The 144,179-nt window shown below is 47.6% G+C and overlaps 1 protein-coding gene across 1 annotated transcript; it reads left to right on the forward strand.

The window, feature by feature from the left end:
- The first annotated feature begins 26,811 nt into the window (after window positions 1–26,811).
- Window positions 26,812–104,447, forward strand: DPH3 (diphthamide biosynthesis 3). Its single transcript, XM_069636910.1, has 3 exons — window positions 26,812–27,313; window positions 63,333–63,407; window positions 98,806–104,447. The coding sequence occupies exons 1-3, from the start codon at window positions 27,206–27,208 to the stop codon at window positions 98,872–98,874; spliced, it is 252 nt and encodes an 83-aa protein (XP_069493011.1). The 5' UTR covers window positions 26,812–27,205; the 3' UTR covers window positions 98,875–104,447.
- The last annotated feature ends 39,732 nt before the right edge of the window (window positions 104,448–144,179 follow it).

A 144,179-nucleotide genomic window follows, 5' to 3' on the forward strand; every position in this document is an offset into this window, starting at 1 on the left:
AGGTTTCAACAAAGAGGTGTGGAAGACGGGGTGAATGCGCCAGGAGGCAGGGACTGAGAGGCGATAGGCTACAGGGTTGATCACAGCAGAAATCCTATATGGGCCCACAAAACGGGGAAGCAGCTTGCGACAACCAGGAAGCCTAAGGTGACGAGAAGAGAGCCAAACCCTGTCCCCCACGACATAGGAAGGTGCCACTGCCCTCCTTCGGTCCGCTGCGGCCTTCATTGATTCCCGGGCCTCCTGAAGATGAGTAAGTGTTTGGGCCTGAACGGCCGCCAAGTCGCGGGCACAGGCGACAGCAGCCGGGTTGTCAGAGGGTGCCAGGTCCGGGATAGGTAAGGTGCGGGGGTGTTGACCATACAAAACATAAAAGGGAGAAGAGCCAGTGGAGGAATGTGTGGAGTTGTTGTATGAAAACTCAGCGAGATGTAGCAAGCCCAGCCAGGATTGCTGGTGTTGCAAAATCAGACAACGTAAATACTGTTCCATGGCCTGGTTCACCCTCTCAGTCTGGCCGTCCGTCTCCGGGTGGTAAGCGGAGGAAAAGCGGGAATCGATACCCAGGAGAGCCGTGAGAGCACGCCAGAACCGAGAAGTGAATTGGGGCCCTCTATCCGAGACTATAATCGTGGGTAACCCAAAGAGACAAAAGACCGATTTAAAGAAGAGATCGGCCAAAGCTGGGGCAGAAGGGATACCAGAACAAGGTATGAAGCGAGCCATTTTGGAAAACGAGTCGACCACCACCCATATGGTGTCAAATCCCTTGGTCCGGGGTAGGTCTGTTACAAAATCCATGGAAACCGTGTGCCAGGGTCTGGGGGGTACAGGTAACGGAAGCAGGAGCCCCACCGGACGCCCTCTGCGGTGCTTACACTGGGCGCATATAGCACAGGTGTTAACATACCCTTCTACGTCGTGTTTCATGGAGGGCCACCAACACCAACGTCTGAGAATGTCCAACGTGCGTTTTTGTCCGGGATGGCCATTGATAGCGCTATCGTGGGACCATTCCAGGGCGAGATTGCGAGCGTCGGTCGTAGGTAACCACAATCTGTTTTGGATATACGGCAACCCTTCATGAAACACCGGATCCCACTCGGTGACCTGATCAGGATATAGCGAAACCCATGTGCGGATCGAGTCTAACAGAGACAAAGGAGGGGTGCAGAGACAAATGACATGTTGGTTTAGTAGGTTGTCCGGGAAAACAGGTAAGGACATCCCACCCAGGGAGCGAGACAAGGCGTCAGCCTTCCCATGGGACAGCCCGGAACGATGTTTGATTTGGAAGTCAAAGGCCGCGAAGAATAAATGCCGCCGCACCTGCCGACTGTTAATACACCTTAGCGAGGCCAGATCCTGGAGGTTGCGGTGGTCGGTGAACACCGTGACTGCGTGCCTTGCCCCCAATAAGTGATGCCGCCAGACTAAGAAAGCATCTTTGATGGCCAACAGTTCCTTCTCCGTGACGGTATAATGCAGTTCCGTAGCAGAGAATTTCCGGGAATGAAACGCCACCGGATGCAACTGACCCGAATGAGGGCATCGTTGGGACAAGACCGCCCCAAGAGCGAAAGAGGACGCATCAGCCTCCACAATGAACGGGAGTTCTGGGTCGGGATGTTTCAGGACAGGAGCAGTAGTAAATGCGGACTTCAGGGCGTTAAAAGCCGCTTGGTGTTCTTCCAACCAGACAAAAGGTGATTTGAGGCTGGTTAGGGCAGTAAGGGGAGCTACCAGAGACGAGAAGTCCTGGATGAAGCGTCTGTAGAAATTCGAGAACCCAAGGAAAGACTGCAAGGACTTGACGTTGCTGGGTTTTGGCCAGTCCAAAACCGCACGGACCTTGGACTGGTTCATGGCTAAACCCCCAGGGGTAATATGGAATCCCAGGGATTCAACGCTTTCAGTGTGGAACTGGCACTTCTCGGGTTTGGCGTAGAGCGAGTGTTGGCGGAGGCGGGACAGTACCTCGCGGACGTGCCCTATATGTTCTTTTATGTCCTGCGAGTATATCAGGATGTCCTCAAGGTATACTGCCACGCATACGTCCAACAAATCGTGAAACACTTCGTTCATGAAACGTTGAAAGGTAGCAGGGGCGTTACAAAGCCCGAAGGGCATGACTACGTATTCAAATAATCCATAGCGAGTACAGAAGGCTGTTTTCCACTCGTCTCCGGAGCGGATTCTGACCAGGTTATAGGCCCCGCGGAGATCGAGTTTTGTGAAGATGGTAGCGTGACTTAACCTGTCTAGTAATGGGGTAATCAACGGTATTGGGTATCGATTTTTTATGGTGATTGAATTCAGTCGGCGGTAGTCCACACAAGGACGCAGATCGCCCTCCTTTTTAGGGACAAAGAATATAGGGCTGGCAGCCGGAGAGGTGGAGGGACGTATATGACCGACCTTCAAGGCTACATGGATGTACTCCTTTAATGCCTGTTCCTCCGAAGGAGATAAGGAGTAGATGCGTCCTGAGGGAATCGCGGAATCAGGAACTAGGTCAATGGGGCAGTCATAGGATCGGTGTGGTGGGAGCACCTCCGAGGAACCCTTATCAAAGACCTCATGGAAATCACCGTATTCTCTAGGGAATCCAACGGCAACAGCCCCCACTACATGAGGCTCTAGAGCCATAGGGACATCCTCGTGCAGTGTGAGCTGCGCTATGGCCCCTAGGGCTCGTGGAGGTGATACTGTGTCGTCAGGTGCGGTGAGACAAAAATTCTGACACGTCTCAGATTCAAAATGGACCTGCCCCGACTTCCAGTCAATCAAGGGATTGTGTTGATGCAACCAAGGAAGACCCAGGATGATTCCGAACTGTGGCATCGTAATCAGATCGAATGTGATGATTTCCTGATGCGTGTTTTGTATAGTGAGGGTGATCGGGGCGGTTTGTTGCTTGATAGGGCCTGATATCAATGCTGTACCATCCACCGCTTGTACTGGCTCCGGATGTTGTTTGGTGATCAGAGGTAGGTTTAATGATCCGGCCAAGGTTATGTCGATGTAGTTGCCCGTGGCGCCTGAATCGATGTAAATCGAGACAACGTGGGCGGTATCGGGTGTAGGGTTAAGTGTGGCCTGTACCAACACTGGCCTGATCCTGCCAAAGGCGGGGTTCCTGTCCGGGGAAACGGAAGTACTGCTCGAGCCGGTCCCCGGGTTTAGGGTCGAGCACTCGGAAAAACCGGATTCTTGAGCTTAGGGCGTCTGGGACATGACTTTACAAAATGGCCATGTAGGCCGCAGTAGAAACAAGCATGGTCGGTTCTCCTGCGATCCCTTTCTAGTTGTGTGATGGGACTGCGAATGCCACCTATTTGCATGGGTTCGATGCCTGTACCAGAGGAAGAGGAAGGTGAAGTGGCAATGGGGATTCCTGTTTCAAACCGACGCTCGGAACGTCTTGCGTCGATTTGCAATGCGAGGTCCACTAACTCAGTGTGGGTCGTGGGTAAGGATGGGACAACGGCCATAGCATCTTTCATGGTGTTATTGAGCCCCCTATAGAAGACGACTGCCCTTTTTGGTTCAGGCCAGGATGTTTCAGCGGCTAGCTGGTTGAAACGGGCAATGTATTCTAGGAGAGAACCCTTCCCTTGAGTCAGGTCTAACAGCTCGAGGTCCCGAGATTGGGCTTTGTGACGTGTGTCGAACACACGGGACATTTCTGTGACTAGTAGCTCAAAGTCGTACAGGACAGGGTTGTCGTTTTCCAACAAGGGGTTGGCCCATTCCGCCGCGGTGCCGGCCAGATGGGACAAGGTGAACGCCGCTTTAGTGGTGGCGTCCGGAAAAGCCTGAGGTCTACAGAGGAAATGTAATTTACACTGGTTTATAAAGGTGCGAAACTTTCGGGGGTCACCGTGGAACCTCTCTGGGGCGGCCAAGGGAAAAGGTGTAGGCATGAGTACTGGTAACTGAGGTGCTGTAGGGGCAATAGGAGGCTGGGGAACAATCGGCTGAGCAGTTGGGGGTTGTGCTGCAGCAGCGGCCTCCCCGAACTCGGCATCAGCGGGCAAAGGATATCGTGTGCTTTGGATTAAGTCTAGTCTCTGGTGTATCGTAGCAGTAGCGGCAACCATATCCGCTCTTAGCAGTGTGAGTGCCTGTACCAAGGCAGCCACGGGGTCCTCAGCCGTAGGCTCCATACTCTCCACGACGCAACGGCTTCACAGTCTGTCGTGACTTGCCGCGTAGTGAAGAGTAATGGGCCTCTGTCCACAAATCACCCACAGGGAAGAGTAAATGAACTCCCTGTGCGAGCTTTGAGGCCACAGGTGGTTTGATGTTTCGCCGGATCTGATGACGCCAAGGACCCCAGAGGCTGTTGAAAGGAAGTTAAGATTAGCACAGGCAAACACAGTACTTTGGTATGAAGAAGTGTGCAATAATCTCTTACCTAAACCCAGCAGGGATGATACTGGGGTAACTTGGGTCTGGTGCGAGGGAGGGCCGTAGATCCGGACAGCCCTGTCCCAGATGGTAGGTACCTGTGGCCCTTCCGTGACTTGAAAGGCACTTGAAACTAAACACGTAGAGCCAATGGCCGAAGATCGTAGAGTCAAAAAGGGGCAATCCGTAAACAATCCGTTAAGCAAAGCAAAGTGTCCAGAGTACCGAGTTCCGTGCAGTTCCGAGCGACAATATCGAGGAGTAAGCAGGCCAGTCCTTGATTCATAAGCCAAAGTCCAGATCCGAAGTAACAAAGTAACGTGATTTCTGCAAGCGCCGAACAGAGTCGTGAAACAGCTGTGAAGCGGTGAGAAACTCGAACTTCCCGGCTTTTATGTGCGTCGACTCCCGATCACGTGAGCGGAACTCTGGACACGTGATCGGGAAGTCGTCGCGGAACCAGGAAGTAACCGCGATCAGGTGTTCCAGCCCGAACGCAGTCTCCATGGGAGTTGCCAATGGAAACGAGGCAACAAACCGGGCCGGCCTCTACGCACGACCCGCACTCGCTGGTGATGGCGACTCCCTCGCACCCTAGGTGAGGAAATGTCTCGGGAGGTGGACGGCAACCCGGGGAAAGTAACAGTGTGTGCTGGGGTGTCAATCAAAGAGGTGCATTGTGGCGAGACTGGTTTGTTGTGCATGACATTAACCCCCAAACATCCTCAGGCAATAGGTTTATCCTGGTTCTGGTCGACCATGCCAGCAGGTATCCTGAGGCCATCCCATTAAAAACTGTGACTGCCAAGTCAGTTACAAAAGCTTTGCTTGGCATATTTACTAGGGTTGGCTTCCCTAAAGAAGTTGTGTCTGACAGAGGCAGCACTTTATGTCAAAATAAATGCAGGCCATGTGGAAGGAATGTGGTGTCACCTATAAGTTTTCATCCGCATACCACCCACAGACCAGTGATCTGGTTGAAACATTTAACAGGACCTTCAAAAGCATGATTGGGGCTCTGGAATAACCTCAAAGAAGAAAATGGGGGGCGTGGCCAACGGGCTCGAAATGGAGTCGTAATCCTTTTTAGCTCCCGGGCCGCCGGCAGAATCCTTCAAAATCCTGCGGATAGCTGAAACAGAAACGCCATCCAGACGCATTAAATGAGAGCTGACAACTACAGCTACGACCTCCTGAAGTTTCAGAACAGTCCATAAATCAGATCCAGAGGAAATCTACGAGCAAAAATACGGGCGCCGGCGCCGACAAGAACCCAAGATGGCCACCGCGTAATAAGCAAAACGAATGCTCAACACGGACTGAGTACCCCGGAGGTGGATAAAGCGGGGCATCGGGACCCAACGAGATGTGCTGAGCCCCTGCCTGCCGCTTGCCTCGTCAACATCCAAGTAGACAGCAGCAGAGGTGGTCGAGGCCACACGAGAATAGCAGGTCCCTGCCCGCAGATCCAGCAGCCCCGCCACGGGTACGAACGGATGAGCCCTCGTCTCCCTGCTCGACGACTGCACCAAGACACGGGGAGCGGAGCGGAACCGGGAGATCGCAGCCCCAATCGTAGACGAGCGGCGTCACAACACCACCGCCTCCCGAACTGAAACGATCAATTGCGGGCGCTCCATTTATCGTTGAGCGCCTGCTGACATCCTACAGCTCATGTAGGTAAGGAGAAGGGAAGGAGGGGGACGCGACTTAACACTGAAGGCACTGTAAACACCCCCAAAACAGTGAAGTGGGTGAAAGGGCAGACCCTGACTCCAGGGTGAGATGAAAGAGGTTGAATAGACTCTGAAACTGACCAAATGGGGAAGAGATAGGCCCCACACCCAGAGTGATCGACTGAGACACCCCCCAGGCAACACGTGTGACTCCAACACAGGGGGTGAAGGAAGCTGAGATCCCATAACCAGCCCAGCAAGCAAAGACACCCACTGCAGTGTGATACATACTGAACAGGGAGTCGCACAGTACAACACGCGCCTGAGATAGCAACCTCCCAGCAAATACAATTAATACCGAACGGACCACCATATAAGACGAAATGGAACATCAAAGTCCGATTCCCACACAATAACAGCTCTCAAAATGGGCAAAGACAAGACAACAACAAAGAAAGTGGGCAACCAGAGCACTATGGAGCAATTCACAACTGCCACCCTGCCTCCGCCAACGGAACCAGATAGACCGGAAGACATAAAAAACCCTGAAGAAACTCTCTCCCTGAAAGATGTGATGACCGCCATTGCCAACTCACGGACCTCAATGGAAGTCAAAATGGACAGCATATCGACAGAAGTTTCCCTACTGAGGCATGACCTCCAGAAGCTCTCATCCCGCACCGGAGAGGCCGAGACCCGCATATCGGTCGCGGAAGACGAATTGAGAGGTATGGGCCAGCAAATGAACAGAGCGCTAGAACATATTAAAGTACTGGAAAGCAGGGTGGAGGAAGGAGAAGGCAGGTCAAGAAGAAATAACATCCGCATTCTTGGGCTGCCGGAAACAGCTGAAGGAGACAGCATGGAACTCTTCCTGGAACAATGGATTGTCGACTTGTTTGCCCCTAAGACCCTGTCATCACTATTCTCAATAGAACGAGCACACCGAGTTCCAACAGGCATCCCAATACCTGGAAAACAACCAAGAACTGTAGTAGCAAAGATTCTTAACTACAGAGATCGGGATGCAGTGCTGCAGATGGCCAGATCAAAAGGAGAGATAACATACAACGGCTCCAGGATTGGGTTCTTTCCAGACTTCACCAGGGAAGTGCAGAAGATGAGGCAGTCCTTTGACCCCCTCAAAAAGCGTCTACAGACACTAAACGTAAAATATGGCCTTCTATTCCCTGCGCAATTGAAGATATACCACAACGGCACCACAATACACTTTACTGATCCCAGAGAGGCATGGACCTGGGCTGAAAGAAATCTGAAGGGGGAATGGAATCCACACAGACGGCATGAAACAAGAAGGAACAGTTCGCGCCGAAATGAACCACCAGATGGACCAGACCACCAAGAACAGGGAGGGATACCCCAGAGAGAAGATGAATAACTAAAACAATAGATGAAACGTAACTTGCTCAGCAAAAACAGTATCCGGAAATTAAATGCTGGCGGCCCACGGACCAGCATGACACAATCCCCCACAGCAGCAAGTGCATACGGAAGTAAACTCAGACCAAAGAGACCTAAACACTCAAAATTAGTTAGACTAGACAAATGTTTTGTTTAATGGCCGACAGATGCTTCCGTTGGGGTAGGAGTATGGGGAGGGGGAACCGGGAGTTACACAGGTATCCAAATGACACCTTGTCCATCAGGACCACTTCGAACATGACATACTTAAAGATGGCAAGACTCAATCACCTGCATATGATAAGGAACGCAGTGAACAATGGCTACAGCTGGACATAGCGAAAAAAAGCTTGCCTTCATGACATGGAACGTAAATGGCCTGGGAAATAGCATAAAGAGAAGACTAGTAACACAATACATCAATCGACATGATCTGGATATAGTGATGCTTACTGAAACACACCTAGCGGGCACGAACTGCCAATTCTTCAAGAGAACCAAATACAGAACAGCAATCCATGCAGGCTTCTCCATGTGCTCGAGAGGTGTGTTGATACTAATAAACAAAAGAACCCCGATAGACATAACAAAGGTAATTCAAGACCCGGGGGGCAGATTTGTGTTTATGCATGGCACATTATGGAACCAAACCATAGCTACAATGGCGATCTATTCACCCCCAGCACTAATGGCCCCCCTAATTGAAGAAATCACGCCGATAATAGTGAACAACCCAGCGGATACACTGGTGATGGGCGGGGACTTCAATGAGGTGATGAGCAACACTGAGGATCGCACACATCAAAGAGGAAGGAATCTGTCGAGACCGACCAAGCTGGCCAGCTTTGCATCAGCACTGGGCCTGAAAGACGCATGGAGGGACCTCCATCCAGACGAGAAACAATTCTCTTTCCATTCGGGTGCACATGGGTCGATGTCCAGGATAGACTACTTCTTCCTCCCTGGTGTAAATGTGCACAAAGTAGCTGAGGCAACTCTGCAGCCCCGAGGGATATCAGACCACTCCCCACGCACGATGCTGCTCGAGACAGAAAGACCACAACCTCCACCAAGGTGGCGATTGAATGCATACTACCTAGGATTTCCAGAACTGACGGAGAAAATCCAAGAAGCGACCGCATCCTACTTTGAACTAAACCAGGACTCAGTGGACGATGCTGGAATAGTATGGGAAGCATATAAGGCAACTCTAAGGGGTGAAATCCTGAGCTGGACTTCAGCACACAAAAAATCACACCGACGAGAAGTGGAAGAAGCAGAAGCAGACGTGAGACGTGCTGAGGAGAACCTCTTAAGCTCAGAAGCGGCAGATGACAATACATCTCTACAAGTGGCACAAAAAAACTATACAACGTGGCGCTGACATGCGCAAAACAGGCGCACAGAACTACACGTGCAAGGATATATTAACAGGAGACAAAGCCAGCAAAATGCTGGCATGGCTGGAAAGGAGAGAGGAAAGCCACCTCCAGGTGCGTCGGATATGCATCACAAACCCTGAATGGATCTTAACGGACTCCGGCATAGCGGAGGCCTTTGCGTCCTACTATGAAAATCCACCGACGATTCCGCTGGACCCTACCATACTGGACACTGTGACCATCCCAGCACTGAACGAAACCCAGAGGCTGAATCTTGAAGCCGCAATAACGGAGGAGGAATTGACGACAGCCATCTCCCAGCTTCAGAATGGGAAAACCCCAGGGCCCAATGGCCTTCCAGTAGAAATATGGAAGAAAATTGGCACCGGAGAAGTGGCGCCACATATGCTTAAAATGTTCTTACAGGCAAAGGAAAAGGGCATCTTACCACATCTAAGGAAAGCCAACATAGTAGTGATACACAAAGAAGGCAAACCTCCAGACGCATGCAGCTCGTACCGCCCAATCTCTCTTATTAACACCGAAGCCAAAATACTGGCAAAAATACTGGCCAACAGACTGCAAACAGACTGCAAACAGTGATACCCTCCCTGGTCCATCCGGACCAATGCGGCTTCATGCCACAAAGATCCACGCGAATGAATATCCACAGACTACACTCTGCCATTGAAAGATCACCCACTCTACAGGACCCACTAGCCCTGCTAACTATCGACTTCGAGAAGGCCTTCGATTCAGTCCATTGGGAGGCCCTGTGGCTCATCATGGGCAGAATGGGATTTGGGGAGCAATTCACAAACTGGGTCAAACTCCTATACAATGCCCCGATTGCTGAAATTAGAGTCAACGGCTGGTCCTCACGAATCATAGAACTTGGGAAGGGCACCAGACAGGGATGTCCCCTCTCCGCAATGCTATTTGCACTCGCAATTGAACCACTAGCGATAATGCTAAGAGAGTCCCTGGTCTGGAAAGGGTTCTAATGGGCACAGAACTGGGAGGACAAGGTGTCCTTATATGCAGATGATCTCCTAATCTACCTCAGTGACCCAGCAGTCTCCTGTCCCATTGTAACGAATATACAAACACATATGGAAACTTTAGCGGGTTAAGGGTAAACTATGATAAATCCCCGATTTTTCCAATAAAGGGTCTTGATGCAGCAACTCTAGATAACAGCCCATTTAAGACCGAGAAAGAACAGTTCCGATATCTAGGGATACAAATCTCAACAGACCTAACACAGTATATAGGGGAAAACCTGCACCCAGTAAGGGATAGATTTGTAAATGACGTGAAGCATTGGATGACCCTTCCGCTTACCTGTAACGCTCACCTGATTCCCGTAGAGGCGCCGGTCTTGGCTGGGCGTATACCGTATCTTCAAAGGTGATGTGTAACACACGGCTGGCTCTTTGGGCTGGACCTCTGGGCACTGTATGTCTGACTCGAAGGGTAAGATGTCTTAGGTAAGTGAACGCCGTGCTCTCCATCTGCCTCGGGGCAGGGTGCTGTAACCAGTTTGTTCACTGGATAAGGGGAGCAGGCCTCTTGACTTCAGAGGACTGCTGTCCGTCGTTTACTGCACGAACGGTAAGTTTCGAGTAATTCTCATGTCTTTAAAGTCTTTAGTAATGATGTCTCTTGTTTTGCAGGGTTCCGGCGATGGTGGATGACGGGCTGAAGTGAGTTGAAGATGGAGCCCGTGTGATGAATAGAAGCGCCTGGAAGCACGTAAGTAAGCGCTTGTTGCCTGCTTCACGATGCGCTCTAACTGTCTTTTTATTTTGCAGGTACAAGTTCGGAGCGGCTGCAGGGTGCCGGAATACCCACTGGGTTAGATGTGGAAAGGAGTAATGGCACGTGAGTATTAAAGTTCCCCAATGTCTTTAAACGCACCTTGTTTTGTCTTTCAGATGCGGGATGCAGCGCCGAAGGCCTCCGGAGCGTGCGAAGAGTTGGTAAGCTTTTGTCTTTCAGATGCCGGAATGCAGTGTGAAGAGCTCCGGAGCGCGCGAAGAGTAGGTAAGCCTTTGTCTTTCAGATGTCGGAATGCAGCGCGAGGCGTTGGTGACAGCCGATGGACCAGGTAAGTGAAGAGCTGTCACTGAAGACCGTAATGCTAACCTGTTCTTTCTTGTCTTTATAGGTGTTGCTGAAGACTGGATTCAGGATGGTAAGCCTTTTTCCTTAGGCCCAGGATCAGATGCAGAAGACACGATGAGCGTTCTGCTGCAGAGGATGCAGAATAACACAAAGCAAGATTCATCCATCGGGTGTGGTTTAAATAGCCTCCTGTAGTGCTTAGGTGTCTCCTTCCACAGCCACGCCTAGGAAAGAAAAGAGTTCCTGCTTTCCAGAAGAGTTCCAGTGTTCTGAACCTAGGGATTGGCTCCTGCCCCACCCAACAGGAAAAGTAGTTCCAAACAGAAGAGGATCAGAGGCTCAACTGGCAGGCAAGTAAGCAGCATGGTCTGCTGCAGGTAAGTCCACCCAAGCATTATGAGCCCGGCGCTTCCAGCGCTGGGACTGGGCATATTTATGAGCCTGGTGCCACTGGCGCCAGGACTGGGTCCAAAAGGTCCCAATTGGGACTGGTTGGCACTCGGAACCTGGGTTATGGATCTGCTTCCAAGGGAGTTGGGAAAACCCTGACCTTTTGGAAGCAGAGATCATGACAGTACCCCCCCTCAAGGCCCCTCCCAAACCGGGCTTCTCCGGGGGTTTTGGCTTGTCAGGAAATGTTTGGTGAAATCTTTTGATTAGGCGAGGAGTGTGGACATATTCAGCAGGTTCCCAGGATCTCTCTTGGGGGCCGTAGCCTTTGCAGTCAATTAGGTAAAATAGTTTAGATTTGGAGATCTTGGAGTCCAGAATGCTTTTGACTTCAAACTCGAGTTCTCCATCAACTAGGATAGGTTTTGGAGATTTAGTTAGTCGGGTTTGAGGTTGCACGTGTTTTAATAGAGAGACGTGGAAGACCGGATGTATCTTCATGTGCGGGGGCAAGTCCAACTTGACCGCTACTGGGTTTACTATGGTAGTGATGGAATAGGGACCAAGGTATCTTGGGTTGAATGTGCGTGGCCCTTTTAGAGGTAGATATTTGGTGGATAACCAGACTTGATCCCCTACTTGATATTGAGGGGCTTCCTTCCGATGTTGATCTGCTCCTTTCTTGTATTGTTCTTTAGCCCTTTGAAGGTGAGAAACAGCTTCCTTAAAGGCTTTGTTTGATTGTAGAATGCAGGTAGTCTACTGCTGGTGTTTCAAGATCTTGGAGGGGATCCAACTCCGAGGTTCGAGGGTGACTGCCGTACAAAAGAAAAAACGGGGTTTTCCCAGTTCCTGAATGGACAGAGTTATTGTAGGCATATTCGGCTATGATTGGTCCTCTCGGTTTGTCCGTCGGTCTGAGAGTGGTGACTGGTCGATAGTCTCACATCAATTTGAGCCGACCGACAGCAACTTCGCCAAAAATTAGAAATAAATTGACTACCTCGATCCGAAATTAGAACCGAAGGAAAACCGTGCAGTCGGACGATGTTTTCGAGAAATTCTCGGGCCAGAGTTGCTGCTGTTGGCAAACCTTTGAGCGGAATGAAATGCGCCATCTTGGAGAATAAGTCCACGATTACTAGAATCGTATTGTATCCGGAGCATGGAGGTAGATCGGTGATGAAGTCCATAGAAAGCGTATGCCAAGGGCGAGGTGGGATGTCAATAGGGCGTAAGAGGCCTGCTGGTCTTTCCTTTTGACTCTTGTTTTGGGCGCATACTCCACAGGACATTATAAAGTCTCTGATATCTTTTTTCCAAGACGGCCACCAGAAGTAGCGCTTGATCTTTTCTGAGGTCTTGGCTATACCGGGATGTCCTTCTATTAATGAATCGTGATAACAAGAGATTACTTTTTTCTGTAAATCTGTGCTGGGTAGGTATAATCGTTCTTGGAAAAATACAATAAGTTGTCTTTTACTGCAAAGTCCTTTCCCTGCAGATGCCAATTCTGTATGTCTGCTGGAGTTACAAGTTGCCTGGCTTTATCCTTAACTTCCTCTATGGATTGTGTGGCGATTACACCCAGAATTCTTTGTTCGGGAATGATTGGTACAGGTTTCGGGTTGATCAAGTGTTCTTCCACTCCCATCCGAGAAAGGGCATCAGCTTTACCGTTTTTTGTACCAGGTCGATAGGTAATTATGAAGTCAAACTCGGCAAAGAATAATGCCCAACGGAGTTGTCTAGAGGATTGGGCTTTTGCGGTTTTCAAATATTGCAGGTTTCGGTGATCCGTAATCACAGTAACGGTGTGTCGGGCCCCCAGAAGATAATGCCGCCAAGCCTTAAAGGCAGACTTGATAGCCAGAAGTTCCTTGTCAGTAATCGTGTAATTGATTTCAGGAGGTGAGAATTTGCGGGACCAAAATGCCACGGGATGCAACTGATTGGTTACCGGGTCCTTTTGTGATAGAACTGCCCCCATGGCAAGGCTTGAAGCATCAGTTTCCACGATGTAGGGGAGTTCGGGGCGAGGGTGTTTTTCTTTAACAAGGCAGTGATGGGCTGGACTATTCGAGAGAATTCGGGGATAAACCTGCGGTAAAAGTTAGCGAAGCCTAACATGCTTTGCACACCTTTTACGGAGGATGGTGATGGCCATTTGAGAACTGCATCGACCTTCTTTGAATCCATACGCACTCCGCCAGGTGATAATATGAATCCCAAGAATTCAACTTCAGTCACGTTGAAAACACATTTTTCCAACTTAGCGAAAAGTTTGTGTTGACGCAATCTTTCGAGGACCATTTTCACGTGTTTCCGATGTTCAGATTCCGATGAAGAATAAACGAGGATGTCGTCAATGTAAACAACAACACACACATCTATGAGCTCTCTGAGGACATCGTTCATAAAATATTGAAAGGCGGCCGGGGCATTGCAAAGTCCGAAGGGCATGACCTGATATTCAAATGGCCCATACTTGGTGCGGAAGGCCGTCTTCCATTCATCGCCCTCTTTTACTCGTACCAAGTGGTAAGCTCCTCTAAGATCCAGCTTTGTATATATGCATGCTTTTCTGACTTGGTCCAGGAGTTCAGGGATCAAAGGTAACGGATATCTATTCTTAACGGTGATCTGGTTCAGGGAGCGATAATCTATACAAGTTCTAAGGTCTCCTTCCTTTTTTGGATCGAAGAACAAAGCTGAAGAAGCAGGGGACTTGGAAGGACGAATAAACCCATTTGCCAGGTATTGATCCAGGTATTGTCGAAGGTGAAGGTTCTCAGGCTCGGTGAGGGCATAAATTCTACTACAAGGAGGAGTAGATCCAGGTATCAGGTCTATCTGGCAGTCATAAGACCTATGAGGAGGTAGAGAGTTAGCCTGATCCTTCCGGAAAACATCTTGGTATTCTAGGGATTCGGGAGGTAACTGGGGAGTCTCTGAAGAAATTGCTGCCAGTGCAACACCAGGTGGAGGGTGACAAGTAGAGACACATTCTGGAAACTGGACCGTTCTTGCTCGCCAATCGATCAGAGGATTGTGTTTCTCTAACCAAGGTATTCCTAGAATAATCTCAAACTGAGGGGCCTTGATCACATCGAACACGATCTTCTCATGGTGTCCATCTTGACTTACTAGCGTCACTTCTTGAGTGGTATGCTTTACTGGCCCGGAGGCTATCTCCGTACCATCCATCGTAGTAATGACGTCCTTTACAGCCTTGGGACAAAGAGTTAGATTCATCCTCAAAACCATTTCATGATCCACATAATTGCCGATGGCACCGCTATCGACGTAAGCTTCAATTGCATGTAATCGATCCGGATTATCAGGGCTAATGAGGACCATAGGTATCACGAAATGCGAGGTCACGGAACTGGTTTTCACGCTCGGCAAGAGGACCTCTATTCTTGTCGGGCGAGGTCGTTTCCCTGCTCAGAGTTTGTAACTTTGGTAACTGCAGCTCCTACTGCCTTCTTGGCAGGTTTCACCGGACAGTCTCGAAGAAAGTGCCCCGAGTTTCCGCAATAGAGGCATAATTGCAACTGTTTTCTCCTTTCCCGCTCCTTTTGTGTTAGAGGACCTTTCAGACCCCCTATTTGCATGGGTTCCCCGGAGTCTACTCCTTTGGAAGGAGTTGGCGGTTTGGAAAATACTCGAGCATCAAACTTGGAACGATCGGCCTTCCTGTTCTGCAGTCTGTGATCTATTTGAATGACTAAGTCTATATAGTCCGAACAATCTTGTGGGGGATTCACTACTTGGGCTAACACATCTTTGAGCTCTCCACGTAGACCTCTATAAAACAGCGTAATCCTTTTGTCCTCAGGCCTTTGAGTTTCCACTATCAGTCTGTTGAAAGACGCAATATAAGCCAAAAGGTCTTGATTACCTTGTCGCAACGAAAGAAGCTCATTGTCCAAGGCCTGCCCCTGTGAATGTCTTGCGAACAGTTTTTCCATACTGAGCTGAAAAGCTTGAAAATCATGGAGGACCGGATCATCTTGATTTACTAGAGGGATCGACCAGTCTGCCGCATTGCCACTAAGGTACGAAAGCACGAAAGCTACTTTAGCTTGATCAGTTGGAAAGGCTGCTGGCCGGCATAAGAAATGCAACCGGCACTGATTGATAAATACTGCAAACCTCTTTGGGTCACCAGAAAATCGTTCGGGCGGAGCCAGAGGTACATTCCCAGGTAGGTTGATCTGCACTGGATTCATAGAGGATGTAGAAGGAAGATTTCCCCCAGATGCGGGTAACGGGGTCTGTCCGGCTTGTGACTGTAGCAATTGTCTAGCGAGATCATCTGTTCGCTCCTTGGAAATAATCAGTTCCCTTCTTAGAGCGTTTGTTTCCTGACGGGCTGCATGCACTTCTGCCCTTAGTTCCCCAAGTAACTGGGCTAGTTGGTCGGTATCCGAGGTTTCCATAGCGCCTGGACGGGAGTTTTGTGGTAGGCTTTGTGTTCTGTAACGCTCACCTGATTCCCGTAGAGGCGCCGGTCTTGGCTGGGCGTATACCGTATCTTCAAAGGTGATGTGTAACACACGGCTGGCTCTTTGGGCTGGACCTCTGGGCACTGTATGTCTGACTCGAAGGGTAAGATGTCTTAGGTAAGTGAACGCCGTGCTCTCCATCTGCCTCGGGGCAGGGTGCTGTAACCAGTTTGTTCACTGGATAAGGGGAGCAGGCCTCTTGACTTCAGAGGACTGCTGTCCGTCGTTTAATGCACGAACGGTAAGTTTCGAGTAATTCTAATGTCTTTAAAGTCTTTAGTAATGATGTCTCTTGTTTTGCAGGGTTCCGGCGATGGTGGATGACGGGCTGAAGTGAGTTGAAGATGGAGCCCGTGTGATGAATAGAAGCGCCTGGAAGCACGTAAGTAAGCGCTTGTTGCCTGCTTCACGATGCGCTCTAACTGTCTTTTTATTTTGCAGGTACAAGTTCGGAGCGGCTGCAGGGTGCCGGAATACCCACTGGGTTAGATGTGGAAAGGAGTAATGGCACATGAGTATTAAAGTTCCCCAATGTCTTTAAACGCACCTTGTTTTGTCTTTCAGATGCGGGATGCAGCGCCGAAGGCCTCCGGAGCGTGCGAAGAGTTGGTAAGCTTTTGTCTTTCAGATGCCGGAATGCAGTGTGAAGACCTCTGGAGCGCACGAAGAGTAGGTAAGCCTTTGTCTTTCAGATGTCGGAATGCAGCGCGAGGCGTTGGTGACAGCCGATGGACCAGGTAAGTGAAGAGCTGTCACTGAAGACCGTAATGCTAACCTGTTCTTTCTTGTCTTTATAGGTGTTGCTGAAGACTGGATTCAGGATGGTAAGCCTTTTTCCTTAGGCCCAGGATCAGATGCAGAAGACACGATGAGCGTTCTGCTGCAGAGGATGCAGAATAACACAAAGCAAGATTCATCCATCGGGTGTGGTTTAAATAGCCTCCTGTAGTGCTTAGGTGTCTCCTTCCACAGCCACGCCTAGGTAAGAAAAGAGTTCCTGCTTTCCAGAAGAGTTCCAGTGTTCTGAACCTAGGGAGTGGCTCCTGCCCCACCCAACAGGAAAAGTAGTTCCAAACAGAAGAGGATCAGAGGCTCAACTGGCAGGCAAGTAAGCAGCATGGTCTGCTGCAGGTAAGTCCACCCAAGCATTATGAGCCCGGCGCTTCCAGCGCTAGGACTGAGCATATTTATGAGCCTGGTGCCACTGGCGCCAGGACTGGGTCCAAAAGGTCCCAATTGGGACTGGTTGGCACTCGGAACCTGGGTTATGGATCTGCTTCCAAGGGAGTTGGGAAAACCCTGACCTTTTGGAAGCAGAGATCATGACATTACACTACTGGGAAGAGCCGCCCTGTTCAAGATGTTGGCCCTCCCCCGATTTCTATATGTTCTCCAGAACGCACTGCTATACATACCCAAGATAGAATTCCAAAAAATAGATGAGTCACTCAGGAAACTGATATGGGGAGGGGGGCACCCACGAATCGCTCTTAAAACCCTACAGCGCTCAATTTGGGAGGGAGGAATCGGACTTCCACACCTACAGACGTATTACTGGGAAGCCCAAATGTCAGTGGTGAATGATGTCCTGCATGCCGATCCAATGATACCACACAACAGAGCAGACACCCAGACGGACTATGGAATCACCCTGCTAGAAACCCTCTATCAAAAGAAAACCCGACAAGCCACACCCACAATGGTGGCTCAGAGAACGCAGATTTGGATAGATGCGCATAAATACCTGGGATGGGAGGGGAAGATCACATTGAAACAACCCCTGTGGTGTAATAAACACCTCCCGGAACTTAAAGAAATTCCCAAATGGGTAGCCTGGGAGGAGGCGGGGATACAGACACTAGAGGATTTGGTACAGGATGGAGAAATCAAGACATTCCAAGTCCTGAAAGACGAATTCAATCTTCCCATCACGGAGCACTTCCACTACATACAGATAAGACATGCACTCACTGCAAGCGAAATAGACCTACCGAATGTACCAGAATGCACCCCGATTGAGAGGAACATAGTGATGGAACGAATTGGGCACAAAGTAACATCCACAATGTACAATGCCATCAATTCATTTGCCACGAAGGAGCTCATAGAACTTAAAGAGAGATGGGAAAGAGACGTGGGTCAAATACAAGCAGAGGATTGGACAGTGGCACTTATGTACCCCCGAGAATCAGCAATCTCAGCCAGAATCAGGCTGGTCCAGCTTAAAATCCTACACAGGATTTACTATCCCAGAGAGGCCTTGTACCAATGGGGAAGGGCGACGGACCCCAACTGCCTAAGATGTCACCACCTGAGAGGAACCTTCTTCCACATTTTATGGGAATGCCCGCGGATACAGGACTTTTGGCAACAATGCTGCGATAGACTGTCAACAGTACTTGGCCGCGAAATACTGATGGACCCAAAACTCCTGATACTGGGAATAGATGCGGATATAGAGCTATCCAGATTTGAAAAACTCATGTTTGCAACGACCACTAGCCTTGCAAAAAGAAATATAGCTCAATTATGGGGCTCAGCCACACCGCCACAATATGCCAAATGGGTAACGGACGTGGACATGTGTGTCCCAATGGAAGTGAGAGTGTACACTACAAGGGGATGCCCAGAGAAAGCTGCCAAGATATGGCAAAGATGGGAGGACAACTGAAGGCAAACAAGAAGAGCCATGGGGACACTGAGCGCCGAGCAGTGAACTGATACAAGCCATCAAAACGAACTCAAGAAATATCAGATGTTACAACCTCACAATATTTGCAAACATAAATCAGATGCCGGGAAGAAGTGTATACCTGTGTGTTTAGATGTTTGAATGTTTGAATATTTAAGTGTAGTGACCAAATGTCAACTACCTTACGTTGTTGTGTTTGTTTGTACCTACAAAAAATAAAAAAATATTTTATAAAAAAAAGAAGAAAATGGGATCTTCTGTTGCTATGCTTACTGTTTGCCTACAGAGAAGTACCACAAGAGGGTGTTAGCTTCAGCCCCTTCGAACTTCTGTTTGGACACCCTTAAGGGGACCCTTAGCCATAATCAAGGAGGGATGGGAGATGCCCACTCCCCCCATTACTACCAATGTAGTGGACTATTTGCTTGGGCTCAGAAAAAGGATGGTACTCCTGATGGGTCTGGCTAGTGAAAAGTTGAAGGAAGGGCAAGCTCTGATAAAACAGTTGTATGACCAGAAGGCTTCCCTTATTTCACACCTGGTCAGCAAGTCCTGATAATGAATCCTATAAGGCCTAGAGATTTACAGGACAAATGGTCAGGCCCTTACACAGTTGTGGAGTCACTGGGTGAGGTCAACTATTTAGTGGACCTTGGAAGGGCTGGTCAGGCTACAAAAGTGTTCCATGTAAATAGACTGAAGGCTTTCATCCCGAGAGTTGAAATCGCTGCACTGCTGTTGGCTTCAGATGTTGAGGAAGAGGAGTCAGAACCTCTCCCTGACCTGTACCAAAGCAGTCCTTCAGACAGCTCCATTGAGGGTGTCCAAGTGGCCGCACACCTGACTTCTGATCAACAGGCTGAGGTGAAACGTTTTCTTAAGCAATTTTCCCCCTTGTTTTCACAGTCCCCTGGTTTGACACCTTGGTGCAAACATAACATTGACACAGGAGACAGTGGGCCTCATTACGCGGTAGGCGGTAGCCATGGTGCTGTTAGCGGCATGGCTACCCCCTTACCGCATTCCGGGTCCGGGTTCCCGCAATAGGGACTTACCGGGTCATTCCAACCTTGGAGGACCCAGTAAATCCCCATTCCGGGAACCATTCCCCATTCCCATTCGAGCCTCAATAGGGCTCAATGGGAATGTGGATGGAGCTAATAACGGTACTGCAATTTGCAGTACCGTTATTAGCTCTGAAGTCCCTTAACGTGTCCCTTCCATAACCCCTGGTAAAACCAGGCGTTAAGGAAGGGCCCGCTAAGGGACCTCAGAATAGGGTGGTAAGGGATTACCGGCACCGATGCCCTTACCGATGCCAGTAATCCCTTACCGCCTACCGCGTAATGAGGCCCAGTGTACCTAGCAAAAGTAGGGGATACAGAATGTTGGACAAAGTAAGGTCCTACATTAAGACAGAGGTCAACAAAATGTTGGATCTTGGGGGGTTTGAACCCTCCAGTAGTCCTTGGTCCAGCCCAGTGGTTTTGGTTCCAAAGGCAGGTACTTCTGAATTGAGGTTCTTTGTGGATTACAGGGCTCTGAATGCTGTCACCAAGACAGATGCACACCCCTTGCATAAAACAGATGAGCTGGTGGATACTTTGGGTGCCTCCAAGTACCTCAGCACGTTTGACCTCACTGCAGGCTATTGGCAAATAGCCCTTGCAGAACATGCCAAGGAGAAGACAGCTTTTCAACACCAGAGGGTCTTTACCAGTTCAGGGTAATGCCTTTTGGGTTGACGAATGCCTCTGCCACTTTCCAGAGGCTTGTGAATCATGTGTTGAATGGGTTGGATGAATTGTGTCTTGCGTATCTGGATGATACCGCAGTTTTCAGTGCCACCTGGGAAGACCATGTGAAACACCTTGGGATTGTGTTACAGGCTCTTCAGAAGGCCCACTCGACCATAAAGACCAGTAAGTGCCAGATTGGACAAGGATCAGTGGTCTACCTTGGACATGAAGTAGTGGGAGGGAGGATACAGCCTCTACCCAGTAAAGTACAAGCAGTACAAGACTGGCCTACCCCCACTACACAGACCCAAGTGAGAGCCTTTTTGGGACTCACTGGGTACTACAGAAATTTCATGGCAGAGTATGGCACCATAGCTGCCCCACTGACTGCTCTCACCATTCCAAAGAAACCCAAGAAGGTAACTTGGTCTGAAGAGTGTGCGAAGGCCTTCAATGGCTTAAAAGATTCCTTGTGCCAGGCCCCTGTTCTCAGGGCCCCTGATTACCAAAGACCTTTTATTGTGCAGACAGATGCCTCTGACACTGGGATAGGAGCTGTACTATCACAAGTAGATGAGAAGGGTAATGAACACCCTATTGGCTTCATTAGTCGCCAGCATAAGGACAGAGGGCTCAGATGGCCCACAGTAGAGAAAGTATGTTTCTCTGTTGTGTGGGCCCTAAGGAAGCTGAGGTCCTACCTCTATGGGACCCACTTCACTGTACAAACTGACCATAAGCCCTTAAAGTAGCTAATGAACATGAAGGGAGAGAATCCAAAGTTGCTTAGGTGGTCCATAAGTCTGCAAGGCTTTGATTTCACTATTGAGCATAGGCCAGGTGCCCAACATAGCAAAGCTGATGGGTTGTCCAGAATGTTTAACTGACCTGAACAAGAAACTCATCCAGAGGTGGATTAGTTCCCCCTGTCCTTAGTCTGGGAGGGGCGAGTGTTAGGAAAGAATTCATAATTGTATGTAATTTTCCCTCCATGTGTGAACCCCCAAACGTTTTGCTGCTGTTTAGACACCAATGACTGACTTTGCCAGAGAAGCACAACCTTCAGCTGCACTCCTCTGGGCTTTCGCTCACTTTTTATGGGGAAATTGACATGCCCTTAAGACAATCAGTACTGGGAGACTTTGTTTCCCTTATACCTTTCCTGATGTTGCAACTTTTGTGCAACATGGAACAAGTGTGCAATGTATCTTACCATACAGCACACTTGGGTCTATAGTCATTTCCAAAGGCCATAGATACTTTCGATAATAATCAAACCCTGCAAGTAAGCTTTCTCGGAAGTGTCCCTGGGCCAACCAGTGGACTGACCAGCTTACCCAGTTGCCTTGCTCTGTCACCGCCGCCGTTTTGAGGAGGCCCTCGAAACTTGGTATACTGCTAGCTCTGTGTACCCAGCACCCTGATCACAAATTTTGTACATTTGGTGTTCCCAGGTCTGAAGTGAGACGAGTGCGCCAGGACCGGAGTAAATGCAGTTACCGTGTTGCCCTGCCGCGGCAACGTCCTTTGCAAGTCTGCTGCATTTATGACCCTCTTGACCCTGAAGCCTGCTGCAGTGAAACTGGATTGATTCATCATTCCGGAGCGGAGAAATCACCACTGTCCCCATTTGGGAATCATTGCTGTATCTCAGGAACTAAAAGGTGTCGAGACGTCCTTTTTGCTGCATTCAAACCTGCAAGCGAAGTGGACTGACCTGCCGAAGTTTGGGTCCGCTTGTGTCGGGGACCGGTGAGTACTCAATACCCCAACCAGTGGCCCCGAGTGCAAGGGTCCATTTTTATGCATGAGTGGCCCCTGGGGGCCCCTCTCCTTTCCACTGCTATTGCGAAATATCGACTCCATCCCGAACTCTCAAACTGACTCTGCCTTCAAGTGGTGGTCCTTCTTGAATAGTGGGAACTTCTTCTACATCGCCTAATCCACCTTCCCGAGCTGCTAGAGACCCCTGAAGAGACCCTGTTCTGCCCATTGGAACAACCTTGTGCATTTGCATTGCATGTACTATTGAGCACAAGGCTCCTCTCTTCTTAGGGCTTGGACTGCCTCTTAGTTAGGTGTATTTTCGATGTCGAACTGGGCCTAAAGACTATCTGCACTGCCTGTTTCCTTCCCATCTAGGTTGTCGACATATTTCGTGCATTTAACCCTTTAGACCCCAATGGTCTTGTATATAGATTGTATTGATAGTGTTGTGTTGGTTTACTTAGTGTTACTGTGATTCTTTTGCTATGGTCTATGTTACAAAGGCCTTGTAATAAATGTGTCTATATTTTTGATATAACGCCTGTCTGGAGTGATTTGTAAGTATCCTTGCTCTGTGTGCCCATTTAGGTCCTTCTGTCACCCTCACCCCTCCTGAGACTTAGTCTTGACCGCCTGCCATAGCTAACCTGATTGGTCTGGTCTGTCCAGAGGTTACCCTGTTCCAAGAAACTAGGCTGCCCTTCTGAACCTCGGCCACTCCAGGTCAGAGTTCAGAAATCCATCTTAACATCCGGCCCACTCTTTCTACCCCCACGGACCCCACACTCATTACATGTGCTAGTATGGTTATGTTTGGGTTACGGTCGGCTACATTTAACAAGTTCTCCCATGGCTGTTTTGTTGTTAATGTTTTCTGCCCCCAACCAACTACCACCACTCACCCACCACCCTGCCCCCACACACCCATCCTACCCCCACCCACTCTACCTTCCCCACCCTACCCCCACTCTCTCTGTTCCCACCCGCACTCTCTAAACCCCCACCCACCTGACCCCCACTCTCTATACCCACACCCATCCTACCCCTATTTCTACTCACCCACCCATCCTATCCCACTATCTACAACCCCCACTCTCTCTACAGCCCTCTGTCTCTACCAACACAACCCTCTCTACCCCACCCACTCTACCCCCACCCACACTACTCACTCACCCTACCCCCAAACTCTCTCTACCATATTCTGCCACCCACCATTACATCTCCTCTATTCCACCCACCATTACCTCTCTCCCTATGCACTCACCCTTCCTCTCACACTCTCGCTTTATTTCTTACCCTCTCACTCTCACCCTTTCTCGCTCATATTTCCTCTTGCAAATCAATGGCACCCTCCATCAATGGCTTCTGCCCTTGCTCTATTCCCCTTCTCATTCTATTGCACACCTGCACCCCATATCGCATTCTCCTTTACACTTTGCACTCTCCTCCTCGCACCCTGGTGCCTGTTGTGGGGCCAGCGGTGGTCACGCGGCCGGCCTCAATGGTGCTGGGTGGGGCCAGCACCATGCTGTGATCCCGGGGTCACCCGGACTTACTTGAGGTTGCAGGGCAGGGCCCAGAGAGGCTGTGGTGCACAGCCTGGGTGCCGTAGCACCATGGATGCCTGGAGCATCCAGGATGGTGGGTGCCTGGGCTGGACCCAGGGCACCACGCTGGTCTGGGGGGCCCAGACCAGCAAGGACCTGCAGGACCAGATGTTCCATGGTTGGAGTCTGCAGCTGTTCTGCTGCACGTGCCTGCAGGGGCTCCTTTTATTAGCTTGCGCCATGACACAGTCATGGCCCATCTTAAAATGGCAATACACGTGGGAGGGACACATCCCCTTAAAGGGGCAATACACATGGGAGGGTCATATATAACACTCCTCCTTTTTCATAAGGAGCAAAACAAACGTTGCTGAGACTTACATGAATCCCACCGGTTATAGAACGACAAAGTACTTATCACTTTAGAAATTGCGGGGTAGACCGATAGGATATGCCACTGACACATACATAGCTAACTCAGGTAGTTACAGCCATAACATATACTAACTCATTCTACACATACTCAGCGGGTGACAGTCATGGTCAGTGAACTGCCGGTGGAATCTAGGCAGTTCTACCACAGTTTACAAAACCCTTTATTAACTTGGGGTTCGGAACTGCAACTACTGAAAAAGACGCCATGGTTGGCGGCTGGCACTATATGCACACCTAGTAACTGCGGGATCACAGCTTCACATTATTGTTCTTTACTGAGAACACTGAGCATGTAGCTACTATGCAGGTTCACAGCTTTAAAATACTCAAGTTTACTGAGTCCTCTTTAAGCAATTGCAGGACTGCAGGAGACCAGTACGTTTTCCATAAGTGTCCGTTCAGAGGTCACTTCCCGGGTCCAGGTCCATTGATGGTACAGTTCACACCTGGCAAAGCCACACCTGGTGGGTAACAGGGCCACATCGGCATAGTGCCCTGATGTTCAGAGCAGGGCAGTGAGATGCAGGTTGTAGGGCGTCCAGGCTGCTCCATATGCTGTTGATAGGGCACGGGGTGACAGGACATCACTCACCCCTTCTTCTGCGATGTTCCCCCAGTCAGGAGTGTCTCTTTCTTCCAGGGGCGCAGGAGGGCGCACAAGCACTCATGATGAGCTGCAACCCATACGCTGTCCGTTGCACTGCTTCTAGGTGTCGGGTGGCAGGGCTGCATGGTTTGGTCGGACACAAGTTGTTGGCTGAACTCAGGGGGGGCGGCAGGTACCTCCCCCAAGCCCATATTGGCCTGGTCCTTCGACGGCATGGCATGCAGGGCGACACCAGTGGCAGGCAGCCCAGGACCGTCGTGGCTCGGTGTCGAGACCACCTGTGCGGCAGGCTGGGAGACTGTAGTGGCTCGCATGGTGTTGAGGCCACTAGTAGGGCAGGCTGGGTGACTTCAGTGGCTTGGTGTTGGGACCACTTATAGCGCAGGCAGGTTGACTGTGGTGGCACAGTGTTGGGGTTGTTTGCTGCCTAGGTCTCTCCCTCGTCTAGGCGGGAGATGTCCACCCCCTCTCCTTCAGTCATGTGCCTGCACCAGTGGTAGGATAACGCTGGTGGGAGGGTGCCGAGAACTGCGAGGAGCTAGCAGCCACTTGCTTGTTATTTAACTCCCCCAGGCAAAACGCTACCTGAACTTGTGGCGCCATTACGTGCCATGCCTACCCTTCTGACCTTGATGATCTAGACTGCTTATCAGGCGAGGCACAGCAGTAGTTCACCAGTCACCTGTTCCTATGTTGTTGACTGCCTGTCAGCTGCTATCCAATGTTGTAGCGTTACACTTCAGCTGCTTTGGACCTGAGCACGTCTTTCTTTTCACACTGCCACATGGCCCGGGCCTTTTGGAGGGCCATTTGTTTGACTTGCTTCAGCTCTGGCAGGGAGCACGCATTTTTTTTTCCACTGCTCCCTCTGGAGCATCTTAGCACTTCTTTCCTTTCACTGCCAGGCCTGGGATCATAGTGGGGGCTCTTTCGGCTTTCCCCATCTGCTCCTACTAGAGCACTGCAGCCACGCTCCCGACCGGAGCACTCCTATTCAGGTCACCGCCGGGCCCAGGATCACAGTGGGGGCCCCGGCGGCGGCACCATTTGGGAAGATGTTGCCGCTTGTAGGCACTCACCTCCTGATCCCGAGCAGGACGTTCCCTCTTCGCGGCTGCACCATTTTCCTCCACCCACGGCAGATGATGCCGCGGGGGGTTGCAGGCTGGCTCCCTCCCTGGCCGCACGAGCACCCTGGTGCCTGTTGTGGGGCCGGCGGAGGTCACACGGCCGGCCTCATTGGTGCTGGGGGGCCCAGCACCATGCTGTGATGCCGGGGTCACCCGGACTTGGGGTTGCAGGGCAGGGACCTGAGAGGCTGTGGGACGCAGCCTGGGTGCTGGAGCACCATGGATGCCTGGAGCATCGAGGATGGTGAGTGCCTGAGCTGGACCCAGGGCACCAGGCTGGTCTGGTGGGCCCAACCCAGCAAGGACTTGGTTACACAGAGTGGGGCCTGCAGGCCAGGATACATGGCAACATTCAAACGCACCTGGGAGGGAGATTTCCACAGGGAAATCGGAAGACACACATTTCCCCACAGGAATGAATTGGGGCTATAGTTATTTTAGCATACATGCATAGCTCTCAACTCACACGCTTTTGGCGGGTGTCACCCGCCTTGTAAAAGGCTGACTCACCCGCCAAGCCTCCAGCACTCCCATTGATTTCAATGGGCGTCTCACCCGCCAAAAACAAAATCGGGTGATTTCACCCGCCTTTGCAACACAAATGGTTGAGAGCTATGATACTTGCCAACATTCAGATGCACCTGGGCGGGAGATTTCCACAGGGAAATCGGGAGACGCATATTTCCCCATAGGAACTATTGGGGCTACAGTTATTTTAGGCGGGAGACTGTGAAAAATAGCTATATTTTTCACCTAAAAATCGTGAGTCTCCAGCCTAAATCGGGAGGTTTGGCATGTATGTTTTTGGCTGGAGACTGTGAAAAATAGCAATATTTTTCACTGAAAAATCATAATTCTCCCACCTAAATCGGGAGGGTTGGCATGTATGGACAGGGCCGCAGGACCGTGATCACACGGTGTAGGCCTGCAGGCCCACAATGAGAGAGGAGATGTTCCATGGTTGGAGTCCGCAGACATTCTGCTGCACGTGCCTGCAGGGTTCCTTTTATTAGCTTGGGCCAAAGGGACAATACACGTGAGAGGGACACATCCCCTTAAGGGGCAATACACATGGGAGGGTGATATGTAACAGTGCCCATAAATGCAAAAAAATAGTAAATGCCAAAACGATTGGCATTGCCAATCCTTGTTATCTATTAATACAACTAAGGCAGCTCGATACTCTGCTGCTTTAGTCTGGGCCGGTGCTCACTCAGGCTTAATGCAGCCAATCAGCGATGAAAAGGTGGGGCCGAACACAGGGCGATGCCGTAGAGTAATGGGGTGCTAAATATTACAGAACACCGGGCAAATGTACTGAGCAAACGCGTAAAGCCGCGTAGGGTGAGACATTTTCCTGTTAAGAGATGGCTGTTTTTCACGATGAGGTAGAGATTGAAGACTTCGAGTACGACGAGGACACGGACACCTACTTTTACCCGTGCCCGTGTGGGGACCGCTTCGCCATCAGCAAGGTAAACATTTTGAACACCATAGTTTGGTGGTCGAAGGGAGGCGCTGTATCCCTCGTGTCTGATCTTTATGGACGTGAAGCCTGCTGGGTCGTTATGTTATACTTGGAGTGCGTTTGTTTTAAACTAGAGTGCGGTCAATGGTTGTAGTCAAGGCGTCCATCTTAGAATGGTAAAGCTCTCCCTCCCAGAAAAGTTGTTTTAGGTATCCGGGTCGAATCACGGAGACAAATTGTTCTTATAACAAACCTTTTGGGTTGCGTTACACAAAATGCTTTTTTTAATGAAAATAAATTATTTACATGTGATTGTTATTAGACCGGCATGATTATCCTCAAAACGCGACCTCCAGCTACGTTGAACTATAGTTGACTGGCCACCTATTGACACGTTTCCTTGACTTTTTTTGCTGGTCTTTGGCACCCTTGTGGATTTTAGCTTTAGGTGTAAAAGAAAGGCACACGTCATTGGGGGTAGGTGAACCTGGAGAGGTTTAGGCACCGTGAGATCTTCTGGGTAAAAGGTACCATGTGCAAGGTGTTGTAATTCGTGGGCATAGATGTAGTTCAAACACAGACCAGCTGCAAGCCACTTACTATCAAAGACCAGGTATGCTTTATTATGAATATGTACTTGCTGCTTTGTTCCAGTTACTCTTAACTATTTACATTATAAGAGACCGCCCATCCTCTTGCACCAGCTCAGGTCACCAACTGACACCATCGGAACACTCACAGACAAACATTCATCAACATTCTCCTAAGCTGTCAGTCGCTCCATGCACCAACATTCCATCAGCATTCATAGTTGGGGGGAATAATATGAAAATGTCGCCCCGAACATTACGACATGTTAATTACGGATCTATGTGATTATTGCGACGACCGAAAATGCAGACTTTTTTTAAAACCCTTTACACCACATATATATGCGTGGGGGGGGGAACCCCCCCCCGCCATATTAATAATATATTCTATACCCCACCACTATATATATATATATATATATATATATATATATATATATATATATATATATATATATATATATATATATATATATATATATATATATATATATGGTGTAAGGAGGGGTAAAAAAAATCGGCATTTTTGGCCGTTGTAATTGTGAGGGCGACATTTTGCTACGATTCCTTAATTACAGTGCCTTTGCATGGTAATAACATGCCTTCCCCTACTACACCGACTAATGGTTGCAGGGGTGTCCCCCCTCCCCTTTGTCGTTGTAGTGGGGGGTGTTAGGAAATATTTCTTAATTGTGGGTAATTTTCCTTCCATGTGGCAACCCCTAAACTTTTTGCTGTTGTTTTCACCATGATCTAGACTTTGCCAGAGAAGTGCAGCCTTCTGCCGCACTCCTCTGGGCTTTCGCTCCATTGTTGGGGAAACTGACATGCCCTTAAGACAGTCAGTACCGGGAAACGTTGTTTTCCGTAGTTTCTTTATCATGTTGCAGCTTTCGCGCAACATGGCACAAGAGGGCACTGTAAGCTAAGTTACTGCTCTCTTGGGTCTCTAGTCTTCTACAGGCCCTATATGCTCTCTTTGGATTCTAAATGAACGGTGCAAGTGAATCACGGACGGGATTGGTGGCAGCGATCGTTTCTTGTGTTTTTGAGCTCCTTTTGGCGTTTTAAGCGTGTTTCCCACGCTTAGGCCAAAATGGTGGCCTGGCTCCCAAAATGACCAGACCACGAGGCTCTTTGTCCTGTCCGCTGACCGTCTTGCCCTCTTCACCTCCCCCAGCCGACCCGGGGCCTTCCTTATTTGGGCGTGTACTTTCCCATGAAACACAGATGCTTTCGTGGGCTTCTGCCGGCCTGTGTGTGCCTCCAGGTTGGGGGCTGGGATGTCTGGTCCCAATACACATCCTGGGCGCCAGAGAGTCTAGGGTGGTGTGAATGCCTGGGACCCCCATGGTCTGTGATAAGGTCCACAGATGGTGTGAGTGTTTTATGAGCGGATCTCCCATTGTGTCCGCTCCATTTTGGCGCAAAGGGAACCGTGGATAAGAGGGGGCTAGAAACGACACTACCAGGTCTATCTCCTGAGTTCTCACGAACAAAGGAATACAGGAGCCAAGTATCCTACAACCACGAGGCTGAACCGAGGAATCGCTGGTGACCCGCTGAAGGACTGCTCCTCTGCACTGCTGTCGCTTTGTGAAACCCTTTCTATCTCGGATCGAACGAGAAGGCCTGTACTGGTACTTCGACCCTTGGAATAGTGGGAACAACTATTCTCGGCATCTTCACCATCTCCTGCACGTAAGCCTTCGGAAGTGTCTTTGGGCCATCCAGCAGACTGACCAGCCTACCCAGGAGCCTTGCTCTGTAACCGCCGTCAGGTTGTGTTGTATTACGAGTCCTTGTCACTCTCACACAATTCGTACACTTGGCATTCCCAGGTCTGAAGTTAGTAGTGTACATTTGGCTGAAATACACACGGCCGCTCCGTTGCCCTGCAGTGGTAACAAACTGTGCTGGTTCACTGCGTTTGGGATGTCCTCAACTCAACTTCTGCTGCTGCGGAATCTACACGACGACAAGACGTCCCCTGCTCCTATCTGAACCTGCCAGCACTGAAACTGACGCGGAGAAGCCTGGGTCTGCTTGCATCGGGGACCGGTGAGTAGCATCGCTAGGAACTGGTTGCCCTCCTGCAGGAGCCCATAGCTTTTCCCCGCTTTGTCTAACAGCACGCCTTTCCGTACTCGCGCTCTGCTTCTGCCCACAGTGGAGGCTGCGCTTGAGTCGCGGAGCTCTGTTCATCTTCATTTGTTTACCGAACTAAACTGCCTGATTCCCTCGAAGAGACTCCCCTTTTTGCCTGTCAGCACTAGCGTGTGCAGGTACTTTTGAGCACAAGGCTCCACTCTTCGTAGGGCTTGGACTTCCTTTTAGTTAGGGGCCTCTGAAGGCAGACTGGGTCTAGTTATTATTCGCACTGCGACTAACTCGTTAGACTCGTTTGTATTTGTATACATATTGTATTGGTTTGGTATGTGTTGGTTTACTGGAGTTTTATTGTGATTTCTCGCTACGGTCAATGTTACAAAGGCCTTGTAATAAGTGTGTATATATTTTTAATATAACACCTGCTTGGAGTCATTTGTAAATGTCCTTGCTTTGTGTGCTTTCAGTCACCCTCACCCCTCGTGAGACCTAGTCTTGACTGCCGCGATCGCTACCTTGATTGGTATGGCTTGTCCAGAGGTTACCCTGTTCCAAGAAACTAGGCTGGCCTTCTGAACCTCTGCACCTCCAGGACAGAGTTCAAAAATCCGTTTGAACAGGGGGCGGCAGTTGCGGGGGTGTACCTCACTTCCATTATATGGTGGCAGGGGACAATAAAGAAAAAAGGACACTGCGACGCCAGTTCAGACCTGCGTTAGTGGGCGAGAACTGACGCTGCAGGGTCGGAGGAGACACGCCGGCACACTTAATGGTGTGCTGCCAAAAAGGTAATTGGGTAGGGGGGGCGGTTATAGGGATGCAGCGCACAGTGATCTATGCGATCGCCGCGCCATAGTGGGAGTCAGCAATTTAATTGTCGACATTATGGGTGGCGCAGTGATCACATAGATTCATAGATGGCTAGCAGGACAGGACAACAACACAAGGGTACCTACATGCGTGTTGTGCAGGCACCACCAACCTTTTAATCGACGACGTGGGTCCTTAACCTCATATCCAGAGCGACATTGTGATGCTGCCAGTTAGGGTACCTGCAGGGGTAGAGACCCCCTTTAAAATTTTAGGGTCTGGAGAACCGCTTTCAAAAGCAGGTCGCGGCTGGGGCTTCGAGTGAGCACTCAATGCCCCTCCAAGTGTCAGCATGCCCACCAGTGGCGTGGCGAAACACAAAATGTGGGGCCTCCTCGTGAGCCCTGTTGAAGGGGCTCCCCTCACCAATATTCTTGAAGTGCAGGCCTTGCCAGTCTCACAGCTGGCCTGTGCCCCCATGGATGCAGATAATCATGTCACAGGGCTGTGCTGCATTAGATGTAAGACCCCCGCTACATCCAACTTGCCTTTCCCCAGAAGCTCAATGTCTCCAGCGCTCTGGTTCTCTCTAGGCTGGACTACTCCAACAGCCTCTTCCTCGATCTGACTCTTTCCTCCCTTCGCCCTCTTCAACTAATCGAGAATGGGGCTGCAAGACTTATCCTTGGCTTCAAGCCCAGAGACTGCATCTCTCCAGCCCTAAAATCTCTCCACTGTCTCCCGGTGGCTGCAAGGATCAAATTCAAGACTCTCTGCAAGTGGAGAGTGTGGGGTAGTTCTTTCTTCGGCAGGCGCCTCCCTCTGGAACAGCCTTCCTGCCCCTCTGACTTCAGCTGGATCTCCTTTAAGTTCTGGAAACTTCAAGCCTTTTTCCTTTTTTCCTTTTCTCCTCCTCCTTCCCTCTCCCCCTCCCTTGTTAATTTCCCCCGCCTCTGCGACTGGTGCCTGGTCCCTTTTATGTGCCTTACAGGGGCCAGGCACTCCTTCACCCAGTCTACCCCAGCACCCCTTAACCAGCACTTGCCCTTGGACACCCTTCGCAGACTAGCCTGAATCAGGTCCACCCTGTCCTCGCACTAGCCGACCCTTACCCCTGGCACTTGCTCTCCTGGCTCCCCTCTGTACTTGCCCAGCCTTCCTTCACTTCTCCCCTTACCATATTCACAGCCCTTCGTCCTAGACCTGCCTCCTCCCCCTGTGCTTTTTGTCACTGCATTTGCATGGTCTGAATGTCACAAGGCCTAGTAGAACCATTTCTTGTTGTTTTCTCCCTTGGGCTTCCCTCACCCCCTTTTGTCTTGTGGTGCCTGGAAACACTTGTGTATAGGCGCCTTACAAATGTCCGATAAATAAAGCATGTTTTGAATCAAAACGGACATCTTTCACCTAGCATACAAATAAGGGGTTAACACCTGCTGCGCTCCTCAAACGTACCAGTGCCTTTTTGTTTTTATTTGTATAGCATGAAACAAAAAGGGCGGAAGCATAGGGGGGCGCGTCACATGACAAAACAATCAACGAGAAGGCAGGTAGACGGAAGTCTATATCAGATCGGAGCAGAAGGTAACGAGTCAGCAAAACAGTTTGGTTTTCAATTTCTGTTTAAAATCCAGTAACAAACAAACTCGCAAATCTGAGGGAAGGGCATTCCATAGTACAGGAGCTGTGTGTCAAAAAGACCCCCGCACAACACAGGAGAGCTTGCCGCATGGAGTTGCCAGCAAGCAGGTGTTGTTCGACCGTAGTGTTCTATGTGCTGGGAGCCATGTAAGACATTTAGCCAAGTACTCAGGCCCTTGGCCATAAATGCAACAGGAGATGGATTGTACCCGAAGCAGAATGCGATTGCTCCCAGGGAGCCAGTGTAGAGCTTTGCGTGCAGTCGACACATGGGGCCTCATTATAACTCCGGCGGTAGCCGTGCCAGTAAAAACGGCACGGCTGCCGCCTGAGTCATTTTTTTTTCCGGCGCCAGGAAAAAATTACTCCCCATTCCGAATTGGACTCAATGGGAATGGGGAGGACGGTAGCACCGGCACCATTATGAATGGTGTCAGTGCTACCATGAAGGTCTGCGAGCGGGTGCCATTCCGCCCGCTAGGTCAGACCTGGCGGGCTGAAAGGCACCCGCTCGCAGAACTCGGAGTATGCCGGTCTGGTAACAACGGTGCTGTTAGCTTACCGGCACCGTTGGTCCCAGACTGGCATACTCGTAATGAGGCCCATGGTCTGTTCTGAGCAGTCCCTCCACTATGCGGACCATATTCTTGGCCCAGCTTTCGAAGCTGGCATGCCGTACCAACAACCATGAGTTGCGTCTTGGAATCATTGAGTTTTAACATATTTGCCAGCAACCAAGATTGGATCAGTCTATAGGTATGATTAAGAGAGGAGGCGTCTGCATCGTAATTGACCCAACAGTGGCAGAAGGCACTGTGTGTCATCGGTATGATTTACATAAATTATGTAAGCAAGCATCCAGTTCGATTAATGGAAGCGTAAAGATGTTAAATAAAGTTGGTGACACGCAAGAACCCTGAGGCACATGTAAGAGACGAGAAACACCTCTGCGTTAGAATCCTGAGAAAAAACTCTGGCCCTGCGTTCTGATAAGAATGAATGTACCCAGCCTGCTGCTGCGACTGAGAAGTGCGCTGTACTGCAGAGTCTGTCTGCAAAGATGGAATGATCCACAAGATCAAACGCTGCAGACAGATCCAACGGCACTGTTAGGGGCAGGGTACCTGGTCCGGCCGAGCCACTCTGGGGGCCCGACGGTGCGAGTCTGTGGAAGGCCTAACTCATTCCCTTTGTCCTAATAAAGAGGAATTATTGTGGTTTATTATAATAAACGCACCACAGGAATCGCATACATGGAAGAACATCCACGCAGGCCAGTTTTGATACCATCTGATATCACAGCTGTCGTCATTTTTGGGAATCGTTTCAAAAACCTATCTTCACTCAGGATAGATCATTGAGTAGTAGGTCCCGTATAGGAGCCTATAGGTGTGTGGTGTTATTGGATGAAGCTGTGTCAGGTGGTACACTTGGCCATTCCCAAAAAGTTGTTAATTGAAATTTGTTAGTGAGAAAGCCCTGACTGGTCAGTGACCCTCACTGTCCACCCCTAGAGGCCTTGGTTATGATTGGATGAGCTACGAATGCCCAAGACTGGGACTAACTGTGTTCCCACCCCGCGGATCACCTGTGATTGTTGCCTTGTGCAATTATGTATCTGCAAGGTGCAACTGTATGTCAGCGTTATAACAGAGTGTAGTCCATATCTGCAATGAGCGCGCCCTGGTTCCCAACGCAGAACTGTAGCGTAGATGTAACATCTTTGTTGCAGCTACTGTCTGGACGGCGGAACAGGTTGCTCTTCCCAGACACCAATATTGGCAGCTCCGCTAGCTTGCTTATTTATTTTATTTATTCATTCACATTTGTTTAGCGCACAGGCAGCCCAGAGGGCATCGCTGCGCTTGTTACAGAAGTTGGAAATTACTTATTGTACAAACACTGAAGTCATTACTTAGTTACAAGAGGAGAATTGCAGTTGCAGGAGAGGAGGAAAGGAGAGTAGACAACTAGAGGGAAGACATTGTTAGTTAAACAATGTGGTTTTTAGTTTTTTGCGGAAGGCAGAGAGAGAGAGAGGTTTCTGCTGTGAGCGTGCTGGGTAGTGCATTCCATAGCTTGGGGGCAATGTAGGGGAAACTTATTCCACCTGCTCTAGCTCGTTTGATGCGCGGGACCCTTAGTTGGTTCACAGCTTGGCCAGATCACGTGCTTGGAGACCACGTCTATGAGCCCGCTATCTTGATTTGTTCTGTATTTTATAGGGAGCGCACCTCTCCTGCAGCCGGTGTTTCATTGGTTCGGGTGAGGAATGTCATTTGCAACATTGCGACTTTGGTGACAGCTTCGCTCCTGCCACAACGGTTCTGCTTGCACGCGACTGTGAGGCTTGGGGTCCCTGTTCCACGTTGATTCCAACCTACTAATTTTCCTAAGCCACAGTCTGGTTTCTACTGTTCACATCTTCTTATAGTCTGTAGGTTAGTATGTGATGGCTGTCAGGTCTCGTGAGTGCTCCTGCCATACCATGGGATTATCTGCATATAAGCGTCTGCAAGCATTTACACAAACTCTTCTTGCATTACTGCAGTGCTGTAGCAGGCCTAAACGGTGAAATAACTATAGAGCTGTATACCTGTGTTTTTCGTGTAGTTGAGTGTGTGTGTGTGTGTGTGTGTGTGTGTGTGTGTGTGTCCAGGGTGTGCTGATAGCAAGTGTGCTTCATGTCTGACGCAGCTTAGTCGTCATGGTGTCTCTAACGACAAGTGGCTGAGTTTCTTAGGGCTTAGTCAAGTCTGTCCATGTAACCATCTCCAGCTCCGTATTGTGTCTCCTCCTTCACTCTGGGTAAGATTCACACTACTGATGGATTATACGGTCTGCTGGGAGGGTATCTATCGTGATACATATCTATCGTGGGAGCAGTGGGAATAGGTGTAAGCTCATACGAACGGCGGCCATAGTGTTGCAGATGCTTCTTCCTGTTAGAGGGTCTTCCGGGACAGAGGGCACGTTCTCATCCTCCCTCTTCAGCACCAACAAGGCTTTGCTCCCTTTATTAAATATGTTAAAGAAGTTGGATTTGAGTTCCAGGAGAGTAGACTCTGTATTATGGGCAGAGCAAAAGCCAGATTTTGTTCCCAGATCTTATATTTATATAGAAACTCCTCAATTTGTTGTTGTGCTACTGTATCTAGACTCTCTTTTTTTTATCAGCGGTGAGATACAGGCCTGTTTTATGTTAGCAGGCACAGCGCTTTCCCTGAATGAAGCATTTGTGCACTTTGTGATCACTGGAACAAGTTGCGGGGCACGCTCCTTAATGATCAGGGCAGGGCAAATATCCCCCTCACAATTTGTAGGTTTTATAGTACATTAGCCAGATGCTGCTCACTAATAGGCTGAAAAATTCTGGATTGCCCATGCAAGTGCTGGGATGTGCAGAGGTCAAACGAGCTCCTTGATCTGGTCTGGATTTCATAGAGATGTCCTTTTGGATTTTTTTGTATTTGTTTGTCATGGAGTCTTGGATGGTTAGACACCACTTAGAAGCCTTTGTAACATGTGATGGAATAGGACAAGGGTCCTTCAGTTCTTTAAGTATCCTAAACAGTTCCCTCGAACTCGAAGCTGCCCTTGCGATCCTCTGGTCATAGCTCTTTTTTTGCTGCCAGTATGGCTTTTTTATGCTCTTTAGCTGTAGTAGCATATGGGGTTTTGTCATGAACTGCCTGTGCGTGGCCAGTAAAACTACTACATGGATGCCAGTAGCGAGGCAGCTTTGGTGTCCTGGGACTGAGCAGCACCTGAGAGGGGATTAGCGTTGTAAACAATTCAAGGTTAGTGGTGGCAGATGATTCTTTTTAGTGGAGAGGTGTTTACTATCTCCTAAAAATGGTATTCGCAACCAATAGCATTGAAGGAGAGTTAGGGGTGGGGTCGAGCTCACAACGAGAACACTTAAGATAATGTGTGGAAATTTGACAGCACGATTTTTAAAATGGGGTAAAAAGACACACAATTCATTCTCTAGAGCAATGCTACAAAATATCCAGCAGGTGCCATGTCACAAACCGTACAAAGGAGCCTTTTACAGCTTTTTGATCATGTCTGTGCCTGCAGAATTCATCATTGTAAGTCCCTTTCATGCAGTTGTGCCCTCCATCTATGCAGGGTTGGGCACTACATCACTTTCATGAAGCTGCAGCCACAATCTTATCATCATAGCCTCAGCCCCTGTAAATCACTTTTATGAAGCTGGGGACACAACCACCCCATAATTTCCAATACGTACTTGAATGACTTTGAACAAAGCATTGCCACTTTAAATATGTACTGCGTACACTTCCCCCCCCCCCCCCTTCCCAAACCACAAACGCACACCAGTACATTGAAACATGCATACATACAAGCACTCTTTTGGTTTTAATTACCTTCAAGTTGTCATGCAGCTGCATAAGAGGTCTGGTCAATGTGTCTGCATCATGCTGACCTACTCCACATCGTTGCAAGTTTACGTGTGTTTTGGTTCTGTTTCTTAAAGGAATTTGGGCTTGCTTCAGCTTTTTCTGGGGAGCATGCCTAAATCCCTGTAGAAATAGACCCAAAGCAAGTGAAAACAGTGTGTGATGGGATTGTGGAGCTGTTCGTGTTGCAGGGGCTTTGCAGCCCCCATTAGGGACTGTTGTGTAGCATCACAGGGCCCATTGCTGCACCTTTCCCCGCATTCCAGGGGATGCAGAGGCCTCGGCTTTGCCAGTGATGCCCATTGCCTTGCACATGCCTTCCATTTACATAGTCTGGTCTCGGTAACCCTCGGCATACATAAGCTATTTGTCTGCTCAGAAAAATGGAGCGAAGGAAAAAGTGACGCTTAAGAGTTGGGATTGATAAATATGTGCTGTGAATCCACCAGGGCACCATCACAAGTTGATGCCTGGTCATTACAGGTCAGAGGATAGCAAGCTAACATGTATTGGTATCTCACCAGGGTACAACGTTCATTCATCGCCTGTTTCATTTCTACCACTTTTGGCAGAAAAATGTTGGCTGAAAAAAACGAATTGAAGATTATGGGGTGTGTTTATGGCATATAAGGTTAGGGGCCGTGGGAGGATAGAAAATACATTAAAGGCAATGGCAGGGTTCGGGGGGATAACCCCCCCAACCAAATACAATTGTTTTTTTTTGGCAAAAAAACTCCGGGGATGAATGAACATAGAACCCTCACCAGGGACTGGATGTGGCCTGCTAGTTTCACAATGATTGCTGCAGTAGCCAGAGTTGTCTTATGATATGATACGATCGTTTGTTTATGTAGTGCCTATACACAATGTGTTTCAAAGCGCTTCAAGCTCGTTTGAAGCCTGGGACTTAGACACACGAACACGTCATTACGACCAGGAGGCTTTTCTTTCGTCCCTCCATCATCTCTTATGCCTTGTGTTGGCCAATTAGGTCCATCTTTAACCAATCATTGGGAGGTGTGAGCCATCTTAAAGCTGTGCAGAGCAGTGGTCTTGCTTCATTCACCATGGGGGGCTACATTGATATGACTCTACTTGGTAACTGTGCAGCCCTTTGGAGATGATTTGGAACATAGCCACTGGCTTTCACACCAAGGCAGCATAAGATAAAACCTTAAAAAATACTTTTACATAATGAAATGCAACTAAACCATATTTATTTACACCACCTTCAAAAGCATTGCAGGATAAGGGGATTTTTAACTTTGAAAATTCCTGCCTGGCAGCGGTAACTAAGGAGGTCACCCTCGTTGTTGAAACTTTGCACCGATGCAGTACTATTTTGCACATTATTTTTACTGGTGAAAAAATGCACCAGTGCAAACATGTATTCCTTAAGGGTATTTTTTTGTGCTGGCCCCCCTCCCCAGACTTTCTCTTTCCTTTCCTCAAGTCTTTCCTTTCCTCAAGTCCTTTGTCAAGCCATCCCTCCTACTGTCACTGCGACTCAACTAAATCTCCTCCCATGTCTTGATAATTCTACCCCTTGTCACTGCCTCTTCCTGCATCTTCTGATCCAATGCACTACTCCATCTCGGTTCTTCACCCCCTATGCTACCTTCAGATGCCGCTCTTTGTCCTACTCGCCTTCCACTGAGTCTTCCCTCCCTTACACCCAACATTAAAACACTCTTGCTGGGTGGTAGTGATTTTATTTTATTATTTAGAGAGTAGATGTTTACCTAAAGGTCTCATGGCGCTTCATAGACAGTACTAAGTTATGTAGTGATCAGACAGAAAAGGCAGCTACAAAAAGAGACAATTGGCCAACCACACTAGCCATTAGTCCAATAGAAGAGTGTCAGTCTAATATGTGAAACTGATGCATATAATGTACAGCATTTCTGGTTGAGACACTCTTCCTGCCCCACCACCCACCTATCCTTAATAAATACAACAAAATACCCCTTTAATTCTGTTAAATTCTTTCAAAAAATCTGTCTTGGTGTTTTCTTGCTGCCTCAATCTATGTGGGATATGTAGATGGCACAGGTGGGATACTGCAGGGAAACTGCTGAAGGGCAGAGTCCGGTTAGAGAGGTGAGGGCGTATATTGGAAGTATGAGGGTTGAGAAAAGGCAAATGAGGTGGACGAGATGACAGTGCAGTCAGAGCAGTGGCGAGATCAAGGATAAGTAGGGCGAACGCGTCACAATGATAGTACCCTGGATGTTTTTCCTTCTATTTTTTTCTATGAAGCTCTCAGTAGAAACCTTAACTTTGCTGTACATGTTTGATATGGCTTTGTTGTTTTGTTATAATATGCCCACCCTCCGGCAGTTTATGTATTAATTGATCTGCACTGATTTCCTGATTATTAGATTGGTCTACTACTTCCATTTCTGCCCACAAAGTTTAAATTGTGGCGAGAGTTGGGAGTATTGGATTGGAAAAAAACGATGTATTTTTATTAATGGATATGTAGGAGAACAATCGATTACTCTTTTTTTCCTGTAGCACCCCGGAAATATTGAAATCTTTTATTTCGGGCAAAATTGTCTTCCACCAGAAATGCCATGGCCACGATCACGCAATTTATTGAATGGAGTGAGCTATGAATTATTTCAGATTTGGTTTACCGGTTAGAATAACAATGCCCAAATACATGTTATTCTGTCTGGTGATATTCTTCTTTTAAAACGGCATTGCAATAAAATCTTCTTAATATTAATGATTTTCCTTTTTGAATTGGCAACCGTTAACCTTCAAACCACTTCAGAATTAACTCTTTAATTTGCCTTTGTTAACTTATTTCACTTAATAATCATTCACGTTCTGATATAACTACTAATTTCACAATCTTTTTTAATTGGGTTACATAAACCTCCAATACCAATTTCTTACAATGTAAGTAATAACACTAAATAACATAAACAATAGCATTGTAATTTAATGTTTACGGTCCCAACAAAACATAGGAAGCCAACCTTATGCCCCTGACAGTTTACCACCTTAACCCCCAGATAGGAGTTCACTGGGTCTAGGACCGGATCCACTGCCCGGAGGGGCAGCAGCGAAGACTTAGATTGCTTAACCTTCAAGCCCGAAAAGGACCCAAAATTATCAATAAGGGAGAGCAGAATCGGGACCGTCTCTGAGACATCTACAAGATGTCACAGGATATCATCAGCGAAAAGGGAGAGTTTAAATTCGACCTGGCCTCTTTGAATCCTGTGGATCCCGGGATGGGTCCTTATTGCTTTCACTAGGGGCTCCATCATCCAAGCATGGGGGAGAAGGGGCATCCCTGTCTCGCACCTCTCGACAGGCTGAAGGGGGACCATAATTGCCCATTCACCTGAACATTTGCTGTGGGTGCCCTGTATAGAGCCCTCACCCATTTTCTTATGTGGTCCACAAACCCCATTTTTCATAGGAGTGCCATCATGTACCTCCATTCAACTCTGTCAAATGCTTTTTCAGAGTCTGACAGCAGGCTGGCATTCAGGTCAGACCCCTGGGCCAAGTGCATGAGATTGATGGTCTTGCATATGTTGTCTGAACTCTGGCGCCCCTTAATGAAGCCAACCTGGTCCCCGTGAACAAGGGTGGGCATGACTCCATCTAGTCTGTTACCAAGTAACTTGGCCAGGATTTTGACATCCATATTTAAAAGGAGATTGGGCGACAGGAGGAGCACTCAGTCGAGTCATTCCCTTCTTTTGGCAAGACCACAATAATAGCTCCCATCATTGTCTCCGGGAGGTGGTCCCCTACCAGGCTTGCGTTTGCCAGGTGGGGGACCAGGGTCGAGCGGAACAGCTTAAAAAAACGTCACTGTGAACCCATCGTCCCCCTGAGTTGTACCCCCCCTTCACTGCCTTTATTTCCTGTACTATTTCTTCCTCCGTTATCAGGGCCTCAAGTTTCTCTGCACTCTCCTGCGTCAGTGCCGGAATGGGTAATGTGGCTAAGAATTCTTCTATATGGGACTCGTCTCCCTCAAATTCTGATGTGTGTGTGTGTGTGTGTGTGTGTGTGTGTGTGTGTGTATAAAGCTTCTCATAGTACTGTTGGAAAGCTCCCCCCAGGCCCGGGGTGTCATAGTGTATTACCCCCTCGTTTGATTTCATGGTCTTTATCATTTTACTCTTTTTCTGTCAATCTCCATTTCCATGCAAGTATCTTGTTTGCTCTAACCCCTTTTTTGTAGTATCTTTGTTTAAGGCGAAGGAGGCTTTTTTTCCGTCTTACTCAATAGCAAGTCCTTAAGTTGGGTTTTATATTCTAATACCGCTGCTTGTTCCCGGGTAATAGGATCAGCTGCGTTCCGCCCTGGTTGTATCTGTGCAATGTTTTCTCTAAGGGCCTTCTCTTGGTTATCCTGTTCCCTTTTTCTTTGAGACCCTATTTTTATGAGGAGACGGCAAATGGTGGCCTTAAATGGATCCCATAGAGTGTGCGGGCTAAACTCCCCATTATCGTTGAACTCAAAATATTCCACTATACTTTCCAATATCGTTTGTGCTATTGCTGTGTCCTTCAGGAGAGCATCATTGCACTTTCACCTTCCTTTTTTGCCTTTTTCTCCCCACCCACAGTATTACCCTCACCATATCGTGGTCCGACCAAGGAACTGGATCCACCCATAGGTTCTGTGTATGGGCTAATGGAGCACTGTCAACCAGGATGTAATCGATCCTAGAGCAGGCATCATGGACTTTTGAATAGTATGTGAACGGGGGGTCCCCCACAGATGAATCGGGGGAATGTATCCACCAAGCCTAGCTCAAGATTAATTCTACGGAAGCCCCGTGACGCAGAGTCATTCATGACCATGGTTGAGTGCGGTGCCATTATTTCCTGTCTCTAACCGGGTCTAGTACCATGTTGAAGTCCCCCGCTTCTATAAGGTTGCCCTCCACGAAGAGTCTTAGTTTGTCTTACACCCCTTCCCAGAATGCCACTTGTCCCTCATTCGGGCCATAGATCACTCCCAATGTAAGGAGAGTTCCCTGCAATGCCCCCTTCACAAGTAACTAAAACCCCTCTGGGTCTTTGACCAATGCCTGTATCTTAAGGCCCAGGTCGTTGGCCACCAGGATCACCACTCCCCTCTTCTTGCTCCTATAGGAGGCTTGATATACCTCTCCTATCCCTCCACCTCTAATCGCTGGTTCTTTTTCCCCTCGCCCAGTGGGTCTCCTGGAGAAAGAGTAAGTCCAGTTTAGCTCGCCTAAATTCTCTGTTTAACAGGGATCTCTTTGTTGGCGAGTTCCTTCCCTGGATGTAGAGCCTATCTCCAGTGATGGTAGTCTGTCATCCATTAGAACGTTCGTTTATCTCTCACCCCCATCTGCCTCCCTGTGGTGTCTCTGACCCCTGTTTCACCCTGCAACCTGCCTGTCTTCGGATCCAGTCGTGTACTTGAAATCACCAACACCCCTTCCCCCACTCCCTCCTTCATCTCCAAAACATCCCCCCCTTGTGTAGCCTATCCCCAACTGCCCCCCCCTTGCCTCCTCCCCCTGAGTCCAGTCACAAAGTTCAACCATTCCTGGTGTGTGTGACTGGCCACCAGTATGCCCGCCTCGTCATATAAGCGCTGTGTGGGTAGAGCCCCCCCCCCCCTGGGTCTCCCCCCGCCCCCCTAATCTGAACATCCTACTTCGACTCCCTCTGCCACCCCCTTCATGCCGGCTACAATAGCACCTCACTTCTCCACAGTCCACCCTCCCATACCTGCCACTGGCCGGGGTGTAGAGCGATTCATTTTCAGATCAATATCCCCCTCCATCTTGCCTGCATATCCCTTCACTCCATGTTGCCTCCAGGGTTGTGCCTGTGGGGAGGCAGGGGCGTATTCAATTTCTTAAACTTCCTCGATCCGGCATCCGAAGCCTGTCTTTCATAGCCTACCGCTCAGCTTTCCCTCTCGATGCTTCACCAGTAGGCTGCCTCCTGTCCTCCTTAGTGTCCACATACTCCTGAATTGCTCCTTTTTAATATATTTCTCAGTGACCAAACACTGTCGTTGACCCATGTATTCAAAGGAAAGTGAGAAGGGATAGCCCCATCTGTATCAGATTCCCCTTTCCGGAAGGAGTGCCATCAGTGGGCTGCACATCCGTCAGCGAGCCAGACTCAGTGCTGAGATGTCTTGAAAGATTGCTACTGTTGCGTTGTTGTAAGTGATGCTGTTAGATTTTCTCGCTTCCTCCAGGATTTTCACTTTCTCTCAATAGTAGTGGAAGCGGACGAAGATGGACCGAGGGCCTCCTGCTCGGCCCCCCGCTCTATGTGCCCTGTCAATGGTGGGGTCTGTTGTCGCATAATTCCTAAACAAGAGACCGACCACTTCTTTGACCATTCTAGATATCTCTCATTACGTTTCCCCCTCTGATTCTGGCAGGCCAAAAAAACGTAGATTGTTTCTCCATTCCCTGTTCTCGAAGTAGTCCATTTGCCTGGCCCTTTCCTCGTTCTTTTTTTCCACGGCGGTCAATCTGACATCCATATGTGTTTCCAGGGTGTCGACTGACGTTTGGTTGGCTTCCAATTCCTGGAGCCTCTACAACTTTGTCCACTCTCTGATCCATTTTCTCGAGCCTATGCCCAATGTCCGCTCGCATGTCCTTTATTTCCTGTAGTATTGTTGCAATATCCCTTTTCGTGGACATGGAGTCCTCCACGTGGTCCGCTGATTGATCTGTCATAATGCCCGGTCTGAGGTGTTCAGGTTCTCAGTGAGATTCTCGTACCGGACCTCTTGGAGTTCCCCCTCCAGCTCATTCAGTTAATTAATTAATTCGGGTTTTGGCCACTACTAGCCCACCTGCTGTGAGTGGGGGTCCTCGCTATTTGGGCCCTCACCTTCGGAAAGATCCACCGGCACTGTCGGGACTTCTTTTGGGGTATGGTTTGGTGCTTTTCCCTTTCTTTCACTCTAGCGCACACCTTTCTCCTATCCTTGGTCGCAAGGTGGGTGTCTTCACTTGCTCAGGCTCCTGGGGGTGAGTTCCCCTGTGCCTTGCACACGCCCCAGACCAAATCTGGGGGTCCTCACCTTTTGCTGTGAGGCGCCGGTACTGTACGGGGGGGGGCCAGAGGCTACCCCAGTTTTCTCCCCACCTCTGGTGAGCCTCTCACCTCCCTTTTTCTAGCCCCTCACGGTGGCCTATTTCCTCAGTGTTCTCTCTTCTGTTTCCTCTGTGGCGGCGAGCTCCGGACCCGCTCGGGGGACAGCACTGGATGGTTTGTGTCTGGGTTTCATCCCCCTTTGCCGTGTACAGATTGCTAGTCACTCTTTCCCCTGCCCGGGTTTTGGGAGAAGCAGTTTGTGAGCACCTTGAATGTCAGGTCCCCAGCTTTTCCTTCCATTTTGTATTACTTTTGTTGCACCTTCTTGCCTCAGGGTCACAGGAGTCTGCCTGGGCCCTGCCCTGTGTTCGGCAGGCTCACCGGCATAGCTTGTCTTCCGTGATGGAGGGTTCCCCCACTATTCTACCCCCTCCTCCATGTCTTACTTCCTGTTTGTCCCTCTATGGACACGGCAGGCCCCAGACCTCTCGTTCACTCGGAGTGTCAGCCCAGAGGCTTGTGTTGGTGAGTCTCCAGCTGCTACTCCCTCGGTTCAGCTGATGTGTTGGCGGGCCGATTCATGGGCCACTCGGGACCCGGGGCAGCACTCCCTCTCCCTCTGGAACATGTGGGATGAGCATGTTGGGATAGTTGTTGGTGCGGGGGGAGGAGATAGGCCCGGGCGCTTCTTTGCCGCTGTTGTGATAATGTTGGCCTCCCTAGGCCCCCAGGGCCTCCAAACGTCGCTGGGACAGATCTTTTCCAGGGCGGCACCACATGGACCCATCTCGCTTCCCGCGTTGGATAGTGTCTGCTGTGCCGACTCCGCTATCCCCCGGCCGGGGGAGTGACCGGGCGTCCGTTCCACTACCAGTGGGTTTCCGAAGTCAGTGGGCTTTCGGGGAGTCTGTTGCCCGCAAGATTGGCCGGCAGCTGTGCCCTAGGCCGTGTTGGTTCCCTCAATGCAGGGCTCCGGTCCTGATCCCTCCTTGCACGTTCCAGGGCCGCCCTCCAGGCCTGCCGCACTGCACCGCCTGTGCTAACTCAGCCTTCACACGGTCCAGGAAGACCGGAGTTGGGCCTGGGGAGGGGGGTGCCCCTCAACTTCCTCTACTCTAACAGGGGTGGTCTCACGGCGTCTCAAGGGTTTGGGGGGAGGGAGATCCAGGGGGGGGGGGCGGAGGAGCCCAACTCGTTTTTCGGCCCATGAGATGAGGAGCTGAGCACAGAGACGCTCACATCCTCTGCCCCCCCGCCCCCGTGATGGCCACCCGAATTACATTTTTACTCCTTAATCATTCCACTCCCAACTTTAAAAAATACGGAGTGTAATACTCCCACTTGTAAATCTTATCTGCACTGACTGCAAGTGCAGAAAAAAATCATCAGTCAGAAAGGCTACAATTTATTTTTCTCTCACGAACATAAAGTGCAAAGGACACCGACATTTTGCTGTTTCCACAGCTTAATCGTGGTAATGACAAACGGGGAAAAAGCTGGTTGATGTAGCCTTCCAAATGACAACTACATTACCCAGATTCGTAATCCAACCAAAACACAGAAGACCCAAGCATTATAAAGTGACAATTCCAGAAGTTGTGCATAGTGCCATTACAATTGCACACTTTAAACCACAATTGAAAATTTGAGCCAACAAGTTTAGTAATAAACTAGACACTGACCAAAATTATTGTGTAACGGTTTTCATCAAGGAAATTTTCCTCCATTGCTAGTAAAATGCATGGTGCTTTTATGCAGATGAAGATAACCAATGTACACTGGACCTCTTTAATTATATATCTAAGATCAGGACCCTAAAAGGGAACCTGACTACAATCCTTCATAGCTCTTGTATCAATCCAGCGAACACCCACAATAAGAAACCAGCTATAATATGCTCCCTTCACTTTGGAATCTTGAAATTGAATCTCAAAATCAGTCTTGCTTAAGAGTCTGTCAAGGGTGAGCTCCCCATCTCCTTTGCGAGGATGCAGCTTAATTTGGGCTAGACCAATCCATATCAGTAAAGCTCTATTTTGATTGTGGAATTCTGCAAAGTGGGTAGCTACAGGCTAATTCTCATCTTTTGACTTGATCGCATGAAGATGTTCCAAAATGCGCAATTTCAGTTTCCTCCTTGTACTTTGCACATATATTTTCTCACAAGGGCACATGAGCCCTTATACCACAAAATCTGAGGTACAGTGAAGGGTGAAGACCAGCCTCTTTGCCTCTTAGCCTATGAACCGTTGCTTCTGCCTTTCTCCCTGTTGCACTTGTGAGTACCCAAGACTTCCTAATTACTGTACCGTCTCTCCACACTGTGCTACTCCTGCTGCTTCTCTGACTGGCCTCTCCCTACTCTTTCTCCAATCACACAACTTCCTCCTTTCGTAGGCCTATTATAAAACTACTCCCACTACTCCATTTCTCCACCTCGCCTCTATTTCTTTGAGATTCCACTCTCTACTCTTCCTTCCCTCATCAACTGAACATTGCACTCTGCAATGCTCAGTCTGTATGGAACAAAAACTTCCTTTATCACTGTCTACTTTCAATCCAGCTCTCCTCCCCTAGAGATTTTTACTATCGCTGAAACCTGGATTTCTCCATCTGACACTGGCCGTACACACTCTCCTCGGTTGAATGGCAGATGTGTATATGTCAGACACCTACTCTCTTCCCCCCACCCCTCCCGATGCCTTACAAATCCACAGTGCCACGCCCTTTCCTACCGCTTTTGAAGTCCCCATCTCTGCCATTGCTCTGCCTCACTCGGTTCACATCCTCTCCATCTATCACCCTCCTGGTCCCACCGGACCATTCTTTGTTGATCTTGGGCAACTCCATGATTCTCTTTCATCACTTCATTCATTTAGGTGACTTAAACCTTCTCTCTCCAACCACTTGTCAGAAATCTGAACTTCATTCTTTTCTTAGTGACCACGCTCTCCGCTCTATACATAATCTACCTACCCACACAGTGTGTAACTCTTTGGATCTTATATTCATCTCCACCTCTCTCTCAGCCACTAATATTACTGTCACAACGTCCATATCTGATCACTCAATTGTTTCCACCGTCATCTCCTTTCCATCCTCTGACCTTTCCTCACCACTTGCTTTTCCTATTACTAAAGGAAATGTAAACCTTCTGCCATTCCCCCTCCCTTTCTGTCCGACTCTCAGTTCTCCCTCTCCACCTTCACTCCCAATACCTCTTCCAACAACAGTGCCTTCTTCAGCTTCCAATCCCTACTATATGATTCGTACTCCTCTAAGCTTCCAACTGCTTACTTTCACTCCTTAGTCTTAGCATTCTCAACCCAGACGGGCGTCTTCTGCGCAAATGCCGGCGTACTCACTCGCATGAGGACCTGCAACTCTACCTCTCTGCCCTGAAACTCTCTCAACTCCACTCTTGATGGAGCAAAGAGGGAATTCTACCTAAACATCATTGACTCTAACTCTATCCTCGCTACAGGGCACCCTAAACTCACTCCTCCTAAGTCTATGACTATCAACTCCACTCACAGCGAATAACCTAGCTGAATACTTCGCTGCAAACATTTCCAAAATCATTTTGCACTCCAGAAACTCTACCATCATCCTCTACCTCCATCTCCCACTTTAGTCACACTTCTACTGACGAAGTGCTATCTCTATTGATGAAGGCTAGCCTCTCTTGTGCCCATAAAACCCTCTTGCTCCTCAGTCAATCCTATTGCCCCTATAGTGGCCCCTCACCTCTCTGAACTCTTCAACCTGTCCTTCGACTCTTCTTGCTTTCCCTCTGTTTTCAAAACGACCATTGTCATTCCTCCTAAGGGGTTGACCCGGACCTACCAGCTAACCTTCGCCCTGTGCCTCTCCTTCCGCAACCGTCTTAATAATTTCTTAGATCTCCACAACCTTCAAGACTCCCTACAAGCAGGATTCTGCTCCCTTCACTCCACAGAAACTTCTCGCATGTGTCCAACTTGATCGCCTCTGCTAAGCACTCAAACCTATCCTCTATCCTAATTTTCATTGACCTGTCTGTTACCTTTGACACTGTCGATCGCTCTGATCTCCTTGATACACTTCTTTTTTTTTTTAAATTATTTTTTTTTATTGTTGGAATTTGCTATCAAGCCCTTGCCTGGATTGAATCCTACTTTGCCAATTCTGTCTCCTGGAGCAACACCTCTAAACTCACTCCTCCTAACTGTTTGTGTTCCACAAGGCTCTGTCTTGGGTCTGCTCCTCTTTACACTCTACACTTCTGCTCTTGGGGCACAAATCTCCTCTTTAGTTCTCGCACCAACTCTTCGCGGACGACACCCAAATCTTTTTCTCTATTCCCGAACTCTCCTTGTATCTCTCCTTGTATCTCTCAATCAAAATTACCAACTGTTTCTCTGTCATTAAATATTGGATGGCTTTGCACTCTGATGTTCAACCCAACCAAAACAGAGACCCTCTTCTTCCTTGCCAAAAGCTTTCATCTCATACTCTGCTTATCGAGTTCCCATGTGACACTCTCCCTTACTCCTCTTCAGCTAGAAACCTTGGCGTCATCGACAACCCTTCTCGCACCTTCTCTAGCTTCATCTCCAAAACTGCAACAGCAGCTTGCCTCAACCTCCTTTAGGAAATTCGGGCACCTCCTTCTTTTCAACACCGCCAAGTATCTCATAACCACTGTTGTTTTCTCTAAACTGGCCTACTGTGCTAGCATCCTCTTTGGTCTCCCCAACTATGCTTTCTGTTCTCTTGAGAAGATCATTAACTTTGCTACCAGGACCCTCTTTGATATACCTCCCTTCATACCTACTTCCTCGTACCGTCACCAGGCTGGATGGCTGATGATGCAAAACAGGGCCAGATTTAAATGTATTGTCCTGGTTCACAAACCTATCCACAGTAAGGCAGCACTTTATCTAGCCACCTCTATCCAACTTTGTAAGCCTTCCTCCTTGACTACCCTTGTGGCTCCTCTGCCTCCCTGTGCTTCGTCCAGCTTCCACTCTTTCTCTCTTGCTCCACTTGTTGGCATGTTTCAGCCTTGTTGGGCCTCATCAGTGAGGAGTAGCTTGGGTCTCTAGGCCCAGCAGGTACGGGACCCACGTCTGGGCATACCCGTCCCACTCTGGGTGACAAAGCAAAAACAAAGAGGTGATGGCTGGAAGGTTGGAATGAATCCGAACCTTTGGCATTGCTCTGGGCAACCTTCCAGACCCAAGCTACTCCTCACTGATGAGGCCCAACAAGGCTGAAACTTGTGGTCTACATTCAACTTGCTGCAGGTTATTTGCCAGCTGCACCACATTACTTTTAGCCCATTCAAAACATTCTCTTCCTTGACTATCTCTGTGCGGTTTTCAGAAATATTTGTTAAATTATACCTTGATCTTGCTTTCATTCCGTTATTGTTTTGTGAAAATACTATTGAATACATGTTTGCAGTTCATATGCAGTTCTTACTTGTTTTAATTTTCCTCATAAAGGTTTAATTCAGTGGGGGTATTCAACATTACCATCTGCTTTTCTGTTTTTTTGTTACTGTGTTAAGCAGTCCTCCAGATAAGGTGCGCATCTGACTTTTTACGCACAGAAATCTTGTCAATACAGCCCTTTTTTAATTCTTCCTTGCGTACCACTTGCACAGGCTATTTATGGCTGCACTTCAATAAATAATTGAGCTCACTGGTGACCGCCTGGCTAACAGCAGCTTGAAAATCTCCTCTGCTTTAGTAATCGACACAGTTCCTTGAAAGAAGCAACTGGGATGAGTTCTTGTAGGTTTAATTGTTCTAACACACTCCTCTGTTAATGATTCTATCAAGATAATACTTTCTGAGTAATGTAAAAGTGAATTTGTGTTTTGTTTACTTTTTTGCAACTGCCTGCATTTTGTAGGTTATAGTGTTATTAAAACATCTTTAATCGTGGACATGCTTTTCACTTTTGCTTTAGGACACAGGTAGTATTATGTAAAATGAAAAATGTCTTAAACAAGGGCTGCATTTCTGCTTAATTGGCTTTAATAGCTAGGCAGTGCAGTTGCAGCAGCATGGGCATTTCATACTTTGTTTTCTTTTCATCACCCAAGCACATCAATTGCATAGCTAAGCATGTGGTGTGTACTTGAACTCCCTTTCTGACAACCTACCGCAAGCAGGTGTAATGGATACAGGTAGAAGCAGTGCTGTATATATTTTCAGTGATCCAGATTGTACATGCACCTCTCAACAGGACTGCTATATATTCAGGCAAAGTAGCCTAATTTATCAACAGAGCTGCTATACCGTACGCATGTCGTCGTTCAATGCCAAATATTATCAGCAGAGTTTATTGCATCATGCCCATATTTCTTAGCAGGGCTGCTATGTTTTGGGACAGTGCCTACATTTCTTAACAGAGCTGCTGTTAAGGAAGCACGAACGTGTGTTGGCATTTACTGCAGCGAGCTAAAGTACAGAGCAAGAGCAGTGTCTGAGTCTTGTGCTTTTCAAAACTTCTGCTTCTCCCATCTCTGATTACAGAGTCCCACTGCCAAAAATCTAGCACATTTCAAAGCCTCATTATGAATCTCCTGACTAATGTAGGATAATCCAAACAGGCTTAGAGCTTTTGACCAGCTATTTATGTCAGGCAAGCCTCACAAGGAACTGCCAGTGCCCTAACCCTATGATCCTTTCAGTTTCAACAGCCTTTTGAGAAAGGCAGCTCAGTGGGTCAATAACCCTGCTGCAGAGATTGTGTAACCTGTTAGTTCAAATCCTGTTAATTAGTCTGCTTCAGAGATATTCATTTAAGATGCAGGTAACATTCAATTGTAACAGTTTTTTTTTTTAATTAAAAAACACGGTTTTTATTAACATTAAGTATGACAAACAATACAAGCAATGCGCCCAAAAGGGCAATGAGGTCCCTCACAACTTTCTCCCGGTGTTCACAGACAGTGTCCACTTGCACACAACCTCAATACAATCATCCTGTTGACCACAGGTCGTATTCCTGTCACCAAAACCACTCAAAGTCCAACCGCTCAGGTGATTACTGGAGTGACAGGCCCAGCGGGGGTGGGAGGCAGAGAAAACTTGTCGGGGGCAGTTTGGGTCGAGGTATCCAGTTCCTGATTTAGATCCCTGGAGATGTAGCTCCTGAAGGCTGTCCAATAGTCCTTGGGTCTGCTGGTGAATGGGAGCGTCTGATTGTACAGTGTCTATCTCCGCTCACATGTCGACATTAAATTAAGCCAGTGAAGAAATGTGGGTGCTCTGGCCGCCCCCCATAAACGTCCCACCAGGAACCTAGTGACCATGGATGCCATGGCAATTAGGCGTTTCTCACTGCAATATTTCACTTCGACCAGGGCCAGTAACCAGATCTCAGGGATACACGGGATTGGGTCATCCACCATGCAGCCTACCGCCTCCGCTATAGCTGTCCAGAAGACCTGGATCTGAGGGCAGGACCAGGCCACATGGTAAAAGTCTGCTGGGGACTGAAGGCACCTTTTACAACACAGGCATCTAAGTGGGGATAGTCTGTGTAGGGAAGAGGGGGGGAAAAGTATATCTGATGTAACATTTTAAAAGGAATCGGGCAGAACCTGTTGTTGATAGAGATCTTTTTAGTCTGAACCTGGACTAGGCACCACTTGTCATCTGACAGGGACTTCCCCAAACTGGCCTCCCATTTATCCTTAAACAGAACTGAAGGAGGAGAACCGAGTGTACGGGTCAGACCGTATAGGGAAGAGGTCAGCTTTTTGGTCGATGTCAGCGTGGTTACATGCGCCAACAACGGGGATGTGTATGGAGCGCTCGGGGAAATTAGGCCATCTAGCCCTCGATACCTCCCGGAGACGTAAGTACAAGAGCCCCTACTCTTGAGCTCTTCCCAAGATATAAATTTAGCCCCGGGGACATCATCGCCTAACGTGTGAATCTGAAGGTTAGTAAAATGCTGAATAAATATGGCCTTGTGTGTAAGAGGAATACCATGAACGTTGTATACGGCCATGGATGGGGAGTACCACTGGCTCACGCACACCCTTTCCGCCCGGGAGTTCCATGCTTTGAGGGTAATCTCCAGAGGTTGTACTTCTGCCCTCAGAAGATGCTCCCGGGTGGCCAAGAGCAAGCCCCTGAGATAATCGGGCCGGACAATGGCTCCCTCCAGGCGTGAGTGGGGAAGGTTACTCTCGAAGGTGACCACCACCATACTGCATATTGGATCTGGGCTGCAAGATAATATAGGAAAAGGTCGGGGACGTCCAAACCCCTGTGAGAGCATGGGAGAGTCAATAGTGTGCAGTGAAATGCGAGGTTGTTTGCCAACCCAAATCAATTTAATCATCATACTCTTTATACGACACCAGAAGGTGGCGGGGGGCCATATCGGTACATTATTGAAAACTTATAATAATTTCGGCAAGATTACCATCTTGGATAAGGAGATACGGGCTGATTGGAAGAGAGGCAGGCGAGCCCACGTGCCCACCCTGTGCTCCAAGTGTTGTAGGGCTGCTACGTAGTTCTCCTCATACAGCCTGGATGGGGATTGGGATGTGGACACCGGAATGCCCAAATAACAAATCTCCTGCGGGCGCCATGCAAAGGCACCGGGAATGTCTAGTGGGGATACACCTGGGGTGAGCGGGAGTATCTTTCGGATTTGGACCAATTTATCTCAAGACCGGCTAGGGCTCCGAATTCAGTAATTTCCTCCACAACGGGGTTTAGGTTGGTCTGGGGGTTTTTAACGTAAATTAACATGTCGTCCGCATATGAGATGATGGATGTGTGTGAGCGGATGGATACCCCGCGGTGAGCATGGTATTCTCTCAGTGCATATGCGACAGGTACGATCTCCAGGCAAACAGGATGGGAGAAAAGGGACACCCCTGCCTGGTGCCCCGTGTTGGGTGGATAGGTACGGATTGGACCCCATTTGTGGAGACTAGGGTGCGCTGAGCCGTGTATAGCAGCTTAATCCATTGTAAGAATGCAATACACACACTGGAGCGGCGGAGGACCTTGAACAGAAGAGGCCATTCGACCGATCGAATGCCTTCTCCGCATCCAAGGCCGCCACTATCGGAATCTCAGGGTTCACATTGTGCATCATAGTGAATAATCTCTGCAGGTTATTCTGCGTGGAGCGACCCGGTATAAAACCAGCCTGGTCCGGGAAGACCAGCGCAGGTAGGCATGTCGGGCAGAAGCCTGTCAGCAAGGAGTTTCGCCAGAATCTTGTCAGTTTTCATAGGATAAGGGGCGATATGACGAGCATATTTTTGGGTCTTTATCAGGCTTGAAAAGTACCGTCACAAGGGCCGTCCTGGTGGACTCCGGCAGAACCCCCGAAGAGATAGCCGCCTCATACATGCTTCGCAAATGGGGGATGAGGAGAGCCGGGAAGGCTTTATATAATTCGGCAGTGATGCCGTCCGTCCCAGGGGCCTTACCGTTTGAAAGTAACTGAATTACTTTAAAAAATGTGTCATCGGTGGGAGGGTCGTTAACGAGGGTCCGACCTCTGGGTCTAACCATCCCAAAGCAATCCTATCTAGGTATCGGACTATGGCATCATGATCTGCTACACACCGAGACGTGTATAGCTTCTCATAGTACAGACGGAATGCGTTGTTTATACTCCCTGAGTTCCTAGTGAATCCCCTCTCGGGAGTCTCTATTTATATTATGGGATCCAGATGGCGGTCCTGCCTAATAGCCCAGGCCAAGGCCCTACTCGGACGGTCCCCTTCCCTGTATATAGTAGCCACCACCAGGTCGCCCAGAAATCTTTCCTCATAGTCCATCAGCGAGCACATCTCGCACCTCACGGTCGCTAAATCAGATTGGAGTTGGGGGGGGGGTCCGACTGGGTCTGTCGGAGCTCCATATTTTTTATCTTTCTCTTTGGATGCTATAGCCCTGTGAATGCATTTTAGGACCCCTCCCTCTTGTGATATACACCATCCCCGGATGTACATGTTGAACGTTTCCGGGTCTAGGACGGATTCCGAATTTAGTTGGAAAAATTTGGAGATGGCCTGGCGCATATCCTCTCGGAACGCTACCTCCACTAGTGCTCGAGCACGGATCCGCCACCTTAGTTGCCTGGGAAGGGCGACAGGGCCTGTGAACTCCACCAGGACAGGGGAGTGATTGGAGAAGGTACAGGGTAAAATCTCTGCCCTGCTGGACGTCCGGGCCAGATCCGAGGACATGTAGATATAATCTATTCTGGAGGAGCTGGAGTGCACACTCGAATGGAAAGTAAACTTGCGGTTGTCGGGGTGGTGGAGGCGCCAGACATCGACCAGGGTGTAGTCTGTAGCGATGGATTTCCATTTTTGGGAGGCACAGGTAAGGGACGTCTGAGCCGTTGTGGACCTATCCAATAATAAAGATAGAGCAAGGTTAAAATCATCTGCCCAGATCGCCTCATATTCCTGGATTGTGCACAGGTGTACAGCACACAATTGAAAGAATTCCGGGGAGTCGAAGTTGGGACCATATACATTCATGAATAGGACTGCCCATCCCGCGATTGCCCCGGCCACCAAGATAAATCGACCATCCTCGTCGGATACCAGTTTATGTAATTTAAATTCCAGCGAGCGAATATATATCACTACGCCCCGGGAGTGGGGATTGTGAGATGAGCCATAGCTATGAACACCCCAGCCAGCCAGGGCCGGGAGAGTTTGTCCCTTTCCCATGTGGGTTTCCTGCATGCTGAGGACGTTGGCGTGGTGTTTCTCACATAATTAGAGATAAGGCACATCTTTTTACCATTAGTGAGACCTCGGACATTCCATGTAATCAGGGTGATGTCCGTATTTATGTGGGTGGTTACCCCCAAGGGGTGTGTCACGCTGTGACTAACTTGTGGTCAATGCCTAATGGTTGACTTGTGAGTGTTCCGCCTAGATTGAAACATTTATGTTGCTTTATGAATGCCAAGTGTGCAATGAGCCCAGTCAGCACGAAGGAAATTACCCCCCCAAACCTAGAAGCACCAACTGGAGCAATACTGTAAGTATCCCTACCCCTCCCGCCCCCCACCACGCCAGAAACTCCAACCTACCGGCCAGTGTATCCCTCCCCCCCCTCCCACTTAACCTCAACCATTAAACTTTAATTCAATTGGGTGCCGATGGGCATGGGGGGTGGGGTGCCGGCGGCCACTGTCTCTCCAATTGGCGAGAGGCTTGTTTATCATTTAGTTTCTACATTAGTGTTACCAAGCGTAGAGATTGTTGCAGAGCAAAGCCCTGGGGCATACAGGGGGGGGGGGGGGCCGCAACCAGGTTGCGGCTATGTAAAGGGCACAGGCCCGCCTAGGTCGGGCTAGGATGAATGGCGGGGAGAGGCCCCCGGGTCCGGTACTTCAGATGCAAACCGCTCCGCAGATTCCGGGAACGTGGAAAATAAAGTATTCCCCTGGTAGACGACCCTGAGTTTGGCATGGTACATCATAGAATAGCGAATATCTTTCTTTCTCAGGATGTTCTTCGCTGATTGAAAGGGTTTCCTCTGGTCCTGAACCTGCTGGCTAAAGTCTTGGAAGAGTCTTATAGCCGCTGACCCCCACTGTAGAGACTTTTATTTTCTCTTGCAGCTTGGAGGAGAATATTCCGGTCTCAATAATTGAATATGCTGGTGATGATGGCTCTCTCCTGGGCCCCACGAGGGGGCCTAGCTGCAAGCGAACGATGGGCCTGCTCCACCATGAACATGTCCGTAACAGGGGGGTTGTCGAGAACTTCTCTAAGGAGTTTTTCCACAAAGAGTTCCATATTGTCAATGTGAGTGGACTCAGCAACCCCTGTGATCCTTACATTATTTCTTCTTGACCTTCCTTCAAGGTCATTGTTCTTGGCGACCACCTTTTTCACAGTTTGTTGAAGGATGCCAAGTCTCGTTGAAGCTCCGCAATTTGTTTCCCTTGCCGTCTCCAATCCGGTGCTCCACCTCCGACATCCTGGCACAGAGTTTTTCGATTTGAACTGCAGACACATCTACTTTAAATGTTAGTGCGTCAATTTTTGCACCCAAATTGCCCGTGCTATTCTTAAGCGCCAACGAAGTAGGTTTAGAGCCGATATATCCAATTGGGAGGGGGCGGGCTCGGCCTCCTTTTGTAATGAGTCTGACCTGGCATATTGCTCCATCTTCGCTTGTTTCTTTTGGTTGCCCATCCCGGCGAACACCGCAAATGGGTTGGTAGCGAAGATGTGGTGCCCACGGGGTAATCGGAGTGTAAGGGGGTTATCTCGGAGAGACCCAGGTGGCAGCCAAAGGGCACTGGTGGACGGTGAACCCATGATCCTTCAGCTGGTTAGTGGTGCTGTGATAAACGAGATCTTGGTGCATGAGGGGGAGCGAGCATTCGTGAAGGGCCGGACGACCGTTGGGGGACCAGCTGGTGCACAGCTTTCTGCAGAGGGGACAGCAGTGTAGAGCGCAAAAAAAAGGGTGGATGCTGTAGCTCTGTTGGGTGGCACACTGGCGATGCGAAATTATGCAGATTCCTGATCCGGGGCTGGAGCTGATGGTGGAGAACCCGTCGCACCCATAACGTTAGAAGTGTTATGTGATCGAGGAGGCCAGCAATCGCCTCCAGAGGCCCACTATTAGTCAGACACTGTGGACAGAGAAGTGTTCACCAAGTTAGGGGCCAGGGACAGTATTGGAGCAGGACACAGGCAGGGAATATCTTCGGGCTTCGTTGATGGTGATCACCGCGGCGCCCAGGGGTTGGGGGAGGCCACTGCCCAGGAGTTTATGTAGAAATGGAGGCCTCCAATCCCCGGGTACTCCACTGATGAGAGGGGGTGGCAGCACCCACAAGTCACTCCTCCCTCTGCCACCCCACTCACCATACCAAAATGCTGGAAAAATGCTGTCAATGTGGCAGACACCGCTAGGGGCCAGGGAGCGTCGGGGGGAGAGCCGCATCTCCTGATGCGTGGACCAGAGCCACTCGCCGGTCCCGGAACCCTCCAACACCGGATCTGCAGTCCCCCAACAGGAGGAGTTGCCGCACCGGGCACCTGAATGTGGTGCGCTTCAGGGCACCCCTGGCTGGGTGGCCGCACCCTCAGTACTGCCCGCACCCGGGGCCGCTCACAAACCACAGAAGGTCCGGGGCTTGTGCCGTGCCAGGCCACAGGGGACCTGGTGTCCGGTGGGCCCCGAGCTCTCATCATTGAGGGCCGACCCACTCCCCAGGCAGATGGCAGTGGACAAGAACGGCGCAGCCGGGGAGGGAGCCGGCAGGAACGGCCGCACATGCGCTGAAGCCCAGTGTTTATTTCAGCTGTTGGTGGGGGAGGGGCGGCCCATCAGACCAAGGCCACGTTGCAACAGGCCCCAGAGGAAACTGGTCAATGTCCAAGGATCCACACAGTCCCGGAGGTTTTAAAATCAAATCTTCTTATGCTGCAGGAGTTCAAACGTAGCACACCGCACTCTCCTTGAGTTATTTGCCATTGGAACGCAGGTTATTACGCCATATAGTAGAGCTTCTGCCGGAGCACTCTCAGGCTGCGGCCATCTCGCTAGCTGCGTAACGGTGCCTGCCTTCAATTGTAACACAGTTGACTTAACATTCGATTTATCAAAAGGACTACTAAATGTTCAGTGATTCAGAACACACATTTCATCCGGGATGCTCTACTGGTAATGGCTCAGAACACAACTCTTCAGGGCTGCTATGCTTGTAATGGCTCAGAAAACACCTCATCGGGGCTGCTATACCTGTGATAGCTCAGAACGTACAGCTCTTCAGGGCTGCTATACTTGTAATGGCTCAGAAGAAACGCATCCCATGAGGTCTGCTATATGTGTAATGGCTCTGAACACACACACCTCATCATGGCTGCTTGTGATGGCTCATAAGTAGAACACCACCCCATGAGGACTACTATATTTGTAATGGCTCCGAACACACAACTCTTCAGGCCTGCTATACTTGTAATGGCTCAGAATACACACCTCATTTAGGTTGCTATACCTGTAATGGTTCAGAACCCCCATCTCATATAGGCTCTTGTACTTGTAATGGCATACAGTGTTGGTACAGCATCTGCATTCAAGCACATGCTGCATCTGGTCAGACAAATCTCTAACTCTGATTCCCAGCCTAATGGCCAAAAAAAGGTTTGCACACATCTAAAACGGAGCACCCAATCTTAAAGCTGCACTAGATTTTTAAATTGAAAAGGCATTTTCAGCTTTTAGGATATTTATTGGTGCTATGCTAAAAGACAAACCGAAAAACAGTAGAGGAAGAGCAACTCTGAACCTAAGCAATACAGAAGAACAAAGGTGTGGCGGGGAAGGTGGGCACGAAGGGCAGAAAAGATACTAGACAATCCAAAACTGGAATTCGAGCAACAGGAAAAGAGAGCACTAAGCATACACGATAGGGCAACAAAGAAAGGGAGAAGGGAAACAGAGTTAATAGTAGGACACACGCACAATATGAGTGAGGGATCGAAGCAGAGCAAGAGACATTTGAGACAGTAAAATAAAGCACAGATCAACAGGAGGTGGGGAGAAATGGAAATAGAAAACCAAGACTAGAGAAGGGCAATAACATAAGAGACAATAGTGCAAAAAAGCTAATGAAAAGGAGTAGCAACCACAACCAAGGAAATGAAAAAACAGATATAGCCAGAGTAATGACATGAGAGAGGAAGAGGAGTTATATCAACCGATAGAGCGAGATATAGGAGGGAAATAGCAACAATAGAATGCAGAGATGGGAGACCCAGAGTGACAGAGAAACAGACTGCAAAATGTGGCATAGCAACACTTAAGGGTGAGAGGCAGAGCGTCTGAAATTTGGAGACCGGGGAAACAAAGTAGCAAAGGGAAGGAGAGATGGAGCAAAAACATGAATTGGCTGTCAAGTAGTTAGTGCCAGGCAGCAACAGTAGGCCCGAGAGGCAGAGAAGTGATGCTGGTAGAGTGAGGGACATGCTTTATGAATCACCCGATGAAATTAGCTGGCATCTGTAGTAACTCTTAACAGAGTTTGTGCCCAAGTATCAAGAAGATAAAGCTAGGTAGTATGCATCTGCAAGGTTCTTGTGTGGGGAAAATGTTTTCCACAGTTGCAATAAATTATTTAGAACCACTTTAAAATACAGCTGTTTTGTCAGTTATGTTTTCGAACAAAGTTTTAATTTTACGCACAAATTGGATAGTTGTCAGACACTTTTTACTCTCTTGCGAAGGAGGAAAATCATTTTTACTCTTGTGAAATTGGATTTACTTTCTAATTCTAAAAATTCGGAGTAAAATGCTCTCACTCCAAAATCCTATCTGGAGCAATGGAGTTAAGGCTTTTGCAATGAAGTGTGTACACCGGTCTGTTCGCTATCCCTTCTCTTATCAGCCCCTTCTTCTGGGTTGTATCGTGACTTTTTAACTTTCTTGTATCACTCGTAGTACACAGTTCACTCGCACCTCTTAACTGCTTTCTCAGCTTCCTTTCCTCTCAAGTATTGTTGCCTTTATTTTCCCTCCCTTCGATCTTTATCAGTGTTTGTACATATTATCAGTTTGTTTGGTAGTCATATTTTGCTTTCTAAAGCTTTTGTGTCACACATGCTACTTTCAACTTGCCTGCCAGCTTGGTGTTTGACTTGCCCACCGGTCAGATCTTACGGCTCACTCTAGGTTCTTCCCCCACCGCCGCAGTTCTTCCCTTCACCGCGTGGTACCTCATTTCCACTGTGCAGCTCTTTGGGATGGAGAAGCTCCCCAGCGCTGCGTCTCCTGCCAGTAGTTGTACTGGTGACCGCTTTGCTCGGTCACACTCTCGTGGGTTCCTCCCAGTCTCCAGTACGTCTTGGGTACGCTTCCTGCTGCCTCTGCACCGCCTTCTGGGTCGGCCGTGCTCTTGTTTTCCCGTCTGTGACCAAACGCTGTCTGACCAGCGTTCGCCTCCGTGCCCACAGCTGCCTTCACTTACGTTGGGAACTTGCCTCCATTAGGATACGGAAAAGAGCTATACCGCTCATTCTGATCCCAGTAGTCTTTCTTCCTTTTCAGTGGCCTCCTCCTCATCTCTGTACTATCCTGCCTGATATTAAAGCTGGATATCTGTGTTGAACTGGGAGAAGTGGCAGAACCCTAGAAAGGCATTAGGGCGGGAAGGTTCATACCATGTCTCGCCTGCGGGCATCCTCCACCCAATCCCCAAGGACCTTCCACCCAGGTGATCCTCCCTTGCTTTTCCTCCCGCAGGGTCAGGATCTAAAAGTGATGGTCTTTCCCTGGTCACCTGAGAAGAGGACCCAAGGGGAGTAAATGTGAGGGCGCCCTCGGGTTTCTCACAAAGAGCAGAAGCGATCTTCAGAACGCTGCCGCCAAAGACGGTGAGGGAGATGCATTAATTCTAAGGTCTCTAATTATTGCAGGGCCTGGGTGTTCCACTACAGTACACACACTATATATCTTTTTAAAATGGCTCAAGGAAGCTCAGTGGGAGACGGAAAACTAACATGGACAGGATAGATGACTGAAGCACTCGGCCAACAAAAAGGGGCAATATGCTCGTCCCCAGTCCTGGGAATCCCAGACTACAGTGCAGAATTCTATTTATTTTCGCATACCAATGGAACGGTGATGACGGCAGTACTCGCACTGAAGACTCCCTAGGACGCGAACTGTTAGCTTACTACAGCAGACATTTAGACCCAGTGATGAGAGGCCATTATCCTTGCGACCAAGCATTGGCTGCTGCTGCCTTTGCCATAGAGAGATCAGCAAGTATCATAATGGGCTGTAGTACCATGTGGAGCATGCCCTTTTTGCCATTCTTAAAGCCTAAGAGCACATTAACCACACAGAGAGCCCCCGGATACGAGGTGATTATCTCAAATCCAGCAATGAAGGAAGTGAGGTGTAAGTAAACCCAGCGGCATTCATAGCAGAGCCAGTAGGAGATTATGTACACGACTGTACCTCGTACCCAGAATATTATGATGACATTCCAAGAGCTAGGGAAAAGGCCCTCTGGGGAAGGGAGGTACTTTTTATTGCCGGGTCCTCAATAAGACAGGAGAACAACATACTGGGATGGCAGTAATAGAATTAAGACAGTGCGGAACAACTAAGCCGCAGAAGCAAAGCATGCAACATATTTTCTAGAAATAAATGAGTTCGACACTCCACCTAATAGAGATGCACTCGGCATGATATTGTGAGAAGGATATAGTTCATTGCCCATTACCCAGATCATAGAACTATAGACCTTGACATGAATAAAAAATGTTTTGAAGCTTTCAAAGTGTTGAATCCAGAGTATTGTGCCTATAGCTCTTTTATTCATTCATTTTTGTATGTTGTATTGCCGTCATAATGGAGCAGTGCAGAAACAGCTTAACAACCTGCAATGAGATGGAATTATTTTACAGGTAGTCAAGTACACTTAACTATTATGTGCTTCAGTAAAGTTATATTGTGTACAGATCAATGAAAGAACCTGTTGGCCAGTTTTAAAACCATGCCACCTACGAAGTTTCAAGAATGGGCTTCGTATCTGTAGTGCTCGAGCGAAAATGAGCTAAAACATGGTGCTGGTGCGCGGCCATTTTGGACATTCACTTCCAAACCGCAATGAAAGCCTACGTTTACTGCAAGTTCAGTTAGAAGGAAGAACTGTATTTCTGCAGCGTCTGCGATATCTTAGTGTGAAGTAGATGAGCTCACGGCATAGGATAGTTTTTGCATTGCTTGTTCAAGGAAGAGCCGAGAGGGGAGACAGAGAGGTGCAGGTGCACTGATAAGGGGTGCTGGAATGAGAGCATCAGAGACGAGCTGTTTTTTTTTCCACTGTCTGGATTGTTCCACTTTTGCCTTCAATATTTGGTGTCTGTCCCTCAGCCGGGGGCAGTTTGTAACCTATGTGAGGGCGAGGACTTTGATCCCATAAGAAGAGAGGTAGGAGTGGGAGGACACTCTGCTCCAGACCCTGTTAGTTGATGTGATCTCTCTGCCTACCTGCCTTGGGACTGGGTGGTGTTGCTGTGGTGGAGATGAAGGTGTGTTCTACAATTACACTAACAGTGATGTATTCCTACTAATCCTATCCATCTATATGTATTTAGTTGCATTTTTAGGTTAGTGTTTTATGTATGTTTATGGAGTATGAGTAAAGGGCCGGTAAAAAGCCAATTCTATTCTAACTAATTGTCTGTGTATCTTTTTGCCTTTGTGAGTCCAAGAACTTTAATTCTGTGTAATAGGGTAAGTAATTCTGAGGGCTTTACACGTTTCTGGAAAGCAGAACAATATCTCGTGAAAGATATCTTCACAGTGGCTCAGCCTGTACGCTGTTCCTTCAAGCCTTGTCAAATACGACATTTCCACAACCCAAGAGTCAATTTAGAGAAACATGGTTCTCCCCAGGAATGAAATACAATCTTTGTAGCTATTCTGTGTTCCTTTGGTATCCAACGTTACTGGCACTTGGTTTGCCCATGTGGTTGTGGGAATTCATTGAGCAGTAACTATTTTTTTTAAAGTGTATTGCAAAGCCCATAGTCAGTGCAACGCTTTCTTGGATCTCATTCCACCAGCTTGTCCCTAAGGTTCTGCACATATATTTGTTTGCATGTTTGGGTCCAGGTTGTACAAAGTTCCTCGCTTCTTTCAAAATGTATGGATACATTTTTCTAGAGTATAAACTATTGGCCTCTTGGAGTTCATTTGGATTGCCATGTTGGGTTGCCAATTAGATTTAAATACAAAGTAAAAAATGTTGCATTGAAAGTCGTGTTCCCATTGTGGACATACCAAATGCAAATGTTTTTAGAGAATAAACCCTGTGTCTTGTCTAGCCCTTCAATGAAGCACGGTTTATTGGTGTCAATTTTGAAGCCTCCTGCGCCTGTCAATAGACATCACATTGAAACCTGTGCATGTTAAAAAGCTTGAGGATGCTTTATTACGTTCTCTTTTAAGTATATGATTTTGAAATGTAGTTTAAATACTCATGAATGCAGGGGGCGACAATTAAAGTTGTAAGCTTCTAGCCAGCCAACCAAACTCGCCACCTCAATCCTATACAGAGGTGCAGCACACCGTTTCTTATTTGCCAAGAGTCAAATTTAACTAGCCAATGTATAGTGCACATTTTGTATCCCGACGAGTGCCGTGTAGACTGCCATGTTTTTCTTGATCCTCTGTTCTCACAGTAGCCGTGTTCATGCAGAATGACAGTTGCATGTTTTTACTTTTTATCAACATTTTATCACTATACCTATGTTACCTAATGTACTACAAATGGAAAGTGTTTATTGTGAGCGCTGCTGTTTCTTTATTTACAGTTTACCTTTTTCTTTTTGCAGGAAGATTTAGAAAATGGAGAAGAGGTTGCTACATGCCCAAGCTGCTCTTTGATCGTAAGAGTCATATATGATAAAGTAAGTAGTTATATTTGCTACCCTCTTGTTACAGATTCATTTTGCCCAAATTGGTGAAAACAAGTAGATCATAGTCTGCACCTGTGATTTTTTTAGGTGAATTGTAACTTTTAATCTCCATGGCGAAGGAGTTGTGCCTTAGCCTTCTAACGCACCCCGTCTCTTGCTTATGCACTTCTCTCGAACGTAACCAATTTTTTTTTAATTTGTACATAAAACCCAGTAAATACTTACCTCTTCCTAAGTTTAGTAACTTTAGTTTCTAATGTTGCCCCAGCTAAAGTTGGTAATGATTTGTTCATTCAATTAAATTGCATTAATGGTGCAAAGGATAAGCAACGTAACCATTCCTAGATGAATTTATTATTTAAGCTACAAATAGCTCTATTGGTTTAATAGGTTTTTGCTGCACTATTCCGATTTGTGTCACTATTTCCTTCAGTGTTATTTTCTCTCATATGCGCACGTTTTTGATCTTGGGGCTTGTGACAGAATGGCCCTCTGTGAGAGTGCTGTAGCCTGAGCTTTTTTGTTTATTTTATAAAAAATAATGCAGGTAGTTCTTTTTCTGAATTGGGGTTGTTTTACTGCGACGGAAATGACTGAGAAATGTACGTAATACAAAATTGTTTGTATGTTTCCCATTCGATCGTTCAAGGTAAAACAACCCCAAATCTAAAGAAATACTAACCCCCTTATCCCCCATGCCCCCTACTTAACTTTCCTTCAGTGTCACTGGTTCCTACGACGGCAGTTACTTTTCACTTCCATAAGCGGGAACTGGCACTGCAGGGTCCTTTTTTCTTTTCTTTTTCTTTTCTTTGTTTGGGTTGGGTGAGCTGCAGGGACAGTTGTTCCGACCCCAAAAAAATGACCTACACCACCAAATGTCCTACGAACATTTAGTCAGTAGGACATTTTGTAGTATCTATTTTCGGTAATTTGGTGGTGAAGGTCATTTGAATTCGGTCATTTTGACTGAATACCTTTTTCTGGAGGTGTGACCTGCTGCTAATCAAACCTCAACCACCCCTTAATGCTCCAGGCCAGTAAAAGCATCAGGCACCCATGTGACTTTGCTGGGTCTGTCTCTTGATAGCAGCCCGATTGTGAGCCCTGCTCTGCTATGATGAGTTTAAAAGCTAGTAGCTGGCTTCCATCATCTGCAGTGGAGTCTCCATTGCTGGAATCTCATGCAGCATTGGGGATGTATCTTTCACAGGCATCTTTGTCGTGGGACTGGGATCTCCTTGCTCCTCTGGTGTTGCTCTCTGTTGAGGAGGGGGGGAGGTATGGGTCCTCCACCCTTGTTGCATGTGTTGCAGAGGTCTTCTGTCGACTTTAGTCCCGTTAGGTGGTGATCCATTCCCAAAAGGCTGCTGACAGAGACTGGACTTGCAGGACCCATGTGTGAAAGTTGTCTTCATCTGAACAGCCCTTTGCACCAGTAAACCCTGTGGTGTCCCACAGGGCTCTTCTTCTGAACAGCCATTTCCACCTGCAACCCTGTTGTGTCCCTCACGGCTCAAATCTCTTGCCTTGCCTTTTCAACATCTATCTTGCCCCCCTAGCCCTTTTGATCTCTGCCTTCTCTCCTAACTTCCAGTGTTATCCGGACGACACACAACTCTCCTTCAAGCGTCCCGCCTCCTCTTCCTCACTGTCGGTCTGCTATTTAGGCAAGGTCCACGGCTAATGATCTCTGCCCTAATGACCGTAAGACTGAGATCCTTCTCATTGGGACCCCAGCTCTCTCTTTCCCTCCTTCACTCTGACCGCCCTCCATGGGCCCCACCCCTCCCCTTCCTGTGAGGCAGAAAACCTTGGTATCCTCTTCAACTCCTCTCTCCTTCTCTCCCACATCAGACTTTGCCAAGAAGGCCCACTTTCAGTTGCACCTCCTCAGAGGCATTCTCCCTTTCCTCACCTTCCCACTGAAACTCAATGTCTCCAGAACTCTGGCCCTCTCCAGGCTAGACTACTGCAACAACCTCTTCCTCAACCTGCCTAACTCCACCCTTCATCCCCTTCAACTGATCCAGAGCAGGACTGCCTGACTCATCCTTGGCCTGAAGCCACGGGACCGTGTTATGCAGAAACCTGTGCAGTTCCCTCTGGGACCACTGCAAAAGATTTAAGACTACAGGTGTTTGGCAGTAAACCCACTTGGTAGCAGTCTGTACCACACAGATTTACTTGGTAGCTGTGGCTGAGCAGTCAGACTTCCCTCAAGAAGAGTTAGGCAGTGTACAGAGTATTCACAATAGGTCAAAAGAACACCGTAGAACAAGTAAACACTGACCAGAGCTTGGTGTAAAAGAGATATAATTATTTATTTAAAACCACATCTAGAAAAACACACAGGCACTAATATTAAGCAGTTAAAAACACGGTCACTAAAAGATATACACTCCCTTAGAAGAATATTAGACAAGTCTTAAGTAAACCCCCACTTATTTTCAGACAGCGTGGAGCGCTTAACGCAGATGGCACTCTAATAATTTGTTTTAAAAGGGAGAGAAAAGCAGGGTATAATTTGAAACAGATCCCAACACTTTCACAAGAACACAACAAGAGAGGAAGGCAAGTAAAACCGTGAAGTTAGAGTTCAGAAGGCCGGATCCACTTTAAGAGGATCAGAACGAAATGTGTCCAAGGTCACACGGTTGAAGTGCACAAAAGTCTTGCAAGGGTTCAAAAAGGAGTTGGACCAAAAGAAAGGGACCAGTTAGAGGGTCAAGGCGGCCAGCCCAGTCCAGAAGGTTAAGGGATTATTATTGCCTTGTAGCAATCTTTTGAAAGGGAGGCCTGGCGGACACGGTACCTTAAAGTGGTAAGAATACTCCAGCGGGGGCAGTTGTTCCTGGCAGCGGATGCAAGTCGGTGCTTCGTCCAGGGGAAGAGAGGATCTCGTCTGGGAGGAAGATGGGAGTCCGTTGCACTGCCAGGGAAGAAACCAGACACAGAGTTCTCAGGTAAAAGGAGCGGTCCTTTTATTCGCGGTCCAGTGGTAAGTAGCTATTCGGTTGCCGGGGTGCTTGGCACGGGCAATTCGACCACAAGACGTCCTGGGATGCGAGGAAAAGAAGGTAAACTGGTTGTGCCCACCAGTCAGGGGAAGAAGCCTCTCCAGCCGGGAGATCTTCTCTGTCGTCGGGAAGTGGTGAGTCGGTTCCGCAGGGCTCCACCGGTGGTGTCGTCGTGGCAGCTCAGCTCAGCTTCTCCCTCGTCGGATTCTCAGGTCCTGTGGCGACTTCTGAAGTTCCAGTCCCCAAAGCCCTGCTTTTATGCAGCACAGCCCCATTCGCTCAGCCTAGCTGTCAATCAAACATGCTAAGTGGTGAGCCGGCCGGCTCACCACTTGGGCCAATCGCACGAGAGTGCGACTTGAGTTACCAAGGTAACTCAGTCCAGGGTGCCTAAACCCCCTCCCACACTCCCTGTGGTACCCAGACAAGTGGCACCACTTTGGAGGCTTCTGTGGAGAAGCCTGCCAAAAAGTGGAACAAAGGGCTCGACTTGGGTTGGAGTCACAGAAGAGAACACAAACGCCATTTTAGAATCGAGTCCTGGCAAAAAATACCAACCGGCGAATTAATATTAAATAAATAAACCGGCGGTATGTTCGAGGCTATGAGAATTAAATAATTAAAGTTGGTAGCCTCGAACAATGGGAAAATCCCATAGGGATATATTCGTGGTCGAATATAAAAAGTAGTATACACTGCCACCAGCCAAAACTCGATCAGGGGGGACGGAGACGTGCCCCCTCGACTAACAGACCCCGGGGCAATCGAATTGCCCCGACCAGTACGTCCACAATATGATGATTTGTACCGGTTTCTGTTAATAATTTGGGACTAGTAAAGCCAATGGTGACTTTACATGCCCTGGGAGACAGCAGGCAGTCCCAGGGTATGGAGTCTATGGTGGGGTGTCACTATGACACCCCTGTGTCACTGCACGGAGGGTGCTGTGTAACACACAGTAAAAACACATGAGACCCTATGTGGTAAAGGACCCCATAGCCCATAAAACACTAACAGTCAAAGGAACACCATAAATCATGTCCAAGAGTGGGAGAAAGAGTCTCACTCTTGGCAGGAGAAAAAAACAAACTCCAGAAATCCAGCAAAGCTGCTGGGGGACTCGCTAGGTTAGGAAATTCAGCCTAAAGAGAGAATTCTCCCTAACAGACCGCGTCTCCCCAGCCCTAAAATCGCCACTGGCTCCTGGTTCCTGCGAGGATCACGTTCAAAACCGTCTGCATCATCCACAAGGCTCTGGGGCCTGGGACCCGCAACATCCAACTCTCTCTCCCTACATACCTCCCTGCTAGAGAGCCCTTCAGTCTTCTAGCTCCAACTCTCTGCAGTCAGACACTTGTCCAAGTAGAAAATAGGGGGTAGATCTCTCTCTCTCTATCTCTCTCCTCCGCAGGTGCCTCCCTCTGGAATGGCCTCCCTGCCCCTCTCAGACGTGAGCCGGATCTCCTTAAGTTCTGGAAGCTTCTGAAAACCCTCCTTTTCTCTTCCTCCTTCTCTCTTCCCCTCCCCTGCTAATGCTCCCCCTTCCCTCTGCCTCTTGACTGGCTACCTGGCTCCTTCAGATTCTTACATAGCACCGGACCCTCCCTCCACCAGTCTACCGCTGCACTTGGTCTCCTCTGACCCAACCCCCGCACTTGCCTTTCTGGGTCCCTCCCCCTGCATTAATCTGGCTGGGCCTGCAGCCCTTGCAGCCCTTCCAGCCCTGTTCCTGGCACTTAGCACGTGGACCTTCTGCCCCTGCAATCTGTTCTTTCCCCTGGCTCTGTCCATGTGGCCTCCCCTGGCACTCGCTACACCTTCAGGTAAATCCCCCCCCCCCCCACCCCTATGCCTCCTCCCGTCCTCTGTTACTGCACTGGCACAATCTGAATGTTGCAAGGCCTAGTAGGACCATCTTTTTTTTTTATTTATTTATTTTTTGTTTTTTTTTTTATTTAGTTAGTACAAGCAACTTTACAAATTTTCATTTTTTTATAGATAAACAGATAAAATCAACATTTAATTATAGCATATGAGAAAGAAACAAAAAAACTATATAAAATTACTAGTAAATATTTTTCCCTCTTTTTCAAGTAAAAAGGATACAACTTTTTAGGAAATTCTTTTTACAAAGGAAATGCTATGTCAAGTAATTGTATAGCAGCAATGATGATCGATATTTTTCTTGCACTGAAAATTTCATACCATATTTCATCAAAGGATCGACTGACATATTCCCGTGTCATTTCTTTCATCAGTTTAAATCGATGTGGAACAAAGGCATTACATTGGACAATGATGTGAACAAGCGTTTCTGTTTGAGATTTATCATTACAAAATCGACAATGGCTCTGCTTCTTTGTGACCACACCGCGTCTTACCAAGATTTCATTGACTGGCCATAGATTAAATCGCAAGCGCAAGATTTTCATTCTTAAATTTGCAGATGGACATTTAATGAGATATTCAGCCATACTACCAAATTCCTTGTGACCAAAGAGAGATCTATTGAAGTCTTTTAGTCTTAGGCATTTTTCTTGAGTGGTTATCCAATTGGTCTGATACATTTTAGTCTTTGCTCGATTCGGATTTGCAATTAATAGATCAATTGATATATGTGCTTCAACAAGGGCATTCATGACATGTGTTCTCCATCTTTGTGGAAATAAATGAGTGGAGAATAAAAGGTAATTTGCTAAAATGGCAAGGCTATCTCGCTTATTTAACCCCATAAGACATTTTCTTAGAAGGATGCACATTTTCCATGTGACTTGAACATGAATGGACAGCAGGCCAAATTCAAACCTCAGTAACATGTTCGGTGTGGACTTGGGGAGTCCAAGTACTCGTTTCCAAAATTTTGCTTCAATACTATTCCAGAATTTGAGAGTACGTGGGAGCAGAGATTCCATACCATATATAAGCACAGGTATTACCTTTTGCTGGTAAAATTTCATAATCGGAATGCAAGTAAACTTACCAAATCTTGCATGAATTATTCTGGCCTGTGAAATTTTTGGTTTGAATTATTGTCTCCAATGCATTTTCTGAGACAAAGTTGTTAAAATATACTCCTAGATATTTATATTCGTTCACGATCTGTAGTTTTTTATTGCATATCGACCATGTATATTTAGTCCGTAGAGACAACTTTTGTTTCCCAAGGATAATAATTTGTGTTTTATGTTCATTCACTGTGAGGTTATTTTTTGTCACATAAAGGTCGACGACATTTAATAACTGTTGAAGCCCACTGGGAGTTTGGGAAATGAGGACTAGATCGTCAGCATACAGAAGCCAAGCAACAGCTTGATTTCCCAACTTTGGGGGATCAGATTGTGCCGCCGCGAGATCATCCGCTAAATCAAGCAAAAATAGATTTCAAAGAGTAGACGCAAGTATGCATCCTTGCTTGAGCCCTCTCTCAGTTGGAATAGATTTAGATAACAGACCCTCTAAATTAAGTTTCACTTGGACAGAAGTGTTAGAGTGTAGCAAACTCACGATTTTTAACAGTCTCCCTGGGCAACCGTAATGCGCCAATTTCCTCAAAAGACTTACTCGGTCAACGGAATCAAATGCCATGCGGAAGTCCACAAATGCAACATATAAGGGTTGCTTTCGCATGACATAGGATTGTTTAATTGCATTAAGAATGGTCAGATTAATAGCTGTTCCGAGACCTGCTACAAAACCCGATTGAAACGGGTCTCTACGCTTATACTGGAGAGACCAATTGTTCAGATCACGCAATATTAGCCTACAGAAAATTTTTCCCGGTACATCTAATAAGGCAATAGGTCGATAGCTCAAGGGATTTTGCATATCTCCTTTTTTATAGATAGGGACAATGATAGAATGTGTCCAGGAACTTGGAATTTTTTGAAGGTATATGGTTAATTGAAAAAGTGAGTACAGAATTGGTGCCCACATATCGATATGTTTCTTTAAGACTGCGTTCGAGAGTCCATCAGGCCCAGGAGCCCGTGACATGCTTGATTTGTTAATATAATAAAAAATGTCATCTTGATCAAATTTTAAAGTAAAAGGTGACATTATCATGTCCGAGGGCTCGCTTACGGTTGGAGCAAGATATATGGATGAAAAATGATTGCACCAATCGTTTTCCGGCACTCCATTTATATGAGATGATACTTGCGATGCGTTAGTTACTGAATTTAGAAATTGCCAGATTTGTGCTGTATTTTTATTCTTAATCTGGTCTACCATAGCTTCTCCTTCTTTTTGTTGCTTTGTTATTTTGTATTCTTTCATCCAATTTCTATATGCAGTTTTGATTGCTCTTAATGTGTGAGTCTTTAAAGATGGAGCTAGTTTGAGAGCTTGTCGCTTTTGTGTTTTAAATAGAGCTTTCCTAGTTCGAATGGCAGTGTCATGAGGTTGAGCAAACTTTTGTTTGATGTTTTGTTTTGTGGCATATAATTGCATAAGATCAAAAGGGACCAATCTATGTGATTCTACTGACATTTGAGAGATTTCTACATAAGATCTTATATGGTCACGATAGCATGTTAAGGACTCGTGAGACCATTTTAATCGATTTAGAGAATTGTTGGTTTCGTGTTTGCCCATAAGTGATTGAGTTTCTACAATCGGTGCTGGGGTCAGCCTAATCTTAAATGTTAGTGGACAGTGGTCACTGTATTGTGATGACTTGATGGCAAAATCAGTAGTGTGCGCGAATAGATTTCTGGAAACAAAGATAAAATCAATAATTGCTGACTGTTTTTGGCTATGCCATGTCGGTAATGGAGGTGAATCTGCTGCACTTGTGCCATTCAGCATAATTAAATTCCATGTCTTCATAAATTTGTTCCATAATCTTATACGCTCAAGATCTTTTAAAGTTTCTTTGTTAAGAAGATGCAAATTCAAGTCTCCTGCAATAACAAAATATACAATTTCTCGCACAAGCATAACATTTTCCAGGACATCTGTTATATCTTTCAAAAACTTGGCAGTTGTAATGCCCATTGGATTCCAATAAACGTTAATACAAGCAATTTTGAGAGAACTAACCGAAATATAGGAGCATTGGATGAACGGGTTGCTAAAAGGCAATGGAGAAAGGTGGATATTTGCTAGCGCATTCGATGCAGTAAGCAGACCTGACATTGGTCTACCTCTCAAAGCACACAATGCTGGCTCAAGTAGTATATCGTGATTGTTCCAAGTTGGTGCAGTGGACAGCCAAGTCTCTTGTAAAAAAACCAAATCATAATCGCTCAGTATGCTCTCAGGATTATTAATAAGATGAGAGAAACCTCGAGTGTTCCAACTTAGCACCGACAAATCACTCTGCTCCCTATTTCGATCTAGTTATACTCTAGTAATGACATTTGAGTTCTTGTACATAGGTGTATCAGTTTCATTTCTATGTTTAGGAATGTATGGTTGAAATCTATGGGTAGACTTCAGGCAAGATTTGATAGGTCCTTCATCTTTGTTATTGCGTGAGAGTGCAAATCCTAAATCAAATAGTTCGTTCCGGGCAGCCCAAATGATGTTATGAATAATTAGAGACCGACACCATATAAGGACTGTTGTTAAATCCTCACTGTGGGGAAATTCAATCTGATCAATATCATTAGAGTCGATCTCTCGCAAGGATTTCACATCCGAGAAAAGTCTAAGAATGCTTTGTCGATTCATGTTGTATGATGTAGTTAAATCTTCTCGTGTCATTAAGAGCAAGGAGTGTCTATTTTCTACTTTTGTTTGCTGTCTTCTGCCAGACTGTGTTGGTTTATCAGAAGTGAGCTTTGGGTCTTGGTTAGCGAATTGATGTAGGTTTGATTGTTTTTTAAATTTATCATCTTTTGGATAGTTTTGCATTTGAGCTTTGGAATTTAACATCCATAAGCGTGCAATGGACTCTTTAATTTCATTTAGATCTGACTGTGACATGTTATTATTAACAGACCCCTCTCGTGTTGTTTTCTCATCAGCATATGGCAATGAGTCAGCAAACGATACTCGTTTTACTGATGGCTTTATTGATTCACTAGGCATCGCAAAGGGTGTAGGATCCGGAGAATTAAGAGTCGAAAATTTTGCTGGACCATTCGTTATGATTGGAAAGACTGGGGGGTCAAATTTACGTGTCTCCAGATATAAATCAATTTCCTCCCTTAATGCTTTTCTTGATGCTGCAACTACATCTGTCACTTTTGTATCTGGTACACTCACCGCATTTGTTTCTTCAACAGTGGTTCTCGAAGGCACATAGGCGTGTTTATTTTGAGTTCTAAGAGATAAGCTTTCAGTCTCTGCTAATGTGATCAGATCGTTCAATGGAGGATGATCCATGATCATTCCCACTGACTGAGTGCTGACGATGTTTTTTGGCTTCTTAGATTTTGCTAGAGCAACATATTTCTTAGTTATAAGGTTCGCTGCTGTTGTTGTTCTAGAATTCGCCCTTGTGATATTATTGACAAATTGTTTGATAGATGGAGTGGCTGTTGCTTTTACAGTTTTAATATTTTTTGTTTTTTTTGCAGCCGTTTGGTTAGAGCTCTTCTTTTTTGAGAGATTCTCATTCACTTCATTGATAGTTTTTTTATCAAAGACAGAGTAGGTCATTTTGTGTGTTTGAGTACATTCTAGTTCTTTATTCTTTTCTTTTTGTGCTGAAGAGCATTCGATGGAGGGTAGTCTGACAGGTTCTTGGGGTGCCATTTTTTTCTACTATGATACCTGGTACGAAGGGAACCGCTGTCTTGGAAGAGTATGGAACACTGGATTTGTGTGATTCAAGACAGATTTGAGAGTCCATAATAATTTCTACGATTTGACAATCTGGGTCTTCTATAGTTTGAGTGCTTATACAGGTTCCAATCACACTTTCTTTTAATGTACAACTCGGCTTCTGGGCCAGAGACTCGGCTATTTTTTGTTGTAAATGTGTGACATTATTTATTTTTACATTAATATCATCATGTAAAAAGGACATCTCTGATAATAGTTTGGTTTGATTATTTTCAAGAGTTTTAACATTAGCAGTGAGGCACTTTAAGGTGCTATCCACTGATTCAAAGAGCTTCGCAAGAGCCATTAATGCTATATTCATGACTTCCAAAGTCAGATTTTCAGATTTGTGATTAGTAAAAGATCTTTCAAGACTCGTAAGATTATTATTCAATCTTCGTGGCGTTGGTGGTATAAATGATGCCTCCAGAGTCGATAGGTCACAATCAGGACGGTGGAACATATCTGGAGATTGTGATAATTTAGAGCCCTCTGCTCTAGCCGAGCAATCCGAGTTGTTATTCTCTAGAGCATTTGTTAGTTCACTTGGTTTTTCAAGTGTTGCAGCAGCTCCAAGTTGCACAACACCAGACAAGGCATTTTTTAAAAGCATACTGTCTGACATAGAGGCAGGCATTTTAGAGGTTTCCAATGTCTCTTTTAAATTCAGGTTGTCATCTGATATAAGCACCCGCTCACCTCCACTACCTATTTCAGAGTTAATTGGTACCATATCAATAATATCATTAACATGCGCAACAGTTACCATCTGATTAGTCAGGGGTACTGGGGTAGTCGTTCCACACTGCGCCCCGAAGCCATATTTCCGAATGTCAGCATTATCCATCGGTGGTTTTTTCATTTTTTCCTTTGATTTGCATTTAATTTGAGCAAAGTGTTGGACAGGCGTGGAACAGATATTTGTTGCAGGGCTTGGTGGAAGTCTTTCGACCGCCGACGCAACCAGCAAAGGCTGTGTTTCTGACATTATTCGAAGCCGTGTGTTCGTAGGCATATCGGTTGTAAGACGATAGATTTCGTTTCTTTTAGTGGTCATGCTTTAAATATAACGACACGAGTTTTATAACCAGAACAGTCTGTGTGGTAGAATGCTCTACCGTTTAAGAAAAGAATAAGAGAGAAAAGAAAAAACGAAAAAGGAAAACAAAGGCCCCGTGGACCCCCGTGGACCCCCGGACGCCGCGGCAAAGCGGGGACTCCACGGGGACTCACTCGGGTGCGCGCGCGCGCGGTGCGCGCGGATCGGGGCTTATGTAGGCCCGCCTCCACCAGGGACCAGCACAAAGCCTAAATAAATATAAATAGGCTGTGATTAATATAGTCCACCTTGTATATGAAGTAAAAAGATAAAAAGCTTTCTTGGAGGTTGATTTCACCTGCTGGGCGTTGTAGTCCGACGAAGTGAAGTAAATATCCAAAGCAGAGCAAAGCAAAGCAGACTGCAGCAGCGTGTAGCGGCAAAGCGGGGACTCCACGGGGACTCACTCGGGTGCGCGCGCGCGGTGCTTGCGGATCGGGGCTTATGTAGGCCCGCCTCCACCAGGGACCAGCACAAAGCCTGCTGGGCGTTGTAGTCCGACGAAGTGAAGTAAATATCCAAAGCAGAGCAAAGCAAAGCAGACTGCAGCAGCGTGTAGCGGCAAAGCGGGGACTCCACGGGGACTCACTCGGGTGGACCATCTTTGTTTTTTCATCCATCTCCACCCCTTGTCTTGTTGCACCTTGAAACACTCTGTGTATGGGCACATTATAAAAACCCAATGAATAAACCCTGAAGCTCCACCTCTGGAAACTGATCTGAGAGCAGTTGTTCCCACATGCCTTACCTTACCTAGGGAGGTTGTTTGACTTGATACGCTGTTCGAGGTGCTGGGTTGCTTAACCATTTGGATGCCACCCTTGTCTCTGTCAATTCCTAAACCTGAGGCTACCTGTCCTGGATTTTGGTGCTTGAACCTGAGCCTGGTTATTCTTTATGAGGACCAGGATAGGCAACTGCCTCTTCCTTACATGAAAAACCAACCTTTACCATGTTACACATTTTCACTACACAGAGCACCCACTATTGCATTGAGCCCCGTATACTATAATAAAGTGAGTACTGACGCATCAAAGTGCTGCAAAAGGTAAGGTTTATTCTCAAGTGAGCACCAAGGTAAGACTGTGGCCCTACGGCCACTCCCTCCTGTTCTCTCTGCCAACTGACCCTAAACATTCTTTATGATCAAACCATAGCAATTCCATACAGTGGAACGTAGGGAGGTCCCCACATTCCAAGTTAGGCAGGAGTGGGCACTGTGGGATAAATGAGGGAAACTATGTACAAGGAAACACTTTTCTGCACCCGAGTCCCAACGTGGTATCTTGCCAATATCTTGTTCTCCCTAACTTCGTAGTTTTTATCCAACTTGGTAATACTAATGTCAAAACTGTTCACGTTGCCATGTGGCTCTGGAAGCATTTTAAACACTTCTAACCTTCATTGCCAAGACAGTGGTAGAGCAAAGCATCCTTCCTCTCGACCGCAGGGTTTGTATCCTACAATGCCAAAAAAAAGTAAGTCCTCCTTCAAATCTTTCCATTTTACCAGAGATTCACCAGCCTGGGATAAAAATAAGGACGGGCCATGAATGTTTGCCATGATACAATCAGAATATAATTGCTGTGTTTCAACCTGCAAATGTGCCTGTGACCTGTAACTGAGCAGCTGATGACCTGTACTTGAATTTATGCTAAGTTGAAATGGTACTTTGAATGTATTTAACTGAACGTATATAACTGTGGCCTCTCCTTATTTGCCTTTAAGTGAGGACAATGTGGGCGCTGCACCCCACTCTCATGAGCTGTGTCGGTCGAGACATGGCGCTGAGTGTCTGGCGTTGTTGTAGGATGCTACGGCACCCAAACCGCATCCCCAAAATGCCTGCACACACAGAGATGCAGTAGGGTCCTCTCCTCTGCACTCTCGAGACATGTGAGAGCTTGCGCGCAGTGTCTCTTTGCCGTCTCGCTCTGCCTCCCAATCTGGGGTCCCCCGCCACTGCACTCCTTACTTGTGAACAGCAGGTAGCCCTACCAGCGACTGCCAAAGACTGTGTCCTCTCTCCTGCTCTCATGGCACAGTACCATACACCAACGGACAGCGCTGCACCCGACAGTGCAGATGATCCTGTGACTCGATCCAGTGACTCTGAGTCGGCCCTGCAAGACCGCTTCTTCTGTCTCAACTGCGTGGGTTCTGTGCGCCCGTCCTTCTCTGCTGCAGCCAGGAAGGCTTATGCAATTATAATATAGTGAAGTACTGACATCAAGGTGGTGCAAAAGATAAGGTTTATTCTCAAGTGAGCACCAAGGTAAGACTGTGGCCACTCCCTCCAGTTCTCTCTGCCAACTGACCCTAAGCATTCCTTCTGAACAAACCATTACAATTCCATACAGTTGAAGGTAGTGAGGTCACTGCATTCCAAGCTGGGCAGGAGTGGACACTGCAGGATAACAAACCATGTGCGAGGAAACACTGAAAACTAACTGTAAAGCAAAAGAAGAAGTTAACATTACAACATATGCCTCCAATGGGAGAAACATTGTGACTCAGAATCCGCCCTGAGCCCTATACTTAAAATCTAGATACTTACTTAAAACATTTGTGCATTATGTAAATGTTGGCTACTTGGCAAAGATGACCTTAAACCATTGAAGCTTTTGCAGCAGAGACCAGAGGTGAACGTGGCAAACCTAATGAGGAGTTCTATTTATTGCCATGGGTCTAAGTTCATCATGCCCAAATAGGGATTGAAATAAGGATTTGTTAAACATGCTCTAAAAGAAGCTTCTGGGTATCCTGCATCACCCAGGAAGAGTAGGCGCTAGCTCTGATGTACGAGTACCAAATCCAGTTTCCACTTGAGACAAACAGTCTTTTGTCCATTATTTGCATGCATTGTAATGCTCTTTTATTTTCATTTTTGTAGTTTGAACAGTCTGTCGTAGGGCTATTCACCCTGAAGCACTTCAAGACCATAGCAATAGCATTAGGCACTAACCAAATATCAAGTAACTTAAAATATATGGCCAGTTATGGTTTAAATGTCTTCTAGATGTATATCGATGCCTCCTTACACACATCTTCCAAATACAGAGGTAGTGTCAACTAGGTAAGCTTTGTATGGCGCCAGTTGGTCTGTGGAGTCAAATGTCATTCCTGATGTTTGTTGGTCTCAATGTAACAGGCATTTCTAGGCTACAAGTAGAAACTACATAGCTCTCAGCAGTTTTCAAACCCTGCACAAGAGGAGAGATTACCAAATGTATTGTGGACTTTCAGGAAGAAATCTTTTGGGATCCCTCTCGCCCCCATGTCTCTGCCCCGCCAGCCTACTTCTCGCCCCTTCATACCCCCCCCCCCCCCCACTGCTCCCTCCAACTGTCTGTGCCTCTGTGGTGGCCCTCCTACAATCTGTGATTGAAGTTCCAAAAATCAAGAACCATGAACTAGATTTTGCTGCCAAAAGGCTAGACATGGAGCTTAAAGTAGAATGTGGCGTTTGCTGCTCACGACTGGACAAGGGCACATCAAGCATCCCTAATAGAGAAGAAGCACATATCTGAGAAAGAGTTGGATGCTCAGAAGTGTGACCCAGTCAGTGGCAAGACCCTGTGAAATGGGAGAGAGCGAGCTAGAGACCCTTCTCAAAATGGGACCGGAAACTCATTAAAGCAGAAGTCGGAACTAGCCCCTCTCTAGACACCTGAAGTGGTAATTGGACGGGGGAAAGGGGCTCCATAGTCCCAACAAAAAATAAATCCTGCATGTGCCGAAAATATCCACCCTGAAACCACTCTGTGTTTCAATGCATCCCCAAACAGATGCTGGCCACCGTACTTTCTTTTCTGTTTCAGAACCTCAACTCCTAGAATCCCCTTGGGGCAGCCAGGAAAACCTACACCAGAGCAATTGCAAAACCAGAAATGCAGCCATTCATGCAGACTGTGAACCAGCACCACAACCCAACAGCATCCAGCACTATAGAACCACACAAAACTCACCAAAGCAACCAGACTCGCAGAATGGCAGAGAAGCAGCTTGGGAACCATATGAGACCGTTGCAGAAACTGTGCTGGAAAAGGGGGAGGGGCTTAATGAGGCTTTATAGCTTTCCCAGGTGTGTAGCCCATCTCCTGGTAGAAGGGCAGGCACCGATTGTTGCCAGAAGTCAGGTGAGCAATGTAGTTAGTGGCAGGGTAGGAAGGTACTAAACGGGTGTTGCTAGGTCTGGAAAAGATCTGGGGCTACGCTAATGTCGGAACTGTTGAGAATCTGGGCTTGCTAGCCTTTGTTTGTTGCCCCTGAATTTCTATCCAGGGCTATGGCCTTCTCAGGCCCCCACCTAGCCACCATTCCCTAGAAACGCCTCTGGTACTAAAGCACAAGCCTCACAGTATGAAAGCAGGCAGCAACAGAGACTGAGTGTGGGTTGTACGTGTGATGTCGTAGGTGGTGTTGGTGGGGGACCAAGAGTGAGGAAGGGGGGCATTGCAGAGTATTGAAGAGTTGGTGGCAGGGTTTTGAAAATGTGAGGTATTGGAGAGAGTGGTATCAGTGGTGTATATTGTAGTGCAGGAAGTGAAGAGGGGGGAGTTTAGGAGATGGGCGAGAGATGGAGGATTGTGTGGAAGATGGTTTTAAAGTAGTGAGTGTAGACGTTGGTGCGGGAGGAGGGAGAGTGTTCGAGTTGGGGGCTAGGAATAGTGTAGTGAAGTTTGGAGAGGGTGAGAGTAGTGCAAGTGGGTGTAGTGAAAAGGTGATCAGGGCACCATATCCCTGAGTTTGATGGGAGGGAGAGAGTGGTAGCAGCAACAGTAGCAGTAGTGGTAGCATGTAGAAGGTAAAATGGTAGTATGAGAGAGTTGTAATCGTAGTGAGGAGAGCAGGTAGAGTAGCAGTTGTGTGAGCAGGAGAGGTGTAATGGTGTGGAGAAAGTAGTAGTGGGAGTAGTACTAGGTTGGGAGGAGAGTTAACATCCAAGGGTGTAGGAGGAGGCGAGGTAGTAGCATTGAGAGGTAGAAGAGAAAGATGTGGAAAGGAGAGCTGGTGGGTCGAGAAGGAGAGGAAGTGAAGAGTAATAAGAAGAGAAGGCTGGAAAATCAGGCAGCACATACACCAACCACTAGTACCAACCATTGCTAGTGTAGGGCTAGGTAGAAAGTCACTGAGGGAGTTAGTGAGCCATCATCTTAGGGTGAACCCCATTGGCACAGGGCAGTGTTTAGGCAGAAAGGGTTACCAGTCGATGGTGCTAACCTGAGTTCACGGATGTTTGGGATAGTGTGGGAGTCCCAACAGAGGCGAGGGAGGGACAGCCCTTGCACCACTTCCCCACAGCCTTTTTCCAGCAGCTGCCGCTGACCAAACACATTGCCTGTCTATCATCGTTGCTCCCAGACACAGGGCTTTCTGATGACTTTGCAATAAAATCCTTGAAAGATTCATACAAGTCTGAGGATTATTGAGGCCATCTCTGACTGAAGGAAATTCAGGCCCAAGACGTGGCCTTTAAGGCCCAGGAGTTAGATCTCTTTAGTTGGAAGCAGCAAAGTCCTCCCAACATCAATGTTCAAGGTCCAGTTATGGCTCCAGCACCAGATCCAGTATTAGCCCAAATCTCCCAAGCACTTTGAATACCTATAATGTGCATGGTGATATTTTGTGATTGTGATATTTTGTGATGCTCAACAGCTTTTAAATTGGCTTGTTTTATGTGTCCTTCATAGAATGATCCAGAGTGGCTGTAATGTCATCTTGCAGTTGAATGAGGGTGACTGGAAAGTGTATGCCAAGATTAACAAACCCCTTTCCCAATATTTAAAGCTTGTTGCTCATACGAGTTGTGCAGTGGGGTGCCTGACTGAATGGTGCCCTTAATAACCTGTATGGGTGGATAAATACCACTGAGTAAAAACATTTTTGGGCATGGCCAATGTTGTCATGCTTGAACATATTTGTGATTGTTGTGCTGCAAAGTTGAGACAGCAGTTGGCTGACTTGAAGGAACTGGATCCTAAAAAGTTAATACTAGCTTCTCCTGGATGGTGTCCCATAGTGTTGCCCACAACAAGGAGGGATCCTCAGAAACATCGTTTATTTTATTTATATAGTGCACCTGACCCAGGGGTATCGGGCGCTTTTAGAATATTGTTACATACAGAGGAAATGCAGTTAGGCTGGAGATAGTGCATACATAGATGTTGCAAGTATAGCAAATAGGTACAAATATACAATAAAGGTACATGGGAAATGATGAAAATGTATACATGGCTAGACGAGTAGGCAAGACATGTGAAGCAAAACAGTAGTTAGATTACTGGAGTAAAGCAAGGCAGTAGTTATCTAGATTACTGGAGTGAAGCAAGGCAGTAGTTATCTAGATTACTGGAGTGAAGCGAGATGAGAATCAACAAGTACAGATGAGTAGGTATGGTATAGTCAGATGGTTAACAGTTCTTGCTGAGTAACCAGGAGATGAGATTTTTCCTGAAGTTGGAGTATACTTGGATGGATTTGATGTCTGATGGGGGAGGGTGTTCCATTGTTGGGCGGCCTTGACTGGGAAACTGGATCCTCCTGATCTTTTTAAATTGTATCTTGGGATCACTAGGCAGGAAGTGTCTGATCTGGTGATTCGTGTAGATGTTCTCTGTGAATTTTTCAGTGAGGTATGGAGGGGCTGTATGGTTCAGTGCTTTGAAAGTAAGACGTATGGTTTTAAGTTCAATCTTTTCTTTTATAGAGAGCCATTTGCATTGTTTTCTAGTTGCTGAGATGTGCTGATTTCTTGGTATGTTGGGTGCAACTCTGAGAGCATTGTTCTGCATTATCTGTAGTTTAAGTACAGTCTTATTGGCACCTAAGTAGAGGCCATTGCTGTAATCCAGTTTGGATACTATGAGGGCTCTGGCTAGTATGAGACCGCTTTCTGTAGATAGCATGGGTCTGCAGGCTCTTATCAGCTTGCCCGTGGAGGCGCTCCTATTCACTTGTTTGTTAAGGTTGAAGGTAGCATTGAAGTAGAAGCCAAGTGTTTTGACTACTTTGGCAGTTGGGTTGTTGTTTTCATCTATGTTAAACGATTTGTAGTTGGGGCTTAGTTCGTTTGCTGTCGAGCCTACAAGGAGTAGTTCCGTTTTGTCATCATTCAGCCACAGACCATGGACGGCCATCCATGCCTGAATGATGGTGTAGATATTGTTTACGTGACGTACATCTGTGTCGTACATGCCTGTAAGGGGTAGGAGTATCTGTGTATCATCTGCATAATTAGTGTAAGTGACACCCAGACGGTCCAGTTCATCAAACAAAGGCTTTGTAAAGATGTTTTACAAAGTTGGCGAGACGCATGAGCCTTGGGGCACAGCGCAGGTGATTGGTATGGGGTCTGCTGCTGCAGATGGCGAGAAGACTTGCATGGTCCTATTATTTAGGAAAGATTGTATCCATGTGATGGCTGATTTAGCAAGAGGAGCAGGATAGCAAGTCTCCCTTTGTCTTTGAGATCATCAATCTGGCTTTTTAGGTCAGTTTCTGTGCCATGTTGTGGTCTAAAGCCAGATTGCCGGGTTCCCAGAAGTTTGTTGGTCTGCAGGTAGTCTTGGATTTGCAGATATATGATATGGTATTTATAACGCGCCTATACACAAGTGTATACCCTATAAAAGATTTTTAACATGAATGGGACCGTAGTGATAGGTCTATAGTTCGTAGGTATCGTGGGGTCTAGAGTTTGTTTTTTGAGAAGTGGAATTACCCAATATTCCTTCAGGTTACTGGGTACTATGCCACTTGAGAATGATGTGTTGATTAGTTTTGTGATGAACGTGGCCAAGTCTCTGGCCGCATCTTTGATGGCCTGTACAGTTCAGCTATCGCCCTGGCAATTGGAGGGTTTCAGAGAAGCTATAATTTTTTGTACTTCGGGTACCGATACATTTGCAAATTTGAAGCCTTGGTGCTGTGTGGAGCGTGGTTGTGGGGGATGTTTCGTAGAGGTAGAGTTGGTAAGTAGTCGTTGTTTGTCAGCTATTTTTGTCTGTAGGTTATCAATTTTGTTGGTGAGCGCATTTTGGATGCTCGTGCACCAGAGTTCATCTTTTAGGCATGAACCTGTGGCTGGGTTAGGTGTCTCCATTTCTCTCAAGATGATGAAGAGTTCTTTCGTACTGGAGCCTGCTTGATTTATTCTGTTGTTGTAGTGCGGATAATCTCATATTTGTATTTGGTAGCGATGGTGGCTAGTTTAGTTTTGTTCTTCGATGAGGGAGTATGTTTCCAGATGGTTTCGAGTTTTCATTTTTCAGCCCAGAGCGCTTTCAGCTCAGGGGTAAACCAAGAGTTCACATGGGCTCTTGGTTTCCCTTTGCACATTTTGAGCGGAGCGGCTTTGTCTATTGCTTTAGCCATGGAGGAGTTATATGCGTCTACAAGAGAGTTGGGGTCATTCGTGTTTAGGAAAGCACTTAGTGTGGGAATGTCAAGAGGCATGATTGCGTCCGCAGTAATATTCCATTCATTTCTTGTCGTGCACGGCGGTGCTATAGGGCCGGTTTTGTTAGGTATTTTCCCGGTATTGAACTCAAAGGAGATAAGGTAGTGGTCAGTCCAAGTTTGCAGTAGGATTTCGTTTACTGAAATGTTGCAATTTAGATCTGCTACCCAGTCAAGGTCCTTCCCTTCTCGTGAGTGGTTTGGGCAATTCTTTGAATCAATCCATGTTCGGCCAGGGCATTAGCTAGAGAGGTTGCTGGGAGGTCGTTGGGTTCATTATAGCCTAAGTTGAAGTCTCCAAGGATTAGGTTTTGCGAGGTAGTTTTGATGTTGTCTGATAGTAGTGTCATCATATCCTTCTATAATGAACCTATGGGCCCAGGAGGTCTGTAGATTAGCTGGATAGTAATGGTGCTTTTGTGCGAGTTTTGGAGGATTTCAAACGAGGAGAGTGGTGGAGAGGAGGCTATTCTCATGTCTAGTAAGTTTTTAAAGATGAGGGAAATACTTCCCCCTTTGGACGTTGGTCTGTCAACTCTAATGATAGAGTAATTGTCTAGTAGACGTGATGGGCCCACTGTAGCGTGCTGCCAGGATTCCGTTACTGCTTGGAAGTCCAGGATGTTAGATAATATGATGTAGGCTATACCAATAGCTTGAGCTACTAGAGACCTTGCATTCATTTAGGCTCCTTTGATGGTCTGTGTGGGGTTGTCCGGTGTGATATTGCCGGGTTTGAGTTGTTTTTGGTTCTCATTGTGTCTGAGGTGTATGGGATTGGTGGCAGGATGCCCCTACTGAGCCCCGCCTTGTATCAGGATTGGAAGCCAAGGTTCTTCTATTCCCGTCTCTGAGTGGGGGGTGCCCATATACAGCTCAAGGGTGACGGCCACGTTGTGAGCCACCGGTTATCTCCTCCCTCTTTCCATAAGGACCACAGAGCCTCCAGGACCGGGTGCAGCAGGACTCTTTTTGGGATGCGAGCTTTGGGAACCCATAGCCACTCATCCAACGTGACGGGGGCCAATACCTTGTTGTCCATTGCCACCCACGGTTTCCCTGACTCTGCGTTGAATGGTTGCACCAAGACTGAGCTGGGTCGCTTTGTAATATGTTGCTAAGTCCGGGAATCCCACTCCTCCTTCCTCCTTTGGCCAAGTTAATATCCCATAGATCCTGTGCTTCTTCCCCGCCCAGAGGAACCGCAACATAATTCACTTCAACTCAGACAGAAAGGACACGGGTACGGGCACTGGGAGTGTTCTGGAGGAGAGAAAATCACGGACAGGCCCATAGGTCAGCGCTCACCCTCTAGAACTTGTAAGACAAGATAGCTGCACCATGTGAGGAAGGGGGTGCAGGATTCACTTACTCCAGCACGACTCAATAATGAGGACTCAGTAAGTTGGCAAAGGGAAGTACGCTTAATGACAAGTACATCAACCAGAGAAACAAATGGAAATCGGCAACGTTGCGATCACCTGTCTCGCTCCGACTTCCTCGAACCTCAGTCGAACAGCAAATCTTATAAGCAAACATCGTCATCAGTGACGTCTACTTCTATTAAAAAAATCATCATGCAATATAATTGGTTAGGAAAGGTAACTTAAGTATAGGTGTTATATTTGTATATGATCATAGGGCATGCGGATTGGATAACTCTTATCGGGTGGGTGTCTACGCCCATCCCTCTACATCACGCGTGATAGACGTCACAACATCTACAACGTCCTATTGGTTACAGTATCCATAGGACTTCAGATAACTTGGTCCATTGTGATTAGGCAGGTTACACCCCTACACATAAATGTCCACTTTTAATTAGCAGTATGCAGTATGGACACCCCTGTGCCTGGTGTCCCAAGTTTCACCCTGCCTCCCTTCCATCAATCAGTGTTTTAGGGCGATGTGTCAATTAGTTGGCTAAGGACGGCCTCGAAACTGAGTCTCTTATCGGGAAAAGTTATGGCATCCTCGGGTCCTGGATGACATCAGGCGATGGTACTTCTTCACGCCTGGCTGGTCATGTGTGTGTTCACCATGAATCTGCTTCAGTTACTAGCTTTTAGTGCATTTAATTCTGTTTCAGCCTCGCCACCTGCATGGGCCCCCCTTATCTTGACCTTCATGAGGCAGGCTGGTATGCTCTGAAGTTGGAGTCTTGTGAGCTGACGCTCTCCTCCCCTTCTCTGGTTGACCTTGATTTCCTAGGCGTGAGCCGCTCTTGAGTTTCGATTCCGCTCCTTCACTTGCCTTTGGCTGGTTTACGAAACTTGGCCTGTCAGGCCTCTGGCAGCCTGGGTACATTTCTGCTTTTACAAAATGGAGTCACACTTGTATAATGTGCCTTATTGAGGTAGATATATGGTTGGTGCTTGCCGCTCTATCTTCTACTAAGCATTGCAAGCAGTATCTCTTAGCATCTTGCGTTTCAAGCCTATTTACACACGTTTAACAGGTCTGTTGATTCCATCTTGTCTCGTAGCACCGTTTTCTCACGTTTTAATATTGTCTCTTCTCTGTGTCCATTACATTTATTTTTGGAATTACTTGCACTGGCGTGTTATCTTCAATAGCTGCTTTTGTTCATTCACGAGTCTGTTCAGGCCCTTGTGTCATTTCCACTGGCCTTCCATTAGGGCTTTCAGGGTCTCTTCGTGGACCGTATGTAGGTACTCCTCATTTCGTATCAGAGGCTGGTATGGCTGTCTGATAGGGTACCGTGCTGCCCAGGGTTGTCTGGTTATGGGTGCTTCAACCGGTATGGATCTTCTGATGTATACGGGGCAGAATCCCAGTGCAGCTCTTTGTAGGTTCATTTGCTCTTCATACGTCACTGTTATGCTTGAGCTAAAATACGTCACTGTTATGCTTGAGCTAAAACATGGCGCTGGTGCGCAGTGTATTCTGGGGCACTCAGAGCCATAATGGATATTTACTCCATGCCTCAGTGAAAAGCTGTACTTACTTTGCTGAGAGCTGAATTTACTTTTCTGAAGAAAACATGCTTTCCAAACCTGATCTGCAGTCAAGGACATTCTGCTGGGAAAGCTGGTTTTGTTATGTTATGTTTTTGCCAGAAGGTTCGAGAAATTACCACCCGTTTTTGAGGAGTGCATATATGCGGAACCCCTCAACGGTCAGACGGGACAAGTACATAGACCTCAGTCGGAAGGGGGACGCCTTTGTCCGGCATACATGTGGGCTGTTGTGCTCTCGCCCTGGCTGTTATCGGGGTCTTCCAGCCGCTTCTGGCGAGATGAGGGATTCAGTTATGCCCACGGTGATGTATTTTCTTTGAAATTCTCTGTCTTTTCTGTGATTTATTTCTGTGCTATCACTAGTTGCTTCCAAGCTTTGAATAAATAGCCGTATAAGTGCTCATTAGTTTCTAAGCATGCGTGTGGTTGTAAGTCTTTGCGTCGTCTACCTACGTTTAAAGTATTGGCTCTGTAATTGCGCTGGTGATTAATGACTGTCCGTGCACTCTGGGCGAGCAATACAGTCACATACTTTGGCGAGTACGCTCCTGGCACCTCGAAATAGGAGGAAGGGGTGCAGGCCATGTCTGGGACCTCCTCTACAGGACCATTTGAAACAAGAATACAAATTTGGGGAGAACCACCATCTTTATAAATTTAAGCCAAATGCGCCCACCTCTCCATATCTCGTTTCACCGCTGACCAAAGGGGGAGGAAGTTACTGGAGAAGAGATCCCTAGGGTGCCGTGTCACCTGGACCCCCCCAAATAGCAAAACATTTCCCTCTGCACTCTAGATGGGAGCACAGCCACACTTTTCTTCATCTGGCAACCCCCCTTGCGAACACCACCGATTTTCTCCAGGTTTAGTTTAAAGCCTGACAACTCCCCATATTGCTCCAAACTGGTCAGTACATGAGGGACCGATTGAAATGGCCTAGTGACATGAAGTAGGGCATCGTCTGCAAAGATGCTCATTTTACAGTGTACCCCACCCACCGCAACCTCTGTTCCCTCTATTGTCACTAACCAACGATGACCACGCTCCATCACCAATGCATAGATCAGCAGGGAAAGAGGACACCCCTGGCGCGTACCCCGCCGCAGTTGAACCCGGATTCATTCCCATTGACCACAACCTTAGCTGTGGGTTCGGAGTACTGAGCCGTTATCCAACCCATCCACCTTGGGCCCATTCCTAGGGATGTAAAGACCTCCCTCATGAAAGCCCAACTCACCCGGTCAAACGTCTTCTCAGCGTCCATGGACAGCAGGAGCACCTCCTGCTCCCGTACCATCTGCTAACTCATCACATGGAGGGTTTTTCTCATGCTTTCCGCTCCCTGCCTATTTAGCACAATCCCTACCTCATCCGGGTGAATCAGTCCGGGGAGGTGCGCTTCCAAACACGTCGCCATGATTCTGGCAAAGATCTTAACATCCACGTTAAGGAGGGAGAAAGGCCTGTAGGAGGCGCAATCAGCAGTATGACGGCTATCATGGCCTGAAGGAATGTCAGTGGTATCGTGTCCCGCTCCGCTATCTAGATAAATAACTTGGCCAAAGGCTTCACGTGTTTGGTATTGTTTATAGAAGTCCGCTATGAAGCACTCTTCTCCCAAGGCTTTCCCCACCTTCAACCTTTTGATGGGCCCCAGCACCTCTTCCCCATTTAGCTCTCCCTCCAAAGCATCCCTTTCCGCCCCTGTAAGCTTGGGGAGGCTTTGTTCGGCTAAGTACTGCCGCATAGCCTTCACAGATTCCTCCACCAGTCTAGTGTACAACTCCTTCTAAACATTTTTTGCCAAGCATCCCGCTATATCCACACCCCACCCCTCTTTCTGAACCCATCCCTCTGCATCTCAGATTCCCTCCACCCTTCTTTCCACTCTACAACCTCTCAGCCTATTCGCCAGGAGGGTCCCTACCATGTCCCCCCTCTCATAATATATCTGTCGGATATATCTCATTCTCTTAACCTCCCCAATTAGGACCGTGTGAAGTTCTTGTCTCTTATCCCTCATATCACTCAGTAGGGTCCCCCTATCTGCGTCATGCTGATTCAACTGTAGGCGTAGGACTCTCAATTCCTCTCAACTTGTTTTCGATCAGTGCCCTTTCATGCTTCCTAGGGGCTCCCTCTGAAATCAGTAGACCTAAGAAGGTGGCCTTGGCCGCCTCCCACAGCGTCGCCATACCCGTCTCCCCATTATCGTTCATGTCAAAATAGGCCCGTCTCTTCCGTCAAAGTCCCTGAACACCTGGTCCCTCAAAAGGGTGTCATTACACCTCCACCTATAACTCTGCAGGACTTCCGGGAACCACCAATTGAACACCACAAGTGTGTGGTCTGATCACGTAATGGCCTCTACCCTCGGGACCCCAACCTCGCAATCCTCGTGTACGACTGATGCGCGGGGGGGAACCGTGTAGGCCCTGGCCAGGACCTGCGCCCCACATCCACTCAAAAAATGATCCTGCAGATGATTCCTCAGGGCGAGATTCTCTTGTCGCCCCTCTCGTCCCCAGTCCCTTTGCAGACCACCAGTCCAACTTGGGGTCCAATATCAAGTTGTAATCCCCCACCCCCGCTCCCAGCAGCATCGCCCACTCGTCCTTCACCCTAAACGCCTGGCATAAGAACCCCACCTGACCCACATTGGGCGCATAGAGGGTGGCAAGCGTGATTCGTGTTCCCTCGCACATACCTTTTTATGCCCAGAAATCTTCCCCTGAAACCTCTCTTAATCCCAGTGAGACGGAATGACTTGCCCAGCAATATACACACCCCTTCCTTCTTAGAGGTTTTGTGAGAGGCCCAAAAATTCCTTCCTATCTCTTTACCTTTTATCAGTGAGTCTGCCCCTTGTCGATAATGCGTCTCTTGTAAATAGGACGAGCAGTTTCTGTTTGCGAAACATATTCCTAGTCAGGGATCGGTTGTTTTGAGAGTTCAAACCCTTGACATTTAGTGTACCAATCACCCCTTCAACCATGTTCCCTTTTCACCCGTCGCCCGTTCCCTCTCTTGTGTCCAGCGAGGTTTAAGGCCTTTTTAGCACATGGATTCCATAGCATGTACCGTCCCCGCCCTCCCACACCCACCCCACCTTCCTTCCCTCCGTCCCTCCCTACCTCTGCCTGTCCCACCCACCCTTTCTGTAGATCGAGGCGTCTGACCCACATCCCCCATTCCCCCTCGGCGTGGTTATCGGACCATCAGGGACTCATCCCCTGCTGTGGACAACATGTGAAGCAGTCCTTTCCATTCTTATCGCGCCAACCCATTTGTGGGAGGATTTGAGCACCACTGATTCCTGAACTAAACCCCGAATCAAGTCCCCCAACTCCCGGGTCCCCCCACCAACTGTGTACCCTCTACCCACAAAGCATTATTTTTTTTTTGATAACACATTTTATTACATTTTGTGCAATAGAACAACAACATACCAAACCTTAATTATAAGACTTCACATACAGGTGACAGAGTAGCACGGATAAGAATATTTAGATATAAGCAACCGTAGAGATACCAATAATGTTAATATATTTGACGGTAAGATAGCTGGCAGGTTGTGCATCGTGGTACAGTTCAAGACCTCACAGAGGATGGTATTAGCGGGTGTAGGCCTTCTACATTTTCACAACAATACAGTTTGGCAATATTATACCAGAGTTATATAGTCTGTTCCCATTTTCCCCAGATCTTATCTGCTTTGCCCGGGCAGCCTCTAGCTTGGTAGACTCGGCGCTCCATCAGGATGGCTGCATCCACGTCCGTTATCCAGTGATCATATTTTGGGGTGTTTTCTGAGCCCCACAATTGTGCAAAGTTCCTTTTAGCAATTTCTGTGGCTGTTGAAACAAGTAATTTTTCAAATCGTGACAATTCTACTTTTTCAGCGATGCCCAATAGCAGGAGTTTGGGCTCCGTTGGAATCGGGCGGCATATGGCCCTGGAGAGTCTCGCGCTGCATTTATGCCAGAAGCGTTGTATGCGTGCGCATTGCCAGAGGATATGGTAGAAGGATCCTTCTTCTTGTCTACAACGTAGGCAATTGGGATCGGATGTTCTGTCCCAATTGAAAAGGGCTATACGAGGATAGTATATCCTGTGGAGAATCTTAAATTGTACTAATCTAATGCGTGCTGAGATTGCGCATTCTCTAGGATACATCAGGATTTCAATCCAGTCTTCAGGTAATATAGGGCCAATATCAATTTCCCATTTCGCCTTCAGATTCAGTAGTTCCTTTGTGGCAAATGAAGAAATGGCATTGTACATGGTAGATGTAAATTTATTACTCACGCTGTCAAAAACTATATTTCTTTCTATTGGCGTGCATTCTGGCATGTCCACAAGTTGGGTCCTGTGCAAAGCAAGTGCATGCTGCAGTTGCCCGTAGTGGTATTGGTCAGTCTCTGGGAGGCCATGTGCGGTAGCGAGCTCAGGGAACGGTTATTCACGATTATCTGTTGGATTGTCTGTATATCAGCTGCGGCCCAGTTTGGCCATTTCGGGAGATCGACAAGGTTCGGGAGCCGAGCATTGTTCCATATGGGGTGGACTGGGGTAATTTTGTTGTCCCAGCCTAAGTGTTTATGCACTTGCTTCCATACCAAGGCTGTGTGTACTGCTATCGTGCATTCGGGCGGGCGGGTTTGTTTACAGTAGAGGCTTTCGAGAGGGGACATACCGTGTTTCGCTGCTAGCTCTGCTCTTATGTGTGGGATGGTCGGGTCTCGTGTAATATGTCATTGACTGTTGCCATCTGCGTCGCCCAATAATAGATCTGGATATTCGGGAGTCCAATTCCCCCCTCCCAAACCGAGCGCTGGAGAGTTGAGAGGGCAATTCTCGGGCGTTTCCCACCCCACAGGAGTATACGTGTTGTGGTATCTATTCTGTAGAATTCCGCAGTGGGAACATGTAGGGGGGCATTCTGGAAAATGTATAAGAAGTGGGGTAGGGTCAACATCTTGAAGAGTGCCGCCCTTCCGAGCAGTGTCAGTGGTAGCGCCTGCCAGTGGACTACGTCTTGCTCATATCTTTTAATAACTGGATGTAGGTTTTGCTTTATATTGCTATCCAGCCCATTGGTTATTAGAATGCCCAAGTATCGGAACTGATTGGTTTTAACCTTATATGGGGAGCCGGATGCCGGTATGCAGTCTACCCCTTTAACTGGGAACAATACGGATTTAGACCAATTTACTTTGAGTCCGCTAAAGGTTCCATAATCTATTAGTTGTGTGACCACACAGCAGGACGACGCTGGGTCGCCCAAGTATATTAGGAGTTCGTCTGCATAGAGGGATACTCTTATCTTCCCAATTCGGGCCCCATCTGAAGCCAGTCCACGTGTTGGTGTCTCGCAGGAGGACTGCTAATGGTTCTATTAGTGCGAAAAGCATTGCCGAAAGTGGGCAACCTTGTCTGGTTCCCTTGCCTGATCGGATGATGCGCGACGGCCACCCATTTACTCTAACTTCGGCCAGTGGATTATTATATAGGAGTTGTACCCCTCGTATGAACGGTTCCCCGAATTGCATCTTGCGCATTATGGCCCACAGTGCTTCCCAATGAACAGAATCGAATGCTTTCTCAAAGTCTATGGCCAACAGAGCCAGGGAATGTTGTAGGGCCGGTGCTCTCTCCAGTGCGAGATGCAATCTACGAATGTTCATTCTGGTTGACCTCTGGGGCATGAAGCCACATTGGTCCGGATGGATCAAAGACGTAATAACTACTTGTAATCTATTGGCTAATATTTTAGATAGTATTTTAGCTTCACTATTAATGAGGGATATGGGTCGATAGGAGGTGCATTCTTCTGGGGGCTTATCCTTTTTGGGAATTACTATGGTGGCCTTGCGGAGATCAGTTGGGAGCTCACCATGTTTTAGGGAGTATTCAAACATATTGAGCAGGTGAGCGGGTATATCCAGATGGTTTAGCTTTTTCCAGATGTCAACTGGAAACCCGTTCGGGCCTGGGGTCTTGCCTGCTTGGAGTTGCCCAATGGCAGTTGATATTTCAGTCGTAGTGATTTTGCTGTCTAGAGCGGAGATTTGATCTGTGGTGAGTGTTGGGAGGGCAATATTGGTTAGTATAGTAGTATCTATGACAATGCTGGGGGGGTTTGTACAGGTCCTCATAGAACTCAGCAAAGCGTTCTGCAATCTCTGCATCGGTGTGAACTAAGTTTGCGTTTAGAGTTCTAATATGATTCACCTTCTGTTGTCCTTGGTCTCGTTTTTCGAGCCACGCAAGCATTTTGCCTGCCTTGTCTCCTGCCTCATATACACGTGCCTTCATTGCAGCGTGTGCTTTCCTAGCACAATCCAGTGACCAGATTGTGCAGCTTTTTCCGTGCCAACAATAGGGCCCCATTCGTCTCTGGGGTGTCACTGGCGATGTGTTCCAGTTCTTTGGATACGACCGCACTCTCCGCCTCGATGATTTTTTCACGGTGTTTCTTTTTTTTTATGGGACGTCCATGATATAATTTCTCCTCGAAGAACTGGTTTATACGCCTCCCACAATGTAATGGGGTTGTCCACCGAATCTGCATTAAGTTCGAAATAATCGGAGGTGGTTGTCTCCATTATCTCCTGAAATTCTGGGAATCCTAGGTAGTAGGAGTTCAACCGCCATGAGGGTGGCGGTCGTGGTCTTTCCGTTTCCAATTCAAGCAGGAGTGGGGAATGGTGGGAGATTCCTCGAGGGAGGAAGGATGCACTGCTTAGTTTGTGAATAGATTGATGTGGGAGGAAGAAATAATCTATCCTAGACATCGAGGCATGGGCCCCCGAGTGGAAGGAGTACTGCCGTATCTGAGCATGAAGGGCTCTCCATGCATCACATAGGCCCATTGCTGACACAAAGGAAGCCAATCTAGTCGTCGTGGCCAGTTTCCTGGCCCTCAGGTGTGTACGGTCTAGGGTATAATCCATGACCTCATTGAAGTCACCCCCAATCACCATTGTGTCTGCAAGTCCCGTTGCCACGATGGGGGTAATTTCGTTTAACAGGTCATTAAGGAGAGCTGGGGGGGGAGTATACTGCCATGAGTGCCAGTGTTTGATTCCATAGCATTGCCTGAATGTACACACATCGGCCTCCTGTGTCTTGCATTGTGTTCGTGATTGCTAGAGGAAGCCTCTTGTGAACTAGTATAAGGACTCCCCTCGCACCCATAGAGAAGCCAGCGTGCACCGCGGTGCGGTAGTTTGATCTTTGGAAGAATTGGCATATGTTTCCGGCTAGGTGCGTTTCGGTCAGCATGGCTATATCTGGGGAGTGTCTGTTTAGATGCTGGAGGATCAGGCGTCTTTTGATGCTATTACCTAATCCGTTCACATTCCATACCAGGAGTTTGAGTTTTCTTTGGTTTGCAGTGTTCTCAGCTGCCATTGTTGTTCTGGGGTTTGTTTTCACAGGTGGATCTCCTCGGTCGTATACCCGTTATATCCATTATGCTCAGTCTGCGTAGCGTACCCGTCTTGCCTCTGTATGCTGAACAATGAATACATATAATAAACCCAACTCCCCCCTCCCCATACTCCACCCACAACTGAAGCATCTGTCGACCCAGTGTTTAACCTTTAAACAAATTAACTGTAAACTACATCGAACTGCCCTGTGACAATCCGAGTCCAGAGCACAGGTGTGCCAGGTGTTGTGTCACTGAGAGCAACACACGGCAGGGCAGTGGAGCTCCGCTATGAGGCGCTCCGAGTTTGCTTTATGCCCGGTGGGAGGGGGACCGCCGTTTGGGTGGCCGCCAGCCGGGGTTGCCGTCATCGACACTTTGCGGTGTACGAAGCGGCACTTTGCGGTATATTGGTAGTGATGTAGACGTCCAGGATCTTGGCGATGTTTACTGCGCCCCTTCATGTTGGGGGATTCCAATCTGCAGTTGTTGTTGCGGTTCATGTTCAGGTGGTCGCTCAGGATGAGGCCTATTCCGTTCTCCTCTCCGTCTCCCGTCGGTACTCCAGTCGCCTTCAATATGCCTTTCAGCCCAACTCCACGCCTCTCTTGGATCAGAAATGTGTACTGTTGTATTTTTGTGAAATATCTTAAGTTGGGCGGGGAATACGAGCCTGTATTTAACTCCCATTGATTGGAGGCGTTTTTTGAGGGGGTCAAAAGATTGACGCGCTTTCTGAACTTCTCTGGTGAAGTCGGGGAAAAAGGCAATTCTTGATCCATTGTACGTAATATTTCCTTTAGACCTCGCCAGCTGAAGTACTGTATCTCTATCTCTATAGTTTAGGAACCTTGCTATGACTGTACGGGGCGGTGCTCCCGGTGTGATCTTGCCGGTGGGAATACAATGGGCATGCTCAATGGAAAAGAACTTGGAGAAGGATTGTACGTCATATATGTCTGCGAGCCACCCCTCCAGGAAGAGCTCCATACAGTCTCCTTCTGCCTTTTCTGGAAGGCAGAGAATACGGACATTGTTGCGCCTTGATCTGCCCTCACTATTATCTGCTCTTGCTTCCAGGAGCTTTATTCGTGCCATCATGCTAGCCATCTGGCGGTTAACTCCACAGAGGTTGTCCTCCGTCTCAGAGATCCGCATCTCCGCCTCCCCAGTGCGTGAGGTCATGCCTTAGCAAGGATACATCCGTACCTATACTGTCCATCTTTTTCTCCATGGAAGTTCTAGAGCTGGCAGTGGCACCCATAATGTCTCTGAGGGAGATATTCTCTTCCATGCTATCCGAGTCTTGTTGTAGTGGTCTTTCTGGGAAACGAGACATTGGTGTAGTTGCATATTGTTCAATCCTGCTTTGTGTGGAGGTCTTTCTGGGTCTGTCTTTCCCCATTGCAGGTGTTTTGGTGAATTGGCTTTGCAGGTCCAAGATCTACCTGGAAGGGGAGGCCCACTGGAAGGCAGGGAGACAGGTATTGCTGAAGGGGAGGGAGATTCCGGTATGATAGGTCCGCTCTTTCAACTTTATGCAGTAAGGATGTTTACAATTCCTGAGCTCACGCGGTGCGTGTCGGGGACAATTTACTCACTGTGATTTCGTGGGAGTTGGTTCCAGTATCTCTCACAATGGTGTATGGACGCTCTATAAGTGCGCGCAGGGAGGACAGTGATGCTTGATTTTTCGAAGCTGCGTTTATCGTTTGGAGAAAACGGCGTTGTCCAAGCAGAGGAGGCACCGGGATAGCAATCATGCAGGGCCCCGCAGCAACAGCGTGGTTTGTTTTGTTCAACGCCTTCTGATGTATAGACAAGATAGCCTGGGCTTATTCGGGGTTACTGGCCTGGTAGTGCTTTTATGCCATTCAGAGCGTGGCCTTTATTCATGTATGTCCGGGCAGTGTCACACAGGATGACCGGGTTCTATCCCACGTCCTCGATGCTCCCAGCGCCACCAGGGTCGCCGGCGAGTTGGGCCGGAGTTGGCCTTGAAGCTCTTGGGGTGCTCCTTGCGGCACGGGGCACCCGCGTTGTTTTGCAGCTTTACTGCCGTGTTGTTCTCTCCACGTGCCTCATAACAATGGGATTCCTGCGGCTTATGTGGGGAACACCAGGGCCCGCCTCGAGCCGCGTTGGTCTAAGCCGCCCGTATGCCACTCGCCAGGGGACAAGGATCAGTTCTCCCTCCCTCCCCTCTCCTTACTGGCGTAGGATTGTCCGCAGCCGGGGAGGACGTGCAGGCGCTCTACGAGGAGCGGAGTGCCCACATCTGCAGCACAGGGGCTGCGGCCTGGGCCGGATTCCGCCTCACGTTGGCCCTCTCCGAGGAAGGGGTCGGGGGGGGGGGGCTGTCTGGCGTTTTCCTACGCGTCCGATGAGATGGTCCCCGGGCTGTGTGCTCCGCGCGCTCGCCGGCAGCCGCCCAGTTCCGTTGCCGCCCAGGCCGGGTGGGCGCGGCGGGAGGAGAACTCACCGCGGACAGTCGGTGTAGTCCCGCAGCTGGAGAGGCGGGCGAGTGCCGGCTCGAAGTAGTTGATTCGCTTTCCGGAGCCGATGGGTGGGTGATTGCACGTCGCTCGTTCTCTCCTGGGCCTGATGCAGCTCCAGGCCTCGCGATCTCCGCCTCTCCGCCTCTCGTGTCCTCAGGCGGCCATCTTGGTCATCCACCACGATCTGTTGTCTGTGATCTCCGCGGGGTGTATCTCACAAAGCTTGCACTGAATCTGATCCGGGATGTTCTGGATCGAAGCAGCAAGGTTTCGGACGTCTCTATGATATTTTGGGGACTCCACAGTTGTATTTTAGCCGCAGGATGAATGGAGGATTGGGCTGGCGGCCGGGAGCGGCGAGGGATCACGTCCTCATCTTACGGCCGCTGGCCACACCCCCCCCCCCACGAAGCATTCTTAATTTTCTTCAACTTTAGATCCCAAACAAACTGTACAACTGACCACCCTCCTGTCGGCTAACAATAACTCAACTGTAAACACCCCTATTGCGAATCGCCTCCATCGAAGCCCTTAGGTGTGGGATGCAGTACCGCATAGAGGGTGTAGGTATTCAACTTAGTCTTGCGCTTCACCTCTTCAGGTGCCTTCATTCCGTGGAGGAGAGGTGTTCAACTTCTGATACTTTTGGCCTCCTTTCGCCCTTCGCTTTCCTTGCAACGATTCCGGGCCTCTGGGCCCCCGATTTAGGATCCAATCCCTGCCCGCCACGCTCCGAAGCAAGACTTTCCCGGCTGCCGACCAAGTCCACCATGACCGTTTGTATGTCCTCTTCAGCCACTAGATGTTGTCTTTCCCCCTCTCACTCGAGAAGGGGTAGCCTCAGCGGAATTTCACCCCCCTCTCCTGCAGCCACCTAGTGAGGGCTCTGCCTTTCATTTGCCTGCAGCAGCATGTGTCCCGAGAGGTCCTGAAAAATGGCCACCTTTGAGTCCCCATAGTTTATTTCCTTTTTAGACATTTTGCTTTCTCGAGGATCCTCGCCTTTTCTGCATAATCGTGAATGCATGCTAGGACCGAGTGTGGATACGGGAACCTCCGCCAGCCCGGTGTGCTTGGTCTAGTGTGAACCTTTCACCTTCCTCTGTCCCTAGGACCATCCTTATTATGTTTTTCACCGTCCATTCCAAGCCTGCCAGGGTCTCACCCTCCACATCCAACAGCCCGAAAATCCTGAGATTGTTCCATCTCTCACGATTTTCAATATCATCCACCTTGAGGCGTAGCTCCTCCTCGCGTCTTTCCATTTCCATGAAGCAGACCTCCATCTGTGTTTCCAAAAGCCCCGTAGACGTTTGGTTAGCCTCAACCCCATCCATTCTATCCTCAAGCGTGTTCACTTTAGCTGTTAAGTCTTTTGCCCCCATCTCCGTTCTCATTCTTTTGCCCCCATCTCCGTTCTCATTCTTTTGCCCCCATCTCCGTTCTCATTCTTTTGCCCCCATCTCCGTTCTCATACCCCAAATTTCTTCAAAGGTGGTCTGTCTTTATGGAGCCCAATTCAGCCGGGGGCGTAGGAGCTCCCCTCCGCCTCCATCGCGGTATCTTCTTTGTGGAATTGAAATGTCGCCAATGACGCCTTCCAGCTCATAAGGCTTCCACTCCCCTCCTTTTGTGCTCTCAAGGGGTCTCAACTTTGGATCTGCTAGTCCCCTAGCACCCTTTCCTGTGCTGGACCCTTCTATGGGGCTAGACCGCCCCCGGGCACTTCCACTACCCAAAGCGACACCCAGAGTTATTTAGAGATGGTTGGGAGGGCTGGCGTCCCCCAGACTGAACTGCGGTCCGAGTTTCCCACTTAAAGGATAGTCTCCATGATGGGCTTCTGTGCTCCTTCAGATGGGTAGCAGGGGGAAGTGCCCATTGTGGGGAATCCCCAGTCCTCGCTCCTTCGGAAGCTTCTTTTAGTCTGTTACTCCGCGAGACTTTTCTTTTCTGCTCAGTTGCTGCTTGAGATCTGTCTCTGCTGGGGGGCGCCACCCACTCCCACAGCTTTAGGGTGTAACTAGGTACGTATGGGGCCTAGACCCCTCTTCACCGCAGTTTGCCTAGGGCGTTGACTCACCTCCTTACGGGCGCTGCCTGTGGGTGTTTGAAAGGCTGAGGAGGGTCCCACACTCCTGGCCCACCTCAGCGTGCTGCTAAGTGTCGTCAATGTCTCCCAATGGGCTTAGGGGCATTTCCCACCCAAACCCGCGTGAGGCACTGCCCCCGAGATCTTTCCCCTCTGAGATTGGTATGGGGCGGGGGGTGCACGTATACCCCGGTGCTCACTGGCAGGCTCTCTGCTTTCCTAGCTCCACCGGAGAGCGCTGCGCGACCGCGACTGGGGCCTTGTGGGGCCCAGACCTCTCTACTGTGTCATGTAGGCGCGGGGGCTGCTCCTCCACAACCCCTTTGCAAAATCGGGGGGCCCCGCCGCCTTTTCACCTTCACGGCACCCAACCGCACAGTCCTTAGCCCGCCGGCGTCAGCGTTCCTTGCTGCAGGCGGTGTCGGGCAGGGTGTGCTTCCATGTCTGCCCAGCCAGTAATCTGCAGTGCTAGGTGGGCTTCTACTCCTCACCCACATCCACTCCAAAGCCGTTTTTAGGGCCTCAGACGCCTCCAACTCCGTCGAGGGGATTTATGCTCTCGTGGCACCAGCGTAGTCCTGAAAGCCCAGGGGGTTGTCAGGAACGTTCCTTTTCCAGGTGGCAGGAAATCACTCCGGCACACGCCAGGTGGGTCAGGGGGCTCCTGAGGAGCTTCCAGGCATCGCTCTTGGTCCCCCTGCATGGATGGGGGTTCCAACTGGCGAATTGCTACTCCGTAGGTGATTTGGAGATTGCTAATCACCTAAACTCCTCACTGACTCCTCCACGGCTGGGGACGGAGCTCGGCATTCGGGCACCCATCTTGCCTGCGCCCCATGGTGGCCTCTTTTTTTTTTATTTCTATTTCTCCTTAATTGGTGTTACACTGTTTTGGCATTCTTTTGGAACTTGTATTTCCTTGGATTGTGCATGCTTTGTAAAAATGTTTTTGACACGATGAGCCCTTTCTCTTATGCCATTGTAAATGTACATTTTGCTGCCAGCAACTAACCATGCATTGCTTGTATTTTAGGAATCGTTCATGTCGGGAGAGGTTGTGTCTGCACCATCCTCCAGCAAAACCGATTTGGTGAAATGCTAAGCATTGTTTTAGCCCAGCAAAATATCAGAAGTCTGCCGCAGGGACAGCATTATCCAGGCCAAGATGGCAAAAGAAGCTGGTGATCTTGGAAGTGATACAGCTGAAGTGACTACCTAGTTAGCTCCGGCATGACCCTGCAGTTGGCCAGCAACTCACCTTTGGAGACATAAACGTTACTTGTGTAGACTACAACTATTCGGCGTATTGCCTCTTAATCAGTTTAAACGTTTTGAATACTTTTGCATTCACTGGCTATGCTAAACCATGCATGTGCAATTTTTTTTAATTGTGTGCTAACGGCACAAACGTGTGAAAGCAAGTTGTGATTTGATCTGTTATGGACCTCGTATGTAATGCAATGTGTTATGATCATAACTTTTGGTTGTCCAAATTAATGGTTAAACCTCCCCAGTTTATACGCACACTTAACTGCCATTGTTTGTGTGGATCCTTTCATTGTATGGCCATCTCCTTTTGTACTCGTTCTACACTGCTGCATGTGTTTAGAGTGACATTTGCTGTGATGGTTTCTAGCTGTGACCATGCAGGCATTTAAGCAGATCCCATGCATCCTCAGTGTATTGAGGTGTGCGCCACCAGTATATTGAGGTGTGCTAGAGCTGTTGCTGATGGACATCAACCACACCAATATATGAACTACTGGAACAAAATAACTGCTTTTCATGAATTCATAATTTAATAGAATTTGATTTCTATTTCGAGGACCGTTGCACTTCACTTTTTTTACAGTCTGTGGTTGGGTGGTATTTTCTTTGTAGACCCCCATCTAGAACTGCTAGAACATCCTGGCCGTGTTTGTCCGAATCCTTCAGCAATGGTGGTCAAGAAGCATCTTCAGTGGTATACTAATATTTTTAGGTTTTGGCTGCCTTGAGAGTGCTGGAAATGAGCAAGTCTATTTTTACCCTGGTCCTGTACTGGAGATTGCTCCACTTCAAGATGCCGAAAGGGCCATACTTGCCCAGAGTTGCTCAATATTTCTGCTGCACCTGAGACACTACAGTTTCTCTTTTCCAGAGCGGTTACTGAACCTTTTTACAGTTTCCCCTGTTGCTCCAGTGAATACAAGAGTCCCAGGCAAAAGGAATAGGAAGCACTGATCCGAACTTCCTGGGTCTTTGGTGTGAGATGATTCAAGATCCCTTTTTGTGGTAATGAGTAACTATCTGAAAAAGAAAGGTCCGTTTTTCTGCGTAAGGCACATACCCAACGCTATAAAGCACAGACAATGAGTAGTCCATGTCTGTTTCTGCCAAATGTATGCACAGACAAACCTCCATTGGCACCCTGGGAGGTGCCCTTAGCCAATGAAAATGCTCGGAATGCGGGCTGTATTCACAAAGGAAAGCGCACGTTACGAGCACTTTCATTTGCGTCGGGCGCTTCCCTTCCCGGCTCCCCTTCCAATTAGCACCTGTGTAACCGGGTGCTAATGGTTTTTAATTTTTTTTTATTTTGTAAAATGAAACTAAAACGTACCTTATCTCGACGCCTCTCTACACAGTGCCTTCAGCCAGATGGTCTCCTCTTCAATGTTGATGACTGATGTCATCAACAATGAAAAAGGGCTTACAGGCTGAGATAAAGGTAAGTTTTCGTTTTTTTTTCTACAAAATAAAAAAAAACAGCACCCATGTAGACCTCTACACGGGTGCTAATGGCGATATTCCCCTCGGTGGCTGGGCCCACCCTGTAGGTAATGGCCCACTACCCTCGTTAAGGGACCCACACTGTGCTGATGCCCTTAGTTTGGGTGGCTCTCTGTTACCCACAGAGTGGGCCCGCCACCTCAGGGCATATCTCCTTGTTATTTCTGTTATCCTACTGAGTTTTCGAATGGCACCAGAAACCTCTCTCAAAACATGCATGTCTTGGTGGTAAACATCCTGCATTCCTTAGTGGCTTCCATGTTCGGGATGCCAACAAGAGGAACATAGACCCCTGACCCCAAGTACTATAGTGGGAAGGGTCTCTGGTATTCTTAGAATTCATAGGGGAATAAAATGCAAAACGCAAAGTTGTTCACCCATTAAGGGTAATTGGGGCCTAGCATGGATCCACAGGATTCTCTTCTGGCTTCATGGTGCAGAGCCTTACCTTTAAAGAGTGTGCTATTAGAACACCTAGCCTCCTCTTTTGTGATTACTCCATCCAGCACCCAAGTGTTTCCTATATACACATACTAATGGGCTGTAGGACACAGAACCTACTTCAGAGGTGAAAGTAATGTCATTTTAAAATCTGGGCATTAACGTAGTGGCTCTCCTTACATTGTCAAGGTTGTGTGATTTACTTACGTTGTTGGCAGATCACAGCGCCAACGTGAAGATCCTGCACTACAATCATGAGTTTCGGAAGGATACCAATAAAAGATTCTTCTACTTGGGGAGAGTGATTTGGCAGTGACCAGCCCTCCGTTGTGACATGAGTTTCGTAGCTGCAGAAACCAACCATTTTATCAGTACAAATCTATCAGTGGGCCTGGATGGAAATCTCAGAAATACTTTATGGGTTTCTTTGTATCTAGCCAAAACAAAATGTACTACTCTATCCCAAGGTTTGTCTATCTGATGGGTAGTTGTAGTGGCTGCAGCGGTAAGGGACATCACACAACACACTTGGGTCTTGTTGGGCTAAGATGTCAATTATTGCACTGCTCCCACCTGTAGGATCCTCACTTCCCTTGCTTCAGCTTCAAAGAGTATCTGTTAATAACATGAGCACCACACACTGTGGGTAATAATAAGCTGCGTTCAGATGCCTGAGGGTTCGTAGCACTATATAAATGCAAACTATTATTATTAACAAGGCAGAAGCTTCTGGACGTCAGAGCCATAAATGTTTTTCCGTGGTATGACATCAACCAATGACATTTCTGGCAGTCTAGAGCGTGAGCTGGTCGGTCTACCATCCTAGCCCTGTGTTTGTTCAATACCTTACTCTTTAAGGAATCCATAAAAATAACACTGCTTCAACTTCACTAGGGCCATCAACTAGACTGCGGGATTAATGTGCTAAATCTGAAAGAGTCCTCTTCTTATGTGTCTGCTATGCACAACAGGGGGTGTGGGGAGGGGGGTTCACTGTTGATGTGTTAACCTTCAACCCCAGGTTTGTCCCCAAGGAAGTTGGTGAGGTAACAAAGTAGTGCGCTCTATAGTGGGATTCTGACATTAACTCTTATTTAGACACTTGGCTGATCATTTTGTCTTTGCAGATTTTGTTCAGTCTCTCGTTCTTCTATTTTTTGGATTACTTTTTGTGAATGTGGTAAAATATTCGGCTGCATCATTCTAGATGCTGGCCTGTGTTGGTGACTTAATAGACACAGTAGCAGGGAATGCTTTTCTCTGTGTGCCGAGAATCCTGGACTTTCAAGGTACCACCCTTTGATTCTAGTTCCGTTGGGTACCTTTTCGGTGAAAAGTCTCTTTCATCCAGATAACAACCACATGCCAGATCTTTTTAAATGGCTGGTCCATATTTGAAGCACTGAACACATTCCGCTTTTGAATTTGGCTCTAGAAGCATTAGCCATCCACCTTTTATGGTGTTCAACGGTGTAAACTCTAGAGCTGGAAGTTCTGTTTTTGATTTAGGACCCAAGATTTCCTTTTCATTTCTTTTTGCGTATGGTTTCAGGATTTGCTGTTTCACCTGTGATCACGATCTACAGTTTCCGAAAGACAGGCACGTGATTGTTAAAATCATTGTTTTTGGCTTTAAGGATTTTTCCTGCTGCCCTTCATTGTACTCTTCTCTTTGGGTATTCTAACATCACTGCGATTTGTCATGGTGATAAGCAGGAACAACTTTCTCTCCTATTGATATATGAAGTAGCGCGGGTGATTGTATAGGTTCTTATGAGGATTTAATTGGATCTTGAATAAGCATAAGGTAATCCTTCAATCTCTTGTTTCCGTTATACTTAACATGTGCTATTAGAAAATGTGCCCTCCCTTTTTCAGCTTCCATCTTGCTGGACTGGTAAATCATCTTGACCAAGCTGGAAGAAGGGCTCTAATTTTCGCTCCAAATAAAAGACCTTCATGTCCACAGGTTGTACACTGCATTATATAGTGCTATTCAGTAAAATCATTTCTACCACCTAATCAAATGCATGGAGGCTGTATCAGCAGCTTTCCTGGGTCATAACGTTTGTATGTGACCAGGAGGCCGAGTAGGCTAATTCGTACATTTCTGTGTGGGGTATGTATTGAGAATTCACTCTTGATCACATGTTCTCTTTGGCCATGTGTTGCATAATAATACTTTTTTGCTAAACTATGGTTCATGCTGCATTCCTCCCAGAGATCCGGGTTTATTTTTAATTTATAATTTATAATGCTAGTATGTTTGAATGGTGGCTGGTAATATATAAAAGCTTTGGCTTTAGTAATGTAAATCAACAAAAACCTATGCTGTGTAAAGTGGCTTCGTTGACCTCCCATACTAGGAGGAATGTCAAATTATGCACTTTTAAGACAATAAGGAGATCAGATTTCTCAAAGAAAATATATATTTTTTTAAGATGGTTCATTTGACTGTCTGTACTAGTTGAGTTTATTTATTTCTATAGCGCACTTAACTCTCGGCTATCTAGGCGCTTTAGCTTGGGTACAGAGTTACAGATACAGGTCATGTCACATTCGATTTTAAACCAGCATAACAAATGTACAAACATAATATATACAGATACAAAGTATATATAGATCTTACAGTGGGGTTTAACATGCAAGCCAACAGGCACGATATTCAGATGCAGCCATAGAGTTAAGCATACAAGCAGAAATTGCAGATTTTATGGCAGTTGGCGTGTGTTACAATGCAGGTCTAGGGGTCTGGTAACAAGCAAAGGTATAATAGAGCCATCCAGAGTATACAATTCCAGTGCTAATGATGCTGGGCGAGGAGCCATGTTTTCATCCTGAAACTAAAGGGCCGGAAAGAGGGTTCGGCACCGATGGCAGTGGGGAGGTCGTTCCAACATTTGGATGCTAACTAAAGGCTGCTATCGTTGTGTTTCAACACTTTTAGCTTGAGCACATTTTTTGGTTGCAACATGCTGACCATTTTTTCGTTTTCTAGTGGAAAATTACTATTTTCCAGCACCCTTTTTCAAGAGTGTCAACTGCAGAAAATGTATGTTTACATGATTCGTGTATATCATTATGTAACAATTTTCTTACTACTTTCTGTTTCAAGCTATGTGGCATCTTGAGTTTTAAAAGAATGGATCTTCATTAATTTGCCAAAAGCATACATGACTAGACTTGTGCAAAGGCAGGATTCAAACGAGACGTGGATTATTTTTAATTACAAAAAATGTGTGTTGTTGCTAGTAAGCGAAATACACACTGTTACATTTGGACCAATTTCCGTAATAAGTAATGTATTTCCTGTGCTAGATTCAGGCTTAAAAACCATTTCAAGCAAACTACCATTGTCTTTATTAATTCACACTCCAAGTTGTTCTCCGAATACCCTGTGATTCTAAAGTATATTTTGAAAACATTTATTTTACATGAAAAATAAAGTATGTTTCAATACTGCATCTGTTCTTAATTTGCTTTTTATAGATCCATTATTGGATGTCCTGTATACCTTGTGGCAATTTAACTTTTTCATTTGTACATTTTAAATGTCTCTCCTATTGGTTATCTTTATCAACCAAAACTTGCTGTACTGGCTAAAACCGTAATTGTTTCCGAGCTTCGACAAATAGATTTGTTGAGCAATGTGTCTTATTTATTTATTTATTTGCAGGTTGCTAATTTGTTTAGTCCTGTCAATTAAGGTCTTGCTTTTAACCCCATCAGTGCCATTAAAAAAACTCAAATCTTTTGTGTTGCATCTGTGATGGCTAATTTAACCTTTCTCCAGCAAGGGGTCCTTTGCAGATCTGTAACCTTTAGAACCTTCCCTATCGACAGGGTTGGAACACGAAAAACCCAGGAATAAGTAATTTTCCATTCTTTTAAACAAAAAAATATATTTTGAAATAAGACGATTGCACACATGATTTCGCCCTCTGATTAATTTTCCAAATTGGTCTGAGCGCTCATAGAATACAAAAGTACTTATCTCTAGTTCATTTATAAACATCGACAGATCAAGATGTTAGAATTCTGCCCGTGTGTCTTACTGCATTTTCAAGGAGTACTTCTTTTCACCTTTAAGTTTATTTTTCTTCAATGCTTGCTTTAACTTTCTCCCGCTTTTCTGCAAGAAATTGTTCAAACATTTGTTGGCCCACATAAGCAGCTTATGTATCTTGAATCCTGGTTTCGCAGGGAGGCAGGTGCGATATTTGTCCGACACGGATGGGCGCTCAAAATGCGTCTTCTATTTTACTGTTGTCTATAACACAAAGTCCTGCAGAGGAGTGTACAATAATTAAGCCCAAGGCAATTGGAGCCCATTGTGGTTGTTTGCTAGGGCACATGAACGGGGATTGAGGAAAAAAGCCTCCTGTTTATTTGCACCAGCCCAGTCCTGGGAGGGGGAACACCCACATCTTTACTGCTGCACCCACAAGTGGTCTATGATAGCGCCTTGCCCAGCCTTAGCATCCGTAACGTGTGCACCTTCCTGAGCAGTCTACTACTTGCGTTCCCACTCCTGAGATTTGGTTGCACTTTTTTATTTTTTTAAAATGTTATTTTATTGAAAAACTACAGTTTGAATTCAAGAAACAAACTTTTGTTTCAAACAAGATCTCAATTCTCACATCATAAGAGTACTCAAAATCCAGGAAGAAAAACAAGCAGGGAGCGGAAAACAGAAGACAGAAAAGCAGGCAAACATACAGATGAAAGCATACAGTTACCGACTCCGTCTGGCTACCACACCGGCCTCCCACCTGATACCAAAATTTAGCTTTAGCTCTCCGCTTTCAGAATCGAGTCAAAATAATTCACAGTTGCACATACAAGATTTGTATTGTGTCGAGAGATGATCCGCCCCCACCATCGCTCCATGTCTCCATCTATCGGTGCAAAATTACCCAGATGTAGTGTGCGTTGAGTAACAGTCTGAGTGCATTCAATTAACAGGTGTTTTGCTAATTCGGTCGACTGATTACAGAAGCGGCAAAGATTATCTTTAATGGATTTGTCCTTTCTTTGCCAAAGAATTTCTTTTGTCTTTAAAGCATTAATTCGAAACCTAAGAAATTGGTCTTGGTGATGCCTCGAGGGACAGTGCAGCAAGTAACGTGCTGGTTCATTTAGCTTCCTATGCACACCTCCCATTAATTTCATCGATTTTATTTTAAATCTCGCACCATTGTTGGTAATCCATGCCCAGTTATCAAATTTTATTTTTGCATGTTGTGGGCGATTTATCAACTCCTTGTTGGTAATATTTGCTGCAAAAAGGAAAGCCGACAATTTACAAAACCATATCCAGAGAAGATCGTGATTGTTTGAAGTCTGGCTGTTGGCAAAGATTTTGTAAGCCGGGGCCGATGATGTTAAGGCCATTTTTCTCATTATTGCAATAGAGTTCCAAACCATTTTCATATGCAGCGAGTTGATCGCTAGTTCATGTCGCAGGACGGTAATTGACGTTGCTTGCGGCACTCGCAGGACTTTCTGCCAGAAGCGGCCTTCTAATATATGCCAAGTTTGGACACTTATGTTCCAACCTGCCTCAGCCCCAAATATTATGATTGGAGTCACCTTTTGTAGAATAAATTTGAGGACTGGTTCTAATGAAAATTTTCCAAAATTCCTGTTGATTTTTGCAGCTTGAAAAGCTAACTTCGTCATTTTGGATGTTAGTTCAGCAGCCCATTGTTGCTCGCAAATGGAGTTATTAAATTGTATACCCAGATGTCTTATCGAGTCAACAGTTAAGTTGGTTTCGGCAATTTTCCACCTGAATGCTTTATCTTTTTTTACTTCTTATGTTTCCAATCGACATGATTTTAGTTTTCAAGGTGTTTATTGACAATTGGTTTAAATCCATGTATGATTTCAGGCCCGATGGGAGACGCTGTAGCCCAATTTGGGTTCTATCCATCAGGACCAGATAGTCCGCATACACTATACATTTAATTGATGTTTGGTTTATCTTGGGTGGGAAACATGGAATTTTGTTCCGATGGATTGGAAGGTCAGCCAAGAATAATTTGAATAGTTCTGCGGCTAGGGGGCAACCTTGCTTGACGCCCTTGTGGGTAAAAATGGCTTTAGACAATACACCGCTGCAATTTAGCCGTACTTTAATTGACATATGTTCATGCATAGCGATAATTGGCTCTAGAATTGCAAGCGGACAGCGCCATTTTGCCAATTTAGCCCATAATAAGCTTCGATTCACTCCGTGGAACGCTTGTTTCAAGTCAATGAATGCGAAATGCATCTTGCCGTTCTTGTTTAAGGTTTCCAATTTTAAGATCGTCAGGATAAGCAAATTTACATCCACTCCAGTCCCTTTCGTGAATCCGGTTTGCCGTATATAGCTTATCTGTGACGATTCAGCCCATTTTGCAAGTTTAAGGCGCAGGTTTGCCCCGAAGATTTTTCCGATCGTATCTAGCAGAGCAATTGGGCGATAGTTGTTGGGATCGTCCCAACTGCCTCGCTTGTGAATTGGCACTACAATTGCAGACTTCCAAGATTCGGGCAATTTTTTCAGAAAACTAATTTTTCTAAATAGTTTTCCAATGAAATCTGCCCACTCACATGGGTGTTTTTTTAGGTCGATGTTCGAGATCAAGTCAGGACCAGCAGCTCGTGAGCTCTTGAGAACTTTGATTGCTCGAATTACTCCTCATGTTCCATCTGCACGTCCCACTTAGTATCATTGGAGCTCACTAGTAACGGAATCTCGGAATCTGGTCTTTTGAAGACCGAAGAGAAATGCCTATTCCATACGTCATTAGTTATGGTGTTGATTATGTTTGGGGCGCCGTTTACGGGCTCCATGTTCAAACGTTTCCAAATCTTGCGTGTATTCTTAGTCCGAATCAATTGTAACATGTGCTCAGCGCGCTCTTGCTCAATTATGACTGCATGAGACTTTACCCAATTTCGATATCTCTTGCGCCTTTCATGTATTGCTTTTTGAATTTCCATATTAGGAATGTGTTTCTTTAGGCTTCTCAGATCTTTTCGCAAGGCCTTTTTGGCATCATGTAGCACCTTGCAGTATATATGTCGATGAGTCCGCCCTAAGTTTTGGAATGAATTTCCAGAGATAGTGAAATCAGTCAAAAGTGGACTATAATTAGGCGCATGTGAAGCTGACTTATTCATTAGCTTTACCCCAAGCCCCTCAATTTGCCTACCACTTACTCGTATACAATTTCCGCGACAGTTGTTTTCTAGGTTTACCTTACATGGCCTTGTCGGCAGATTCATGTCTAACATGATGCGTAAATGAACAAGACAGTGGTCACTGTATTTCATTTTCTTTATTTTCAAGTTGACTATCCTATGTACCAGATTACTTGAGATCCATATATAATCAAGAATTCTATGTGCAAGATCTCGAATCCATGTTGGATTTGCTGGAACATCTCCTTTCACGTTTCCATTTAACATTTGAAAGTCACATACACCCATGGCAGTTTTGCTCTTTCGTCAAGCGCTTCCTTTGGGAGTGGCTGGTAGCTTTTGAAAGATTGATTAAACTGGAACCACGTACAGTTCATGTCCCCACAGCAAATAACTGAAAGATTATTATAAGCTAACATCGCTTCATCAATTAGGTGTGAGACTGCAGAGATGATCCCGTCTGTACTGATCTTTGTTGGGTTCCAGTAGATGTTAATGATTAGTAAATATTGTCGCTCTGTGATCTTTTTTTCAATTATGTGCATGATGGTTCCTTGCACATATGGATTTGGATTTATTGGAATCGGGGATGACCAAGTTTGAGTGATCCTCACCATTGTTATAAGTCCCGAACTCGGGCGTCCTTTGACGTTTTTGACTGCTGCGTTCAATAAAACCATGAATCCATCACAAATGGGCGGTGTACAAAGCCAGGTTTCTTGCGTGCATATTATAAAAACGTTCTCTAATGGTGTCTCAAACTCGTTGAATAGATGTTTATAGCCATGTGTGTTCCAGGAGATGATTTCCGTTGGATTTTCTCCTTTAGTTAGTCATGGCTAATGCTGCTTCCTATATTGATTTGGATTCTGTTTTTTCAAAGACGCATTTTTTTGCGACAGCTGGACCGGGCTAGATGACGAGGAAATGCTCATAGACTGTCTTAATACATCTGCGTCAACAGGTTTCCTTGAAGACCTTTTTCCCACGTTTTGTTCTTTCTGATCGGATACACTCATCCTGATCGGTTTCGGGCAAGAGTTCGAAACCAAAGAATAACAATTCGTCACACGCCTTTAAAAGTGTACTACAAACACTTGCTGAATTAATGTGCAGTAACACCTGATCAGAGGCTTTTTCGGTTGCATACTCAACTATGCGTATATCCTCGGAAACAATTGTGCGTAGCGACGGCACACATTGAAAGAGTTTCATAATATTTGCCCTATTCAGGTTTACTGCAACATCGTCGCTTTGAATGTTTTGCAGGCCTAGTTTTTGGCAGTCGCGGGTGTTTTGAGAGTAAGTATTCTCATGAACTCTGCTTTTGAATTGAACACCCTGTGTTCGTTGTTTGTGAATTTCGGATTCAGCTGAATATCTGCAGACTAGGCCTGGGTGGATTTTCCAGCACCCACATTACACGATTGCGAGTCTTGACCTACTGATTTCACCTTTTTGCAGATCGTTTGTTTACAACATCGGCAAAAGTCTGAATAGGTGTCTCTGTTACCCTTTTGACTGCTTTCGGCATCTTGAACCTCACCAATTGAATATGTGGACAGGTCGCAGAGGTCTATGGAGGTGGATGTGGTTGTGGTCGAGCTGCTATCAGAATCGGAAATGATTCTTCTCCGTTTCAAAGATGGTTTATGGAACGCTTGAGTCAAAGACATACGGGAAGCCAGATTTGAGGCAGCCTCGGGTTTGGTCTTATTCTGGCCGTTTTTTCTTCTAAATGTACTCAAACTTGGTGGAGTTGATAAGTTTCTTAAAAATGCTTTTTTCTTGGAAGAGCCAGTTGGTTTGGTATCCTTTGCAAGGTTTTTGGTTTTACCACTTGCCTTTTTGTGCACAGTTTTAATATCATCTGTTGTTATAGCAGTTGTAGTTGTTTTTGCGGTACCAGAAAAGATACCAAATGAGGAAAAATGACATCCTGGTAGAGCCACTTTCACTTGAGTGTCAGCCTTATGCGGTGCATTGATATCCTCTTCTGGGTTGGTTTCCCTTGATTGGGATCCATGGATGTCATTGAGGTTTGTACTCCCAGACGTGGTCGCGACCTCCAAGCAGATAGGTTGAGACTTCGATTTTTCAGCCATAGCTGGGATGTTGCAGTTTTTTCGGCCCCTTTTCGCCTCAGATGGAATCACACAGTCCTCATCCATTTTGTCGGCATTATTTTTTTAATGAGTTTCCAACCTCTTTTGCCTTAAAGAAATCTGTGTTTTGCGACATAGTCCTTACACTATCATTTTCGCTTGTCATACAACAATGACATTTTTGCGTTAAATTCAGGGCCTCAATCAAGCCTCCTACTAATTTCTCTTGGTGACCGCTATTATGAGTAGCCAAGTCGCCTTGGCTTCTTTGCCATGTTGCCATGCGTTCTGCGTCAACATGAATTTTTACATTTAAATCGATGTTAGATTTTTCTAGTTCTGTCGTTTTCTGAATCAGGTTCGATAGTAGTGCCCCTTGGTCCTGTATCCGTTCATTTAATGCTTCATATAATTTAATAAAAGGAATCCTTGCCAGGGAGGATGCTGCCAAAACGTTAGTATGGATTTGCATTGCTGCGGCTGACGAAATGCTGGCTTTGGCTGGAGTTAGTCCAATAGTCTCTCCTCCACTAGTTGAAAGACATGAAGAGTCTTTGTTTTGAGCATTTGTTTCAGTTGTTAAATCAGTTTTTCGAGCAGCCTCCGGCCCTTTATTTCTGCTTTTCCGTGTTGGCACCCCAGCGGTGCTTGTAGTTGGTTTGTTTATTTCAAACGTTGAATCCGCTATTACTCCATTCAGGGAGTTCCTATTCATCGTCTGAGTGATCTTGGAAATGCTATTTTCTTGACTTGGAGATGTAGGAGTTCCATTAGAAGTAAAAGCTATGCTTTCCAACATAGGAATTCGAAGAAATTCGTCCACGGAAGATGTTGGCAGAGATGAGAGAGTAGAGATATGGTTTGGACCTTTGTCAAATCGCTTTCCAATTGGCGTGGGATGATAGCGTATCGCCTTGCCTCCAGTTGGAGTCAAACCCCCGTGAGTTCCATGAAGTTGAACTTGATGCAGATTACGCATTGTTACGTCTGGAAACTCGCAGAGGGGCTCTTTTGAGCTTCCAGCTTGGCCACTTTTCGTCGCTCTCACTTCTCTCACATCTGCGTTGGTTTTAATTTTGGACTGAGTGCATGTCTGATTTACTTTTTCTGGCAGTGGTTTGATCTTCTGTTTGATTGCCGACTAACAGTTGTGTTGTCTCCGCAGGCTCACGCTCGATAATCAGGGCACTTTCTGAACCGTCCTGACGTTCACAAGATTGCGTGTTTTCCGGGAATGCTTTTGCGCACATATTTGGGGCGGAAGAGGGAACATGTGCGGCAGCCATCATGTCGGTGTCTGTGATTTCAAATGGTGAGTAGAACGTTTCTTGCGACGTCATGCAGCAATTTTTCTCATGAGACTCACAAATTGACTGTGATATGGGTGCTAAATTGTCTACAGTTAATAAGACAATTTATTTCTTTTGGCTATGTTATCACCGATGGAGTCACAGATCGTATCTCAGGCTGGATTGCCTTTGGCGTGATAAGCTTTTAGCCAGACTCTGAATTCGGCAGAATTTCATTGTTGTGAGATAGAATGTCAAATTGTTCACTATGTACTAACGCATCTTTTTGGGCAATAATTGGGGACGTAGCAATGATAGATGTGTCTCCATTTATGTTACCGGAAGAGGCAGTGTTTGGGTTTTGAAATTTCGTGGCACCGTCACTGAACCCTGTCTCAGTGCTCGTATCCTGCAGAATTGTCATTTCGCCTATAGAAACCGGGATCTGCAAGATTACAGTTTTTCTTTGCTTACCTTTCCTTCACATGGTTTGTCCTTGCTCAGGGTTGTCCATGGGTTCAACATCCGACATTGCTGAAGCATTTTGTGGCGGGTCTGAGGCCCTGCCTTTTTGCTCGTTACGTCCGTCATGGTGCGGACTGCAGCAGACTGGGAACTCGTTGCCGAACTCCGCTCCGCGCCCACAGTCAATATATGTAGTAAACACAAACGCAGGACTCGCAACTCGCGTCGTGCAGCTCCTCTGAGAAAATCACAATGGGACTGGGGCAGACTGGGAACTCGTTGCCGAACTCCGCTCCGCGCCCACAGTCAATATATGTAGTAAACACAAACGCAGGACTCGCAACTCGCGTCTTGCAGCTCCTCTGAGAAAATCACAATGGGACTGGGGCAGACTGGGAACTCGTAGCCGAACTCCGCTCCGCGCCCACAGTCAATATATGTAGTAAACACAAACGCAGGACTCGCAACTCGGTCGTGCAGCTCCTGAGCAAATCACAATGGGACTGGGGCAGACTGGGAACTCGTTGCCGAACTCCGCCTCACTCTTTGGCCCTGGGACACTGTGAGCGACACTAGCACAATATTGTGTGCCATGGCCATACGACTCATGTTTTCTAGATTAATTAACTGATGGTGAAAGCTGTGTCAGTGCCGTCACTTGCCAAGTGGCCAGCCTTTTGCAGCACCAACTAAACTCCCTTGAGTATTGGTAGGCTGGTACTCCATATCTGTATTTTTATGGTGTGTTGGGCCCAGAACCTGAGAGACCGATTTGGTGGATTTCAAAGGTGAGCTTCAGGATTTGTCCTCTCCTTGCCTCCCCTTTGAAGGAGTCTGGCTGGACGATCATGCTTCATTTTTTGGCATGCTTTGAGTACCAGCACTGCGCTGTTTCCTATTTAATGTAGGATTTAAGGCACATGTGATAAGTGCATTGAATGGTTTTATGCAAAAAGCTGAATATAGAGGACGAAAGAACCTTGGTCTAGTTTTTTTGACACTCTGGGATTGCTAGAGTAATCTAAAACGTTTATTATGCTTGCTGTACAGGCCATATTCCAACCAGCTCTGTAGGGACTACTTAACCAGCATCTGCTAATTTATCTACTCTAGGGCAAGAACATAGTGCCAAGGGCTTGCACTTTATTGCTGAGGCATAACATTGCTGCGGGGATCCCCTCTGTTTTGGCAGGAAGCAGACAGTGTTGCTCTGATTAATGCTCAAATACTCCAGAACTGGGACAGCAAAAAGTTCGACCCAGTGTGAAAGGAAGCTTTAAAGCCTCAGTTACCCTTGTAGTAAATATTTTTCGAAGGGATTGTGTCCTCCGACGTATTCCTTATCTTAGATATAAATCCTTCAGCTTTGCTGGCCTCGGAAAATTTTTTCGCCAGAGGGCGCTGCGCGTCGATGATCGCCGAGTCGATGACCCTCGACGGCCTCCGTGCCGACGTCGACGTCATCCTGCCTATAAAGGCCGCGCGCAGCGTCCGTTGCTCAGTTCCGTTTTTCCGCGCTTCGTTGTGCCTCGGAACACCGTTGCTCAGTTCTCGTCAAGATAAACGTATATAATAACTACTATTTACCTCGATATCGATGGCATCCTCCTCCGACCCGACGACCCCTCGGTCCGGTTTCAAAAAGTGCCGAGACTGCGGGAAGAAAATGTCGTTGACGGACCCTCACAGGGTCTGTTTGTGGTGTCTGGGAATCACGCACCAGAGTTCGGAGTGTGAGGAATGCCTTTCCATGACGGCGAAAGCCTTGAAGGAGCGTAGGGGGAAGCTCGAGAGAGGTAGGTCAACTTTAACTTCCTCGAAAGCTTCTTCGGTAGAGTCGAGACGTTCGTCTCCTCACCATAAAAAACACTCTCGATCTAGATCACGAAGTGGCTCCCACCACTCGTCGACATCGAGACACTCGAAGAAGAGACGTAGGAGATCCCCTTCGTCATCTTCGTCGAGTTCTCCTGAGAGAGTTCATTGCCCCACAAAACGCAGCTCGCAAGCTGAGTGGGAGGAATTCAGGAAAAAGATGCTAAGCGTCTTCGAGAAAGCGGCCTCGTCCCCCTCGAAGACAGCTGAGGGTGATACCCCGGGTAAAAAACCCAAAAAATCTAAACGCCGCGAGTCGCAGTACCCGGCGGAAAAGTCAACCCGAAAGCGCCTCGAGCCATCGGGAGATAAAGCATCATCGACGCCATCGTCGAAAACTCCTTCGAAACAGAGGTCGGCGCCATCGACGCCGTTGTCGAAGGATCCATCGGCGCATCAGTCGATCGAGTCGACGCCGACGTCGACGCCGATATCGACGCCGGTGAAGGAAAGAACCACGGCTACTCCACAGCCAACGGTTAGACAAAAGACCTCCGACTCGACGCCGAGAACGTCGACGTCGTTCTCGAGCAGGACTCCGATCCTTTCGAGTTCTTCGAGGCCTAGTACACATTTCTCGACGCTTTTCACGGCGCCTTCGAGTACTTTCACGTCGGTGTCGACGACATCGACGTTTTCAAGGCCTGTGATGATGGCTCCTTCTGCATTGGAAATGGGGTTTATACCATTCCAAAAACCAATGTATCCCCCTTTAACCTCGATTTTTGAGGAAAGGGAGGATTCAGACCAAGATATTGATTTACAGAGGACCACATCACCAGAGCCAGAGACTTTCGCCTCTGAGGAAGGAAGATTAAAAAATCTTCAGGATGCACTTCAGGAAGCTAGTGGCTTGGACACTTCTCCTGAAGCAGAATTTATCAAACCAGACCCAGGAGAACATGCGGAGACTCCATATAGAGCTCTGATGTCTAGAATCATAGAATTTATGGGTTGGTCTGCACCTTCTCCTGCCTTTCAGCAGGATGACCTCACTGACATACTGGACAAGGGCCCACAGGAGGATCCTGTGGTTCCATTTCACTCTGCTCTACAGAGAAGGATTTTGACAAACTGGGAAACGCCAGAAATTATCCCGGCAGTAAATAAAAAACTGTCAACAAAATACAGGGTGGCTAGTTCTGACCCTGAATATTTGTCAAAACACCCTACTCCTGAGAGCTTGGTTGTACAGGCTGCAACCTCATCAGGCAGCACATCTGCATACCCCACTGCTCCGCAGGATAGGGATGACAAAAAGTATGATGCCATGGCTAAGAAGGTTTTTTCTGCCTGTAGCATGGCGTTAAAGTCTATTAACGCGACCTGTACGCTCGCTAGGTTCAGCCACACCCTTTGGGAGTGCGCTTCATCAGCGGCTGACTGCCTCCAAGAAGGAGAGGAAAGGGACGCATTTTTAAACATCATCAGGGATGGTAAAGATGCGATGTGCGAGACCCTACAAACTGGCCTAGATTCTGCTGACAGTATCAGCAGGGCCATGGCGGCAAGTACCACAATCCGCAGGCATGCGTGGTTGAGGAAGTCTGGTTTTGCCTCTGACGTGCAGACCAGGCTTTTGAATATGCCCTTTGACGGTTCTACCCTCTTTGGAAAGAAGGCGGATGACAGTTTGGAGAAACTGCAAACGTCCAAGGCAGCAGCCAAGTCATTGGGAGCTGCTATCCGTCAGAATACCTTTCGTCCTTCGGGATCATCGTGGAGAGGACGGTCCTTTCGTTACTATTCCTCATATGGAAGGGGCAGGGGACGACCGGCTCAAAGAGGCCAAGGAAGATTTACCCGTGGTGGACGGGGTAGGGGAAAGAAAGCCGCACCCGCAGGAGCAGGAGCCACTTTACCTTCGGCAACTGCATCAGCCGCTTCAAAACCACTCTGAGGTCTCCCCTCACAGAACACCAGTAGGGGGCAGGTTAACTCACCATCTGACGGAATGGCAGGCTATTACGTCAGATGCTTGGGCTCTGGAGACAGTGGCCCAAGGTTACTGCCTGCCCTTCCTACATATCCCTCAGAGTCATCCACCGGGGAACAACCCTTTGAAGCTTCCAGATCCGCTCCTCTTGCAGGAGGTTTTAGACCTGCTAGAGAAAGGTGCCATAGAACTGGTACCTGTAGCGGAAAGGAACAAGGGTTGGTACTCCCCCTACTTCATAATACCGAAGAAGGACGGAGGACTGAGACCCATCTTAGACTTACGGGAATTGAACAAATTCCTCCGAAAGGACAAGTTCAAGATGGTGACTCTCTCTCAGATCCTTCAGGCCCTCCAGCTTCAGGACTGGTTGGTATCTCTAGACCTCCAGGACGCTTATTTCCATGTGCCGATCCATCCCAGGCACAGGAGATACCTGAGGTTCGCAATTGGCAGCTCTCATTATCAATTTCGAGTTCTGCCATTTGGGCTAACCTCCGCCCCGAGGGTCTTTACCAAGCTAATGTCGGTTGTGGCTGCAAGTCTAAGGAGGGAAGGGATTCATGTCTACCCTTACCTAGACGATTGGTTGATCAGAGCTGTATCTTCGGAACAGGCTCAGAGACAACTGGATTATGTTTGCCACTTCCTTCACAAGCTGGGCTTCTCCCTCAATTTAAAGAAGTCACAGATGATACCATCACAGAGACTCCAATTCATTGGAGCAGTCCTGGACACTTCCCTGGGAAAAGCCTTGCCACCAGAGGTGAGGGCTCGAGATATTCTGCAGATGGTCATCAGATTTCAGAATGCCCAATATCTCCCAGCCTACGACTTTCTGAGGTTGCTAGGCCTCATGGCATCCTGCATATTCCTCGTGCCGGAGGCTCGCCTGAGAATGAGATCCCTCCAGTGGGCACTGAGAACTCAGTGGTCACAGTTCTCAGGAAGGATGACAGATCTCCTTCGGATCCCGGTCAAAGTAGCCCGAGACCTTCAGTGGTGGGCCTGTCGGGAGAACATCCTGAAAGGAGAAATGTTTTGGCAACCATGGCCGGAGATAACAGTAGTCACGGATGCCTCACTCACGGGGTGGGGAGCTCACGCCAACGACTTGACCATCAGCGGTCGTTGGTCTCCATCGGAGTCCAGACTACATATCAACCTGTTGGAGCTGAGAGCCATCAGACTAGCGCTGAAGGCTTTTCTGCCGTCTGTACGGGGAAGAAACGTCCTAATAATGACGGACAATACAGTGGCCATGCACTACCTCATCAAAAGAGGAGGCGTAGGCTCACTACCACTGTGCAGAGAGGCGATGCAGCTCTGGTTTTGGGCAATTCAGGAAGGAATCTCTCTATCGGCAATTCACCTAGCCGGAGAGAAGAACTTGACAGCGGACGCTCTGAGCAGGCAGAGCACAGTCTCTCACGAGTGGGAGATAGCTCAGGAAGTCCTTCAAGAGATCTTCGCCCTTTGGGGAACCCCTCAAGTGGATCTATTCGCCACCAGTATCAACAGGAAGTGCGACAGATTTTGCTCAAGGGAATTTCCCCCGAGAGGAGCTCTAGGAGATGCGTTCGTAGTGGACTGGGAGTTCCCACTTCTGTACGCGTTCCCTCCGGTCCCTGTCATTCCTCAAATGATCAGGAGGTTGAGAAGGTTTCGGAAGACCATGATCCTAATTGCCCCGGATTGGGCCAGGAGAACGTGGTACCCGGACCTTCTAGACATGTCCATCTGCCCTCCAATTCGACTGCCATACAGAGAGGATCTTCTCTCGCAGAAGGAAGGTCAGGTTCTCCATCCAGCCATCAAGACCCTCAACCTTCACGCTTGGTGTCTGAAAGGTTGAGGTACAAGGATTGGGACCTTCCGGATGATGTTATGGAGGTGTTGCTTTCGGCCAGAAGGCCGGCAACTAAAACTCTATACCGCTGCCGTTGGAACAAATTTTGCAGCTGGTGCAGAGAAAAGAATATTGAACCCTTTTCTTGTGGTACACCTATGGTGTTGTCATTCTTACTTTACCTGGCTAATTCAGGCCTACAGGTTGGCACAATTAAGGGCTATCTCGCAGCGCTATCAATCTTTAAGCGCACTGCAGAGGAGCCTTCATACTTCAAAATTCCATTGGTAATACAATACCTAAAAGGATTAACTAATGTTTATCCCCCGAAACCTTTTCAAGTTCCCTTATGGGATTTAAACCTAATTTTAAACTTCCTAAAGGGTGCCCCTTTTGAACCACTACACTCTTGTTCATTGAAGCTTCTCACCCTCAAAACTGTTTTGCTAATAGCATTGACATCTGCTAGAAGGGTTAGCGAGTTGCAAGCCTTATCGTGTAAACCTCCACATACAATCTTTTACAAGGACAAAGTTGTTCTTCAGGTGAAGCCTAACTTCCTCCCGAAGGTAGTCTCGGAGTTTCACATCACTCAGAAGATTATATTACCTTCTTTCTACCCTCCTCCTCATCCGGGGAAGGAGGAAGAGAGACTGCACAGGCTGGACCCTAAGCGAGCCTTGAGCTTCTATATCAGCAGATTGGCTAAGATCAGACAAGCAGACCAACTCTTTGTAGGTTATGCAGGACATAAGTTGGGCCTTCCAATAACAAAACAAACCATCTCCAGATGGATTATTTTAGCCATTCTGGAGTGCTACAAATTGGCAGGAAAGGAGCCTCCTCAAAATCTAAGGGCTCATTCTACCAGGGGTATCGCAACATCCTCAGCCCTTCAAAGAGGGGTGCCAATTCGAGATATATGTGCGGCTGCCACATGGTCGTCCGCACATACATTTACCAAATTCTATAGCCTGGATTCCTCCTCTAGTCAAGAAACTAGATTCGGCAAGGCTGTGTTACACTCTGTCCATTCTGGAAGGGTAACATAACTTTTATTACTCCCGCCTCCAGTCACAATACCACTGCTATGGGAGTCTATCTAAGATAAGGAATACGTCGGAGGACACAATCCCTTCGAAGAACTAGTTACTCTTACCTTGTAACGTTCTTTCGATGGGATGTTCCTCCGACGTATTCCTTATCGACCCTCCCATCCATCCCCGCAGTATGACTTCCTGTGGGTTTGCAGCCTATGCTCCTTCAAGGTGATTAGTCTAATCCAAAAACATTACTGGGGACTACAAAACGGAACTGAGCAACGGACGCTGCGCGCGGCCTTTATAGGCAGGATGACGTCGACGTCGGCACGGAGGCCGTCGAGGGTCATCGACTCGGCGATCATCGACGCGCAGCGCCCTCTGGCGAAAAAATTTTCCGAGGCCAGCAAAGCTGAAGGATTTATATCTAAGATAAGGAATACGTCGGAGGAACATCCCATCGAAAGAACGTTACAAGGTAAGAGTAACTAGTTCATCTTAAACTTTGAGCTGCTTACATGAAGCTTGTTGGGATAGTTGAGAATCTCTTGTATTTTCTGTCAGAAGAACAAAGGAGAGGCACACACAGTTTAGAAAGGTGGACAGTTTAAAAACCTCTTCCGTAAATCGGTAGGGTTGGTGCATTTGACATGTCAAAAAATTACATATATAGTGGTGCCCTCAGATTCCACTCGTGAGAAAAACCTTATGGTTGTGGATCTTCTGTTCGGACTACTATTTAAAACCTTCATTTACTGCAGTCTCCTTAATTGATATGCATTAAATGAGTACATCTAGTGCAAGAAAATGGTTGCATATACTGCATTCTGTGCATCTAAGGCAACCAAAATCTCAGGATACTCGTACTTTTAGGCTACCAACCAAGCAAACAATAGCTGCAAACCATCTGGAATTACTGGATGTGGCGGATGCATCCTGTCTGCAGAAAGTGGCTCTCAAATTGGTTTCATCATCAGAGAAAGGGAAAAGTGTCTACTTCTCATAATTACTTGCCTGGGAACAAACAGAAACGAAAGTGCTCTCTTTTAGCTGCAATTTTCAAAGGTCTGCTTTAAATTGTGACTATACCTATTGTCAGACGACTGAAAGTCGACCACCCTTCACCCCAAAAGGTGAATTTATGTTTTTAAAATTAAAATTCAACACTATTCACTTCATGAGGATCGACCATTTCAGATGACTCGCCCTTTTTTGTTTTGCTTAATGAGGTGGTTCAATGCCCATCACCCCTGCTTTCCTTACCAACTCTTCCCCCATTTGCTTTCTTACCGCTCTACCTTTCAATCACCTATGCTAACCATAATCCTAACCTCAACGACACCCTACCCCCCAAGACTAATTTATTATATATATGTCCACTTTTGGCTTGTTAGAAATAGCACTCTCATGTTAGGCAGACTCTCAGGTGCTTAAACAAATTCACCAACAAGAGCATTTAAGGGCCATTATTTAGAGCATCTCCTCTTTGCTTCAAAGAAGCTACAATATGGCCTCTGGATCGGCACAATGCCTGCCTCGACAGGGCAGACTGGTCACAGCAGTTTGGGAGGCCTTGTGGTGGGGGCTGGGGAGACCATTATCAATTCAAAGTTCTTCCCTTTGGCTTCAAATCCTTGCTGAGTGTCTGGTAGTGCTGGCTACACATCAGAGTTGCCATGCTTATTGCATTTATACTTAGAAGATTGACTAATGAATGCACCTTCACGTATACAGGCAAATCGGGCTGCATGAGCAACAATCAACCGTTTGCGTTTGTTGGTGCTGGGGTATGGGGGGCCGTTCTCTGTATTCAGAAAAACGGACAGGGTAATTCATAGAATTTCGCACAAAAGTGGCGCACACTGTCCCTGTGCGATACACTGCGCCAGCCGCGTGCGATAAAATCCTTTTCATCGCACAGCGTATTCATGGATTTTAGCCACAAAAACCAGCCGTGGCACAGAGTGGCGCAGCGACCCTGCAGCAGCGCCAGTTATGCCCCCAAGAACGCCTTCGCGCAAGGAAAAGCCTTCAAAATTCCCAAATCATCGCAAAGGGCTGCGCTAACCCTGGACCAGTTCACAGGGCTGCCAAACAGCAAACGCCAAGCGGGGAACGTGTATTTCAGTGGTTCTCGGGAAGTTTCACACGCAATTGTCCTGGGTACGTGTATATCAGGGGTGCGCGGGAAGTAACACACGCGATTCCATCAGGGCACGTGTATTCCAGGGGTGTGCGGGAAGTATCACACGCAAAAACAGCAGGGTACGTGCATTTCAGGGGTGCGCGGGAAGTATCACAGGGGTGCGCGGGAAGAACTCACTCCACATGAGCATGCTGCTGGGACCTACGTCACGGAGGAACAGATCCAAGGCGTGGGAGAAGTGCCAGATTACGAGGCATTGTCCAGTGAGTGCACATGCATGTGTGTGTCATCCATGTGCATGGTGTGTGTGTGAGGGCTTCTGTTTGGGTGCCAGGTGAGGGTGTGTGTGCCCAAGTAGTTTGGGTCACCCATGTGCTTCATCCAATACATTCTGCGCACCAGCATTTGGGTATAGCAGTATCCCTTCTGCCAACAGTAGACATTTAGCCCAACACCACGCCAGTTGCCCTTGAAGTGTCATCTTGCCACAACATTGTTGCTTATTTTTCTCTGTTTATTCAGGCAGATTGTTTGCATTCCACCACTTTTACTAGGCATTTCTCAGTCCTATTGTCACATGTCTGACATGGCTATGGTAAAGTGGACTGACTTTGTTTCCTGGATATCATTTGTTTAGACATGTCCCTGTGCTATAGGACCATTTCGGACTGGCCGCTCCAGGTTAAACATTTGAACTATTTCAATTAAAAAAGCAATTTCATGAGCAAACTAGACTGAATGAACATGTGGTGCCCTCCTCTCCCTCTTCACTTTATGGCTATGGTACATGCCATCTGTGTGATGGCATGTGTATTTGACCTGCCAATCACAGGCCAATGTGTGATGCCACTGCTAGGCAGCATGCAGCAAATGTGTTAATCTTCCATCTTGGTGTCATCAATGTGTGCCATTTGCCTCCCCTTCATACGCAGTGACGGTGCATGCATGGGAGGGTTTTAGTCATGTGGGACATGTGTCAATCAAGTACTGGTTCTGTAGCTTCTCAGCCCTAATTGTGTGCCATAGTGCTAATGCCTGTTTCCATTTCTTTTCTTTCATGTCTTTGCAGGGGATGACGCACTTGATACTGCTGGGGTTGTGGAGATGGTGCAGACCCAGGAGGGGTCTCAGGGCCGAACGACCACCAGTGAGGGACATGGTGTGGTGGTGGGTGAGAACCCACAACTGCTGCAGGTCATGCTCTCAAGGGGTGTCTCTGGGTGCACCCCCCCCCCCCCGAGCTGTATTCAGGTGTTGATTCGGATGATGAGACCTATGTGCCGTCGCAGGTGAGTGTTCCTGGGAGGGATTCTGTTCTGTCCGACCCACCTGCACCAGGGGTAGAACCCTCAATGGGGATGTAAGTGTTGGCAGGTCCGCCTTTGGTGGTTACGGATGCAGGGTCACACTCCGCAACATCTGATCCTGTTCTTGGGCCAGCAGATCAGAGGGGGAATGCAGTCCTGCAGCCTCAGGCAGTGCCGGCACAGCAAGGCGCAGTTCGCCTTGCCCCAGACTGGTGTGATGCCCGCCGACGTGGTGGCCGTACGCCACCTGGCAATACCGCATGGGAGCAATCCATGTACGGTATGGCAACCCAACAGGCAGCATCATCAGAGATGATGGCTCAGGCCATGGATAGGGTGGCCACTTCCATTGTCCCCCCAGAAAGGCTGATGGAGCGACTATAGCAGGCAACAGACTCCATCTGCCAGTCACACAGGGAGGACATGTTGGCGTCTGACAGGGACAGGCGGGCGGCACTGGCGACTCTGCGGGAAGCCATTTCCATAGAGTCCCAGGGCCACAGGGAAGCCCTGAGGGTAGAACTCCGTCACCTCAGGACGACTCTTGTTGAGCTTGAGGCTTCAACAAACACAAGGACAGAACAGCAGCTGGAGCGTCTCACACGTACGCTCTCAGCTGAGATGCAGGCAACTTGTGAGGAGGTCCGATCATCCCTTGAGTTATTGCATGGGGACCTCCGCACGATTATCCTCCAGAACCAAACCTTTCCAGACCCGCATGCTTGCTGCCATGGAGGACCAGACTAGGGCTTTGCGTGGGCTGCCTCCCATAGTGCCACCACCTCCTGAGGCAGCTGCAGAGTCTGGGGAGAGCGACAGCAGTGATTCTCTCACAATAGGGTAGCCGTGGAGGCCATGAGCCCATGGAGGTTTTTTTTTTTTTTTTTTGCAAGATCCACACAGGTGGGTTTTGGTGTGCACCCTGACCTCGGACCTCCTGGGCTTGGGTTTGTGTGACACACACTCCTCCTGCTTCCCGTTTCCATGGGCTTGCAAAGGGTGTGCCCAAGTGACATTGACGTACACGGTGACATTGGACTCCCATTTGATGTGTGGGCAGTCTGTAGTAAATACTGTGTATACATTCCTAGTGCATATTGTTGTTGTATTGTACACTGCATGGTGTATTGATATGTGCCTCTGCATCCATCTCATTCTCCTAATTTGCAGGTCCATTTCTCATGTCTTCACAAGGCTGTCTACTTTGGGACTGGAGTCCATGTTGTAAGCAGTGCACCTACACTCTTGCGTGGCGCTAACACTGTATACTTGGAAGTGTTCGAAGTGCTGGCATTATCAGGTAGTGAGGCTACCAATTTTTTAAGTCTGTACTGTCATGTTTATGGTAGGTTGGAGGTTGTGTAGGTGATTGGTATTCCTGGTAAGTATTTGGTAATGTGTGTTGTTGGTCCTGCATTACTGTGAGCATTTCATGTGTGGCCAGTTTCCATTAGGGACACTGTAGTTGGTGACACTTGGGGCATGTTGTGGGGATTAATTTGTTTGCTCTCACATTGCATGACATGCCATGGTGTGTTGTGTGGCGGTGCCGGGAGGGGTTGGGTGACATGGCACTGTTCTCATGTTGTATTTTGCAAGTGGGTATTCATTTTTGCTGCATGGAAGTGTGTCTTTTGATGACACTGCATTGGTGGTGTTTGTGTAGGTAGGGATGCACACATTGTGACACTTCCACATGAACAATCTCAGGCTGCTATGGTTCTGACAGTTGACTGTCTCTTTGTTCATCATAATTGTCAGGTCGAGTCATCATTGCTTATCAGATGGTATGTGCCAGGGCTGTGTGCACTCCACAGGGGTGTGATTTCTATGTGAAGTAATTAGCCACCAGCTGTGTACGGGCTGCCTCACCCCGTGCCCTTTCCCCCCTCCCATGCGCAGTGGGCGTGCATGTGTTTGGGGATGTGGGGGCACCACCATGTCCACAGCCAGGCCCCGGCGTGTTGCAACATTGTGCAGGACGCATGCTGCCACTATGATCCTGCACACTACTGGGGGCGCATATAACAGCTGCCCGCCAGAACGGTCAAGGGAGCGAAAGCGTGACTTGAGCACTCCGAATGTGCGCTCCACTATGCCCCGGGTTGCAATATGGGCTGTGTTGTATCTTACCTCGGGAGGCGTGATGGGGTTCCGAATTGGCGTCATCATGTGGGTGCTCAGAGGGTAGGCACTGTCCCCTGGTGAGGAGGTGATGGGTATCATTAGTGGGGTAGTGACATAACTCTACATCTGACATGCATGCATGTGCAGTCACATTCATACTCACCAAGCAGCCATGTATCGCCATGCCGCCCAGCTTCTAGGTCCCGGCTTAGGGTAGACATTTGGTAAATGAAGCTGTCGTGGGTGGACCCTGTATAGTTGGTATATACTGAGGTGATGATTCCCTTGGCATTACATACAACCTGCACGTTGATGGAATGCCAGTGCTTGCGGTTCCTATAGATGTGCTCAGATGCCCTGGGGGGGGACGTAGTGCCACATGGGTGCAGTCAATGGCACTTAGCACTTTGGGGAATTGTGCCACACCGTAGAAATCCAGGGCGGCAGCCTGCCTTTCTGCAGGTGTTCTGGGCAGGTATATGTGCCTGCGGACTGATGGGCGTGCAGTGATGTTCAAGACCTGGTGTAGGCAGCATAACTGCGTGGCCTGTGACACCCCACCCACTATGGCACTTGTCCGCTGAAATGATCCAATGGCCAAGAAGTGCAGTACATTAAGGACCTTCTCCAGGGGGCTGAGTGCTTGGGAGCACAGGGTGGGTGATGTGAGGTCATCCTCCCACTCACTCACCAGGTCCAGTATTATGTGAGGTGGAAACCTGTACCTCCCATACACCTGGTCATCAGGCATCCCAAAAAGGCTGGTTCTGGGTGTGAAAATTTGGGCCCTCACTATCCTCCTCCTCCTTTGGTAACCCACGGCCACTGCTGCTAGGAACGGTATATTCATCCTGGCGTCTGAGCTTGTTTGTTGTTTGCGTGCACTTTTATGCTGCGCGGGTCGACGTACGCCTGCTTCCTGCTGGCGTACGTGTTTCCGGATTAGCAGCTTTTTTTGTGCGCATGCCTTAGCCCCGGTCAATTCCATGGATACGTGTTGTTGGCGAGCGTGTTAAACTTCCCGCGCACCCCTGTAATACACGCACCCAAGCAAATCGCGTGTGAGAATTCCCGCGCACCACTGCAATACACGTACCCAGGCCAATTGCGTGTACGCGCACTTTCCTCCAATTACACGCAATGATACTCTGACATGCAGTGTTTCCACGTGTGCTCTGTCATCACATGCTATGAGGGAAACACCTGCGCGCGTCACATCACAGACGCGCTTACGCGCTGAGGGCCTTTGGTCCAATGGAATCGCGTATGCGTGCTGACGCGCTTGCGCGCTAAGGCCCTTTCCTCGAATTTCACGTTGACGTGCAGGATTTTCACGTGCCAATTCACTCCGTATCAAGCTGGCCACGCGTAAGCACACGGAAGACCACGCTCCTGCCCAGAAGGCCGAATTACTGCCCCCCAGATCCCCGAGCAGCCTCCCACGAGCCATCTGCTGCTGCCTGCCTGCTTGCCTGCTGCCACCGTGCCCTGCCATTTTGTGCCTGCACATCTGCCATCTCCAGGGGTCCAGTTGCTGTGTCCACCCCTGCTGGAACAGAAGACTCCCGACTGGTATACCAGCGCTCCACGCCCAGATCCTTGCAAGGCAGACCCGTGTGGAGTTGAGCGGTAAGTGGGCAAGCATTGCTGTGTGAGACATGGCATGTTGCAGTGTGCTGGTTGTCTGATGCTTGCCTGTATGTGTGACATAGGCCATGTACGCATGTATGTGTGCAGGGACATCATGGTCATGCATGTGAGACCAGTAATGTGTGAACCACACGGTTGGTGCATGTGTTTAAATGCAACATGGGGAGCCCTATGCGGATTGGACACATGAGAGCATCCCAGTCTCTGTTCCTGGACATGGGTGGGGATGAGGGATGGGTGTTGATGCCATGTACATGTATGGTATCCATGTCTGTGTGTCTGACCTGTGTGTCTGTGACTTGTGAATGTCATGGATGCATGACACATGTCTGTGACAATGTACAGATTCACAGATGCAGCCTAGTTATCCTTGTATCCACTGTGTCTGGGGTGTAGAAGGCCAGATGGATGAAACTACGGTGATGTGTGTGCATGTGATAGGCATGACCCATGATGCATGTGAGTTCCATAACAACATTGTATGTTTGGAGAGTCCCTTGGACATGTATGCAAATGTCCATAGCATGTGCCATGCCTGTTACTGCGTGTGTTTTGCCTGCACTGACCCATGTGTTGTGGAGGGACATGATGGAAGTGATCTTTGACAGCGCCACTCATCTGCTATTGCTTCCTGTCTAGGGGACCATTGTACAGTACCCTGATGCTTGTGTTCTACGTCTCCCTCTACACAGCGGCAAGTGAAGAAGAGGGCAGAGATGGCGCTGTGGAGCAAAGCGGCGGGGATGCCCCCACTGCTGCAGCGGAAGGGGTGGGTGAGCCCCCACATGGGCTTGCAACGGCGGAAGACGGTGTGGAGCCATCCAGGTTGGTGGTTTCCACAGAGGAGGAGGAGGCCGCTACTGAGGCGCACATGGGGCCTGGTGGGGGCATCCCTGCTGGTGCAAGTGGTGCAGTCCAGGGGCAGGGGCAGGAGGCAGCACAGGTCGCCGTGGAGGGGCCTGTGCATGTCACTGTTCCTGACACTGTGACTGCGCCACCATGCACCAGCAGGGATGCCCCATCCCAGGCCCGTCCGCAGGTAGGGGGGATGTCCATGTCATCTGACTCCCCTCCACCTACGGACGAGGGGACCCATGGCCGTATGGAGAAGGTCCTGATTGGTGTCGCGTTGCGCACGGGTGTCATTCGTGATGACGTGCATGCTTCCCAGGAGGAGCTTGCACGTCATCATGAAGAGCACCGTGCCGACGTGGCCCAGTTGGGATCGGGGACGGTCGTGGGTTTCCTACATGTGTCAGCCAATCTGGCGGCCCTCTCCTCCTCTGTGGAGACTATACGCCAGTCGTTCTCCATGCCGTCTTCCGGCCCAGATGCCACCAGGGCCCCCTGTGGACCTGCCCTGACCAACGCAGCCAGCTTGGTGGGGATCCCATCCCTGCCACAGTCGGGAGTCGGAGGTCCAGCAGGGGTGGACACCACAGCAACTGGACCCCAGCAGATGGAGGATGTGCTGGCATCATTGGGCAGGGCACGTGCACAACGGGGTCGGTGGATTCCATCAGCCTGGATGTCTTTGTGCTAGCAGAGGCAGTTGCGTCGGAGGCAGCAGCGGAGTCAACGTGGGAGGCATCATGGCTCGGGGCAATCTACATCGGAGGGGCAGGCATCGGCCAGAGGGCAGGATGAACCAGGACGGGAAGTGTCTTCCGTGTGGCAGCGGTTGGGCCAGCAGATAGGTGCGGAGCGGCGGCGGCGGGCGGAAGAGGCGCGGCTCACGATGGTCAGGGCGGAGAACTCCATGCGGAGGGCCCTGAGGCGGGCCGAGTGCCTCGAGGCAATCCGCAGGGAGTTGGAGGAGGACATGTCGGCGTCCCTGCGGACCCTCAGCGCCATGGAACAGGACCGCCTCCGGGACATCGAACAGGAGTTCGATGATGCCCTGGCCCGGGTTACCACGGAGTGAGCCGCTGGGCTAGCCTGCCGCCTTTGTATATAGTTAATTAGTGTTAGGTTTTATTTCTTTTTTTTAATTTGGGGCGCTTGGACTATGCCCCACTTTTTTGTATATAGTTATTAGTTGGGTAGGTTTCATTTACATCGTTGGGATCATGGACCCTGGATTTGCTCTTTGTACATAGTTTGACAGTGGATTTGTGGCCTTCATCTTTTATTATTTTTTTCACCATGGAGCAATGGATTTTGACTTTACTTTCCCTTTGGATTTGCTTTGTTGGACGGTGACTTTGGACACAATTTCTTTACGTTTATTTTGGATTCCCATTTTCATTATTTATTATTTTTGTGGACATGCTGCATTTTGATATTTGTTGCCATTATTGTTTGTTTAGATTTCATTCACTTCATTTACACTGTAATACATTTTTGTTTCTTACTTCAATGTGTGGACTTCTCTCATTGGTTTCATGCATGTCACAATGTGGGTTTTCACAGTCATGTGTTGCCATTGTGTGGGTCTGACGGACTTGTACTCATGCGCATACTGCTTATTTGTTATCTATCATGTAATGGGTATTTCCATTTTGAATGGATGTAAAGCTTGGTTGGGTGTTTGGACTGGGGTGGCGTGAGGTGGGATTTGGGTGGGCATAGGAGCCTGGGATCTGGATTGTGCTGGCGTGTTGGCTGGGGGATGTGTGTGGGGGCCTGCTGGCAGGTGCCCCACACTGCTGGGGGGTGTGGGTGCAGGGGGACATGAGTGGGGGCCTGGTGGAGGGTGCCCCTGACTGCTGGGGGTGGAGGTGCAGGGGGGACATGAGTGGGGGCCTGATGGAGGGTGTCCCTGACTGCTGGGGGTTCAGAGGGACATGAGTGGGGGCCTGGTGGAGGGTGCCCCTGACTGCTGGGGGGTGTGGGTGCAGGGGGACATGAGTGGGGGCCTGGTGGAGGCTGCCCCTGGCTGCTGGGGGGTGGGGGTGCAGGGGGACATGGGTGGGGGCCTGGTGGAGGGTGCCCCTGGCTGCTGGGGGGTGGGGGTGCAGGGGGACATGTGTGGGGGCCTGCTGGCAGGTGCCCCGCACTGCTGGGGGGTGTGGGTGCAGGAGGACATGAGTGGGGGCCTGGTGGAGGGTGCCCCTGACTGGTGGGGGTGGTGGGAGACATGTGTGGGGGCCTGCTGGCAGGTGCCCCTGACTGCTGGGGGCTGGGGGTGGTGGGAGACATGTGTGGGGGCCTGCTGGCAGGTGCCCCTGGATGCTGGTGGGTGGGGGTGCTGGGAGACATGCGTTGGTGATCAGTAGTGCAAGGTGACATGTGGGTTGGCTGGGGGGCATGGCCATGGTGGATGGGCTGCCTGCGGGACATGAGCAGGGGTGCAGGGTAGTCCCCTTTGGTGTGGGCTGCCTGCAGGGGCCGTGGAGGGTGTAGAGGGAACACCTGGGAGGACCCACACGGCCAATTCACGTGTGGTACTACCCGGCACCCCCGAATTACACGTACCCTGCTGAAATCGCCTGTGGAACTTCCCGCGCACCCCGGAATACACATACCCTGCAGAATTAGCGTGTGGAACTTGCCTCCTGTACTTCCCCTGTGACGCCCACATTTTGACGAGTTGTTCCCCATTCCGAGTGTTACGCCCCGTGTTCCGCCTACTTTTGTTGTGTGCGCCGCGCTATGTGCGATTTCGCTGTGGCTGTGGCGCACGCCGTTGGATATCCTGTGCGCCAGCGTGCGCCGCGCACTTTTTCAGCGCACATCCGATATTTTTCTCGCGCACGGCCTTCCATGAATCGATGTGCGCTGGTTTCCCTGCGATTTTCGCACTTGCACTGCGATTTTCGCACTTGCACTGCGATTTTCGCACTTTTACTGCGAATCGCACGTTTTGGCACCTCTGCGTGGGAATTTTCGGCGCACATTAATTCCATGAATCGACACCTGAGTTTCCTCACAGAAAAATGTAATTTCTTTTTCCAGTTATATCCAGCACTTTTTCTGACAATAAAAAAATAAACCTTTACCCTTTCAGGTAGAATTGACTGAGGTCGTAGATGAGAAATCAGTAATTTCGTATAGCTGTAATCTTGTTAGTCTGTAAAGTAAAATCAGTTAGAGATTTTATGTGTGTGTGTTTTCCTGACCCCTAACGTTCCTGTAAGCATGAGAATGTAACGGGAGTATTTTTGGGAATAATAACATCGACATGGGATACTCTGAGGTCAATTGTGTTTGAACGTGAGCAATTTAGTGAAGGGCGCAACCTGGAGATCGTCCTCAGATGGTAATGGGAATAGATGGGTTCTAAATTATTAGTAGCCGTAAGGTGCATAAGGTGCAAGACATTAATGTGACTTTCTGTATAGCACTATTTTCCTCCAAGTTGCAGTGTAAAGCTTAGAATTGGAGCATTGATTATTTGCTGTCTTGCTATGAATACAAACAAAGGGGGCAATATCTGTCCCTCACTATCGAGGGGCGCGCTACTTTATTGCAAATGGCCATTATACCATCAGCTGACATTGACATCTGCTGGGTCTGATCAAGAAAAGATAAACGTCTTGAACAGACCTTCAGATCTACCAGTTTATATTTTTCATAATTGTAACAGTACTTCTAGAAACATCGAATCATAAGCAAGATTTCCTTATTCACAAATTTCCTATATAAAAGAATTTCATTCAGTTACATACACTTAAAAAGAAAAAAAGAGATAAGCCATCTTTCCTAAAACCTGTGGTCATCCCTACTTCTTGTCTATTGATTCAAACTACCAAATTTGTCGTATATTTAATCACCAGACCTTACTGCAGATTTAGACTTTTTATAAAGCCAGAAAGAGCTAGGCCTTCATGTACATTCTGAATATTAAGGCAGCATTTCCAGATTGCATCCTCCCAGCAGCCTGCTCGATACTTTATGAGGCCTCATAAATAAGGACCTACGACCTGTTAATGCTTCACAATCAAGAACGAAGTGCTTTATTGTTTGCAATTTTAATTAGCAAAATCTGCAGTCACTCTCTCCCTCCGTAATTAGCCCTCTACTAAGCTAGATCTCATTATTTGGTAACAAATTCCAACGCAGCCCAAGTAGAATTCCCCTATAGTAGCGGTTAGGAAATTTAGATAGGATATTGGAGAGGGAGCTTCTGCATTTATGCTCATGGGTTAAGTGCTTCATAGATGAATAGGAGTGGAATACATCAATAGTCGTTGCCTAGTCGGTATCAAGAAGGTTCTTTTTTGTCTTAAAGGGTTATTAATAAGAGTCGTCGGATCCGAACCAATTCTTGCCAATCTTGATTTGCATCTCTTCCCAAGTAGGACCAGGTAGTTGGCGTTACTTTGGATCTCACTTCTACTACTTAAAGCTGCACAGGGATTCTGGTACAGCGAATACACAATCGGAGCTATTATTTTAGAGAAAAGCGTCAGTAACCGCCACTCCACCCGGACCCTCAAGGAGACGGCCCAAGGGCAAACATAATGGCCACCACGGGAACTGCGTTTGGGTACGCAAAGGATCTTCCTCCACATCCTGCCCTCAATCCTGTCTTAACAATTTGAAAATTACATCATTTTGCAATTCAGGGCCATACATTACTTTTGGTACAATTTTCCTTTAAAAAAACCATAAGGGCTGTTTTTATAGAGCATCTACCAAATTTACAGTCCGTTTCCACTATCTGGCACTGCAATTGTGCTGCCTTTTGCAACAAAATATCCAAACCACCTTTTACACTTTTATGGGCCACAAAACAAAACCCCAGATATATGAAACTAGGGCTATTCATAATAGTAGTCCCTTCAATATTCCAGGTGCGTTTTTTTTTTTTTTCTTTCCTAGAGTGAGCCAGGAATTGGGGTTGACAATGAGGCCATTATCCCTGGCATACTCTACAAAGGCATTTAAAAGTCTCTGCAAGCTTAACCTGGCTTGATCGAAAATTAGAAAATCTTCGGCATAAGCCAACTATGCTATTTTCTCCTGTATGATTTTTGGTGAATAAGGCTGCAGTTTCCTATAGCTACAGCAGTATCTTACATGTATTGGTTGACCCCCGATATGTATGAATTCTTTTGGTGAAGTTCCCTTCTTGAATTCCACTGTTGTCATAAACCCCATTTATAAGGCTTAAGAGTCCTGCTGGCATGCCCCATCCTGGCTGGTTAGCCCATAGCCGATTTCAATCGACACAATTGAAAACAGTCGATAAGTCAACCAAGGCCATTAAATAGAGTCCTTGGGCATCCGCCAGGCAGTCTCTTGAAAACACTTGATCAATAATCCATTAATATTGGTGGAATGTCCATTGCGTAAACGCATCTATTAAAGAGATTGGCCGTTCGTTTTTAGGCTCGGCCCTGCTGCCACATTTAAAAATCAGAACTACGTGTGCCGTACTCCATGAAAGGGGAGTATTCCCCGATCGGACGATATCCCCAAATTGAAAAAAGAGCAAATTGGCCCAATTAAATTGGTCGGCTTTAAGAATGTCATTGTTAATGCTGTTTGACCCAACAGCTCTACATTTTTTACATTTCTTAATAAGAGATTGTAGAATTGTAATTTCCAGCATTGGGTGCCACTTTCTTACTTGCTTGCCAATATGCGGATTCGTATTAAAATATCCTACTTTTTTAATATTCTCCTGTAAACCAAATATGTTTTCAAAATAAGAGATCCATTCTGATTCCGCAATGGAATTTAGTTGAATAACTACAAAGTTGGGATCCTGACCTTGAATTAGTGACCAAAAGACACTCACACAAGCATTAATCAAATGTCCTAGCATAATTTCTGCAACATACTGACATAATGCAACTTTAATTGCTATGCAGTAATTTTTGTACTTCTGTTTTATTTTTTTGGTAAGTTCAGAACAAACATCCTATGCTACCCCGGAATTGTCTTATCTCCCTCCTCATATTGGTTTTGGCAGTAGCAAGATGTTATGACAGTGCAATGGTCTGGTTGATCTACTAGACTTGGATTCCGGGGCCCTAAAAACCAAGTTATTAGATAAAACTCTGGGTCCCCTCCACACTGAAGTTACCCATTTTCCAGGCTAAGGTGGTACTATTTATAATGGAATTTAGATTTTGGTTTAAGGGCTGAATTTTGGGGTCTGACCAGCGTATTGCGTTGCCTGCCAAATTTGTGACTAAATTCTGCTAGCTTCTGAATTCCCCAAGTGCGATGACAATGTTGAATATCGCTGTCACTATACAGTGATCACTCCAGTCATTCCTGGCCACACAGTCGGAGACACAACTGCTTGACAGATAATCGTCAGCAAAGACGTAATCCAATATCAAAGAGCTACTCCCTCTGTGCCTGGCAAGCCAGTCTTTTAGCTCATTAGAAGTCTTGCCCACAAGATGCTGCAACCCAAGCGCCCCCAGTCCCACATACCAAGATTTACCAGCCTGATCTTTGATGTGCATTGGAGTTCTAGCTGCTTCTAGGTCACACAGTTGCCATGCTGGGTTTTGGAACTGGCAATTCACATTAAGATCACCAGCTTCCTTTTAGGCCCAATCGTCTCATGAGTGACATGGGTACTGTGAACCACAATTTCCTACAGAACTGGAGATTAACAGATTGGCTGCTTTAATCTACATGGAGATATTAAAGGAAGCCATAAAACATGCTACGTCTTTAAATGGAGGAGAATCAAGCAGAATGGAGGCACAGTCCCTCAATTAACTTGCCAACAAGAAACCTAGTCTTCTTTTACTCTTGGTGAAAGCATATCTCAAATGCTGTTCATCTCCCTTCTGTTACTGCATACAGAAACTCGCCTTCCCAATCGTGTATTGACATAAAACTGTGTTGGTAACCTTTATCGCCAATCAGAAAATCTCCCCTCATCTTGGGAGATAACTGTATTTTTTCAACTTCTAGCTTGTCGTTTGAACCCATGCCTAGGGCAGATTTACATTTTTTGAAAATGTGTGTTGCTCTTTTGGATGATGATTTCCTTGGTCTGAAGGGTTGTGGAGGCTTCATTTTTTGTCCTTATGGCCACTTGAAAAGGTTGCCCACCCATCCCTCGTTTTAAGCACAACTTGTTTTGGTTTTAGCCAACTCATTCCATTAACCTACCCATTTTGTTTTCAAAGCCTTAATCACCAGCAGAACAGGTTTTCACATTTTGGATATGGCGAAGATTTCAAAATACTGCTGGGTCTGAACAAAAGCTTTTGTAGCTTTTGTTAGGTCGTTTCCCAGGCAACTAGGACTAGGTTGCGAGCGCATTGATTCTGGGCCTCATCACGACTTTGGCGGTAAATCTTAAATCCGGCGGTAGCGCTATTACTGCCGGATTTAAGGGTCCGCCGAATCAGGGCTTCGGCAGATTTTGCCCCAGCTCTGAGATGGGGAGAAATCCGCCGAAAATTTGCGCTATTACCGCCGGCGGATTTAGCGCGAAGATTCCCCATTGAGCCCAATGGGGAATGGGGCATTCCCGAATGGGATCAATGGGGACTTACATTGCCACCAAACTTGTGATCCGGCGCTATTAGCGCCGGGGAGTTCGGCGGTAGGGCTAATACCGCCCACGCAAATAGCGTAACCGTTACCGCCCAAGTCGTGATGAGGCCCTCTGTGTTTGTTTAGTGCAGAAGTGTAACGAGAGGGCTAGTAGGAACAAGAACTCTTGAAGTCAGATCGCACCCTCGCTGACCCACACTGTGAAGATTTAAAGCAGCTGTGTTACTTAATCTGGCGTGTGGATAAAACTCTGCTGACATAGCAAACAGTATAGTACTGCCAACTTAGAACGTTAGGACCACTTTAGTCATGCCCTTTGCTCATTGTGGTTTTGTGCTTTCATCTGCTATCCCACGCTATACCACCGGGGAATTATACTTACTGAACAGCAGTGCTCCGAGGAACTACAACTCCCAGGAGCCCTGGCTGACATTTATTGGAATGTCAGGCGCTTCAGCGCCAAGCCGGTCCTTGCCGTCCGCGACGGCCAAGGCCACAAAGTGCTGCTAACACAGTTGACTTTTACAGAGGCCCTCCACCTCAGATTACCACTACCACCCTATTAAAGTTAAGGATGACTGTACTAAAAGAGGGAAAACTGCATCTTGATTTGCAATATGTACATCACATGGCAACCATGTGATATGTTGCACTTAACGCTATGGTGGAAACTAGACCCCGGGTACTGGACGTGCTGCAGACGGGCAATCTAGTCCTGGTTAAATATACTGAATATCAGAATATTCCCTGAAAACAAAGTAAATTGAAGAAGCTGAAAATGCTACAGAATGGGAAAAGACAAACAAAGGTTGAAGACCCTAAAGTACTTAAAGCGTGTTCACTCAATACCAGGTTGTTGAATAAACATGCGCAATGCGTACGTGATTTTATCCTGGAAGAGGAGTTGGACCTATTACTTCTCACCGAAACATGGCTTCAAGAACCCATTGGCCCAACATGCGCCATTGTGGTTACAGAGGGCTTTACTATTTTTATGAAAAATAGAGAGTCTGGGATTGGAGGGGGGTTGCAGTTATAGCCAGGGACGCAATCCACATGTTCCCTGGCACAATCACATGCCTAGGCTGCGAGGTATTACATCTCAAATACACCACCACAGAAAACAGCTGCATCAACATAATTGTTGTCTACAGACCTCACTCACTAATATCGGATTTCACAGATGAAATCATTCAACAAATTAACAACCTTAAAAGTGCCAATACTTCTACTTTTCTGCTGGGAGACTTCAACAGATGGAGGGGTAACCCCTGGACAAAGAAGCTATCTTTTTTGAGAAAGCCCTAAATAACATCGATTTCAAGGTAATTAAACTAGATGGGGTTATCTCTCAGAATTTGGATACATCGATGAGAGACAGCACCGTGTATCTGGTTAGATCACTTTAAAATAATCTTTGCATAACATTTAAAAAACCCTCAACTGAAAAGTAACAATGAACGAAAGAAAATATTCAACCAACTATAAGAAAATCGGGCCAAAACAATTACAACAGTGTATAGAGAGAGTCCTGGGACAGTACAAAGATAGTGGTTCATGTGAGGATATCACTCTGAAATATCTGCAAGGGACATGCAAGCTTGTGGAGCAATTTGCACCAATTAAGGCCAAACTTGTCAGAACCAATAACAACCATCAAAAATGGTTCAACACCAATCTTGCTGAACTAAAGAGAGAAAAGAAACAACCTTCCCAGGCCAATAAGGAGAGCTGGAAGAGAACCGAGAAAATCTATATGAAGGGCATTGGCAAAGCCAACAAAGACTACCTTAACAATCAGATTAGGTTAGCCACCAACTCAACAGTAAGCTTTTTGATATCCTTAAATCCGTTGAAAAACCCAAGACCCTATCTCTGCCTTTCACTCCATCTCACGAGGACTGCGAAAGGGTTCATGAACCCTTTGCTAACAAAATTTCGAAAGCAATGGAGAAATTAATAGCAGGCCAAAGAATATCAGATGCCCAGCCAGATCGTCTGTACCTGGAACAACCACAGTCCCTGCAAAGAAATTTCAGTTTCCATGCCATTACATCAGAGGAAAGGATTAAAGTACTATCCTCGATGAATCCCACTTCATGTGAAGAAAATGTCATCCCCCCCAAAAATAGTACTGGAAAACAAAGAGCTTTTTGCACCTATGCTCACCAAAATGGTAAATGTGTCATTCAGAGATGCAACCATATCCAATAGCATAAAAACAATCACTGTCTCGCCATTGGTGAAGAAACCGGGTCTAGATAAAAAGGATCCCGGAGACATGCGACCTATCACCAATTGCAATTTTCAACTCAAGGTGATGGATAAGGTAGCTCCTGAACAGCTGCAAGAACATGTAGAATCCAAGAACATACTGCACAGCCGACAGTCAGGCTTCCGGACAGCACATAGTACGCAAACAGCAATGTTGGACTTGCAGTCGCATATGTTGAGTATCTTGAATAAGGGCAAGACGGGTTTACTCATACTCCTGGAGCTTAGTGCAGCGTTTGACCTATTAGATCAGCAGCAACTTCAATGGGCATTAGAGAAAGTTGCAAATTGCTCCAATGAGGCGGTTGGTCTTGTTTTTAGCCGACAGAAAAGCTAAAATACACTGGGGAGATAAATTCTCCAAAGAGGCACCCATAATATGCGGCGTTCCGCAGGGCTCGTCTGTCGCCTCTTTTATTCAACCTCTATATTGGGTGTCTCTGCTTAGTGCTCGATAACATTGGAGCATTTTTCACGAACTACGTAGATGACACCCAGTTGATGGTGGAACTTAGCGGCAACTACTCTGAGGACAGCACAAATGTGGCAACTCTGTATAACACCATTGAGGCATGGATGGAATCAAATTTGAAGTACCAAAATGGCAATAAAACTGAGATGATAATTTTCAGATCCCAGCAGGCACAAGCCAAACTGGGACCCGAATATAAATCATTTGTCATCAAAGACTCCTCCATCCGTTGCAGGAAAAGTGAAAACCTTAGGACTCATCCTAGAAGCCTCTATGAGCGCAGGTGCGCAAGTCAAGAACCTTAATAAGAATGGTCTTTACTATCTGCATATTCTTGGGGGCCATTTGACCATGCTTAAGCGAAGAGAACACTGCAACTATTGCAAGGGCTATTATTCTCTTTCGACTTGATTACGGCAATGCGTTACTTCTAGGCACTAATCAATGTTGCATAGCAACATGTCGAGTCATTGAAAACAGCACAGTAATAATAATAAGAAGGAAAACCAAAAGCGATAACATAACTGCCGATAGATTGGCGTTACACTGGTTGACTATCGAGGACAGGATACAGTTTAAATTCATGACTAAGTTCCACAAGTGCCTTCATGGGAAAGCATTGAAATACCTGAAGGAAAGAATCACTCAACAGGTTCCCATGCGCTCTCTCAGATCAGGTGCAGTGGGCCAGATCTCTCCTACCTCACAGACGCACCAAGGGGTGGGGAAAGCCTTCCCAGTGCTGGAATAACTGCCCTTACTGCTCAGACTTGAGCCAAATTATGTAACCTTCAGAAAAAATCTGAAAACGTTCCTCTTTAAGTAAGGCGAGGACAGTTAGTCTAACTGCTTGCTCTTAGGTAGGGCCCCCGTCCTGTCTTTTCATGTTGTATTGATTGTGCATATGTTTGCGCCCCGATGTCTGCTGGCTTTTGGCGCAATATTAATAAAAAGGCTTTGCATCTTACAAAGCTTGATGTATGCTTTGCCCAAGCTGGCACCGGCTCACTAGATTGTAGCTTGCATAGGGGTTTAAAGTCAGAGAAAAATGCCAGAATGTTCAAGATGCTGTATGAAGGCATCCACTGCTTCGTAATGTCCATGGTATTAGTATGGAAGGCCTCTCCATATGATTTGTAAACCTTACTGCCTAACAGATGGATGGAAGAACTCGCGTTTTGCCTAATTCCTTCTCCCTCCTTTCTGAAAACTGTGCAGCTATGAAACTTTTAAATCTGGACAGGATCCGTTGCTGGAGAAGGATACGTTACTAACCAGCAGCACTAGTTCTTCCGTCAGTGTATACTACCAGATTCAAAAGCAACCCCCTTTCCCTCCCCTAGACAGAAAGGTGGGATGGTTCAAGTGAAATGCAAAATTAACTGGAGATGGCTGCTTTGGTGCTGGGGATTTCAGGGACCCTCGGACCCACTGGCAACACGTGTTATTTTGATTTTACTGAAGAATCTGTGTGCATATTTCTATTCATTTTAAATCTTTCACATGGTCACTCCCAGTGGTGGATTACATTTCCTGGGAGCTGGTGAAGTGGTGTTATTGGGGTTCCATATACCATGTTCATACAGGAGATTTATTTTCGTTTTGCCTTTGAATTTTGGGCTTAAAATGACTTCATGAAAAGCCAATTGTCAAGCAGAAGAACAGTTATAGTAACTTTAATGATACTCCCCAGGACAGCCTGACCAACTGGCACTTGAAGGGTCTCTTGCCTAAACCAGAACTGGCCTTCTGTATAATAAACGCTCTCTTGCTCTGTACAATATATTGGGAAAACTCATAAAACACGCACCTGCTGGATCCAGTATTGGAAACCTCACTGAAAATCTCTACCAGTATTTGAATATTTGTCTCCAACCATTCGTACACATTTTGCCATCGTATGTTAGATACACAAAACCTGCAACCATATCTGGAAGATGCACAATGGGAGAAATATAGATTTTTGGGTGACCGTGGACTGCTTGTCACTGTATACCTATCTTTCAGAGTTGGGGCTTCAGGCATTCGGGGGATTCCTTTTCACTAGATTGTCCAGCTTTTCGATCAGAGCACCATACATGTTACTTGATGTAAGTTTAATTCTAGAATGCAACTTTTTTGTTTTGTTTGAGGGCTATTCCGTTCAGTTACATGGGACAGCCACGAGGGCCAGGTTTGTGCTCTCTTTTGCAAACCTTTGTTGGGAGCGGAGGAGTTCTCATCTGAAAGCACATGGGGAACCAGGGATTCTATGCTGTGCATAGAATGATATGGCATTTATAACACGCCTGTACACAAGTGTTTCTAGGTGCCGTAAGACAATGGAGGGAAGACGAGACAAACGATCTTACTAGGCCTTGTGTCATTCGGATCGTGCAAGTGCGACAGGAGAAGTGAGGGAGGGTGGGAGGGAGGGAGAGGGGAGAGGAAGAAAGGGAGAGGGAAGGGTGGGGAAGTGGGATCAGGGCAGCATGGCTCTGGGTAAGTGCAGCCAGGGCAGCGTGGTTCTGGTATGTGCAAGGAGGCAGGGGCTGTAGGGGTTACAGTTCCAGCCCCCAAGTGCGCAGTAGGCTAGGAGGCAGTGTATGGAGGACTGGTCATTGAGGAACCTGGTAACAAGACACCAGTCGGCGCAGCAGACAGATACGTTGGCAAGGAAGCAAGAGAGAGAGAAGGCAGAGGAGAAACGGAAGGTCTTGAGCCGCTTCTGGAACTTCAGGTGGACCGGCTCAAGTCTGAGAGGGGCAGGGTGGCCGTTCCAGAGTTAGGCACCTACAGAGGAGACAGATCTACCCTCACTGTCTGCTTGAAGAAGCGTCATGCCCTCAGAGTTAGAGGTAGCTGAGCGAAGGGCTCTAGAAGGAGGGTATTTCAGCAGAGAGAGTTGAATGTAGTGAGGGCCCTGGCCCCAGAAAGCCTTGTGCACAATGCAATGGGTCTTGAACTTGATCCTTGCAGTCACTGGGAGCCAGTGGGGAAATTTCAGGGCTGGAAAGATACAGTCCCTGGGTTTGAGGCCAAGGATATGTCTTGCAGTCCTGTTCTGGATTAGTTGCCGGGGGCAAAAAGTGGAGTTAGGCAGATTGAGGAAGAGGCTGTTGCAGTATTCCAGCCTGGAGATAACCAAGGCTCTGGAGACAGTGAGCTTCTGGGGGAAAGTGAGAAAAGGCAGAGTACCTCTGAGGCGGTGAAGCTGGGGGCCTACTTAGCAAGGTCTGTGAAGTGAGGAGAGGAGAGCGTGGAGTTGAAGATGACACCAAGGTTTCTTCACCTCACAGTAAGGAGAGGGTAGAGGGCCCAAGGAGGGTTTGAGGGAAAGCGGGAGCAAGGGTCCCAATGAGAAGGATCTCCATCTTACTGGCATTAAGGCAGAGATAATCGGAGATTCAACAATCCTGAATCGTGGATAGACAGTCAGGAATGAGTGAGGGAGGAGTCCGCATACCACTGAAAGTTAAAAGAGAAGGTGGAGATCAGGTGGGCCAAAGGGGCCAGATAGACATTGAAGAGCCAGGTGAACGATAGAGCCCTGGGGAACACCATATTTGGCGAGAGAGGTGTTGTAGAGAAAGCACCCAAGTTGGACCTGGGAGGGTCAGTCCAGGAGGAAGGAAGTCAGCCATGCCAGGGCCTGATCCATGATACCCAGGTTCTCGCAGAGTTCATTGATAGGGTGGCGTAATTGACTGTGTCAAAAGCAGAGGAAACGTCAAAAAGGATGAGGATAGAAGGAGAGCTGGAGTCAAGATTAGAGAGCAGATACTCACAGGTGTTCAGGACAACAGTGTCTCTGGTTGTGCTGAAGCCAGACTGATGATCACTGAGACAATCAACAGATTCAGTGTGGAGACTAAGCTGGGAGATGTCCAGCTTTTCCAGGAGTTTGTCCAGGGAAGGAGTGATGCAAATCTGGTGACAGGTAGCAGGATAAGTAGGATTGGCACAAGTCCTTTTTAGGAGGCAGTGCACAAGAGAGTGCTTGAGGAGAGAAGGGGAAGATCCAGTGGCGAAAGAGTGATTGTAGAAATCGGCCAATGCTTGAGCGAGGGTGGCAATGTTGTCCTTGTTAGTTCTGGAAGAGCAGGGCAGCACCTGTTTGGACGACACTTTCATAGATCGGACATGTGTAGAAACATCGTCATGTGTTGTCAGAGAGAAGGAGGAAAAAGGAAGAGGGGAGGGAGAGGCGGCCAAAGGGGACCTAAGAGAGGTGTAGAAAGAGGAAAGCGAGGACAAGATATCCTGAGTTTTAGTGATGAAATGAGAGGCCAGCGCCGTAGAGAGGGTCTAGGAGGGAACAGGAGCGGTGGAGACTTTAGTAGGATTGGCCAGCTCCTTGAAGAGTTTGGCCGTGTTGTTAAAGGGTGCAGAGATGTGGGCTTGAATATGGGCCCTCTTCTTGGAGAGAACAGAGTCTCTATTTCCCTTGGAGCAGGCGACAGGCCAGTTTGTCAGAAGATGCGACCAAAGCCCTCTGCTTCCTCTCAGATGCCCAGCACTTGCCATTTCGGGGTGGCAGGGTCAGGGTCATACCAAGATCTGCACTTGGAGGTAAACCTCAGATTTAGTCTTATGACAGGGGCAAGGATATCCAAAGTGTTGGAGATGGACAAGTACAGGTTAGTGAGGGCTGTGTGTCAGAATGTGAGTCAGCCACTGGATTAGGAAGAGCACAGAAAGTAGAGGCAAAAGCACCCACTGACATTCGTTCATGGGCTGAATGACCAAGAATGAATATGACAGTGCTGGGGTAGTCATTGCCTGAGGGACAAGAAGTTTCAGGTGGGAGGAGAGCAGTAAGTGGTCAGTCCAAGAGAGAGGAGTGGTGAGAGGGTTAGAGAGGGCTGGAGAGGGCGATGTCTGAGGAGATGAGAACATCCAAGGGTTTCCAGCAGAGTGCATCAGACCATAAGGTAGAATGGAAAGGGAGAGAGTGTTGCAAATGTTGTGGAAGAGCCCAGAGGCGGGATTAGAAGCATCCAGGTGGATGGTGAGGTCTCAGAGGAGGAGCTGAGAGGTAGAGGCAAGGAGAGAAGCGTAGAGGTCAGCCCATTCTGAGAGGCAGTGGCCGACCTGGGCTGGTGCCTTGTAGATGGTGGCCTATCCTAGAGAGGCCAGGATAGATGGGGAGCCTGCAGACCAGGCCTTCAAAGGAGGATTAGGCCTGCTTAGGAATGACAGAAGCAGGGACCCACTCCGAAAAGATCAGGGACCCTCCACCTCTGGGCCGGTTGGTTCTGGGCTCGGAGGGGATCTTGTAGCCCTCATTGAGGAGAATGTCAAAACTTGTGACAGAGCTGGCCATGAACCATGACTTGAGGAGGGCAAGGACATCCAGGTCAAGGTCTACAAGGAGGTGGCAGATGTCAGCTGAGTGTTTGACAGCAGAGCGAGGGTTGAGAGTAGTGACTTGAAGCAGGTTGCCAGATTTGAAAGAATTTCGGGGTGGGGTACACGAGTGAGGTATATCCAGCGGAAGTGGTAGATGGGCCCATGAGTGGGCAGAGGTAGTACACTGAGGTGGTGTAGGGGGCAGAGAGGAGGTGGAGGAGAAGGGGGGGGGGTGCCAGAGAGGTGACCGGGGGAGGAAGGAAGGAGGTGGCAGAGGATCCACAGAGGTGGTAGAAGGAGTAGCGGGAGAAGGGAGGAAGTTGATAAGATGCGGGAGATGCTTATCAAGAAGGAGGCAGTTGGGCTGAGAGCCCTGGTCCTTGAGCGTACCATTTAGATAGACATTTTAAGCCTTTCGAGGAATGGAAGGAGACCAAGGGGTCCTCCCACCGGATGCCACCATTAATGGGAGAGGAGGAGAAAGGGGAGAGAACAGAGAACATATGAGGGGTCCATAGTTCTGCCGCACGAATGACAGAGGATGTCGGTGAGAGTCTGTCTGGAGGAAGCACTGATGTAGATGTTGTTAGGAAGGCCTCGGTTGGAGACTAGGTTATCACTCTTTAGGTTTCTCCTTCCAAACTTAGTGAGAGAGAGTAAAGTTAGAGGAAGTGAGAGAAAGGGAGAGTAGAACAGTGCAACACAAGATACAAAGGAAAAAAGGGGGCTCACACAGAAGGGAAAACAACGAGAAGCAACAGCCATGCAGGAGAACAATACAGTACCAACAGGAACCACAGTGGAGTGGGAACTTAGAGAGTGGGAGAGAGCCTATTTGAACAACAGAGACAGAAAGTGGGAGCGAGCCTAGTCGACACAGCAAACCGTTATCACAGGATATCAACAGTGGAATAGGAACCTAGAGAGGGAAAACGGACATATAGAGCACAACAATTAACCAACAGTGACCAGTTGGGTGGGAACCTCAAAGGGGGGAAACATGGCCTGTGTGTCTGGCTTTGTTGTGTCTCCTTTCCATGCATAGCTTTGATTGAGGAACTGGGATGGAAAGGAGCTAGAGATGATCATTTTGCCTCTTCTGTCTTTTATATTTTGGTGCTTGCAGTGGATCAAAATTCATCATAGACCTCAACTTATTTCAGCACAGCAGACAAGGCAAACAGGTTGGGGTACCTGCCTTCAGATAACGCAACGTAGTGACATACACACCCACAAAGCTCTCAAAATCATATTGCTCCTCAACCATTACCATTGCTGCATCACTGTCATCAGCTAAAGCAGTATATTCTAAATGTAAGAGCATCGGCTCTGCTGGTTCCTTCAAAGCCATCCAGTTCACTGAATGTTCTACTAATTGGTCCCCAGCCAGTTAGACTTGGTCATTCAGTTTATCATTACACATGGCATAGGCTATCATCCTCCATAGTATATTCACTCCTCCCCCACTCGTTTGCCCATATGAACACTCAATCGCTACCATTGGAGCCCATCTCTTCAGGGAGTGCATGCTAGCCACAGGAGGAAACTCTCCTACAGAAACGAAGGCATGTGTTGTCATCATGAGTCAGAGGTCTTCTTTTTGTGGCTATGAGGGCGAGTATGCGACCAAAGCCCACTCTTCCTCTCTCCACCCAGGCCTTACCCAACTTCAATGCTCAGCTCACCTGCTCTGCTATCTCCACAATTTCCAGTTGA

The sequence above is a fragment of the Ambystoma mexicanum genome, chromosome 7p (genome assembly GCF_040938575.1).
Source record: "Ambystoma mexicanum isolate Mex_15411 chromosome 7p, UKY_AmexF1_1, whole genome shotgun sequence".
NCBI lineage: Eukaryota > Metazoa > Chordata > Amphibia > Caudata > Ambystomatidae > Ambystoma > Ambystoma mexicanum.

Excerpts from the sequence above, each read along its gene's own strand:
- DPH3 (XM_069636910.1), top strand. The coding sequence starts at position 27,206 with ATGGCTGTTTTTCACGATGAGGTAGAGATTGAAGACTTCGAGTACGAC. Across the intron at positions 27,314-63,332 it reads ACCGCTTCGCCATCAGCAAG|GAAGATTTAGAAAATGGAGA; the intron begins GTAAACATTTTG and ends TTCTTTTTGCAG. Across the intron at positions 63,408-98,805 it reads TAAGAGTCATATATGATAAA|GAATCGTTCATGTCGGGAGA; the intron begins GTAAGTAGTTAT and ends CTTGTATTTTAG.